Below are 144,179 nucleotides of genomic sequence, written 5' to 3'. Positions count from 1 at the left end.
CGGATAGGCACGGCAGGTAACAAGCGGGTAACAGGCAGGTCACAGGCAAGTGCTCCCAGGTGAGCGGGCTGGCAGGCTCGGCAGGCAACAGGCAAGTGCTCCCAGGTGAGCAGGCACGGCAGGTAACAGGCAGGCAACAGGCAAGTGCTCCCAGGTGAGCGGGCTGGCAGGCACGGCAGGTAACAGGCAGGCAACGGGCAAGTGCTCCCAGGTGAGCGGGCTGGCAGGCACTGCAGGTAACAGGCAGGCAACAGTCAAGTGCTCCCAGGTGAGCGGGCTGGCGGGCACGGCAGGTAACAGGCTGGCCTGACAGTGGGCAGAGACGCCGATGCTACAGTAACGTTGGTGAATGGAGCGAGACATGATGTCCCAGATGTGCTCAATCGGATTCAGGTCTGGGGAACGGGCGGGCCAGTCCATAGCTTCAATGCCTTCATCTTGCAGGAACTGCTGACACACTCCAGCCAAATGAGGTCTGGCATTGTCCTGCATTAGGAGGAACCCAGGGCCAACCGAACCAGCATATGGTCTCACAAGGGGTCTGAGGATCTCATCTCCGTACCTAATGGCAGTCAGGCTACCTCTGGCGAACACATGGAGGGCTGTGCGGCCCTCCAAAGAAATGCCACCCCACACCATTACTGACCCACTGCCAAACCGGTCATGCTAAAGGAGGTCGCAGGCTGCAGATCACGGCGTCTCCAGACTCAGTCATTTCTGTCACATGTACTCAGTGTGAACCTGCTTTCATCTGTGAAGAGCACAGGGCGCCAGTGGCGACTTTGCCAATCCTGGTGTTCTGTGGCAAATGCCAAGCGTCCTGCACGGTGTTGGGCTGTGAGTACAACCTCCATCTGTGGATGTCGGGCCCTCATACCACCCTCATGGAGTCGGTTTCTAACCGTTTGTGCAGACACATGCACATTTGTGGCCTGCTGGAGGTCATTTTGCAGGGCTCTGGCAGTGCTTCTCCTGTTCCTCCTTGCACAAAGGCGGAGGTAGCGGTCCTGCTGCTGGGTTGTTGCCCTCCTATGGCCCCCTCCACTTCTCCTGGTGTACTGGCCTCTCTCCTGGTAGTGCCTCCAGCCTCTGGACACTACGCTGACAGACACAGCAAACCTTCTTGCCACAGCTCGCATTGATGTGCCACCCTGGATGAGCTGCACTACCTGAGCAACTTTTGTGGGTTGTAGAGTCCGTCTCATGCTACCACGAGTGTGAAAGCACAACCAACATTCAAAAGTGACCAAAACATCAGCCAGAAAGCATTGGTACTGAGATTTAGTCTTTGGTCCCCGTCTGCAGAACCACTCCTTTATTGAGGGTGTCTTGATAATTGCCAATAATTTCCATCTATTGTCTATTCCATTTGCACAACAGCATGTGAAATTGATTGTCAATCAGTGTTGCTTCCTAAGTGAACAGTTTGATTTCACAGAAGTTTGAATTACTTAGAGTTATATTCTGTTGTTTGTGTTCCCTTTATTTTTTTGAGCGATGTATTAGTGCTGTACATAAACTATACTTTATGAACATGTGTTAACATGACCAAAAAAAACACCATATTATTCTCTGCAGTATACTTCTTTTTTATGTGTTTTTAAATTGTTGTACTTAATTATGTAATAAAGATTTACTGTTTTTTTCATATATACACTTTGAGGAGTTCTCTTCTTTTAGAGCTTTTTTTCTGCGATTTAGAACACCTAACTATGACCGTGTCTTGGGTTATTTAGATATATTGTACATAGTTATGACCACTAACAACTAACTGTCACTATATGAGTGGTTGTAATCATGGATACCTAAGCTACTGCAATGCCCTGCAAATGGGGTAAGTGACATAGTTTATCAGGAGAACTATACAACATTTCTAATTGGAGGTATTTTCTAATATTATTATTACACCTACTACATATTGGGATAGGATTTTTGAGATGGTAATACCTCTTTAACCCCTTTCCAACATGTCTCATACATATGTCGACATGTGTCATACATGTTGTGTCTCTCCCTTCAGTGACGGCTCCGGCAATGAGCCCGCACCTTTCCTGGGACATGACAGCTGATCTGATCGGCTATCATGTGCCCCTAACAACCGAGGGTGGAATCGCGATCCACCCGCGGCTGGTAACATGTTAAATGCCGCTGTCAATCTCTGAAAGCGGCATTTAACATGGCCTCAGCGGAAGGACGTCATAATCCCGCCCATTGGTGCCCGTGTCACATGACCGCGGGTCGCCGATGGGTTGGCATGACAACCCAGGCTCTGCAGGAGACTCCTGCGGTTGTCATTGCCAGGATGTTATGAGCGCCGCCCAGTGGTCGGTGCTCATGGCAAGGGAGCAATTCTGCTACACACAGGCGAACATCACAGCTTCAAGTCTCCCATGGAGACTATTGAAGCATGAAAAAATAAAAAAAAAGGTTTGTAAAAACATTTAAAAATTAAAAAAAAAATCTAAAAGTTTAAATCACCCTCCTTTTGCCCCATTTAAAATACAACAATACAAAAATCAAATATACACATATTTGGTATCGCCGCGTTCAGAATCGCCCGATCTATCAATGTAAAAAAACAATTAATCCAATCGGTAAACGGCGTAACGAAAAAAAAATCAAAACGCCAGAATTATGTGTTTTTGGTCGCCGTAGCATTGCAATAAAATGCAATAACGGGCGATCAACACATCGTATCTACCCCAAAATGGTATCAATAAAAATGTCAGCTCGGCATGCAAAAAATAAGCCCTCACCTGGCCCCAGATCCTGGAAAACGGAGACGCTACGGGTCTCAGAACATGGTGCCTTTTTTTCTTTTAACAAACTTTTTTTTTTTTTTTCACCACTTAAATAAAAAAGAACCTATACATGTTTAGTATTTACAAACTCGGAATGACCTGGAGAATCATAATGGCAGGTCAGTTTTAGCATTTAGTGAACGTAGTAAAAACAAACAAACAAGAAACAACTGTGGAATTGCACTTTTTTTGCAATTTCTCTGCACTTGGATTTTTTTTCCCATTTTCCAGTACACGATATGGTAAAATTAATGGTGTCGTTCCAACCTACAACTCGTCCCACAAAAAATAAGCCCCTCACATACCCATATTGACAGAAAAATAAAAAAGTTATGGTTCTGGGAAGAAGGGGAGCAAAACACAAAAGCGCAAAAACAGAAAATGGCCCGGGGGTAAAGGGGTTAAGTGGCCAGCGCTTGCCTTACAAAATTAGTTAGGGAACTCTTGTTCTTCACATACATGTGAATCCTAGTGGTATGACCTACATCTATCAGACATTATTAACACCTATGAGTGTACACATAAATGAGCGCTCACATATTCCTCAGCCTCTTATCTTTTTTCTCTCTGTGTACTTCTGTGCTGTGTTTTAGACAGATGAGGAACAACTGCAAGAGGTTTTTTCTTTTTATTAGATACTTCTTTAATTTGCAGTCCTTAATTTAGTATACCTAGTGACCTTTACACCTATTTATTCAGTTTTTTTCTGATCTAATCAGAAATATTCTCCTTCCTCCTGGTAGAGCTGAACCCAGGGGTCAACATTTTTTCTTTCCGGACAGCTTATCAAAAAATCATAGACAGCCAAATTTTTTTTTTGAAGAACTTACAAAACAAAATAGACAGTAAAGATGAGTTATATGTGTCCACAAGCAAGATGCTGATAAAGCTTTATTCATGATATAGTCACAATAATTTCATAAGCTGTACACATGCCAGTTTTCTATCAATGACACTGTAAACGAAATCCTCTTTTTATGGACTGTTCTGGAATTTGCAGTCAGTTGGTAAGAATGGACTGAACTGTTATTTTGCTGGCTCTCTCCCTGTTTATGTAGATACATTGTAATAATGAAAAAAGACAACATTCGGAATGCAGTAGAACTAATAAATGGAACACAGAACTGATCATAAAATCAAAGCTTATTAATTTACTGGCTGTTAAATAAGGCCTAAATGTGTCAGCATGCTTTGGACCTCTGTTGTGTTTATGCGTGTTTATTCCAGTAAATATCTGAAATTACCATAAAAATACATATTAATAATGGTACAGAGAATGTATCATCAGAAAATCACAAAATAACAATTATAGTTCTTCCACTTCAGTGTCATTGCTCTCGTGGTCCCCCTGGTTTATATGACCTATCCTATACGGATGACGTGCCAATCATGCACTTGTGATTAGACCACTGCTGCCAGTAACTGGTCTCCGGTCGGCATGTGATCACTGAGACCAGTAATTGGCTGATGCATATAATTTATTTCAGTATTTTATCTCTTTATGTGTTTTAAATATTTTTGGACATCCCCTTTAAAGGGAATCTGTCAGCAGTTTTTTGCTATTTAATCTGAAGACAGACTGCTCTTAGGGTTAAAACACAGATTTCAGCAATGCCTCTCTTATCAAGCTCTGTGGTTTTGTTTGCTTTCAATGATTGCTTTGGTGCCCAGAGCTTATCATTGCTGGGACATAGCAGAGCCTGCATGCTAGTCTGACACGCCCCCTCCTGTGATAGGCAGCTCACGGTCTATGAACACTGTATATACAGAGCCTGGTGTGGGTTAGCTTCCTCAGCTCTGCCTTATGCTTAATCTAAAAACTCTGATTGTGTCAGAACGGCTGCACCCAGTAATCTAAGTGATACATTATTGGATTCAGCTTCTCTTTGCTTACATCAGGCTGCTCTCAGATGAGGTAGCAAAAACCTGCTGACAGGTTCCCTTTAAATAGAGTCAGCCAGTTAGCTTAAAGAACTTTGTCCAGTCTAAAATGAAAAATCTCCTCGCTTTTAGACAAATCCAGACTTGTAGAGAAAGTGAGAACTGCATCTGCTTTCTCACCTCCTTCGGATGTTAGTTATGTCCAAAGAAGGGGAGAGTGAAGAAGCCGCTGAGTATAAGTGTTATTTTTTAATGGGAGGAATAAAAATAATAGTGATTGAGAAGGGGTTGTCTGAGTAGTGGACAACCCCTTTAATTTTACATTTATCATCAATCACTATGCAACAAAAAAGGGGCTAATGAAAATGCAATACAGTCATGGTGGTGGTTTAGGGAGTTAGGGCAGCTGACAGGTTCCCTTTAATGGTACATTTAGGTGCGGTCAATGCACCTTGAAGGGGTGGTCCAAAGCTAATAATGATTTTCATCCTAAATTACTATTTATTGTAATAATTGCATTTCTAATATGCTTTAATTAGAAAGTCATTATCATTCCCGCTCTAATCTAGCTAATTTAGTTATTTTTCTTTATCTATTTCCTCATATTTCCGTTTGAAAATCCCCATTGCATGCTGGCATACTTAAACGAGTCGTCATCAGGAGGCAGAGACTCCGCAGCCTCTGTCCCCACTCTGAAACTAAGTGTCTTCCAGGGGCGCACATATCATTGATGTAACCTGTGTTGTCTTACAAGGGCCCAAGAGGTCAGGGGGCCCATTTCCACTTCTAAAACAGGTGGTATTGTGCATTATGATGAGCTATTGGACTGCAAAGGGCCTATATACTGTTCATGCACAGGGGCCCTTTTCTGTTTGTGTCCACCAATGGCATCATTAGTGATATCTATTACGGTTGCTGGACTAGTCCCTGCTTTCCTGAGCATGTGTTAGTTGTCAATTCCGATGCATGCTCAGTAGGACCTCCCTTGTGACTGTGCAATATTCTTCTCAGTGCACAGTGACAGTGCACAGCCTCGCTGGCTCTAATGAGAAGGGACAAGCCGGAAAGAGAGGGCACTGTTAGTGCACATTGTAAGGAGCGAATGGGGAGAGCAGAGACCAGCACTGCTCTGACAGTGAAGTCACTTTTGTGGTCCCTGCTTGCTGCATTCTTTCCTTGACTGACGGCCAGCTGTGCATCAGTGCACAGCGGGCTATCAGTCAGTGTCGAGGTGTGCTTACAGCTGCTGCTCTCACATTACTTTGGGCACACCTGCATGATTGAAAGTTGGTGGCTCATGGGAGAAATAAAAAAATTATTTTGTCCCAGGTGCCGCACTTTCAGTACAGCGGCCAGGCATCTTCATAATGCTATTAACAAGCAGATTAAGGCTATATTTGCAGGAAAATAGTTATCTGACCTGACAGGTTCCCTTTAACCCCTTCGCAACCTTGGGTTTTGTCGTTTTTGCTTTTTCGTTTTTTGCTCCCATTGTTCCCAGAGCCGTAGCGTTTTTATTTTTTGGACAATATGGCTATGTGAGGGCTTATTTTTTGCGGGACAAGTTGTACTTTTCAACGTCATTACTAGTATTACCATATCGTGTACGGGAAAATGGGAAAAAAATTCCAAGTGCGGTAAAATTGCAAAAAAAGTGCAATACCACAGTTGTTTTTTATTTATTTTTTTACCACGTTCACTGAATGGTAAAACTGACCTGCCATTCTTATTCTCCAGGTCATTACGAGTTCGTAGACACCAAACATGTATAGGTTTTTTTATATTTAAGTGGTGAAAAAAAATTCCAAAATTTGGTAAAAAAAACAAAAAAAAAATAGCGCCATTTTCCGAGACCTGTAGCGTCTCCATTTTTCGTGATCTGGGGCTGGGTGAGGGCTTATTTTTTGCGCGCCGGACTGATGTTTTTATTGATAACATTTTGGGGTAGATCCGATGTTTTGATCGCCCGTTATTGCATTTTATTGCAATTTTGCGGCGACCAAAAAATGTAATTCTGGCGTTTAGAATTTTTTCCTCGTTACACCGTTTACCGATCGGATTAATTCTTTTTTTATATTGATAGATCGGGCGATTCTGAACGCGGCGATACCAAATATGTGTATGTGTTTTTTTTTTTTATATATATATTTTATTTTGAATGGGGCGAAAGGGGGGTGATTTAAACTTTTATATTTTTTTTATATTTTTAAAAACATTTTTTTTTCACTTACTGCATGCTTCAATAGTCTCCATAGGAGACTAGAAGCAGCAGTTGTCTGATCGTCTCTGCTACATACAGGGGACGAGCAGATCCCCTGCATGCAGCAGAAATGATCCTGTGCTATTGACGCGCCCCTGGGCCTGTATCGCGCTGCGTTGCGCACGCGGGGGCTTACCCGGAGCCGGATCTGTTGAGGGTTGTAGTCTCGTGGCGGTGACCCGGTCCGTGCCCAGGGAGTCAGACTAAGTGGCGCTGCAATAGCAGTGATGTTAGATGACTACGCCACCCGTTGAATGCAGCTTTAGGGCTTCTGCTGCAGGGCAGACCGCTGAGGCCGGTGGTAGGATTGTGCAGCGTGGTAGTATAACCCCCAACGGGAGGGGTATGGCCTCAGGGCAGCCGACGTGGATGATGGGGGTAGCAGAAACCACTCGGAGACGGTACGGTGTAGTTCAGGGTCTTTACTGGTCACAAAGATAGACCCTCCCGGAGTACTGGCTAGCGATTGGGGCCTGGTCAGTCCTTGAGCAGATGGGATCTCCCCTGGCCAGGCGGAGTTGTAGGCCTCCCAAACTAACTGTACTCTTCTGGCTACCTTGCTAGAGGCGGGTAAAAGTAGCCCACGTCCCTGAGTGTGCCGTGTGGTGCTCACCCGTATGGCCGGTGACTCGGGGCCTTCTAGTAGCTTCCGCTCCACGACGGCGGTGCTGGTCCCACGCGTGTGACCGTGCCTTCGGGTTTCTGGGCCAGGGGACCTGCAATCCCCTGCCGGTCGGTTTCTGCTGCTGGGTAGGAGTTAGTCCCCACAGCCTCGGACTCCGGGTTCGGTAAGAAATCTTCTCAGTCAGGGCGAGCTCTGCAGCTGCCAGCCCCTGACTCCTTGTAACACTGCTCCCACAGAGCTCCTGATGTTCTGTTCCTATATTTGCTTCTTTTCTCTGTCTCTACTTCTTCTCTACTCACTAACCCTGCCTCAGCCCTAAGTTTATATAGGGGAAGTTCTTCCCCTCCCAGGACTGGGCAGGAGGTGTGGCATGCATAGGATTCCTGACCAAGAGACCTCCCACCTGCTCTCAGACATAACATTGCTGTTACTGTGGAAACCAGACCCCTGGGGTGCCACATTCCCCCCTAGTGAAATTTAGTACTCCGGGACTAAACATATATATTTTTTTTTTTTAGAAAAACATAACAAGGTACAACATTAATAATACAACAAGAAAAACACATAAAGATGGTCACGGCGTGTCCGCAACCGGGTGCAGTCTTTGAAGAAAAGCAAGGTGTCCATTTCACCAAAACAGGGAGACGTAACCAGGTAGGGGTCTGTCCTGCCCCGAGTCCTTAACAGTCTTTAGTCCGTCCTGGGTTACGCTCCAACTATACACAAAGGATTCCCGGTAAATCCACCAAAGAATCCTATAAATAACTAGAAACACAAAATTACACACAAGCAACTATAAACAGGTAGACATTATAAAATAGCTTAAACATTTAGATCCTCCAACGTGCGGGTAACTGGCCTCTAGTGGCCCTAGTGGACCTACGGAGCTGACTGTCTGGCCCTGAACTACAGGGTGTAAGAGCTGTCAAGGGTAAACTGGGCAGCTGTCTACCGGCTCTTTGTCTCACTAGCGGTACGGCAGGCTCACTATAAGCAGAGGGTTGATCCTCCTGTTCTGCTTGTGTGGAGTCTTCTGCCTCCTGGACCGGCTGTTCTTCCAGCTCTACCTGTTGCTCCGTAGGTGCTTGGGATGCTGGTTGAAGGAAGGTGAGTACGGGTACCACAACTGCACCATTTACTTGAGTCCAAGACCGAGGGAAGTCCCCGAGCACAGTACTAACCATATCTTCCCTTTTCTCTACGGGTCGATGGTCTTCTTGTTCCTCTTCAGGGTTCCGTAGCTGTTCAGGACACTTCTTCAGGTGATCCCGGGATACAATGGCTGTGGTCTCCCCTCCGTCTTTACTAATGGTACAGACCTTCGGGTTGTCGTGGCTTGAGGGCAGTACGGTGTACGGGTCCTTCTCCCACTGGTCGTCCAACTTGTGGAGCCGTCTTTTCCTCTTCAAGACCTGCTCTCCGGGTACCAGGGGAACAGCGGGAGCATACTGGTTGTAAGTTTTCTCTTGTCTTTCCCTAGCTTGACAGAGACTTCGCTCCACACTCTCCTGTACTTTCCGGTACTGCTGCTGCCTCTCTGTGTCCCAGTCTGCTTCTGGTGAAGTGTCCTCGGGTGTCAGGACTCCCATTTCCAGGTCAACAGGTAACTTACCAGGTCTCGCCCTCATTAGGTAAGCCGGGGTACAGTTGGTGGAACCTACCGGGATGTGGTTGTATAGGTCCACCAGATCGGGCAGCCTCTCAGGCCACAGACTGCGTTCTTCCAGGGGCAACGTTTTCAGAAGATCCATTACCACCTGGTTCATTTTCTCACAAAGTCCATTAGTTTGCGGATGATAGGGTGTCGTCCTTATCTTCCGGCAGCCATACAGATTGCAGAATTCCTGGAAGACCTCCGCTTCAAAGGCAGGTCCCTGGTCCGTCAGCACTTGGTCCGGGTATCCGTGCGGACGGCAGAAGTGCTGCTGGAAGGCTCTAGCTGCTGTTTGAGCCGTTAAGTCCTTGACGGGGACGACAACCAAGAACCGGGAGTAATGATCCACGATGGTTAACGCGTAGACGTAGCCACTTCTGCTTGGGGTCAGTTTTACATGATCCAAGGCTACCAGTTCCAACGGCTGCCGGGTGACGATGGACTGCAGGGGAGTCTTCTGGCTGGCACGGTCCTTCCTTCTTAGGTTACACGGGCCACAGTCTCTACACCACCTCTCGATGGTTCCCCTCATGCCTACCCAGTGGAACCGCCTGCGCAGCAGGAACTCCAGCTTCTTCCATCCGAAGTGTCCAGCCCCGTCGTGGTATGCCTCCATCACCATGGCTGCGTCTCTTCGTGGCACCACTACTTGCCAGATTAGTTCATGTGTCCGGGAGTTAACCATTCGGCGGCACAACTTCCCCTTATAAAGGAACAGTCGACTCTTCTCAGCCCACAGTTGCTTGGCTTCCTCCGGAGCGTCTGGGTCAAGGCGAGCCTCTGGCCGAGTCAGCATCTCCTTTACCAGCCGGACGGCAGGGTCACTGTCTTGCGTTTCCGCCCAGTTATAGTGAGGCAAGGGGTTAAACGTAGCGGCTTGCTTACTCCTTACCCGGTGGGAACACTGGATAGTCCCATGACGGTGAAACGCGGGGAGTTCGACTTCTTCCAGTCCCTCTGGATCTTCTCCTCCGTCCGGTAGATTTGGCATCCTGGACAGGGCGTCCGCGTTGGTATTGGAGCGTCCTGCCCGGTATTTGATTGTGAACTCGTAGTTGGACAGACGGGCCATCCATCTCTGCTCTAGGGCACCGAGTCTTGCTGTGTCCAGGTGTGTCAACGGGTTGTTATCTGTGTACACGATGAACCGGGAAGAAGCGAGGTAGTGCTTAAAGCGTTCGGTGACTGCCCACACCACTGCCAGGAACTCTAGCTTAAATGAGCTGTAATTCTCAGGGTTTCTCTCTGTGGGTCGCAGTTTTCGGCTGGCATAAGCGATTACTCGTTCTTTCCCCTGCTGGATCTGGGACAGCACAGCTCCTAGCCCGATGTTACTAGCGTCGGTGTAGAGGATAAAGGGCTGGCTGTAATCCGGGTACGCCAGGATTTCATCCCCCGTGAGGGCCATCTTCAGCTGGCGGAAGGACTCTTCTTCCAACTTCTCCCATCTGAAGGGCGGCTTCTGGTTCTTGGCCTTCCGGGACTGGCCTATCAGGAGGTCCTGCATAGGAGCTGCCTTTTTGGTGAAGCCGGGGATGAATCTGCGGTAATAGCCTACCAACCCAAGGAACTGCCGCACTTCCTTTACACTGGAGGGACTTGGCCATTCCTTAATTGGGGTGATCTTATCAGGGTCGGGAGCCACTCCATCAGCGCTCACCACGTGTCCCAGGTACTGCACCTTTGGCTTCAGGAGATGACACTTAGAGGGTTTCACCTTCAGGCCGTAACTTGCCAGGGCTTCGAACACTTCCGCCAGATGTTTCAGGTGGTCCTCATAAGTCTTGGAATATACGATGACATCGTCCAGGTACAACAAGACCGTCTCGAAGTTTTTGTGTCCCAGACAGCACTCCATTAATCGTTGGAAGGTTCCTGGTGCGTTACAAAGTCCAAACGGCATACAGGTAAACTAGCTAAGTCCCATCGGGGTGGTGAATGCGGTCTTCTCCCGGTCCGCCTCTGCTACAGGAACCTGCCAGTACCCGCTAGTGAGATCCAAGGTAGAGAAGAAGTTAGCAGATCTTAAAGCAGCCAAAGACTCCTCTATCCTTGGTAAAGGGTACGCATCTTTGTGTGTGATACGGTTGATTTTCCGGTAATCTACACACATCCTCATAGTGTTGTCTTTCTTTTTGACTAAAACTAGTGGGGCTGCCCAGGGGCTACAGCTATCCCGGATTACCCCAGCCTCCTTCATGTCTCTAAGCATCCCCTTGGCGTGTTGGTAATGTGCAGGGGGTACGGGTCGATACCTCTCTTTTATGGGAGGATGATCTCCCGTGGGGATGTGGTGTTCTACCCCCTTGACTCGCCCGAAGTCTAACGGGTGTTTACTAAACACTCTCTCATACTCTTGAACCACCCGGTAGACTCCCTGTTTCTGGTGGGAGGGAGTGGAGTCAGTTCCCAAGTGTAGTTGCTGACACCAATCCTCCATTACTTTCTTAGAGCCGTTACCTTCCTCCGGGTGAGATGGAGGCAAGGGTTCCACAGACTGTATAGAGTTTTGGTTGATGGTATATAATTTGGCTAGCGTGGCATACCGGGGTAGGTATACTTCCCTCTTTCCGATATTTATTAGGCGAACGGGCACCCTCCCATGGCGTACATTAACCACCCCCCGTGCTGTCAAAATGGTGGGCCTGCTGTCTGAGTAAACTGGTTCTACCATTGCCTGGTAATCTCTACCTCTCGGACCAATAGCTGCCCGGCACCAAATCATCATTTCACTTTTTGGGGGCATGGCAATAGGGAAAGGGTCACACATTCTTACGCTACCAATCTCACCACCGGAGAGTTCTAGCTGTTGCCGTCGCATCAGTGCCCGGATCTCTTTCTGGAGCACTCGCTGCTGGCCGGAGCTGGCGTTCTTGGCAACCTGCTGTAAAAGGAAAATCACCTCTGCAAGACAATTTTCAATTACATTAGTTCCTAGAGTTATCTTTGGGTGACTCTCGTGTTTGTCAATGTCTACAATGATCAGTCCCTGTGCTGCCAGTTCGACTCTACCGATTTTGATGGTCATCTCTTTAAATCCGATCTGCGGCACGGGTTGACCATTGCTGGCGATAATACTCAAGTCGTCGTCAGGGTAGCGGGTTATATCCGAGTCATTCCAGTACTGCTTGAAGAGCACGTACGGGATGGTGGTGACCTGTGACCCGGTGTCCAGTAGGGCACTCATAGGGATGCCATCCAGTACCACAGGCAAGACTGGACGTCCTCCCACATATTTGTCGCGCCAGTTCGATGGGCCTGGTGATCTTTTTCCTGGGGGTTGGCCCTCTACCCCCAGGTTGTGCCAGTTTAAAGGACAGTACCTTGCCATATGTCCGGGTTGGTTGCAGCGGCGGCAGATGGGTCGTCCGTCCTCGTCGTATCGGTCACTGGGTCTTCCTCTGGCCGGTGGGGTCCTCCTTGGTCGACGCCACGGGATGTCCTCCGGTCCAGATGCCAGCTGGATCTTCCCTGGAGTAGAAACCTGTAAAGACTGCACAGTTCGGGTTAGCGCAGCAACGCTTTTAGCTAGCTCTTGGACCTGATAGTGCAGGTCTAGGGCCGGGTCATTGTTCAAAGCCTGCGCATCAGCCCCCACAGGCCCTGTCGACAAGGGCGCCGCCTCCTGGTGGTAAGTGATAGCTGGACGCCTGTGGGTCACAACGCCACCCGGTGCCGGTTCTCGGAGCACCCGGATGGCTCTGTCCTTGAACTGTGCAAATCCCAGATGAGGGTCCTGTAAGGCCATTGCCCGCAACTGGGTTCGGTGGGCATTGCAATATAAACCCTCTATAAATTGTTCAGTCAACAGCCTGTCCTCGTCTCCCACGCCGTCAGGGTCGGTCTGCTTAACGGCTCTCAGGGCCTCTTGTAGGTTCAGGGCATAGTCCCTTATACTCTCATGTGCCCGCTGTTTGCACCCGTAGAATCTAAGCTTGATCTCGGCTGAGGTGCAGGTATCAAAGGTGTCCCTCAGCCGGGTTAGTATCCCTGCGACAGTCCTCCCCCCAGGTGGCCAGGACTTTACCTCCCTTCGGGCTGCCCCGGTTAATTGGGCCACCAGGATGCTCACTTTTTGCTCTTCTGTGAGGGGGTACACCTGGAAGAGGCTATCCAGCTTTTCTCTAAAGTCCTGCAGGGTATGTGACTCCCCTGAGTACTGGGGTAGCCAGGCTGCCCCCGGGATATAGGGCATGGTGAAAGGCATGACCGCAACAGCGGTGGCGCTGGCGGGGGTTGGAGCGGTGAAGCTCTCCTCCGTATCCGACATCCTTCTCCCCCCTAGTGGACCGTGGCCTACCTTGCGATGATCCTCTTCCGTAGGCCGCGGCTCCGCAGTGGATCGTCAGGGTTGAGAACCTTCCGTCGCGCTCCTGTGACGTCGGCGTCTGCTGGGCTCCTTCCAGGACCTGACGCAACGTCCGGACGTGAGGCGGGGCTTCAGTTCTCGCGGGCTTTTCGGAGTCCACGCCCCTCTTTTTCCCGCGCGGCGTCCTCAAGATGGCGTCCAACGGCGGGAAAACTCCACAGATGGGAAGAAGGCTGAAAATGGCGCCGGATGGCGGGAATCTTCACCACAGGTGAGTTTGAAAGTCTCTTGTTGAGGCACGCAGTACCCGGTGGTTGCGGGCACGAAATCCTGCCGACTACGCCAAAAGTTGACGCGCCCCTGGGCCTGTATCGCGCTGCGTTGCGCACGCGGGGGCTTACCCGGAGCCGGATCTGTTGAGGGTTGTAGTCTCGTGGCGGTGACCCGGTCCGTGTCCAGGGAGTCAGACTAAGTGGCGCTGCAATAGCAGTGATGTTAGATGACTACGCCACCCGTTGAATGCAGCTTTAGGGCTGCTGCTGCAGGGCAGACCGCTGAGGCCGGTGGTAGGATTGTGCAGCGTGGTAGTATAACCCCCAACGGGAGGGGTATGGCCTCAGGGCAGCCGACGTGGATGATGGGGGTAGCAGAAACCACTCGGAGACGGTACGGTGTAGTTCAGGGTCTTTACTGGTCACAAAGATAGACCCTCCCGGAGTACTGGCTAGCGATTGGGGCCTGGTCAGTCCTTGAGCAGATGGGATCTCCCCTGGCCAGGCGGAGTTGTAGGCCTCCCAAACTAACTGTACTCTTCTGGCTACCTTGCTAGAGGCGGGTAAAAGTAGCCCACGTCCCTGAGTGTGCCGTGTGGTGCTCACCCGTATGGCCGGTGACTCGGGGCCTTCTAGTAGCTTCCGCTCCACGACGGCGGTGCTGGTCCCACGCGTGTGACCGTGCCTTCGGGTTTCTGGGCCAGGGGACCTGCAATCCCCTGCCGGTCGGTTTCTGCTGCTGGGTAGGAGTTAGTCCCCACAGCCTCGGACTCCGGGTCCGGTAAGAAATCTTCTCAGTCAGGGCGAGCTCTGCAGCTGCCAGCCCCTGACTCCTTGTAACACTGCTCCCACAGAGCTCCTGATGTTCTGTTCCTATATTTGCTTCTTTTCTCTGTCTCTACTTCTTCTCTACTCACTAACCCTGCCTCAGCCCTAAGTTTATATAGGGGAAGTTCTTCCCCTTCCAGGACTGGGCAGGAGGTGTGGCATGCATAGGATTCCTGACCAAGAGACCTCCCACCTGCTCTCAGACATAACATTGCTGTTACTGTGGAAACCAGACCCCTGGGGTGCCACACTATGAGCGCCGACCACTAGGTGGCGCTCATAGCGACGAGATCATGACAACCACAGGCGTCTGCTGCAGACCCTGGGTTGTCATGCACGCCCATCGGCGACCCGCGATTACGTGACGGGGTCGCCGATGGGCGGGGCTTATGACGCGCAACCCGGAAGCGCGCGTTAAATGCCGCTGTCGGAGATTGACAGCGGTATTTAACATGTTAACAGCCGCGGGTGGATCGCGACTACACCCGCGGCTGTTGCGGGCACATGTCAGCTGTAAGAATCAGCTGACATGTGCTCGGTTCAGTGAGGGCTCAGCGCAGCAGCCCTCACTGAACCGGGGGTACGCAAATGTGCGTACTAAGACGTCATGGGTTGGAAAGGGGTTAAATTTCACATAGTGTTATTCTGGCTTAACAGACGTTTGTTTCTTTAAATGTGATATATTTCTCGAGCGATCCACAAAAATTGACGAACATATATCACATTCACTTCATAGCAAGTGGGCCTGTGTGCTCTCTAATGCCAGAGCTGAATTTAAGTCCCAGTCCAACCCTGCTAATAGACTACTGCACCCAAGACAAATTAATTAGTGTAACAAATTATCATAATCAGTTTCATATGCAACAGTTTAAGCTATGACCTAATTTATACCCCTTTACTTTCCGAGGAGGTTTCTATCATTTCAGAATTTATAGAATAAAATGCAGAAGTCCAATTTAGAAAGAGCATGGAAAAGATTGTGCTTGTTCCGCTAACAATCACTGGCCATATTTCATGCTTCGCTGATACATCTTTCAGGATCAGTAGACATTCAGATTCTATAATGCTTCTTTGTTTAAAGTGGATTTGTGAAGTTAATATGTAATGATCTGCTAAAGAAAAGTGTTAAAAGCGATTAATCAGTATCAATGAGATAAATGAAATAAATTAAAAAAGTTAACGTATAATGCATAATAAATGCAAGAACAGATGAAACTAATCAAAATGCAAGGATACTTACATTATCTTAACATTAAAAGGCTGTTTATTTGTCTAAGTAATTCTCTGAAAGATATTATCATCCTCACCTTTATTTATGCAATCTGTTGCTCCTTGACAAAAAAAAATAATCCATTTTTATAATTCATATACAAATGAGGTGTAAGTGCTCTTGGAATGTCAAAGCACTTCCAAAGCCTCTATGTTCCTGGCTCTCTTCCCCACTGATAAAGAAAATAATTATCTATCTATTATCATCTATAATTTGTGAATATGTTATGTTACTTCTTTGATGCCACCTATAATAGCTTTATAAAAGCATATTTTGTTAATTTTAGCTAAAGAAATGAGTTTGGCCTGCAGACATCCTTGGAATGTTCTGTACGCTAATGTTCTCTAGATAAGATGCACTCACAGAAACCAGGTATTTTAAGGCTAATGGTCCTTGAAAACTAATGATCATTTATATTTTGCTTATGCATTGTTTAATTATTACTGCTGTGCACCATTCTTTGATTTGGGCATGCACGGAGACTACATGGCTGAGAATCAGAATATTGACTTAGAGAGGTTCTCCAAGAATTGTGATAAAATAAATAAGATAAATAATACACATTTAAATATTAATTATTCTTTAAATACCTTTATTTAGCAAAAAGGTATGCTTTATTTAGTGCACTCTGTCGGGATTTTAAAAATGGCAGCTGCCATAAATCATTATGCACCCATCCTAGATTTCAGAGGACATGTAGTAGACCAGGCTGCGTAAAGAACATCTGCTCGAGACAGACGTCAGGTCAGAGCAGCATCTGGTCTGGCATTGTGAACTCACAATCCTCTGTTCAGTCCACCTGACAGGACACTGAGTATCCCTCTAAGTCAGCCTGACAGTTTTGGTGCAGTGCAGGGAGTACGTTTGTCTCACATTTCACACAGCCCATCCTTGGACAGATGCACACTGCTAGATGGAAGTTGCCATCTTTAAAATCATGACAGAGTGCACTAAATAAAAATAACTTTTTGCTAAATAAAATTCTTTAGAAAAATGTTTAACCCCTTTACGATGAATGAACGAATGATGGACATAGCACGTCATGAGCGGGTGTCATTTCCTGCAGCTTGTCGTGCTATGTCTGTCATGGATTTAAACTGTCACTGCGTGTAAACTCAGTGACAGTTTCGTGCAGACAGCTGCCACTGACAGCTGAGCAGCACGGGAAGAGGTGCGGGAACCCATATCAGTGGTCCCCACACTCAGAGAGCTGTGATCAGTCAGTCAAGATGTTGAAATATCAGCACTTCCCACAAGATCACCACAGGAGCTCAGCACAGCTAACAGCCGAACTCCTGCAGCAACAGCCAGGGATGGTGCCCGCTCTGCTCCTGGCTCATTAATGGTGATGAGCGAACGTGCTCGCCACTGCTCGGTACTCGCCTGAGCATCATCGTGCTTGACAAGCTCGGTGCTCGGCGAGTATTTCCGGGTTGCTTCGGCGGGAACTTGGGTCCCCGCCCTGCATGTTTGGTGCTCTTTAGAGAGCCAATAAACATTTTTTTGTCCTTCATGGCTGTTTTTTAAAGACACTGCAGATAACCACAGAAAGGCCATTTGCACCACCTGCCAGTCCAGCATCAGCAGGGGTAGCAAAACTAGCAGCCTGACCACAAACAGCATGATCAGGCACATGGCAGCAAAGCATCCTACTAAGTGGGCAGAACCCCATTGTCCAGAAACAGTGTCTGTGGGTGACACCATTGCTTGTTCCGTTGTTGTACGTGCACACCAATCCCCTGTCCATGGCGCATGCGAAGATGCCTCCCGCCCTGCACATGTCGGTGCACATTCTCAACTAGCACCATCAGCAAGCACGTCCAATTCCTTGTCCCAGTGCTGCGTTCAGTTGTCCCTACCCCAGTCCTTGGAACGGAAGCGCAAATACGCAGCCAACACCCCACAGGCCACACTACTAAATTCACACATTTCGCGACTGCTTGCGCTTGAAATGTTGCCTTTTAGGCTCGTGGAGACAGAAGCTTTCCGCTACCTGATGGCGGTAGCCATCCCTTGGTACTTGGTCCCCAGCAGCCACTATTTCTCCAGGTGTGCCGCCCCCACATTGCACGAGCACGTGTCCCACAACAATAGCCGTGCCCTCAACAAAGCAGTTACTGGAAAAGTCCACCTAACCACTGACATGTGGATAAGTGCTTGTGGACAGGGACGGTACATCTCGCTAACGGCACACTGGGTTAATATAGTGGAAGCCGGGATGCAGTCGGACCTTGGGACGGAACACGTCTTCCCGACGCCGAGGATTGCGGACCCTAGGTCAAATCAGGGTTGGCCCCACATTCTACAGCTCCTGCACCTCCTTCTCCTCTTCAGCCTCCATCTCCTAAATGAGCACATCAGTCAGAAGCTGGAAGCACTGCCGCACTGCCTTGACCAAGCGGCAACACGCTGTGCTGAAGCTAATATGCTTAGGTGACAAACCGCACACCGCTGAAGAGTTGTGGACAGCTCTAAAAGAGCAGGCAGATCTGTGACTGACACCTCTGAACCTACAGCCAGGTATGGTCGTGTGTGACAATGACCAGAACCTGGTGGTGGCTCTGAAGCAAGGCGAGCTCACACACGTACCTTGCCTGGCCCATGTGCTTAACCTCGTGGTTCAGCGGTTTCTCAAAAACCTACCCAGGTCTGTCGCATCTGCTTGTCAAAGTACGCCGCGTGTGTGCTCATTTTAGAAAGTCAGCTACAGCTTCCACCGACCTTGCTGTGCTTCAGCAGCGTTTGCGCTTCCAGCTCACCGACTGGTGTGCGATGTCCCCACACGTTTGAACTCTACATTGCAGATGTTGGGAAGGATTTGTAAGCAGAAGAGGGCAGTTGTTGACTACCAGCATTAACAAGGCTGTCGGTATTCAGGTCAGACTCCACACATAAGACCTCAGGAGTGGCCATGGATGCCAGACATTTTTACCATACTCCAAAACTTTGAGGACTCCACCAAGATGGTCAGCAGCGATGATGCCATAATTAGCGTAACCATCCCGTTTCTCTGTCTTCTGAAATGCTCTCTGCTCACAATTAAAGACGATGCATTGCAGGTGGAGCACGATGAGATAGAGCAAGGAACCATACAGGGTGATTCCACACAGCCCAGCCTCATCTCATCCCAACGTGGATTGGGTGACAATGAGGAAGAGGAGGAACAGGAGCTAGTTTCCTGCGCTATAGATGGTACTACCTGCACAACTGTCATAATGTCTGTTCAGCGTGGATGGCCTGAGGACAGAGGAGAAGCTTGGAAGAGGAGGAGGAGAGCATGGTCAGTCGTCCTCTTGGTGAAGACACGGAAGTTTTGCCTCTTTGCAGTCTGGCACACATGGCTGAGTTTATGTTATGCTGCCTTTCCCGTGACCCTCGCATTGTCCAAATTTTGGGTAACAGTCATTACTGATTGGTGACACTTCTAGACCCACGCTACAAGGGGAATTTTCTGTCTCTTATTCCCTTGCCGGACAGGCCTAATAAAATGGGGCAGCACCAGTATGCACTTGTTGCGGAATTATTAAAAAAATTCCCATCTGAAAACGCTGGTGACAGAGGTCACAGTTCATTGGACAACCAAGGAGTACAGACGAGAGAGAGACAAATGCAATCCAGCTGAGGCAGGGGAACACTGTAAAAGTTCTGGGACAGTTTTCCTAGACCCTCCCATCGCACAGGCCCTGAGGCACGGGGTACTCTCCCAAGCTGGACACATGGCATGAACTGGCTCTCTAAGCCTTGGAGGTCCTGGCTTGCCCTGCCGCTAGAGTTTTGTCAGAGCGGGTTTTTAGTGCCGCTGGTGGAACTATAACCGATAGGCGCATCCGCCTGTCAACTGAAAATGATGATGGCTGACTCTTATAAAAATGAACACTGGCTGGATTGGGCCAGACTGCTCAACACCTCCGAATGATAGCAGCATAACATAAACTCAAATACAGTGTCTTTTTTTTGGGAGGTCTAACTCTATTTGCATGCACCTCTGTCTTCACACCCAGACATGGGTATAAGCTTCCTGATTTTGTCTATTTGCTCTTGTCCTTCTCCTCATCCTCATCCTCCACCACCATATCACCACAATATCTACCATATCTATGTCTCTTGTAAGGGGCAAATTTTTGGCAGCCGTTGCATTCATTGCATAGGCAAACAGTATGGGAGACCCACTTCCTAAAAATGGGAACATTGTTTTCAGTAGGCCCTCCGACCTCCACGTCTCTTGCAAGGGACATTGGAGTTCCTCTAAATTTTTGTCAGCCATTGCATTCACTGCATAGGCAAACAGTATGGGAGACCCACTTCCTAAAAATGGGAACATTGTTTTCAGGAGGCCCTCCGACCTCTACGTCTCTTGCAAGAGACATTGGAGTTCCTCCAAATTTTTGGCAGCTGTTGCATTCATTGAATAGGCAAACAGTATGGGGAACCCATTCCTTTCTAATGGGAACATGTTGTTACTGTGGCCCAGCTCTATGTGTCTTTAAATTGGTATTGGGGTTTTTCCCAAATGTTGACAGACCTTGCAGTCACTGCATGGGCATTACCACTATAGGAGACGTGTTCCCTTATAATGGGAACATTTCTTTTACTGAGACCTTCCTCTATGTCTCTACAAAGGGGTATTGGGGTGCGTCCAAATTTTTTGGCAGCCCTTGCAGTCACTGCATACGCAATAACAGTATAGGAGACCCACTCTTTAACAATGGGAACAACAAAGCATAGCCGACTGCAGTCCCTTTAAAAATAGTAAGGGCCGCCTGATGACCCTATAAAAATAGTGTTTGTGAGTTTCAGAGTCCCTCCTTCATAAATGAAATAGGATGTGTCTGATGTCTCACACACCACATGGCCAGATAAGGTAGTAAAATGTTAAAATGACATTTCCTGGTGAATGCATTTTTCACTGTTGAAAGCAATGCAAAAGTACAAAAATGCATCAAAAGCACTACCTGTCCTCTTCCTCACCGGGTCTGCGGCGAATTTACAAGGTGTCCATCGTCAAACATCTAAACACTCAAAATGGGAAAGGAGAAGACATACATGAACATTGTCGTCATTGGACACGTAGATTCCGGCAAGTCCACTACAACTGGACATTTTATCTACAAATTCGGTGGTATTGACAAGCGTACCATTGAGAAGTTTGAGAAGGAAGCTGCTGAGATGGGCAAGGGCTCCTTCAAGTATGCTTGGGTCTTGAACAAACTGAAGGCTGAACGTGAGCGTGGTATTACCATTGATATCTCCCTGTGGAAATTTGAGACCAGCAAGTACTATGTCATCATTATTGATGCCCCTGGACACAGAGACTTCATCAAGAACATGATCACTGATACTTCTCAGGCTGACTGTGCTGTCCTGATCGTTGCTGCTGGCGTGGGAGAGTTTGAGGCTGGTATCTCAAAGAACGAACAAACCCGTGAGCATGCTCTCCTGGCCTACACCCTGGGTGTAAAGCAGCTCATCGTTGGCGTCAACAAGATGGATTCCATACTACAGAGATGAGAGGATCAAGAAGGCGTCTACAATGCCAAGCGCAGTGACCTTCTACAGCCGGATCCAGAGCGACTGTCTGTCACACCTGACACACCTGTGATGCTCGTCCTGCAAAAAACAAGGGGTTTCCATGTAAATCTCTGAAATATGTGATTCAGACAGAACCCCCGATGGAAGATTCCCTATAATGAGGCAGATGGAAACACTGTGGACGCAGTGTGGCCTATAATCTGGAGGTGTCCGTCTTTTTAGGCGTGCATAAATGTGCAGTCAGCCACAGTTTTGTTCACCTCTGAAAAGCGGGATACTGCCAAACAAAGGCCAGACAGAGTCCAGAGTAACTCTGCTGCCTCATTATAGTGAATGGATCCCTCGGGGGGTTTCATCTGAATCACGTATTTTGTAGATTTAGATTTAAACCCTGATGTAAGTGCTCAGCGTAGAGCACAGGATAAATATGATCTAAAATGTTCTGTACCCCAAAATGCCACCGTTTTTTTTTTCTGGGGAAAAAATATAATTTTTTTATTTTTCACGGTCCAATGTTTTAAAATTCTGTGAAGCACCTATGAGTGCAAGATGCTCACCACACATCTAGATAAATTCCTTGAGGGCTGAAGTCTCCAAAACGGGGTAGTTTGTGGAGGATTTTCACTGTTTGGGCACATCAGGGGCTCTGCAAATGCAACATGGCATCCACTATCTATTCCAGACAATTTTGTACTCCAAAAGTCAAATAGTGCTCCTTCCCTTCCAAGCCCTAACAGTCCCCAACCGCCCCCCACATATGAGGTATCGACATACTCGGGAGAAATTGCACAATACATTTTGAGGTCCATTTTCTCCTGTTACCCTTTTGAAAATAAAAAAATTGGGGCTAAAGTAACATTTTTGTGAAAAAAGTAAAATGTTCATTTTTTCATTCCACATTTCTTTAATTCCTGTGTAGAACCTGAAGGGTTAATAAACTTCTTGAATGTGATTTTGAGCACTTTGAGGGGAGCAGTTTTAGGACTCTTTCACACGTCTGTGTTTCCAGTACATGTGATGACAGTTTCCACATGTACTGAAGACACTGACACACGCAGACCCATTCAAATCTACAGTATGAGTCTGCGCACATGTCAGTGTGTTTCCACGGACCGTGTGTCCATAGGCAGAACACGCTAACATGTCCGTTTTTTGTGGTTGTACGGTCTGAAAACATCCCACACAAATGACATCCGTGTGTCATCCATGTGACACGTACAGGCGCCTGGGAATCAGCGCTACAGTTAGCACCGGGTACTAAACACTGCCCTCATCATGGTTCCCTGCCGGCGCTACGATCAGCACCAGCAGGGACAATGATGAGGGTAGTAGTCTGCTCCCGCAGTGTCCCTTTGTAAAAATAAGAATAAAATAATAAAATCCATATACTCAACTGTCCGGAGATGTACCCCTCTGTAATCCTCTGAGCCGCTCGAGAGCTGTGCTCAATGAGTGACAGGACACCGCTCCTGAGCTCAGCTCCAGAGCCGCTCGCTGGAGCGGATCATTCTCCTCAGTGTCAGCGGGCAGAGGATTACAGCGGGGGACATCTCCGGACAGGTGAGTATATATTTTATTATTTTATTTTTACACAGGGGCAGGGCGGGAGCAGAATACTACTACCCTCATCATTGTCCCTGCTGGTGCTGATGACAGCACCGTCAGGAACCATGATGAGGGCAGCGTTCAAGTTGTAAAACTTTAACATTTTTTGTCAAACCTTTGATATTTTCATAAATAAACGAAAAATCATATCTACCAAAGTTTACCACTAATATGAAGTATAACATATCACAATAAACTCTCAGAATCATTGGAAAGTGTTAAAGCGTTCCAGAGTTATTACCACATAAAGTGACGCTGGTCAGATTTGGAAAACGAGGCTTGGTCATTAACATACAAAGTGGCTCTGTCCTTAAGGGGTTAATATTTAAAAGTAATTTATTTTATTACATTTCTCGGAGTACCCCTTTAAATACTACACTCTTTTGCAGCAGGTCAGAGCTCTCTCATATTCATAGAGATCTCTTTATATACACATTTTATCTCTTTTCTTTACCCATCTCTTATTCTCAATACATTTATTTTTTATTCAAATCACCTGTGAAGATTGGATCTTTGCTAGTACAGTTTTGCATATCACCACCCAGTCCCAGCTTCTTCTGCTTGACTGACAGCTCACTGACCGTGTAGTCAAACTAGTGAGCTATCAGTCAAGGAGAGGAAGTGGGGCTGGATGGGAAATACAGCCAGGGAGACAGAGGTCTGGGAAATGCTTTAAAACTTTCAGAGCACATAAAAAAACTTGTCATTAGATTCATACTGCCCGAACCACAATTGCAGTCGAAAACACTACAGTGTTGAAGAAAATACATATTTTGAAAAGTGGGCCGAAGACTATAGGGTGAGACTTGACCAGTCCGATGTGGTCCATGACTGGCTTCTCCCCGCCCTACTCCTGTTGATTGACAGGTCTCTCCCTATGTCCAGACATGGTAAGTCCATAACACTAACGGCAGATCCCCTTTAAGCCTCATTTGCACATAATGTAAAACAGGGACTTTTCAGTCAGGGGGCAACGGATTCCATAAGTAATGGTGTTGATGACATTATCTTTCAGAGAAAAACATAACCATATAAACAGTTTTGAGGGGAGCGGTGTATATTGTGCTGACAGATTCCTTATGATATTCCATTTATTTCATTTGTTGGACCATTTTTACTATGCTTTGTCATTTTGCACAAATGTAATTCATATAAATGTAATTTATAGCCGTTAATCTGAAAACAGGTTGCCGCTGCCTGCAAATCCTTCTTCCTGCTTGCCTTTCTGTGTATGTGTAGAGTGATGTAATCAAATCTCCTCTTTGACAGGTTTTTATACCATAAGGAGTGCACTCCTATAATTCTGCATAGTATTGTCAGCTGCGTAAGCTACAGTAGTGGGTACTGTGGCCAAGTAACTACTGGAGAAGGTACTGGAGGGACAGAACCAGGCTTGGACTGGCTCACAGGAGAGCAGGAGAATCCTCCGGTGGGCCCCTGTGCAAGAGTGGGCCACCACCCTTTTATATGAGCAATATTTGGCACAATATACTTAATACACTATGCACAGACAAAGGCCAGATCTTATTCATTTAACAATATATCCAGTTCATTGCTGTATAAATTTGTGATTGAGGATAATGTCACATTTGCATGTAGCTAGAAAGTGGTGCCCTGGGGTGAGTCACTGGTGGGCCCTTGGCACCCTAGTCCAACACTGGACAGAACTGTGTTCCTCTGAGCATTTTTTACAGTGACTAGAAGATTTCCAGTTGTTCGGTTTGATGAGCTCATTCTGTGTGTCTCCCAGAAGTCACAGAAGCATATAAGAAAGAAACATGAGTGGAAGAAGAGAAGCACAGACTCGCAAGAAGAAAGGCAAAGCCAGTGGAGGAGATGCCCTGCTGGGTTCGGCTCAGCATACTGAAAGACACCTGATGTTGTGAAGGATATCCAGCATCACAATAACCATCTAGAAGTGTAATTTACCAGAGAGAAAAGCAAAGTGCTTCATGACCCAGGGAGGGCCACGATCATACCCAGTTTCATTACTACAGACAAATAACACCGATCTACAGGAGCACCCGGCATACTTTGAGGGGTCTATATGACAGAAAATACACAAAAGTGACACCATTATAAAAACTGCACCCCTCAAGCTGCTCAAAACCACATTGAAGAAGTTTATTAACCCTTCAGGTGCTTCACAGGAATTAATGGAATGTGGAAAGAAAAAATGAAAGTTCTATTTTTTGCCACTAAAATGTTACTTTAGCCCCCAAATTTTTCATTTTCACAAGGGTAAGAGGAGAAAATGCACCAAAAAATTTGTTGTGCAATTTTTCCTGAGTTTGCCGATACCCCATATGTAATGGAAAACTACTGTTTGGGCACATGGCAGGGCTCGAAAGGGAAGAAGCACCATATGAGTCTTGGAATGAAAAATTGGCCGATATTGATAGCTGATGCCATGTTGCGTTTGGGGGGCTCCTGATGTGCCTAAACAGTGGAAACTCCCCACAAGTGACCCTATTTTGGAAACTAGACCCCTCAAGGAATGTATCTAGATGTGTGGTGAGTACCTTGAAACCTCAGGGGCTTCACAGAATTTTATAATGTTGAGCCGTGAAAATTAAAAAACACATTTTTAGCGCTAATTTTTTCCTTTTCACAAGGGTACCAGGAGAAAATGCAACTTAAAATTTGTTGTGCGATTTCTCCTGAGTACGCAGATACCCCATATGTGGTGGAAAACTACTGTTTGGCCGCACGGCAGGACTCAGAAGGGAAGAAGCACAATTTGAGTTTTTGAATGCAAAATTTATTCTTCGGGTCGGTGCGATTACAGCGATACCAGATTTATATTGGGTTTTTATGTTTGTCAGCTGTAACACACTGAGGCTATGTTCCCACAATCAGGCAATAGTAGCGCTTTGGACACAGCGTATTTTCGCTGTGTCCAATCATGGAGGCAAATCCGCATGTGTTCATTGAACACATGCGGAGTTTCTGAACCCTATATATTCTAGTTTGGAAATTTCTGTTGCATAGACTAACATCTGCACCACAGAAATTGCCATGCTGCGGCTCGTAATCCCGTGTCGCGGGTGAGTTTACGCGGTGTCAAATAGAAGCACAGTGGGCATGGGATTTCTATAAATCAATGCATTGTGCTTCTACTGTACAATGCAGCATTTTAGACGCTGCGCAGGTGAGCTGCGTTCAAAACGGATCGTGGGCGCATAGCCTGAAAGACCCTTTTTTTTTACTAAAACAAGTTTTTTTGCATCTCCGTATTTTGAGAGCTATAATTTTTCCAGATTTCGGTTGACAGAGTCATCTGACGGCTTGTTTTTTGAGGGATGAGTTGATGTTTTATTGGTACCATTTTTGTCTCGTGCCATTTTTTTATAGCTTTCTTTTCCGATTTTTGGGAGGCAAAATAAACAAAAACCAGCAATTCAGGAATTATTTTTTTTGTTGTTCCGCGTATGTTAAAATTGATAAGGTAGCTTTATTCTTCGGGTCAGTAAGATTACAGCGGTACAACATTTATATAATTTTTTCATGTTTTGGCACTTTTACACAATAAAAACTATTTTATTAAAAAAAGAGTTTTTGCATCGCTTTATTCTGTGAGCTATAACTTTTTTTTTCTTTTCCACTGATGGAGCTGTATGGTGGCTTGTTTTTTGCTGGACAAGATGACGTTTTAAGCGATACCATTTTGATTCCTATTTGACTTTTTGATCACGTTTTATTCCACTTTTTGTTCTGCGGTTTGTTGAAAATGCATAGTTTTTTGCGCCATTTCTTTTTTTACGGTGTGCACAGAAGGGGTTGACTAGTGTGACAGTTTCATAGATCAGGTTGTTCTGGATGTGGTGATACCGAATATGTATACCAAATATGTGTACTTTTTTTGTTTTTTATAAATATACATATTTATTGGTTTAATACATATATTTTTTAATTTATTTATGTGACTTTTTTTAATACTTTGAAAACATTTTTAAACTTTTTTTACTTAGTCCTTGTATGAGACTTCAATTTTTATTTTTCTGATCACTGGTTTCATGCATTGCAATCAATACACATGTATTGCATTGCACGAGACCTGTCAGTTTTACACTGGCAGATGTCCTGTTAGACCTAGCCAGAAGCTGAGTCTAACAGGCCACCGTAGCTGGCAGAACCGGAGGTCATCATGTGACCTCCTGCTGCCATGTCAATGCTCGGATCCCCTGTGATGTGATCACATCTCATCACGGGGGGCTGTCAAAGAGGTGAGAAAAGCAGTCCTCTCACTATCTTCTGAATGCTGTATTCGCCATAAATCACGGTATCTAGAAGATAGCAACGGGTTAACATCATTGGGACCTGATCCAATCAGATCCCGATGATGTCACCTGTCAGAGCTACTGGAATCGCATTGCTTGCAGGACCCTGAGGGTCCTGAGCACTGCGAGACCGCTGACCGTTGATAAACGTCAGCTCTGCACAGAGCCCAGCAAGCTCTGACATTTATTTACCATCGGTGGTCGGAAAGCGGTTCACATTCATATGCCATGTCTCATTCCTACAGAAGGTTATAAATGTTGGGTTATTACTTTGTCATTCGTGTCCTAGGGTATATATTAGTGGACCAAGCCCAAGCAACTGCTATGTGGCTTAGTAGAGAAAATGATAAAATCTTTGTGACAAAACTTGTGAAGGAAGTTATTTCTCAAGGAACCTGCAATGTTAGGGTATGCTCATCTAATACAGTTTTTTTATGGGTGCATTTTTTCTTTTGCTTCCAGTTCAATTCAGTGGCAGTTTTGGTCTGTTTTCTATACAGAAAACAATCCAATAATTAATACAAAGTTTTTTTTCCATGTGTAAAAGCCCCCCCAAAAAAAGCCTAGTATATGTGACGCGCCCCCTGGGCCGTGGGGTACCCGGAGCCGGGCCGGTAGATGCTGGGGGTTGTAGTCACTGTGGCGGTGACCCGGTCCGTGACCCAGGGCGGTCAATCCAAGGGTAGTTTATATATATGGGTTTTTATAATGTCCGACTACGCCACCTGTGGAATGCGGCTAAAGGAGGCCGCCGCTGCGGAACAGTCCTCTGAAGCTGGTAGTATTGCAGCAAGGGTATTATTATTCCCCACAGGAAGAGTGTAGCTTCAGGGCAGTGTGGGTGGATGATGGTGGTTGTGCAGGGTGTCGCGGTGCAGAAATAACCACAGAGTCCGTACAGTACAGTCCCAGGGTCTTTACTCACAGTTGTTGCAGTTCTTGTTACAGGGACCCATGTAACGGCCATCGTCGTTCTGTGCTCACTCAGTGAGGGGTTCAGCCGACCCCCAGGTAACTCCGGAGTATTTAGCAGGACCCCCTTCTGTGTGTCCTTTCTCTGGCCTTCTCTCTGCACCTCACACCCAGTGACACTTCTATCCGGTACCCTCGGGCCTTGGCGGGCGACGTTTGTTCCGTCCCCTGGGTCCTATGTGGCTACCTTCTTAGTGAGACTGGTGTGGACTTTTGGCTTACGGTACATAAAGTGCTGCAGCCTCCGGTTTCTAGTTGAGCCTTGCTGTTTCTCCGCTAGTTGAGGGACCGGTTCCCCTTATCTGGCCTGACCCCTCTACCTCCTGGTAGCAGCGGGCGTATGGGTGGCCTTCTGCACGGCCCGTACCCCTAGGGTCCCTTCGGTTCCTGGAGCCTTCCTGCTCCTACTCCTCTCTTCTCTCCTTCAGTCTTGGGCCTCACTGGCTAGGCCCGCCTCTGGAGCAGAGCTCATACAGAGCCTCTGCTCCTGTCACTTCTCCTCCTCTGACTGAACTGACTGACCACTGATCTAAGATGGTGTCTCTATTTTATACCTCATTCTGAAGTGCTCCCTTGATCTACGTCCTCCACCCCATCCACTACATGGTTCCCCCTCTCTAAGTGGTTCCCCCCACTCCTGCCAGGGAACAGGGACTGTGCTCTCCCGCAGGAGCAATCTCGCCCTGTCCCCCGGAAATGTGGTGTAGTGAATGCAGGTGTTAGGATCCTGAGCCATATTCCTTCCTTACCTGAGAGTGAGGTACCACACCTCTGGATGAGATGCAATACCTCTGTGGCGACCGAACCCTCAGGGGCGCCACATATGTAGCTCAGTATGGGGAAGTAGCCGTGGGCGAGGCACGTGCAGACCTCCTGTAGTCAGTGGTGTTGGCTGGCCATGATCGTAGGTTCCACAGTTCAATAAAAGAGGCTGCCATTCAAACATCGAGTCTTTACTGAACTTGGTAAGGGTTATAAAAAGCAGGTACAAAGTCTTATGGACGTTTCCTTTAAAGTACGACAGATTCTACTTTACACAGTATACTTCCTCTGTGGTCTACTCAAGGGCTAGTGAGGCACACTTTTTTGCCCTACTTCTCCACAACCCAACCTAAACACCACAGTCCTGATCAGCAAGTCTCTTTACACGCTCAGCGGTTCCTCATCCTATTTCTTCCACTACTGTTGCCCTGGATCTACAGTGCTGGCCAAAAGTATTGGCACCCCTGCAATTCTGTCAGATAATACTCAGTTTCTTCCTGAAAATGATTGCAATCACAAATTCTTTGGTATTATTTTCTTCATTTAATTTGTCTTCAATGAAAAAAACCCAAAAAGAATTGTCCTAAAGCCAAATTGGATATAATTCCACACCAAACCTAAAAAAGGGGGTGGACAAAAATATTGGCACCCTTTGAAAAATCATGTGATGCTTCTCTAATTCGTGTAATTAACAGCACCTGTAACTTACCTGTGGCACCTAACAGGTGTTGGCAATAACTAAATCACACTTGCAGGCAGTTAACATGGATTAAAGTTGACTCAACCTCTGTCCTGTGTCCTTGTGTGTACCACATTGAGCATGGAGAAAAGAAAGAAGACCAAAGAACTGTCTGAGGGCTTGAGAAACCAAATTGTGAGGAAGCATGAGCAATCTCAAGGCTACAAGTCCATCTCCAAAGACCTGAATGTTCCTGTGTCTTCCGTGCGCAGTGTCATCAAGAAGTTTAAAGCCCATGGCACTGTGGCTAACCTCCCTAGATGTGTACGGAAAAGAAAAATTGACGAGAGATTTCAACGCAAGATTGTGCGGTTGGTGGATAAAGAACCTCGACTAACATCCAAACAAGTTCAAGCTGCCCTGCAGTCCGAGGGTACAACAGAGTCAACCCGTACTATCTGTCGGCGTCTGAATGAAAAGGGACTGTATGGTAGGATACCCAGGAAGACCCCACTTCTTACCCCAAGACATAAAAAAGCCAGGCTAGAGTTTGCCAAAACTTACCTGAGAAAGCCTAAAACGTTTTGGGAGAATGTTCTCTGGTCAGATGAGACAAAGGTAGAGCTTTTGGGGAAAAATCATCAACATAGAGTATACAGGAAAAAAAAGAGGCATTCAAAGAAAAGAACACAGTCCCTACAGTCAAACATGGCGGAGGTTCCCTGATGTTTTGGGGTTGCTTTGCTGCCTCTGGCACTGGACTGCTTGACTGTGTGCATGGCATTATGAAATCTGAAGACTACCAACAAATTTTGCAGCATAATGTAGGACCCAGTGTGAGAAAGCTGGGTCTCCTTCAGAGGTCATGGGTCTTCCAGCAGGACAATGACCCAAAACACACTTCCAAAAGCACTATAAAATAGTTTTAGAGAAAGCACTGGAGACTTCTAAGGTGGCCAGCAATGAGTCCAGACCGGAATCCTATAGAACACCTGTGGAGAGATCTCAAAATGGCAGTTTGGAGAAGGCACCCTTCAAATATCAGGGACCTGGAGCAGTTTGCCAAAGAAGAATGGTCTATAATTCCAGCAGAGCATTGTAAGAAACTCATTGATGGTTACCAGAAGCGGTTGTTCGCAGTTATTTTAGCTAAAGGTTGTGCAACCAAATATTAGGCTGAGGGTGCCAATACTTTTGTCCGGCCCTTTTTTGGAGTTTTGTGTGAAATGATCAATGATTTGATTTTTGCTTCATTCTCTTTTGTGTTTTTTCCTTGCAAGCAAATTAAATGAAGAGATTAATACCAAAGAATTTGTGATTGCAATCATTTTCAGGAAGAAACTGAGTATTATCTGACAGAATTGCAGGGGTGCCAATACTTTTGGCCAGCACTGTACTGCTCAGGACCCCCACTAGTCTTATGCACTCAGTCCTGTTTAGTGGTTGCAAGCTTGAGGGTTCGTGACTCGGCGTGCTATCAAAGGACATGCTGTCTCATCAGTTACTTCAGGATCTTGCTATCTGCTGTCCTTAGTCTCCTCTCACTCAGGATCACTCCTAAGGCAGCTCTGCTCACACTTCACTTCCAACTTGAACTAACACACAGAAAGCCATCACTTACCCTAGCACCAAGCCCCTCCCACTATGGGCTAGTCCCAAACATTAACTTTATGTTACCCTAATATCACTACCTACACTACAGTCAACTATCTATCCCTATACTACTTATCTTACACACAATGCCTTACGCTATGCTGATCCTACCATGTACATTACTAACAGGACTACATACTGTACATAACCACATCACAATTCACATGACACAATATATACACATGACGCGATTGGTGTCTTCAGGGGGGGTAGTAACGCTGTCGCATAGTCCACCATCCTTACATATAATAATAATAACCTTTTTATTTATATAGCGCCAACATATTCCTCAGCGCTTTACAATTCAGACAATTTACCGACATTATTGGCACTGTCCCCATTGGGGCTCACAATCTACATTCCCTATCAGAATGTCTTTGGAGTGTGGGAGGAAACCGGAGAACCTGGAGGAAACCCACGCAAACATGGGGAGAACATACAAACTCCTTGCAGATGTTGCCCTTGGTTTGATTTGAACCCAGGACCCGAGTGCTGCAAGGCTGCAGTGCTAACCACTGAGCCACCATGCCGCCCATATATACACCATAGGCACATTTTCTTGGAAGCTTATTTGAAGCAGACTTGATTCTGTGCCGAAATCCACATAAAAAACCTTATGTCCAAATAAAATGTGAAAGTGGAATGGAAAGGGTATACAATGAACAAAAGCAACAGGCCGTTCTATTTTGGGTGGCCAAACCTGGCCGTCTTTTGATCTTTGCTCATAAATATAAGTAAAACTAAAGAACTGTCAACGCAAATTAAACAAAAGGTTGTGGACCTGCACAGATGGCGGTGAACGGTTATAAAAAAAAGAGAAGTCACTTGAAATGATCTTTGAGCACAACAAGGATGATAATAACAAAGATTAAAAAGAATGAAATCTTTGTCAGGAAGACAACGTCTGGACTTCTCACCCCTACATAGAGTGAGATAGGCAGTAAAAGTGGCAATGAGTCAGTTTTATCACAAAATATTTCTGTGACTGTCCCATTTTTCTAAGGCCGTTATGTGTTATACTAGGATGTTGTAAACGGCACTTGAATTCTGCTATTTCCACCTTCGTAGAAGGAGTCGGATTTTCCCACAGCTCCACGTCTTAGGGTATGTGCCCACGTAGCGTTTTACAAGCGTATTTGCTGCGGATTTTCCGCAGCGGAAACGCTTGTAAAACGCTTGTCAATCCGCACCCCATGGTCCCCAATGAGAATCCGCAAGTTCCCATGCTGCGGATTTTTCCGCAGCGTTTTTGATGTGCAGAAAAATCCGCAGCATGTCCATTAATTTTGCGTTTCCGGAAGCGGAATTGATTTTTCAATGCAAGAAAAAACGCAAGGCAATTCCGCATGTGGAAAACGCGCGAAAAACGCTTGCGTAATTCCACATGCATTTTTCCGGGAGAGGACATGCAGAAATGAAGCAGAAATGTTCTGCTTCATTTCCTCAACGTGGGCACATAGCCTTAGCATCACTTAAATATTCCTAACTAAATCAATAACATGACACTGGGACAACAATTATGTTAAATCAGAAAACTTAAAAAAATCAAATCTTATAAAACATACAGAATGATAACAGATACACAAAGCCCAAAAAAACCTCAGGGTTACTGAATTTCATAACAGATAAGAAAGAAATCAATGACTTTCTAAGCACCAAGGATTAAGTTACTTTTTATAGTAACATTTGATAAAAGAGATATGAGTTTTCAGGAATGTATTTCTAAAACAAAAACCTTGCTCTAGGATAAGAACTAGATCCCTATTGTAGAGACAATTATGTACAGAAGCGGAGAAGATTGCCAGCGGTAACCTTTACAATACATCCATGCACAATAATGAGCTATGTTTAGTGGTGTGTTTTAACTGGAGGCATTTTCTTTCCTCTGGATCAGATGAATGGAAGACAAGAATATGCCTGAAATTCCATGAACCTAGCTTGTTCTCATTATTCAGCCCCAAGGAATGCGTATTATATCATCATGCATGATATCACCAAACTGTGCCAGGACCCTGGAAGCAAAGCATATTGTGTGTGTGTTAATGACAAGACTACCCACCCAGACCTAGATAACCAGCTCTGCGTTTTTTCGGAGAAATACATAGGCGGTATTTGTATATCTGCCAATGACCATACAAAGAAATATTTTTACTGCAGATGATGATTTAGTCTGTGCAGAGAAGCATATTCTGATCTAGCACTTATTTGCCAGATAATAATGGCATATCCAGCCACAGTGGATGTAAATGGTGTGACAAAGTCATTGGCAGAGTGCTGGAGGGGAAGTATGTTTCACTGAGGCTATTAGCTTCAGTGATTTGAAACCCAGAAGTTTTGCTCCAGCACACTAAGTGTTGCAAGGGGTTAAGGAGCCAGTTTAAAAGGGCTGGGTTTTTGTGAAGGACCATAGAGCGGTTTGGAGGTCGTTCACCATATCTCCACCCCAGGGTGTGGTCTGGGGTTTAAATAAATGGCCTGCTGAGGCATTCAGTGTTCAGTAGGTCTGGGGAGGCTAGCTCCAGATAGGAGATGTTTGTGTTGAGCTAACCTGAACTGTGTGGAGTTGCTAAACTCTGAGTGGGTGGATCCCCACTACCACAAGGACTGTGCTTTGTGTGAATACTTTGTTTTGTTTGTTTTCTTGTTTTGCCCAAAGGGCCATGTTTATTTTTACTTCACTATGGTTTATTACGCCTGTATAATAAACCAGGGAAGAATTTAAGTTCTCGTGTCTACCTCTGTGTACAGCTGAGTGAGCCGATCTACCACAATGGGTATTAATGTGGTATAATTTTAAGATATATTGCTTAAACTTGCCATGTCATTATGATTATTAGGGATCTGAGCTCTGGATATTTCCCTTTAAGCTTTTTCCCTTAACGGTGGTACTCCCCCAGCCAGATGCTGTGCAGAAACTGGCAAAGCAGATGCATTAACATTGCGGTAGGGTACAATGTTAAAACCAAAGTAGAGCTGTAGCCCGTCCCAGGTTCCTGGCAGTGGGGTCCCCAGCAATTAACAAGGGATAGCAAGATACTATCACTAGTCGGAAATCTGGTTTAACCCCTTATTACCACAGCCATTGTTAGTTTTTGTCTCTTGTTTCTTCACTTCCTATACTTATTATAAAGATGCACAATGGGGGGCATTATTGAAAGGATCCCCAGAAGTCACCTACTTCATTATAGAGAAAAAGAAGAAAATAACTGTGATAGTGACCTATGAACCACAGATTAAGAAAAAGAGCAAGAAAACGTCACCATATCCTACACAGAGGGTGTGCATTATTATTATTATTATTATCAGGATGATGCACCTGTGGGCAGTACTATTATGAGGGAGCATTATTACAGTGTAGTGCAATGATTATAGCAGTATTTGGTTTGCCGCAAAGTACAGTAGAGAAATGTGAGGTGGCAGCTGAAAAGCGATAAACCAAAGATATCTGTGTGTTACATTCTGCAGATTGCTTGCTCGAAGGGTGCAGTCTGATGGCTTAATTAGTCCTGCGAGAATCGCATCGCCATCCTCAGACTGGCCATCAGCTCTCCTGACCTGAGCGTGACAGCATGTATTTCTATGCACCAGTCACGCGCAGATTAGGAGAGCTGACAGCCAGTCCGATGATTGCGATCCTTGCGTGAGTAATACGACCTCCTACCTACGCCCTAAAAGTAAGTTGCAGTAAGAAAAACAAAATAAACTTGAAAGTATGATACCAAAAATAAAGTAAGTGATGTTAGAAAGCAAGCTTTCGACAGTACTTAGGTCTCTCCATCAGGCATGGTATAACAAAGTGTCTGAAGAAAAAAATAAGTCCAGAGCCTCTCACCTAGCCAAATCAGTTCTCATACTTTGCACTGATGAGGGCCAACAGCCTGAAACACCATGTCTGCAAATTGAGATTCTGATTTGGCTTTTATCCTAAGTCATATTGCACGACTCGGTAAAGGGTTGATTGTGATTTGTAGGATTGCTGCTTCCAATAGGTGGCGCTATAGAGTACAAGTTCTCTTTTTCTCTGAAGAGGCAATTTGCATATTAAATTTCCCAGAGGAGCATTGCATGGCGAATAAGCCTCCTTACATTGAAGTGCCAGAGCTGGTGTGTCACTCTCCATAAGGAGAAACGTTACCCCTTAGACCTCAGTCCAGAGCCTCTCACCTAGCCAAATCAGTTCTCATACTTTGCACTGACGAGAGACAACAGCCCGAAACACTGTGTCTGCAAATTGAGATTATGATTTGGCTTTTATCCTAAGTCATATTGCACGACTCGTTAAAGGGTTGATTGTGACTTGTAGGATTGCTGCTTCCAATAGGTGGCGCTATAGAGTACGAGTCCTCTTTTTCTCTGAAGAGGCAATTTGCATATGAAGAAAAAAACACACAGGTAAAAAGAGCAGAGACATGGCATAATAATGGACAATTAAAAAGAGCAAAATACAGAGTGTGCTTGGAGTGAGTAAATCCTTAATTAGTTTAGATATGCTGTGTGAGAATTTTATCGCCCCTAAATTTACATAAAATCACAGACCTAAGGTGCTCACCATCTCTGGACCAGAGTAATGATGCCTTCACCATCTCTGGACCAGATTCCTCATGCCCTCACTTTCTCTGGTCCAGATTCCTGCTGACCTCACCATCTCTGGACCAGATCCCTGATGTCCTCACCATCTCTGGACCAGATTCCTGATGACCTCACCATCTCTGGACCTGATTCCTGATAACCTCACCATCTCTGGACCAGATCCCTGATGCCCTTACTTTCTCTGGACCAGATCCCTGAAGCCCTCACCATCGCTGTAGCAGATCCCTGATGACTTCACCATCTCTGGACCAGATTCCTGATGCCTTCACCATCTCTGGACCAGATTCCTGGTGACCTCACCATCTCTGGACCAGATTCCTGATGACCTCACCATCTCTGGACCAGATTCCTGATGACCTCGCTATCTCTGGACCAGATTCCTGATGACCTCGCAATCTCTGGACCAGATCCCTGATGCCCTCACTTTCTCTGGACCAGATTCCTGATCACCTCACCATCTCTGGACCAGATTCCTGATGACCTCGCTATCTCTGGACCAGATTCCTGCTGACCTCACCATCTCTGGACCAGATCCCTGATGTCCTCACCATCTCTGGACCAGATTCCTGATGACCTCACCATCTCTGGACCTGATTCCTGATAACCTCACCATCTCTGGACCAGATCCCTGATGCCCTTACTTTCTCTGGACCAGATCCCTGATGCCCTCACTTTCTCTGGACCAGATTCCTGATCACCTCACCATCTCTGGACCAGATTCCTGATGACCTCGCTATCTCTGGATCAGATTCCTGCTGACCTCACCATCTCTGGACCAGATCCCTGATGTCCTCACCATCTCTGGACCAGATTCCTGATGACCTCACCATCTCTGGACCTGATTCCTGATAACCTCACCATCTCTGGACCAGATCCCTGATGCCCTTACTTTCTCTGGACCAGATCCCTGAAGCCCTCACCATCGCTGTAGCATATCCCTGATGACTTCACCATCTCTGGACCAGATTCCTGATGCCTTCACCATCTCTGGACCAGATTCCTGGTGACCTCACCATCTCTGGACCAGATTCCTGATGACCTCACCATCTCTGGACCAGATTCCTGATGACCTCGCTATCTCTGGACCAGATTCCTGATGACCTCGCAATCTCTGGACCAGATCCCTGATGCCCTCACTTTCTCTGGACCAGATTCCTGATCACCTCACCATATCTGGACCAGAATATAATATATTCAGAGTGCACACACACATTTTTTTCTTTGAGGTGCAAGTGAGGCAGGAGAGGTATCCCAGTATATCCAGAAAGAAATGTCCACTGCACACTCGATTAGTGAAACGTAAATGTTGAAGCGTTATTGAGAAGATACAATAAGTGCATTCATATGGAAAAGTTTGTTCCCTGATTGTGACAACACATAATGAAGTTTCAATTCATGGAATCTTTAACAAATTAGTCACTAGGAAAAATGATGAGATACAATTAAAATAAGCACAGTACTGATTAAAGTTATAAAGCAAGACAATACGTGAAGAAAACATATGTACATATATATACGTGGTAAAGAAAGCAAAAATAGAGTCAGCGTGAGTAGGTGACATTAACTTATTTCCGTGTATACATACAGTTATATGAAAAAGTTTGGGCACCCCTATTAATCTTAAGCTTAATGTTTTATAAAAATTGTTGTTTTTGCAACAGCTATTTCAGTTTGATATATGTAATAACTGTTGGACACAGTAATGTTTCTGCCTTGAAATGAGGTTTATTGTACTAACAGAAAATGTGCAGTCTGCATTCAAACAAAATTTGACAGGTGAATAAGTATTGGCACCCCACCAGAAAAGTGACATTAATATTTAGTAGATCCTCCTTTTGCAAAAATAACAGCCTCTAGTCACTTCCTGTAGCTTTTAATGAGTTCCTGGATCCTGGATGAAGGTATTTTTGACCATTCCTCTTTACAAAACAATTCCAGTTCAGTTAAGTTTGATGGTCGCCGAGCATGGACAGCCCTCTTCAAATGATCCCACAGATGTTCAATGATATTCAGGTCTGGGGACTGGGATGGCCATTCCAGAACATTGTAATTGTTCCTCTGCATGAATGCCTGAGTAGATTTGGAGCGGTGTTTTGGATCATTGTCTTGCTGAAAGATCCATCCCCTGCGTAACTTCAACTTTATCACTGATTCTTGAACATTATTGTCAAGAATCTGCTGATACTGAGTGGAATCCATGCGTCCCTCAACTTTAACAAGATTCCCGGTGCCGGCATTGGCCACACAGCCCCAAAGCATGATGGAACCTCCACCAAATTTTACTGTGGGTAGCAAGTGTTTTTCTTGGAATGCTGTGTTTTTTTGCCGCCATGCATAACGCCTTTTCGTATGACCAAACAACTCAATCTTGGTTTCATCAGTCCACAGGACCTTCTTCCAAAAAGAAATTGGCTTCTCCAAATGTGCTTTTGCATACCTCAGCCGACTCTGTTTGTGGCATGCTTGCAGAAACGGCTTCTTTCGCATCACTCTCCCATACAGCTTCTCCTTGTGCAAAGTGCGTTGTATAGTTGAGCGATGCACAGTGACACCATCTGCAGCAAGTTGATGCTGCAGCTCTCTGGAGGTGGTCTGAGGATTGTCCTTGACTGATCTCACCATTCTTCTTCTCTGCCTTTCTGATGTTTTTCTTGGCCTGCCACTTCTGGCCTTAACAAGAACTGTCCCTGTGTTCTTCCATTTCCTTACTATGTTCCTCACAGTGGAAACTGACAGGTTAAATCTCTGAGACAGCTTTTTGTATCCTTCCGCTGAACAACTATGTTGAATAATCTTTGTTTTCAGATCATTTGACAGTTGTTTTGAGGAGCCCATGATGCCACTCTTCAGAGGAGATTCAAACAGGAGAACAACTTGCAAGTGGCCACTTTAAGTAGCTTTTCTCATGATTGCATACACCTGGCTATGAAGTTCAAAGCTCAATGAGTTTACAAAACCAAAAAAAGTGCTTTAGTAAGTCAGTAAAAAGTAGGTAGGAGTATTTAAAACAAGAAAATGATAAGGGTGCCCATACTTATGCACCTGTCAAATTTTGTTTGAATGCAGATTGCACATTTTCTGTTAGTACAATAAACCTCATTTCAAGGCAGAAACATTACTGTGTCCAACAGTTATTACATATATCAAACTGAAATAGCTGTTGCAAAAACACCAATTTTTATAAAACATTAAGCTTAAGATTAATAGGGGTGCCCAAACTTTTTCATATAACTGTAGCTACGTGCTAAGTCAAGTCATGTATTTTAGGGGTTTAACAATCCAATTTTACCTACACTCTTGTACCCCTTGTTAACCGATGCAACCAACCCCAACCTCCCTCTTGTTTTCCCTAATTGTCTCTTTGCAGTTTTGCACATGTTTTTGTATCTAATATGCTGCAAGAAATAGGAGAAATCCAGCTACATGAACAGTAAATGTTTTATTCACAAAAATACTTCAGGACATACAAAGTCAGCAGTACACCTTACAAAGCATGCATCAACGCGTTCCAGGTGTCTGCAACACCCTTAATAATGAATCTATTAGGCTCCTTTCACTCCTTCATATATTCCTTTAGCCTTGCGCCTCAATGTTATCTTTAGGGTTCTTTCAAGGAATGGACCTATCCATACTGATATAAAAGTGGTTTGTTAAACACCTAAAATACACGGTTTGACTTAGGATGTAAATATGCATATACATGTAAATAAATTCTTGTCACCTACTCACGTTGACTCTAATTTTGTTTTCTTTACTATGTACACTACCGTTCAAAAGTTTGGGGTCACCCAGACAATTTTTTGTTTTCCATAAAAACTCATACTTTTATTTATCAAATGAGTTGCAAAATAAATAGAAAATATAGTCCAGACATTGACAAGTTTAGAAATAATGATTTTTATTTGAAAGAATAATTTTCTCCTTCAAACTTTGCTTTCGTCAAAGAATGCTCCCTTTGCAGCAATTACAGCATTGCTGACCTTTTGCTTTCTAGCTGTTAATTTGCTGAGGTAATCTTGAGAAATTTCCCCCCATGCTTCCTGAAGCCCCTCCAACAAGTTGGATTGGCTTGATGGGCAGTTTTTGCGTACCATACGGTCAAGCTGCTCCCACAACAGCTCAATGGGGTTGAGATCTGGTGACTCCGCTGGCCACTCCATTACTGATAGAATACCAGCTGCCTGCTTCTTCCCTAAATAGTTCGCGAATAATTTAGAGGTGTGCTTTGGGTCCTGTCCTGTTGTAGGATGAAATTGGCTCCAATCAAGCGCTGTCCACAGGGTATGGCATGGCGTTGCAAAATGGAGTGATAGCCTTCCTTATTCAAAATCCCATTTACAAATCTCCCACTTTACCAGCATCGAAGCAACCCCAGACCATCACATTACCTCCATCATGCTTGACAGATGGCGTCAAGCACTCTTCCAGCATCTTTTCAGTTTTTCTGCGTCTCACAAATGTTCTTCTGTGTGATCCAAACACCTCAAAGTTTGATTCGTCTGTCCATAAAACTTTTTTCCAATCTTCCTCTGTCCAATGTCTGTGTCTTTTGCCTATATTAATCTTTTCCTTTTATTAGCCAGTCTCAGATATGGCTTTTTCTTTGCCACTTTGCCCTGAAAGCCAGCATCCCGGAGTCGCCTCTTCACTGTAGACGTTGACACTGGCGTTTTGCGTGTAATATTTAATGAAGCTGCCAGTTGAGGAGCTGTGAGGCGCCGATTTCTCAAACTAGAGACTCTAATGTACTTGTCTTGTTGCTCAGTTGTGCTCAGAGTCTTTCTACTCTGGTTAGAGCCTGTTTGTGCTCTCCTCTGAAGGGAGTAGTACACACCGTTGTAGGAAATCTTCAGTTTCTTGGCAATATCTCGCATGGAATAGCCTTCATTTCTAAGAACAAGAATAGACTGTCGAGTTTCACATGAAAGTTCTTTTTTTCTGGACATTTTGAGAGTTTCATAGAACAAACAAATGTAATGTTCCAGATTCTCAACTAGCTCAAAGGAAGATCAATTTTATAACTTCTCAAATCAGCCAAACCGTTTTCAGCTGGGCTAACATACTTGTGCAAGGGTTTTCTAGGGTTTTCTAAACATCCTTTATCCTTCTTACACAGTTAGCAAACACAATGTACCATTAAAACAATGGAGTGGTGGTTGTTTGAAATGGGCCTCTATACACCTATGCAGATATTGCAATAAAAACAAGACGTTTGCAGCTAGAATAGTCATTTACCAGATTAACAATGTATAGAGTGCATTTCTGATTCATTTAATGTTAGCTTCATTGAAAAAAAAATTTGCTTTTCTTTCAAAAATAATTAAATTTCTAAATGACCCCAAACTTTTGAACGGTAGTATATATATTTATATATATATATATATATATATATATATATATATATATAAATATATAATGTGTGTGTGTTTTCTTCACCTATTGCCTTTCTTTATAACTTTAATCAGTACTGTTCTCATTTTAATTCTATCTCATAATTTGTCCTAATCACGATCAAGGAACAAGCTTTTTCATATGATAGAGTAAAACAAGGAGACCAAAAACAAGATATACTTCCGGCGGAAATAAATATAAGTATATAAATACAGAGTTCATAAATATTCAACCAACCAGAATAAAGGACCAATATAAGCAAAAGGGACAATCGGAAAAGACACCAAGAGAAGGAGGGGAGAAGGGGAAGCCGACCATAAAGTCCCAAATATCAAATGTAGTGAATAATTTCATATTTATTAGCAGCAGGTGACAACAATGAATAGCAGATCAAATACATGATAAAAATAACTAAAAACATCTAAAAGCAGGGGCGAGTGTCCGATATGATATTCCGTGTGGGAGAAAAAAATAGAATATATAATAACTGAATAAATAGTCTATAAATACATTAGATAAATTAAGAATAATTGTAGATAGTAAATAAAGTGCACAGTGAGATATATTAGAAAGTGTCAGTGCTATGAGTATTTTGATGTCTACCCCAAGATTGTATACAGAGTATATATAAAGATATATAACAAATCAGTAGCAGCATCAATGCATAATCTATGTTTATTAATATATATCTACTAGGGAGACAGGGCAGAGAAAATCAATGCCACAATCAAGATACAAAAGAAATCAGCAATGCAAGTGCCTGAGAAGAGATGATTAGACCAATGTGCACCTGAGGTAGATAGCTATCCTAGCATAATTAACATATAATGAAATTGAAATATACCTACAAATGTGTAGTGAAGGGCTCCCACAGACCAGACACGCGTCCACCCCGACGCGCGTTTCGGCAAGCACCTTCGTCAGGGGGTGGAGATACCAGGCAACCAAGAAGTATAAGAGGAGACGGGGACCAATCATATAAAGGGGCGTGTGGTAATAGACCAATCATAAGAGAGGGGGCGTGGTATGACGCGATGTAAGCCCCAAACCAATCATGTAGGGGGCGTGTGTGAATAGACCAATCATCAAGGAGGGGGCGTGGTGCGACGCAAGCCCCAGCGTCCACGCGTCTCCGCAGCAACCACGTCACGTGACCCGCAGTCACGGGACCACGCAGCACACGTGATCCGGAACCACAGGACACCTAATAGACGCGGTCATCACGGAGACAGCACAGGACCCAGGAGCACACGCCGCGTACCGCCAGCTCCAGGATGATAGAGGAGGCGTGGAATGACGCATATGACGCCACGATAACCAAGGGCAGCCGCGACCCCCGTGTCAAGCGACCAAAAGTATGTAGGGCCATGTGGAGACACAGGGGCCGCGGGTATCCACGGCAGCATGGCGACAGTGCGTACCGCCCCCTATACATATATATATGTAGAAAAAATGCATTGCCTGGTATCTCCACCCCCTGACGAAGGCGCTTGCCGAAACACGCGTCGGAGTGGACGCGTGTCTGGTCTGTGGGAGCCCTTCACTACACATTTGTAGGTATATTTCAATTTCATTATATGTTAATTATGCTAGGATAGCTATCTACCTCAGGTGCACATTGGTCTAATCATCTATTCTCAGGCACTTGCATTGCTGATTTCTTTTGTATCTTGATTGTGGCATTGATTTTCTCTGCCCTGTCTCCCTAGTAGATATATATTAATAAACATAGATTATGCATTGATGCTGCTACTGATTTGTTATATATCTTTATATATACTCTGTATACAATCTTGGGGTAGACATCAAAATACTCATAGCACTGACACTTTCTAATATATCTCACTGTGCACTTTATTTACTATCTACAATTATTCTTAATTTATCTAATGTATTTATAGACTATTTATTCAGTTATTATATATTCTATTTTTTTCTCCCACACGGAATATCATATTGGACACTCGCCCCTGCTTTTAGATGTTTTTAGTTATTTTTATCATGTATTTGATCTGCTATTCATTGTTGTCACCTGCTGCTAATAAATATGAAATTATTCACTACATTTGATATTTGGGACTTTATGGTCGACTTCCCCTTCTCCCCACCTTCTCTTGAAGCTTTTTCATATGAATACACATACTGTACCTTCTCAATAAAGCTTCACCATTTATGCTTCACTAATCGAGTGTGCAGTGAACATTTCTTTCTGGATATCTGGACCAAATTCCTGATGCCCTCATCATCTCCGGACTAGATTTCTGATGCCCTCACCATCTCTGGACCAGATTTCTGATGCCTTCATCATCTCTGAACCAGATTTCTGATGCCTTCACTGTCTCTGGACCAGATTTCTGATGCCCTCGCCATCTCTGAACCAGATTTCTGATGACCTTGCCATCTCTGGACCAGATTTGTAATGCGCTCGCTATCTCTGGGCCAGATTTCTGATGTCCTCACCATCTCTAAACCAGATTCCGGAGGCCCTTGCTGTCTCTGGAGCAGATTTTTTAGATGTACAACCCCTGGCAAAAATTATGGAATCACCAGGCTCGGAGGATATTCATTCAGTTGTTTAATGTTGTTGAAAAAAAGCAGATCACAGACATGGCACAAAACTAAAGTCATTTCAAATGGCAACTTTAGGGCTTTAAGAAATACTAAAAGAAATCAAGATAAAAAATGTGGCACTCAGTAAGGGTAATTTTTTTCAGACCAAGCAGAGGGAAAAAATTATGGAATCATGAAAAACAAGCACACAAAAGAACACTCCAATACATCACTAGTATTTTGTTGCACCACCTCTGGCTTTAATAACAGCTTGCAGTCTCTGATGCATGGACTTAATGAGTGACAAACAGTACTCTTCATCAATCTGGCTCCAACTTTCTCTGATTGCTGTTGCCAGATCAGCTTTGCAGGTTGGAGCCTTGTCATGGACCATTTTCTTAAACTTCCACCAAAGATTTTCAATTGGATTGAGATCCGGACTATTTGCATGCCATGACATTGACCTTATGTTTCTTCTTTCAAGGAATGTTTTCACAGTTTTGCTCTATGGCAGGATGCATTATCATCTTGAAAAATGATGTAATCATCCCCAAACATCCTTTCAATTGATGAGATAAGAAAACTGTCCAAAATATCAATGTAAACTTGGGCATTTATTGAAGATGTAATGACAGCCATCTCCCCAGTGCCTTTACCTGACATGCAGCCCCATATCATCAATGACTGTGGAAATTTGCAGTTCTCTTCATGCAGTCATCTTTATAAATCTCATTGGAACGGCATCAAACAAAAGTTCCAGCATGATCACCTTGCCCAATGCAGATTCGCGATTCATCACTGAATATGACTTTCATCCAGTCATCCACAGTCCACGATTGCTTTTCCTTAGCCCATTGTAACCTTGTTTTTTTCTGTTTAGGTGTTAATGATGGCTTATGTTTAGCTTTTCTGTATGTAAATCCTATTTCCTTTAGGCGGTTTCTTACAGTTCGGTCACAGACATTGACTCCAGTTTCCTCCCATTCGTTCCTCATTTGTTTTGTTGTGCACTTCCTGTTTTGGAGACATATTGCTTTAAGTTTCCGGTCTTGACGCTTTGATGTCTTCCTTGGTCTACCAGTATGTTTGCCTTTAACAACCTTCCCATGTTGTTTGTATTTGGTCCAGATTTTAGACACAGCTCACTGTGAACAACCAACATCTTTTGCAACATTGCATGATGATTTACCTTCTTTTAAGAGTTTGATAATCCCCTCCTTTGTTTCAATTGACATTTCTCGTGTTGGAGCCATGATTCATGTCAGTCCACTTGGTGCAACAGCTCTCCAAGGTGTGATCACTCCTTTTTAGATGCAGGTGTTAGTTTTGGAATTGAAAATTTACAAGGTGATTCCATAATTTTTTTCCTCAGAATTGAGTGATTCCATAATTTTTTCCCTTTGCTTGGTCTGAAAAAATTACCTGTACTGAGTAACACATTTTTAATCTTAATTTCTTTTAGTGTTTCTTAAAGCCCTAAAGTTGCCATTTGAAATGACTTTAGTTTTGTGCCATGTCTGGGATCTCCTTTTTTTCAACAACATTAAACAACTGAATGAACATCCTCTGAGCCCGGTGATTCCAAAACTTTTACCAGGGGTTGTAGTAAGATATAAATCCTTGTGATAAATTTAGTCCAGTGTGGAGTGTATTAAAGACTGTCATAAATTTGTATTCCCAGACCCTTTTGTGATTTGAAGTTGCTTTTTAATATGACATCTCTTATGTGGTTTATGCAGTATCCTTGGCCATAGAGATGTCTAGCCACAGATAGATGGGTCTTTTTGTTCGTAATCATGTGGCAATGAGACCTCATCCTTGATTTCAGTTTCTGTCCTGTTTCTCCAACATGGAGACTCCCAATACGACATTTTGTGCACAAAATTAGGGGCACCACATTGGCTATAGAAGATGTCAATGTCCCAGCAATCTTATAGTTCTGTTGTGCATTGAGGATTTGTAGCCTGTCTGTGGTCTTTATATGAGTAAAGCTTTTGTAGCTACTCACATTGCAGTGATAGGTTCCTTTTGGTGTATCAAAGGGCACTGAGCTCCAAGATCATGATCTTTTTTTAATTTGGAGGTTGTCTGTAGTATAGCAAGGGATTGTCTTTGAATGTTGTGTTTAGCCAGTCATGCTCATGTAGGATTTGGTGAAGTTGCCTAGCTATTTTTCTTAATAATGCTAGATGTGGTCTATAGGTCGCTAACACAGTTGTTTTCTTCTTTTTCTCTATATTGAAGTAGTTGACTTCTTGTGATTCTGGTGGCTCCGATAATTTTATCATCAGTAGATGTGGGAGGGTAGCCTTGATTTAGGAGTTACCTTTTAAGACGGGTTAGATGTTCATACCTGTCTGTTGGGCAGGAACAAGTACATTTATTAATACTACAAGATTATTATTTTGTTTCTCTTACTGAGAATCAATCTTCTTTCAACTGACTAACACAATTCTATAACCTTTTATTCTTTTTACATTCTGCAGGGGCGATTCATGGAAGGAAGAAGTGGTCATGAATGATAGATAAAGAAATAGATAGCTACATTGATGGAGAGGAGAGATAGGTAGAATGATAGATAGATAAATAGATAGAGACAGATATATTCATAGAGGGATGGAAAGAGAGAGATAGATGGATAAATAGAGACATGGATAGGTAGAATGATAGAGAAAAAGAGAGATAAATCGAGAGATAGATGATTGATAGATGGATAAATAGAGATACAGATAGGTAGAATAATATTGATAGATAGATAGATAGATAGATAGATAGATAGATAGATAGATAGATAGATAGATACAGTCCCTTGTGAAAGTATTTGGCCCCCTTGAACATTTCTACCTTTTGCCACATTTCTGGCTTTAAACATAAAGATATAAAATTCTATTTTTTTTTGGGAAGAATCAACAACATGTGGGACACAATCATGAAGTGGAACGAAATTTATTGGATATTTTAAACTTTTTTAAAAAATTAAAAACTGAAAAGTGGGGCGTGCAATATTATTCGGCTCCTTTACTTTCAATGCAGCAAACTCACTCCAGAAGTTCAGTGAGGATCTCTGAATGATCCAATGTTGTCCTAAATGACTGGTAATGATAAATAGAATCCACCTGTGTGTAATCACGTCTCCCATATAAATGCACCTGCTCTGTGATAGTCTCAGGGTTCTGTTTCAAGTGCAGAGAGCATCATGAAGACCAAGGAACACACCAGGCAGGTCCGAGATAGTGTTGTGGCGAAGTTTAAAGCCAGATTTGGATACAAAAAGATTTCCCAAGTTTTAACCATCTCAAGGATGCAAGCGATCATATGGAAATGGAAGGAGTATCAGACCACTGCAAATCTACCAAGACCCGGCCGTCCCTCTAAACTTTTATCTCGAACAAGGAGAAGACTGATCAGAAATGCAGCCAAAAGGCCCATGATTACTCTGGATGAACTGCAGAGATCTACAGCTGAGGTGGGAGAGTCTGCTCATAGGACAACAATCAGTCGTACACTGCACAAATCTGGCCTTTATGGAAGAGTGGCAAGAAGAAAGCCATTTCTCAAAGATATCCATAAAAAGTCTCATTTGAAGTTTGCCACAAGCCACCTGGGAGACACACCAAACATGTGGAATAAGGTGCTCTGGTCAGATGAAACCAAAATTTAACTTTTTGGCCACAATGCAAAAGTATATGTTTGGCGTAAAAGCAACACACCTCATCACCCTCAAAACACCATCCCCACTGTCAAACATGGTGGTAGCAGCATCATGGTTTTAGCCTGCTTTTCTTCAGCAGGGACAGGGAAGATGGTTAAAATTGATGGTAAGATGGACGGAGCCAAATACAGGACCATTCTGGAAGAAAACCTTTTGGAGTCTGCAAAAGACCTGAGACTGGGACGGCGATTTATCTTCCAACAAGACAATGATCCAAAACATAAAGCAAAATCTACAATGGAATGGTTCAAAAATAAACGTATCCAGGTGTTAGAATGGCCAAGTCAAAGTCCAGACCTGAATACAATCGAGAATCTGTGGAAAGAGCTGCTGTTCACAAACGCCCTCCATCCAACCTCAATGAGCTCGTGCTGTTTTGCAAGGAAGAATGGGCAAGATTTTCAGCCTCTCGATGTGCAAAACTGATAGAGACATACCCCAAGCGACTTGCAGTTGTAATCGCAGCAAAAGGTAGCGCTACAAAGTATTAATTCAAGGGGGCCGAATAATATTGCACGCCCCACTTTTCTGTTTTTAATTTGTTAAAAAAGTTTAAAATATCCAATAAATTTCGTTCCACTTCACGATTGTGTCCCACTTGTTGTTGATTCTTCCAAAAAAATTAGAATTTTATATCTTTATGTTTGAAGCCAGAAATGTGGCAAAAGGTAGAAAAGTTCAAGGGGGCCAAATACTTTCGTAAGGCACTGTAGTTATATACAGTGGATATAAAAAGTCTACACCCCTGTTAAGTAGGATTTCCCTGATTTATTCTTAGTTGCATTTTATAGCAAAAGCCATGGCCCATAAACAGCTTACAACACAGCAAAGGAATCTCATGGGTGAAAATTAATAGAAGAAAGGTGCAAAATAAATTCCAAGGTATTAGATATACCATGGAACAATGTGAATCATAGAATCATAGAATCATAGAATGTGAAGATGGTCATCAAGAAGTGGTTTAAATTTGGCAGAATAGTGACATTACCAAGAACCAGACGTCCCTCAAAAATTGACGAAAAGACAAGAAAAACATTGTTCCAAGTGTCTGAAAAGATACCGACAGCAACATTAAAGGAGCTGCAGAAATTTCTGGCAAGTACTGGTTGTGTACTGCATGTGACAACAATTTCCCATTTCAGCAGCAGAAGGGCAGGAAGGGAGACACAAATCCATTACTTAGTGGGTAGGCGGAGCCCCATAGGATAGTTCACCTCAGATTAGAAAAAGTGACGACCGGCCCCTCCAGTATAAAGGCTCCTCCTACTCCCATGTTCTCCAGTCTTTTATCTGAGGTCTCAGAGGATAGTCGCTGCCTCGGCAGCTCCTCAGAAGAGTTTTTTTTTTTTGTTTTATATCCAGCGAGACCTGGACCCCCCGTGGTCTAGCGGTCTCAGGGGGTCTCGACACTACTGAGACCCCTGACCCTCCCCTGGCGGCTCTGTGTACCCCTTGAGGAGGTCCCCACAGAAGCCTGCCGGCCCCGGGGGATACAGGGCGCTCCCTGGCGGAGGCGCACACCACATCTGGGGGTCCCTGTGTGTTCCGCCGTAGGGGGGAGCAAAGGGCCACGGCGACACACATCCCTGAGGATCTCTGTGGCGTTCAGCCAGGTAAGTGCTCTTTTGCATAAGAGTGCCTTAACGGCTGCGGCAGCAGCCGCCGTTTCTATAAGTGTGACTGCCTGTGTGTTTATGTCTATTGCAGACGCTGCCTTTACTGGGGGGAGCAGAGACGGAGGCCAGTAATGTTTATATGTGGCCCCACATTGCTTAGCTTCCTGCCGTGTATCAGGCAGGAAGCTTTTTGTATAAGTGCACATTTTTTCTTTAAGTTTTTGGCTTCCTGCCATCATTGGGGCAGGAAGCTCTCTTTATTAGCGCATGCTTTTTCTTTTCTTGCTTCCTGCCTTCATAGAGGCAGGAAGCTCTCTGTCTAGCACGCTTTTGCTTGAATAGCACGGGCTCTGTCGGGGATGTGGCTTAGCGGGGCGTGGCTTAGCATCTCCTGGCTTCCTGCCGTCATATCTCAGGCAGGAAGCTCTTGGTTTGGGCGCGCGCTGAGTCAGTCCCTGCTTCTCCTCCGGCTTCCGTGTTCCATCAGGCACCTCCTGCTCTCTGCTCCCCGTCCAGCGCCACACACTCAGAGCAGTCGCCGCGGTATCGGTGAGTTCCCTCTGCCTTTGGCAGACAGCGTTTTTCACTTTGGCTAACCTGCTAGGGAGACATAGTGAGCGCTACCGCTTCTCTTTTGGAACTATTTCCTTCGCTGACCTTAGTAGGCAGTGTAGTATTTTAGTTGCAGTGATATTAACCCCTTCTGAACAGAATGGTTCTTTAGGGTTGTTTTTTCTTTTCCTGGGGAAACACCTTGTGTTTGAGGGCGCTTCTCCCAGTTGATTAAGTTAAATTATTTGCTCTGCAGCTCTGGGGTAGCTCTCTCTAAGGGTGAGCTTTAACCCTTCAGAGCTTGAGGCATACAAAAAAAAAAAGAAAAAAAAAAGAGTTTTGAAAACAGGCTGTGCAATTTTCACACTTTTATTTGCCATCCTTATTGTAACATCCTGGCATCTGGTGTGGGTGGCATGTCGGATCAGGGGCCTGGGAGTGCGGACCGCTCTCCTGATCCGTTCCAAGTTCGGTCGCACGCTTCTGATACACCCAGGCCTTCCACGACGTCAAGTTCGACCGTTAGTGATATTAAGGTGGAAGCGCTCACTCGCTCCATTGATAGTCTTTCTTGCCTCCTGGGTCAGTGGGTGTCAGCCAGATCGCATCCGTCGCCACGAGGAAAAAAGCGCCGCAGGACTGTGGCACTATCTCCCTCGCACAGCGCATCAGAGGTTTCGGTTTCACCAACGAGTTCGGTTGAGGAAATCTTTGATTCCGAGGAAGAGGATCGACGAGGTCGCTCTATTTCACTTTCAGGCCGCGTAGATGTGCTTATTAAGGACATGCGGGAAGTGTTACAGCTGTCTGAAGAGCCAGCAAGACCGTCTTAAGTCTGCCTGGCTATATCAGGAAACGCGCCGTGCTCGTCCAACATTGCCTGCGCATGAGGAACTTAACGAGGCAGTGGAGAAGGAGCGCCGGTGTCCGGATAAACGCTTCCAGGGGATGCGTTTTTTTGATGCTCTGTATCCCTGCGCTAAGGAGATGGTCACTGATTGGGTTCCTTCTCCCGAGGTGGATATATCCCTGTCTCAGTTGAGCAAGTCCTCCTTGCTTCCGGTCAGAAGTGGAAAGGCTTTTTCAGTTGATGGAAGAAGCCATGTGTTATGGCAGGGATGCAGTACTGGACACTACTTCAATTTTGTTCAAGGCTCAAGCTTCGGCCGTCACAGTTAGAAGAGCACTGTGGCTTAAGCAGTGGACCGGAGATACAGTATCCAAGCAAGGTTTGCTTAGTCTTGCATATAGGGGCGGTCAGCTTTTTGGTTCGGACCTTTCGGAGCTGATTGCCAAGGCCAAGGACAAATATGTTTCCCTGCCTCTAAAGAAGGCAGCGGCATCCACATCTGGCAGATCAGGGCCCGGTAGAGGTCATCGGTCCTTTCGGACCAGGGGACGATTCGGTCAGCCTTCTTGGAGATCAGGTCATCCTTCGTCCTCCGGCAGATCCTCCCAGAAATCTCGTACTCCTTGGAAGCAACAGTCACGTCAGGACAGACGGTAGGTTGACAAAAGATCCACTAAGGCTAATTGACGCCAGGGATCCCCCGAGGGTTCTCGGGTGGGAGGTCGTCTGCTACAATTCGGGTCAATTTGGGCATCCCATATATCGGACGCCTGGGTGACGCGGGTTATGTCGGCAGGCTATTTCATAGAGTTTCATTCTCCACCTCCAGACAGGTTTCGTCAGACATGCATTCCATCCGTGCCAAGGCTGGCTGCTGCACTGTTACAGGAGGTCGACTCTCTCCTGCAGCAGGGTGTGGTGGTTCAGGTTCCTCCGGAAGACCAGGGAAGGGGTTTTTACTCCAACCTTTTTGTGGTCCCCAAAAAGGAGGACAAGTTTCGCTCGGTACTGGATCTCAGAAATTTGAACATTTACGTCCGAACACGGAAGTTCCGCATGGAGTCTCTCCGTTCGGTGATAGCGACCCTGTCGCAGTATGATTTCTTGGTGTCTATCGACATCCGCGACGCCTATTTGCATATCCCTATCGGCAGGGCTCACCAGCGTTTTTTGCGTTTCGCCATAGGTCAAACCCATTACCAGTTTGTGGCCCTACCATTCGGGTTGGCCTCGGCACCCAGGGTTTTTACAAAGGTTCTGGCTCCTCTCATGGGGCTTCTTCGAAGACAAGGGGTTACGATCCTCCCCTACCTGGACGACCTGTTCATAGTGTCGCCCACAGCGGAGGAGGCGATAACAGCTCGCGACCTCTCCCTTCAGTACCTGATGGACTTCGGGTGGCTGATCAATTGGAAGAAGTCGTCATTGGAACCAGCGTAGTCCATTCTGTTCCTGGGGATGCATTTCGATACAGTTCGGGCAGTTGTATCTCTGCCTCCTGTCAAACAGGCGAACCTTCGGCTTCTGGTCCAGGCTATGAGGTCGGCGTTGTCAATGTCCCTTCGGGAATGCATGCGCCTTCTGGGTCAAATGGTGGCAGCTATGGAAGCAGTACCGTTTGCACAATTTCATTCCCGGGATCTCCAAAATCTTATTCTGACACATTGGGATCGATCTCTGACTTCTCTGGATCGCTCGGTCGTTATCTCCCGCAGGGTGCGAGAGTCTCTTGGATGGTGGTTACGTCCAGAGACTCTATCCCTGGGGAAATCCTTCCTTCTCCCGAGGTGGTCGGTGATTATCACCGACGCCAGCCTGACGGGTTGGGGGGGGAGTTTGGAACGACCTCTGGGTTCAGGGGGTCTGGTCGTCAGAGGAGTCGTCTCTCCCGATCAACATTTTGGAGTTGAGAGCGATATTTCTCTGCCTCCAACATTGGACGGTCCTTTTGAACGGTCTACCGGTCCAGAGTCAGTCGGATAATGCGACGGCGGTCGCGTATATCAACCATCAGGGCGGGACGAGAAGTTCCAGACTCATGATGGAGGTCTCTCGGATCTTGGTTTGGGCCGAGTCCAGGATTCCAGCAATCTCTGCGATCCACATCCCAGGTGTGCTGAATATCTCGGCGGACTTCCTCAGTCGCGAGCAGGTGGATCCTGGGGAATGGAGTCTCCATCCAGATGTTTTTTCTCTGCTGTGTTCCCGTTGGGGGACTCCTCAGGTGGACTTGATGGCGTCCAGGCTGAATGCCAGGGTTCCGACGTTCATGTCCAGGTACAGGGATCCGGAGGCTGTGGCGGTAGATGCTCTAGTAGCCCCGTGGGACCAGTTTGAGCTGGTCTATGTATTTCCGCCGATATCCTTACTTCCTCTGGTAATCCGACGGATCAAACTCGAATGAGTATCAGTAATCTTGGTAGCACCGGATTGGCCACGAAGAGCGTGGTATTCGACGCTGGTATCTCTTCGAGCGGCGCTTCCGTTTCCACTACCCCTTCGCTCGGACTTGTTAAGCCAGGGGCCCATTCGTCATCCGGACCTGAGGTCACTTTGTTTGACGGCGTGGCTCTTGAGACCGAGATCCTGACCCGTCGCGGGTTTTCGCCCGAGGTCATTGCTACCTTGCGGGCAGCCAGGGGTCCAGCTACGACTAGGATTTATCACAGAACTTGGGAATCTTTCTATTCATGGTGTTCTGGATCTTCAAGAAACCCAAGGGTTTTTTCCATCCCCAACTTCTTGGCTTTTTTGCAATATAGTTTGGCCAGGGGTCTAGCGGTTAGTACTGTGCGGGGTCAGGTATCTGCACTTTCCGCACTTTTTAGAAGGGCTATTGCCTCACGCAGGGATGTGCGTTCTTTTTTTCGCTGAGTCGCACGTCAGTTTCCGCCGCGGAGGGCAGTTGTGGCTCCGTGGCGGCTTAATCTAGTCCTGGAAGCCCTTCAGCATAGGCCTTTTGAGCCTATGGATTCTGCTAAACTTTCGTTACTTTCTTGGAAGGTGGCCTTCTTGGTGGCAGTCACCTCTTTGAGAAGGGTGTCGGAGTTAGCGGCACTATCTTGCTCGCCTCCTTTTCTGGAATTCCTTCTGGATCGCGTGGTGCTTCGTACCCGTGAAGATTTTTTACCTAAGGTAGTGTCACAATTCCACATTAATCAGGACATTGTGTTGCCTTCTCTTTGTCCAAAACCTAAGAATCCAAGGGAGCGGGCCTTGCACTCGTTGGACTTAGTGCGGGCATTGAAGTTCTATCTTACAATCACACAAGGTTTTCGGAAGTCGGACTCTCTTTTTGTGATTCCGGCTGGTCGTCGGCGTGGTCAACGTGCTTCCAAGGACACGATAGCTCGGTGGATCCGTTCGGCTATCCTGGAAGCGTACCAGCTCAAGGGCGAGCCTTGACCGGTTAAAGTTCAAGCTCATTCCACGAGAGCCATTGGCTCATCGTGGGCTTTTCGTCAGGGGGCCTCGGCAGCGCAGCTCTGCCGGGCGCTCCGTTCACACCTTTACTAAGTTTTATAAAGTGGACGTGAGTGCTTCCGCTGATGCGGCCTTGGGACGCAGGGTCCTGCAGGCGGCGGTAGTTTAAGTTATCTCTTTATTGTTTAGTTTTTCTTTATTCAGCTCGGTTTGCGCTCTTGCCTAAGTTGTTGGGGTGTTGGAGATTCTGCCACTATTTCCCACCCTTAAGTGAGGTACTGCTTTAAGACGTCCCACTAAGTAATGGATTTGTGTCTCCCTTCCTTCCCTTCTGCTGCTGAAAGTTGGATTTTGGTAAGAACTTACCTGTAAAATCCTTTTCAGCGAAGGAAGGGAGTTACAGCACCCTCCCATGGCAGAAGTGGTTTTTTTAGGTTTCTAGATGCAGCGCGTCTCCTTCCTGATGACGATCATCTGGACTGGGTTTAGCGCTCTACGGCTCTCCTTCCAGTATCGCCAGCTCTACACAGTTGTCAGGTCCAGTGAGGTATGCCTAGGACTGTGTGTTTCTATTACATAACCTGTTTTCTCTCATTTCTGAACTTTCAGAAGGGGATGTGTTGTTCTGCTGGTGTTGTCTGCTCTTCCTTAGCTTGTGTACGGACTGGAGAACATGGGAGTAGGAGGAGCCTTTATACTGGAGGGGCCGGTCGTCACTTTTTCTAATCTGAGGTGAACTATCCTATGGGGCTCCGCCTACCCACTAAGTAATGGATTTGTGTCTCCCTTCCTTCCTTCGCTGAAAAGGATTTTACAGGTAAGTTCTTACCAAAATCCGACTATTCTTCATATTTCTGGCCTGTGGGATAAGGTGGCTAGATGGAAGCTTTTCCTTAGTAAGAAAAACATCAAATCCAGCTGTTTTGCCAAAAGCTATATCAAGTCTTCCGAAAGCTTGATGTAGAAATTGGGGCTTTAGACAAGGTAGAGCAAATTATGGACAGTTCCATATATCAGTCAGTTTTGCATCAAAAATTTCAGACACCTGCGAAAAAGCTGAAAAGGAAGTGGAAATTCACCTTTCAGCATGACAACAACCTAAGAGTACCTCCAAATCAACAAAAGAATGGCTTCACCAGAAGAAAATGTAAGTTTTGAAGGGGCCCAGACCTGAATCCATTTTAAGATCTGTGGGTTAACCTGAAGAGGGCGCTGTACACAGGAGATGTCCTTGAAATCTGACAGATCTGGACCTATTGCAAAGATGAGTGGGCAAAGATTGCCAATTCTAGATGTACCATGCGAATAGATTCTTACCCAAAAAGACTCAATGCCGTCATAAGTTCAGTACTCCAACAAAGTATTAGTTAGTAAAAGAGTGTGCATGTTTATGCAACCACATTGTTTTAGTTCTTTATTTTTCTTTTTCCACCTGAAAACATTTCAGTTTATTTTTCTTTTAAATTGTACAGATTATGGGTGACATCAAAGTTAGAAATAGTTCTGAAATTATTCTTCTGGGTATGATTTTTTACATGACAAAAACCCTACCTGGCATTTTAACAGAGGTGTGTAGACTTTTTCTATCTAATATAGATAGAAAAGAAAGATAGTATAAAACTTCAATGTCAGATAGGCTTAGAACACCAAGATTCACAGTCTACCGGGATAACACTAGAGGGCAGCAGTGCAGCACTAACAACTGTGCTATAACCTCTCGGCCTCTTTTCTAGTTTGTAATCTGAGTCATTTTATGGAAGTGGCTTCTAAATTTTAATAAGATTTACTATATGTAATAAGTAATATAATTACTATATGAACTTTATGATATAAATATTATATGTATTATACCTGCACATTAAACCAAAAACAGAACATGAAGGTTTTTATTGCAGCAGATAATGAATTGTTAATTTGTGACATTTAGACATTAAACTGCAGGACTCATACATATGATTACATTGTTTCTGTAAAATGTATACAACTAGAATAACATTATTAACAGGAAGATATCATGTTCAAAAATGCTATTGACCTGCTGATAAAGGGTCAATCTGCAGGTAAATAGTGTTAAAATCCTGCCTGGCTAATTTATTGGAGCTGGGGCTACAGGGAGAGAAGTAAATTAAATTCTTATTGTAGCCTCTCGCTTCCAGCCATCTGGCGATACCGGGATAGGTTACAGTCACCAATCACTATACAACGAGAGCGTCTTTAATGACTGCCCAGCACTATGATTGACAGCCATCTCTGCAGCATGTGTGTGCAGCGTGTGTATGAAGAGTAGGCTGTTAATCAGAGTGCCGGGGAGTCATTACAAGGCACTCATAGTAGAAAGAGTGTTGACTGTAACCATTCATAATACCACCCCGATGACTGGAAGCAAGAGGCTACAAGGAGGAAACCTGTTCATTTTCTTCCTGCAACCACTGCTCCTCCAATAAGCTAGCCAGGCAGTATTTTAACACTATTTACCTGCAGACTGATCTATATCCACAAGTAAATAACTTTTATGGACATGTCAGGTTCCTATTAAAGGGTTAATCCCATTTTTGACAGTTATCACCTACCACTAGATAAGTGATAACTTGCTGAACCAGGGGCGGACATACCGCCTGGAGGTGGAAGTGGGCTCTTGCCGGGCCGCTAATACTGAGGGCATTCTGGCCTGTTGTTCGGAGCCCGAGGCTCCGGGGGGGCCCATGGGCAGATTGCCCTCATCATGTGCGGCGGGCAGGGAGCAATCTCTGCAGCTCTGCTGTCTACAGGAGTAAATGGCAGAGCGGAGCTGCAGGTATCCGTCCTTTGCTTCCTGCCCAGTGCTTTCTCAGTGACACAGGCACGTGCAGCTTGATGACGTCGGCCCCTGTGTCAGAGAGAAAGTTGCTGCGGGGGAACAGACGGAGTGGTGAGTGTTTTTTTTTTCTAATACACTGGGGAGAGGATAATGATGGGAGTGGTGCTAGATGACACCCTGGTTAGAATGGGGAGAGGACACTGTGATTGGAGTGGGTAGAGGACACTAGTTGGAGTGGGGAGAGGACACAGTGATTGGAGGGGGGTGAGGACACAGTGATGGGAGTGGAGAGAGGATACAGTGATGGGAGTGGGGAGAGGACACAGTGATGGGAATGGGGAGAGAACACAGTGATTGGAGTGGGGAGAGGGCACAGTGATAGGAGTGGGGAGAGGGCACAGTGATGGGAGTGGGGAGAGGACACAGTGATGGGAATGGGGAGAGGACACAGTGATGGGAATGGGGTGAGGACACAGTGATTGGAGTGGGGAGAGGGCACAGTGATGGGAGTCGAGAGAGGGCACAGTGATGGAAGTTGGGAGAGGGCACAGTGATTGGAGTAGGGAGAGGAAAATGAAGGGAGTAGGGGAGAGGACAATGATGGAATGTGAGAGAGAGCACAATGGGGGTAAGGGATTGGAATGGGAGTAAGGGGGGACTTATAATGGATTTATGAACAGGGGGAGGGGGAAGATGATGTTAGATATGGATGTAAAATGAATAAGGTGATGGAGAGGGTGCTAAGTCTGTGATAGCGTTCTCCCGATGTCACAATTCATTATGACACTATTAGGGACTTAAAATTTATTGAGGAGTGGGAGAGGAGGGGGTAAGGTGCATAGGACACTTTATATCTTGTTATGTATAGCATCATCCCTTACATAGCATATTCTTGTTAATTTTGTTAATCACAGCACCCTCTTTTATTACATAGTCCTCTCTTGTTAGATATAAAATGACTGCTGATGGAGCCGCCGGTGATGAGAAGACCAGTCCATCAGCTCCTCCATCAGAAAAGAAGTTTTCCCATGCTCCATCAGCAGTTATTGCATTATATATCTAACAAGTGAGGACGATATGTAATAAAAATCAGGGCTTTATATAATCTGATATGTAAGGGATGGTGCCGTACAAAACAAGAGAGGGCGCTGTGTAATAAGGGACGGTAATATACATAATAAAGAAGACTATGTAAGATATACAGTACAGACCAAAAGTTTGGACACATCTTCTCATTTAAAGATTTATCTGTATTTTCATGACTATGAAAATTGTACATTCACACTGAAGGCATCAAAACTATGAATTGACACATGTGGAATTATATACTTAACAAAAAAGTGTGAAACAACTGAAAATATGTCTTATATTCTAGGTTCTTCAAAGTAGCCACCTTTTGCTTTGATGACTGCTTTGCACACTCTTGGCATTCTCTTGATGAGGTTCAAGAGGTAGTCACCGGAAATGGTCTTCCAACGATCTTGAAGGAGTTCCCAGAGATGCTGAGCACTTAGGCCCTTTTGCCTTCACTCTGCGGTCCAGCTCACCCCAAACCATCTCGATTGGGTTCAGGTCTGGTGACTGTGGAGGCCTGGTCATCTGGCGTAGCACCCCATCACTCTCCTGCTTGGTCAAATAGCCCTTACACAGCCTGGAGGTGTGTTTGGGGTCATTGTCCTGTTGAAAAATAAATGATGGTCCAACTAAACGCAAACCGGATGGAATAGCATGCCGCTGCAAGATGCTGTGTTAGCCATGCTGGTTCAGTATGCCTTCAATTTTGAATAAATCCCCAACAGTGTCACCAGCAAAGCACCCCCACACCATCACACCTCCTCCTCCATGCTTCACAGTGGGAACCAGGCATGTAGAGTCCATTCGTTCACCTTTTCTGCATCGCACAAAGACACGGTGGTTAGAACCAAAGATCTCAAATTTGGACTCATCAGACCAAAGCACAGATTTCCACAGGTCTAATGTCCATTCCTTGTGTTCTTTAGCCCAAACAAGTCTCTTCTGCTTGTTGCCTGTCCTTAGCAGTGGTTTCCTAGCAGCTATTTTACCATGAAGGCCTGCTGCACAAAGTCTCCTCTTAACAGTTGTTGAAAAGATGTGTCTGCTGCTAGAACTCTGTGTGGCATTGACGTGGTCTCTAATCTGAGCTGCTGTTAACCTGCGATTTCTGAGGCTCAGAAGCAGAGGTGACTCTTGGTCTTCCTTTCCTGGGCCGGTCCTCATGTGAGCCAGTTTCTTTGTAGCGCTTGATGGTTTTTGCAACTGCACTTGGGGACACTTTCAAAGTTTGCCCAATTTTTTGGACTGACTGACCTTCATTTCTTAAAGTAATGATGGTCATTCATTTTTCTTTACTTAGAATTTGTATTATGGCAAGAAAAAAAAAAAACAGCTAACAGTCTATTCAGTAGGACTATCAGCTGTGTATCCACCAGACTTGTGCACAACACAACTGATAGTCCCAGCCCCATTTATAAGGCAAGAAATCCCACTTATTAAACCTGACAGAGCACACCTGTGAAGTGAAAACCATTTCCAGTGACTACCTCTTGAAGCTCATCAAGAGAATGCCAAGAGTGTGCAAAGCAGTCATCAAAGCAAAAGGTGGCTACTTTGAAGAACCAAGAATATAAGACATATTTTCAGTTGTTTCACACTTTTTTGTTAAGTATACAATTCCACATGTGTTAATTTATAGTTTTGATGCCTTCAGTGTGAATGTACAATTTTCAAAGTCATGAAAATACAGAAAAATCTTTAAATGAGAAGGTGTGTCCAAACTTTTGGTCTATACTATATATATACATATATATATATATAAATATATCTATATCTATATCTATATATATATATGAAGCTTGTCGCCATAAAAGTGAAGCGCCCCAGCGGGTTCAGTCACCACAGAGGTACTGCATCTCACCCAGAGGTGTGGTACCCCACTCTCAGGTAAGGAGGGAGTACTACCCGGGACCCACACACCCACATCCAATACACTCCACTTCAGAGGGAAGGGCGAGATTGTTCCTAAGGGAAAGCACAGTCCCTGGTCCCTAGCTGGAGGGTGGAACTAGGTAGAGGAGGTGGGTGGAGGAAGTAGATCAGGGGAGCAGCGTCAGAAAGAGTATAAGAAGAAGGTAACCATCTAGAAGCAGTCAGTCAGTACAGAGGAGAGAGAGTTGGGAGCAGGAGCTCTGGAGGAGCTCTGCTCAGGAGGAGTGGAGAAAGGAGCAGAGCCTGGTGAGAGAGGCCCAGGAGAAGGAAAGAGAGAAGAGAGGAGCAGTGAGAAGGGCTCCAGGAGGAACAGAGTGGATCCCAGGGGCACGGTGAGTGCAGAGGCCACCAGTGCGCCTGAATTCACGCTGATGTGGAGGGATCAGGCCGCAGAGAGGGGACCGGCCCCTAAACTAGTGGAGAACAACCGGTCTCAGCTAGACAACCAGAGGCTGTTGCATTTTCAAGGTGCTGCAGCCAACAGCCACAATTACATCGCCGAAAAGGGGGCCGCATAGGGTCCAGGGGACTGCACGTCGCCCGACTAGGCCTGAGGCCACTGGCTTGGGACACTGATTGTGAGGCGCAGGGCTGGAGGGAGAGAGTCAGCGCAGGGTAGACAACCGGGAAAGGCACATAGAACGGGGTCCCATTTAAGTACTCCTGAGATACTTGAGAGATTGCTGAACCCCTACCCCGGAGGACACAGGACGATGTGGGAGGTTATACACTGGCCTTTGTAACCTGGAGAATTTAACAACTGTGAGTAAAACATGAAGACTGCACCCCACTGTGTCCTGACAATTATTGCTGCGCCATCACCAGCCCTGCACTACACAGCACCAGCAACATCTACCTCATGCAATTTATCATTTTCCTGCCCTGGAGCTAAGCTCTGCCTGTGGAGAGCTGAACCAACTCTGCTGTGTCACCATCAGCTACAGTGGACCTGCACTGCAGCAGCGGCCCCATATAGCCGCATACCACAGGTGGCGTCGCGAACATTATTCCCAAAAACTTTATTCCCCTTTTCTTTACGTATTTGACAGCCCGGGGCCACAGACCGGGTCACTGCCACCGTGACATCCCCCAACACCGAACGGCCCGGCTACTGAGTACCCCACGGCCCAGGGGGCGCATCAAAAGCAAGGTGTTCAACCCTTGGCAATCCCCCTGTGCCCGAGAACAGGTTACAAAAAGCTTCCTAAGAATGGAATAGTGGAACGGATGCATAAACATTGCCTATGGGACTGCAGAAGGCTGCTGAGTGCTGTCCAATCGATCAAAAAGTTATCACCTATCCGAAACATAGGCGTCAATTTGCTAAAATGAAATTAGCTCTTTAATATAATGGTATTAAAGAGGTTTTTCCCTTTCACTATTTTTTTAGAAACTTGTAATGGCTCTGATAAAGCATCCCCACAACTACACTGGTGATGGTGTACAAGTTGCAGCGGTTACGTCACATTAACAGAGCTGCAGTCAATCACTGGGCTCAGTGGCTCATGCTGTCTATCGTTAAGCCCAGTGAATCGCTGTTGACGTAATGTCACTGCTACAGCTTGTACACAACCACTGAAGCGGCAGTGGAGACAAAGCGCTGGACCCAGGAAGGGTGAGTGCTGGCTGATTTTATATATTTTTTTAAAGACAACCTGTCAGCAGCATTTTACTAAGTAAGGTACAGACAGAGCCATATTGGTGCTGTCATATTGATTAAAATGATACCTCAGGTGAAGAAATCTGTTTTATAGATTTTCTTTAATCCTTGTTTGAAGTCTCCTTGTATTCATATCATGCATTGGGGCGGATCTGTTGGTAGGGTCTTCAGCTTTGTTCCGTCCCCTCTGCTGTGTCTGGGTATCATTTCTTCTTCTTTATTTAAAATTTTGCACCGCTGTCGTCCTAGCTGCGTGCGGCACTTGTGCAGATTGAGCTCTTGGAAGTCTCCAGGAAAATGCCGCCGGCGGCTGCACATACGTAGATTGCTCAGTGCAACCGGTGCCATTTTACTGAAGCCCACCATCAGTCCTAGCCACGGGCAACGCTTTGATTTAATAGGTTAAACACATAGGTTAATATTTCATAATCTTGCATTGTTTAAAGGGAATCTGTCAGCAGGTTTTTGCTATCTCATCGTGGAGCAGTGTAATGTAGGAAAAGAGACCCTGATTCCAACAATGTATCACTTAGTTTACTGGGTGCAGAGGTTGTGACACAATCAGAGTTTTTAGATGTAGAATGTAGCATAACTCAGAAAGTGAACCCCACCCACACCATATCTTTCTATGTGCATTGTATTACAAGAAAATAACAATGGGGAACAAGACCTCATAGGTAATAGGGGGCATACCACTAAATATCAATTGAGCAGAAAAATGGAAGCCATAAGTGTTTCACACACCCCAAGTACAACATGATTTAGACACAATGTGATGACTAAAAAGATTCCATAATTTATTAAATATATTCAAAAAAGCACATTGTATAAGTTCCATATAATATAAGACATAACATGGGCAGGTAAGGCAAGAGAGGGTAGATAGAGACACAGTGGGTGTCAGATTTGAACCAAACCTACAACACATAAGGTCGCATAGCTTATCCAGACAATTCATTGGTAACAACAAAATGTGTGTTGATAAAGTCACAGTAACATTAATCATATAATCTGGCATATGTATAAGGTCAACAAATGGCCATAAGTCATACACAACAACACTAATGTTCAAATATCACATGGATTGAGCTAAATGTGGCATACTTAGTGAGAGGTTGGAGATGACCAACAGTGTCAGTGGAGGCTCCGACACGTGTTTCCGTCCTTCCTCAGGGGGTGTGTGAGGATACAAGGCCTCTTATACATGCGGACCAAGGAGGGGACAGTGGGCACTGACCAATGATGACGCATAGTGCCGCGCGCCCCCGAACGTTGGTGACAGCAACTTCACATTGTGTCTAAATCATGTTGTATTTGGGGTGTTTGAAACACTTATGGCTTCCTTTTTTCTGCTCAATATCTACATTGTATATTGACAGTAAGCCGCTAATCAGTGCTAGTGGTGTAAATGGACGAGGTCTCACGCGGTCACCAGTCCAGGCAGTGATAGGTTCCTTCTGATAAAACACTCATTATATTAAAACAACAGAACACAGCCTAATAAGTGACATATTGCTGGAATCAGTGTCTCAGCCCCTACTTGATGCTGACCTCGGATTACATATCAAATACCTGCTGATAGATTACCTTTAGATCTGTCAGTCTATTTGCCACCTTCTGTGATGCAATTGTAGGGTGCCAATAGGTTGCTGTGGTCTCAGAAAATAAAAACAAAATAAAAAATGATAAAAAAAATGTGAGAGTGAAGCCAGCGCTGATTGGCTGCAGGGGTCATGTGACATAACAATGTCACGTGATCCCCGGGAGAGCCAGTGCCAACACTGCTCCACTATCAGTATTTGGTCAGTATTCGGTGAGTAATTTTTCTCAGGAGTGGGTGATAAATGCAGAATTGGTGACTTGTTTCTATTATACATTTTCTCTGATTGTTCCTCACCTGGTTTTGGCTCCTACTCCTGAGAAAAAATACTGACTGAATACTGATAGTGGGGCTATGGCCTAAGTGTTTTTATTTTACTGGGGGGAAACATAGGGATTCAGAATCCTTTAATGAAATAATAAATCCATATGAAGTGGCCAAAATTATCTTTTGAACATAATGGTGAGTAGGTGAAGAGAATTCCTTCCCTGCCCCAATAGTGTCTTTTCAGGTTAGACAGTAACATTTTGATTGATTTTCTAAATGATGTATTTAGAGAGATATGGTCAGGGATGGAGCCTCTCATAAATGTTTGTGAACATTTTTACATGGCTTGTGCAATGACATTGAAAAAGAACATTTTAATAGGTCAAACTAATAAAAACATATATCTAACATGTATAAAAGCATCAACTCAGCAGCAGTTTTCCGGATTCTTATATCATTCCTCATTAATTTTTAAACCTCCAATAATTTACAGTAGGCATTTATCATCCTCAGCAGATTCACTATGACAACTATCCTATATGTTTCATTGCTTGAACAATAACTTAGATAAGAATGATTTTCCTGACGATATGGCATCCAGATAATGTCCATCTGAAGAGAACAATTTTTCTACCCGGCCAAGAATTCTTTCTGACTGATGGACAAGAATTTTGGCTTAAAACAATCATTTGTTACTGTCGACAAATATTGACCTGGCTGCTCATTATCCATATCAGTGAGAGACAACAGAGAGAATTGGATTCACTATCAAAGTAAAGCCACATTCAGTATTTGGTCAGTATTTTTCATCAGTATGCCAGAATCAGGAGTGGGTGATAAATACAGAAGTGGTGACGTGTTTCCATTATACTTTTCCTCTCCTGGTTTTGGCTTTCAAATACTGATGTAAAATACTGACCAAATACTGAATGTGTGAATGTAACCTAAGGCCACGGCCCCACTATCAGTATTTGGTCAGTATTCGGTCAGTATTTTTTCTCAGGAGTGGGAGCCAAACCCAGGTGAGGAACAATCAGAGAAAAGGTATAATAGAAACAAGTCACCAATTCTGCATTTATCACCCACTCCTGGTTTTAGCTCCCACTCCTGAGAATACTGACCAAATACTGATAGCGGGGCCGTGTCCTTAATGTACACATTGTGTATGTATTGGAGAATATGCAATGTCTGCATTCTTGATGAAGGAAAGCGTTCTCTCTGAAATATGTTGTATAGGATTGACTATCTGTAGTTTATGACGTAACACTTGTTGAGCTATTTGCTTGAATTCTGTGTACTCTATTGAGACGCTAACCTATGGGGAAATCTGAAGAGAGAAGTTGTCATCACTCTCCATCCAAGCTCTAAGAGAGGTCATTCTTGAAGAATGGAAAAAGATAGATGTTGCAATATGTTGCCAACGTGTTCAACTCCATGCCTAGATGACTTGGTGCTGTCCTTGAAATCATGGAAGTACTACAAAATACTAGATGTAGAAGTTTTTGATGTGGGGTGTACTTGTTTTAACATCAACTAATTTGAGTAAAACTGAAGATTTTGTAATGAAAGTTATATTATTAACCTTACTTTCGTGTTATGGGTTAAAATAATGCTCTATTAAACTCAATTTTGGAAAGTGTTCTTATGTTCACTGAAATAGTGATTAAAATCTTACATTTCAAAGAGGGTCTACTCATTTATGCTGAGCTTTATGTACGTATATACAGTGGCATGTAAAAGTTTGGGCACCCCTGGTCAAAATTACTGTTCTTGTGAACAGTTAAGCAAGTTGAAGATAAAATAATCTCTAAAAGGCCTAAAGTTAAAGATGACACATTTGTATTTTAGGCAAAAATTTTTTTGGAAGAAGTGAAAGCGAAACAGCGTCGGGGCAAGGGAGACACGACACTTCATTGTTCCTCTGGTCTGGTAGTGGTCTACACTTAAGGTAATATTGCTGTTAATACTGACTATATTGTATACTGTTATTGTTATCGCATTGACTCACATATTATGCTGCTATCCTAATTAATTTTGTCAACATCTGACATGAAATCAGAATAAACCTTTCCCCTTTTAGGTCTATTAGGATTACCATAATTTTTAATATTTGCCAAATTCCAGAATAATGAGAGAGAGAGAATGTTTTAAGGCATTTTTATTACTTACTGCAGTCAAACGTTTACATATATTTCATTAGTATTTGGTACCATTGCCCTTAAACTGAATGACTGAGGTCAAATGTTTGGGATATCCTTCCACAAGCTACTCACAATAGCTGGTCGGAATTTGCCACATAATCTTCTTTTCTCATGATGCCATCTATTTTGTGAAGTGCACCAGTCCCTCCTGCAGCAAAACAACCCCACAACATGATGCTGCCACCCCCGTGTTTCACAGTTGGGATGGTGTTCGTAGGCTTCCAAACTTCTCCCTTTTTCCTCCAAATATAACAATGGTCATTATGTCCAAAAAGTTCAATTTTAGTTTCATCAGACCACAGGACATGTCTCCAAAAATTAAGGTCTGTGTTTCTGTGTGTATTTGCAAACATTAATCTGTCTTTTTTATGTTTCTTTTGGAGTAATGACTTCTTCCTGGCAGAGTGGCCTTTCAACCCATGTTGATACAGTACTTGTTTCACTGTGGATATTGACACAATCTTACCAGATTCCACCATCATCTTCACAAGGTCTTTTGCTTTTGTCCTTGGGTTGATATGCACATGTCAGACCAAAGCATGTTCATCTCTGGGACACAGAACCCGTCTCCTTCCTGAGCGATATGATGGCTGGACATTCCCATCTTGTTTGTACTAGCATATAATTGTTTGTACAGATGAATGAGGTACCTTCAGGTATCTTGAAATTATACCCAAGGATGAGCCAGACTTGTGCAAGTCCACAATTCTCTTCCTGATATCTTGGCTGATTTCTTTAGACTTTCCCATGATGCTACACAAGAAGCAGTGTGTTTCAGGTGTACATTAAAATACATCCACATGTGTGTCTCTAATTAACACAGGTGTTGCCAAAAAAAACTATCAGAAGCTTCCAAACACCTGACATCATATGGGAGTTCAGAATTGTTTAAAGGCATAGTAATCTTAGTGTATGCAAACTTTTGACTTTGCAGTAAGTAATAAAAATGATTACATTAGAATAAATGAATCCATCAAATTACTTATTGCTTCCCCACAGGACACTGAGCTTGAGTGGTGCATGTGTCAGCACCTGTAGCATTTGTGACTACAGGAGAGTCTCAGGCCAGCACAAACAGATCTAAGGACAAACCCTGATTCCCCTATGGACCCTAAATAGGTTCTGCATCTATTGCGGAGCAGGAAACCTGGCCCTAACTGACCCTAAGGCTAGGCCCTAGGTAGGGAGCAGGAGGGATGAGCCCTAAGTCAGCCCCGCTACAACTAAAGTACACACAGGGGAAACAAACAGGGGAATACACTTAGCTCCAAGATGACACCAGAGAAAGCACAGCAACAATCCACAAAGGAACTCCAAAGTAATTCTTGTCAACTACTAGAATCCCTGGCCTGAATAGGTATAACACACTATCACCAGCAACTCTCTGAGGATCTGAGTGTATATAAAGACACAGCAAGGAAGTGCTGATTAACAGCAGAAAGGTAAGGATACCTCAGGGTCCTAAAGGAAAAGGTATAATCCCCAAGCAAGGTGAGGATCGCCGCTGGGTCCTAAAGAGAGAGGAATCATAAAAGGATCAGGGAGATGTTTCTAAGGCAAAACGCAGTAACCTTCTACAGTCAGACACTGTATAACTGTCTGTCAACCCTGACACACCTGTGACAGGCATAACTTATAGATTAACTTCTACAGTCCCACAATATGTTATTTATAAATAGTCACAAAAACATTACGTTATGATCCTAGTGTAATGCCCCGACGCGGTCTTCGTGAGGAGACGCTTATTTATAAGTATTCAGTAGATGCACAGAAGAAATCACCAATTGGTATTTTTATTTGTTTTATATAATAATTTTATACAAAGGCAGATTGAAAAAAAAAATCCAAATGTAAATGCTGCACAGTACCTTTGTTCTTTTTAAAGTGCATCTGTCACCAGATTTCACAAAATAAGCTGCATATATTATTATTATTATATTATCTGTCACTAGATTCATAATACAAACTGCATACATTATCTTAGACCTGATGGAGCTGATGTATTTACTAAAGTAAATCCATGTCAGAACGACTATTATCCTGATATCAGGTAGGGCATTTTACAGTATATGTTCAGGTATAGAATGAAATACCTCAGGTGTCAAGTATATTTCGTCTGTGCCCATCCAGCCTGACTGAGAGCTGCAGCTTATAGTGAGCAGTGTGAAATCTCAGCAGCAGGAGGGACACTGAGGAGCTGGGGGACACTTCTCTGATGGACAGGACTGGATGGACACCGTTACCCCTGACCTGAACTGAATATCGTACCTATGAACTGACCTGAAAGCTAAGTTATACAAATTTTTGATCTGACCTAAAATCCAAGTTATATACATGTTTGAATCTATCTTTATGTTTGACTAACACTGAGTGGGTTCTCCTGATGAACCTATTTAGTGGAATGTGTTGAGATTTAGGCATACTTGGGATTAGGTTCTATATATTTATTAGCACTATACAGCATACCTGGGGGAAAAGTGCATTTATCATTGAACCATATTTTAACATATTGGCACATGATTTAATATTTGTTGCAGCATTAGGTTCATCTATTTACATGCAGGATACCTATGAGGCACTGAGGCTTGCATTTGAGTAACTATTTGATGCATCCATCTATATCTGAGATTTACCCTGGATAGTTTTTTGGTATTTAATATTTGTCTGGATGCTGGTTAATCTGTCCCGTGTTAGGGCCTTATAGGGGCAGCCAGGGCAAGCTGTCACGGAGCGGGGGCACCATTTGCGTGCTTTATACGGTGCCAATCTCCGTGGCAAGGCAGGGATGGCATAGAGACTTATTAGGGTCATTGTACCCCTTTCTTCACAGAGGGTTCCCAGACATACAGTATTTTTTGCAATGTTGTAGCTTGGTTTATTATTTGATTGTTTCTCATATCTTTGATGTATTACTAGGTACTAATAAAAGTGATGTTTTATTATGATCATTTTCTATATAAAGTGTACTTGGTGAACTTGATTATTGTCTTACACTTTTTTGTATTTATACTCGGTGATTTTTTTCTCACTGTATAAATACCCAGATATAGACAAGTGTGTGCCTATACAGTTACATACTAGTTATTGGACCCGTTCTATGCCCGGGTGGCGAGCATTTTTATTGCTATCCAGTGCCATTTTTTTTAAGACATCGTGTCTGCGAATTCGCAGTGTCTTCAATAAAATTGCGTCGGAGATTGTGGTATGTGCATACGCTGACTTTGGCGCCATTTTACCATTTTATTGAAGTAATGTACTACAATGTTAACATAGCAGTGTGCACGCATCGGCCACAGGGATAATGGAGATGGCTGGCACGTGCACACTGCTATGTTGACGTAGGAGAATTCTTCAATTAAATGGTGCTGGAGTCAAAGTGCGCGCATCCCGCACACACAGTGTCTTCAATAAAATAGCGCCGTAGTGCGGTATGTGCACGCGCTGACTCCAGCACCACACTATGCAAGCTCCACCCATCCTGGCTTCAGACAGGAGGACACTTCCAGCATTATATTTAAGATACAGTGGGTAAGGAAAGTATTCAGACACCTTTAAATGTTTCACTTTTTGTTTCATTGCAGCCATTTGGTAAATTCTAAAAAGGTCATCTTTTTTCTCATTAAAGTACACTCTGCACCCCATCTTGACTGAAAAAAAACAGAAATGTAGAAATTTTTGCAAATTTATTAAAAAAAGAAAAACTGAAATATCACATGGTCAGAAGTATTCAGACCCTTTTCTCAGACACTCATATTTAAGCCACATGCTGTCCATTTCCTTGTGATCCTCCTTGAGATGGTTCTACTCCTTCATTGGAGTCCAGCTGTGTTTAATTAAACTGATAGGACTTGATTTGGAAAGACACACACCTGTCTATATAAGACCTCACAGCTCACAGTGCATGTCAGACCAAATGAGAATCATGAGCTCAAAGGAACTGCCCAAGGAGCTCAGAGACAGAATTGTGGCAAGGCACAGATCTGGCCAAGGTTACAAAAGAATTTCTGCATTTCTCAAGGTTCCTAAGAGCACAGTGGCCTCCATAATCCTTAAATGGAAGAAGTTTGGGACCACCAGAAGTCTTCCTAGACCTGGCTGTCCAGCCAAACTGAGCAATTGTGGGAGAAGAGCTTTGGTGAGAGAGGTAAAGAAAAACCCCAAGATCACTGTGGTTGAGCTCCAGAGATGCCTTAGGGAGATGGGAGAAAGTTCTACAAAGTCAACTATCACTGCAGCCCTCCACCATTCCGGCCTTTATGGCAGAGTGGCCCGACGGAAGCCTCTCCTCAGTGCAAGACATATGAAAGCCCACATAGAGTTTGCTCAAAAACACATGAAGGACTCCCAGACTATGAGAAATAAGATTCTTTGGTCTGATGAGATGAAGATAGAACTTTTTGGTGATAATTCTAAGCGGTATGTGTGGAGAAAACCAGGCACTGCTCATCACCTGCCTAATACAATCCCAACAGTGAAACATGGTGGTCGCAGCATCATGCTATGGGGTTTTTTTTCAGCTGCAGGGACAGGACGACTGGTTGCAATTGAAGGAAACATGAATGCGGCCAAGTAAAGAAATATCCTGGATGAAAACCTCTTCCAGAGTGCTCTGGACCTCAGATTGGCCGAAGGTTCACCTTCCAACAAGACAATGACCCTAAGCACACAGCTAAAATAACAAAGGAGTGGCTTCAGAACAACTCTGTGACCATTCTTGAGTGGCCCAGCCAGAGCCCTGACCTAAACCCAATTGAGCATCTCTGGAGAGACCTGAAAATGGCTGTCCACCAACGTTCACCATCCAACCTGACAGAACTGGAGAGGATCTGCAAGGAAGAATGGCAGAGGATCCCCAAATCCAGGTGTGAAAAACTTGTTGCATCATTCCCAAGAAGACTCATGGCTGTACTAGCTCAAAAGGGTACTTCTACTCAATACTGAGCAAAGGGTCTGAATACTTATGACCATGGGATATTTCAGTTTTTCTTTTTTAATAAATTTGCAAAACTTTCTTCATTTCTGTTTTTTTTCAGTCAAGATGGGGTGCAGAGTGTACTTTAATGAGAAAAAAAATTAACTTTTAGAATTTACCAAATGGCTGCAATGAAACAGAGTGAAAAATTTAAAGGTGTCTGAATACTTTCCGTACCCACTGTATTTGCAAGTGATTGGCACTAAGAAAAAAAGAAAATTGTACACAGTTGTACAGGAAAGCTTAATCCACTGCAATTTCAGATGTAGAGTTTCAATGTTTAATGGTTTAACATCAGGCTGTAAAAGTCTAATAGGGGATGACATAAAAAAATATCCGTAATATAGTACTTTTTGTACCTCCAAACAAGATGTACACTATAATCAATTGCTTCATTAACCTAATTATTACACTGAGTCCCAATCCGTTCTCTTTAAGCTGTTGTATGTCATTGCTCCAGTCTGAGGTAAGAGCGGTCATATCGGTAAAAAAGTAATAATTAGCAAAATTGTCTCTATCATCTCAAGTATAAAACAGTCAAGCAACTGCAACAATGCTCTATAACCTCAAGTATAAAACAAAATCTACCAATAATAACAATGCTGGGGACACTCCATCTAATGGAACATTGGCCATTTTACAAGGGGGTGTGCAGCTAGCTCTATGCCATGCACTGATTTGCTTGCATGTGAGTCACTTTGTAGGGGAGATGGTTGTAGGATTTTTCCCATCTGGCCCAGTACAGTCAGGATCTTCAGTGACAGTGCAAAGCGTCTCAGCATAATTGGTCTGCAAGTTCTCCACATCTTTTTTTGAAATTCCGAGCCATTCCTATAACAAAAAAAGCATTATTAAACTCAATATGAACAGTTATCAGATTTATTACATTTTTAACTGTAATTTTATAGCTTAAAGGCGACCTTTTCACCAGTTTCAGCATGTTAAACTTGCCACATCATGGAATAGTGGCTGCAGAGCTGAATAAAACATAGTTTTTATTTTTTAATTTCTCATCTCCACTGCAGAGATATTAACTTATAAGGCTTAGGTTATAATTTATGATCAGCCCAACTGGGCGAGATAGCAGGGATTTTCTTTTGGGGTGTGTACTTCATGACGTTGACCAATCATAAACAGGAGGTGTCATGCAAGGAAAAAAAATAACATTCACCCCCACAATAACTTAGAACAGGCTTTCTCTTGTGTGAGACATGTAATGACAGACAGTCTGGTCTCCTCACTGGTCTCACTGTAGAGCTGTATGCGATTACATGAAAAAGTGTTAGTAATCACGCTTATCTCTACTCTTGCTATCAGCATTTTTTTGTCACACACAGCTCTGAAGTGAGATCAAAGAGAGCGGACTGTCTGTCATTACATGTCTCATAGGAGTAGGCATGTTTTTTTGACCTTCTGGGGTGTATACTTTTTTTCCTCTGCATGACAACTTCTTCTTGATTGGTCAATCTCATGCAAGGGAAGAAGTACACGCCCCCATAAACAAATATCGGGTAACATCCTGTTGTGTTTATCATAAATTATAACCTAAACTTTACAACCTAATATCTCTGCAATCGAGAAGAAAAATAAAAAAAAGTTGTTTTATTTAGCTCTGCAGACACTATTCCATGATTTGACCACTTCAACATGCTCCAACTGGTGAAAGCTTCTCTTTAATCCCTTACAGTTGAAGCCTGTTTTCAGCTTCCTGCAAAGCCTCGTTTTTCAAACTTGACTTGTCACTTTATGTGGTAATAGCTTGGGAACGCTTCTTTCAATCCTAGAGAATCAACCATAGAAACAGGAAACGCTTTCAGCGCCGTAGGTATACTTTGTGTTTGTCGAAGACATTTATTAGCCAGGATTTAATGAGTACAAGCTGGACTCATTGCAAGATGTTGCAAGGGTTAATAATATACTTTAAGTGGAATAATTTTTCAAACATCCTTTTATATTTTTAGGATGTTGCAAGGGTTAAAAGTTTAGTAGCAATTTTGCATGTTAAGTGATACCATTTTAAAAAGTGCAACTCTCCATGTATTCAAAACCCCATTCAGGAAGTTTGTTAACTCTTCAAGTGCTTCACATAAATCATAGCAAAGTAGAACTAAAGAATTAAAAATTACATTTTTTCAACTAAAATGTTTCTTTAGATTCAATTTTTTTATTTTCTCAATGGGTAATGAGAGAAAATACATCCAAAAATGTATTACACGATTTCTCCTGACTGCGACAATACCCCAAATGTGGTTGGAATCTACTGTTTTTGCACACCAATAAATAGAAAAAAATGATCATTTAGTCAATAAATCACATAAATGAGGAAAAATGCAAAACTTTATTTATTTATTCAAAAATGGTGTGCATTGGATATACAAATAGAAGAAAAGGGGTGCAAACAAAAAACAGATAAAGACATTATAAAGGGTAAGACATGATATGTAAAAAAAAAAAAAAGGGAGACGTGCAATGCATGTATATATCTAGGCAGTAACAGCACCCAGTCAATAACTTGTAATATCAGGCTGCATAAAAGTATATGAAGAGCTAGATATAGAATATCAGGGCCATACAATATAAGTCATAAGTCTATACATGGGTTATTTAACCTAGTGGTTAGACAGTCGTTATATCCATATTGCAGCTAACATATAGAAAGCTGTCAGACATATAAATAATGGCACCGGTGGCTTACATATACATAAATACTAGCAACCGGGCAGGTGGACATAGTGAACATGATAGACATAATAAGCAATACCTACAATGAAGCCAGGACTCCCTTGAGTGGCGCCCACTGGCTTGGGTTGTTATGTATTACACTGTATAATGTCTTTATCTGTTTGGCTTTGCACCCCCTTTCTGACATTTGTATATTCACTGCATGTCATTTTTGATTAAATAAAGTTTTGCATTTTTGCTTTATATGATTTATTGACCACATGATCAGTTTTTGATATTTATTGATTTTTTTGCTTTTCTACCAATAAGTCTGCCTGGCATTACCGTCTAGTAAATGTATATATACTACTAGATGGTGGCCCGATTCTAACGTATCGGGTATTCTAGAATATGTATGCGGCCGACCGGGCGCAATCAGCAGAGCGGTGTTTAAATTTGGCGCCAATATCGCTGATTGGTCGCGGCCGGCGGCCAATCAGCGAATCGTATTAGTGAAGAACGGGGAGCGGCGCTGCCTGTGTGGGTACTTCCGCTGCGAGCAGCGGGGAGATAACCGGCTGCTCGCAGCAGAAGTATCCCGACCGGCGGCGCCGCTCCCTTGTCCTCCCTTCACACTTGCCGTCGGGAGATCAGCGGCCCTAGCCGCTGATCTCCCGACGGTAGCCGCATGGAGGTCAGCGGCGGCGCCGGTTGAGGTACTTCTCCTGCGAGCAGCCGGGAGATGACCGGCTAGCGCCAGTCATCTCCCAGCTGCATCGCCGCTGACCTCCGTGCGGCAGATGAGCCGCTAACGGCCGCCATCTTTTTCTGAAATCCCGCGACGCTGATTGGTCCGGCAGGACCAATCAGCGACGCGGGATTTCCTGGACAGAAGGACAGACAGACGGGATAAGACAATTATATATATTAGATTATATAGATATATATGGCATCTCTTGCCCACTAACTATCAGTACCAGTGTATATATTGTGTATATATTACTGTTTCCTTTGGTCGTTCAATCTGTTTATGCACACTCCATGGTATAGGAGGGAAGTTGGCTTTTGGAGCACACACTTGGCTGAAATAAACTGTGGACGCTATATTGCATTTGCAGGGCCACTCAGATATCAGACAGCAGAAACCCATACACAATGTACCCCATTTTGGAAACTACACCCCTCAAGGAATTCTTCTAGGGGTGCAATGACCATTTTCGACCCAAAAATGTTTCACAAAAATGTATAATATTGAGGCGTGAAAATAAAAAAATAAATTTTTTCCTCAAAAAATTGCTTTAGACCAAAATGTTTTATTTTCAAAAGGGGTAGCAGGAAAATGGAAAGCACAATCTGTTGCACAAATTTTCCTGAACACATAAACACCCAATATGTGGTTGGAAACTGCTGTTTGGTTACACAAAAGGGCTCAGAAGGGAAGAAACGCTATTTGGCAGAAATAGTTTGTGGACGTCCCTCAGGTGCCAGATCAGCAAAAATCCTCCAAGTGACCCCATTTTTTAAACTACACACCTCTTCAAAATTATATAAGGGTATAATGAGCATTTCAACCCTCAGGTGTTTCACTGATTTTTTACTATAGGGATGTGGGAAAATGAAAAATTACATTGTTACAACAATAAGTAGACTTAGCCCAAAATATTTCCCTTTCTTACATCACAAATAAGAAAATAAAGACATAAATTATTATGTTATTTCTCCCAAGCATGGCAATACATTAGATATGATCATAAACCACTGTTTGGGCATATGGCAGGGCTCAGAAGAGAGAGTGACGTTTGCCGCTTGGGCACAGATTTTCCTTGAATAGTTTGTGGGCACCATTTTCAGAGGCCCTAAAGTGCCAAAACAGCAGAAATCTCCCCCAAAATAATGCCATTTTACAAATTACAGTCAGGGAATTCATCTACGGGTTTAGTGACTATTTTCACCCCACTGGCATTAAACAAAAATTAGTGCGCAGTGGATGTTCCAAAATGAAAATTGCAAATATGTAATTTTAGTGCCCAAATTGTGCTTTTGAAGATTCACACGGCTTAGGAGGGTTGGTCCTACTGACAGATTCCCTTTAACTAAGTTGTCTAGGACTTAAAGTGACATGTAAAAATTTTGGGCACCCCTGGTCAAAATTACTGTTATTGCGAACAGTTAAGCAAGTTGAAGATGAGATGATCTCTAAAAGGGCTAAAGTTTAAGATTAAGGGTTAAAGTTTAAGTTTAAGAATACTTTATATTCTATGCAATAGTAAAAAAAAATATTGCCATTTTTTACATTTTAAAAATTACAAAAAGGAAAATGGGCTGATGCAAAAGTTTGGGCACCCTTGGAGATTTGTGTGCTCAGATAACTTTGACCAAGGTTTTAGACCTTAATTAGCCTGTTAGGTTTATGGCTTGTTCACCATCATTGTTAGGAAAGGCCAGGTGATGAAAATTTCCCAGCTTTATAAAAACACAGCCTCCTCTAACCTTGTGCCAAAAAGGTTGGACCGTGAGGCACAAGGCGAATCGCTGATGGGAGGTCCAGGTATATAATGTCCTTCTTATATTTTACGATGAATCTCTCCACTTTGCATGTACAAAAGTATCAGTCATCACTATGATTTCATGGTTCCCTCCAGATCATAGGCACGCCAAAACGAAAGCTCTCTTTCTTCCCTTTAGATCACTGTTGTACTTCTTGCACACAAACAGAACACACTACATGTGCAGCTCACGACTTGTCCTGATCACCTAGTTTTACACCAAAGTAGACAAAAAAAAAACTACAACCATGGGTTCTTCTAAGCAGCTGCCTAGCACTCTGAAAATGAAAATGGTGGAGGCCAACAAAGCAGGAGAAGGCTACAAGAAGATAGCAAAGCGTTTTCAAGTTGCCCTTTCCTCAGTTCAAAATGTAATTAAGAAATGGCAGTTAACAGGAACAGTGGAGGTCAAGATAAGGTCTGGAAGACCAAGCAAAATTTCAGTGAGAACGGCTCATAGGATTGCTAGAGAGGCAAATCAGACATTTCTGTAAAAGACCGTCAGAAAGATTTAAAAGACTCTGGAGTTGTGGTACATTTTTCTACTGTTCAGAAACACCTGTAAATATGGCCTTCATGGAAGAGTCATCTGAGGAAAACCTCTCCTGCGTCCTCATCATAAAATTCAGCGTCAGAAGTATGCAAAATAACATCTAAACAAGCCTGATGCATTTTGAAAACAAGTCCTGTGGACTGATGATGTTAATATAGAACTCTTTGGCCACAATAATCTTGCCAACCATTAGTATGGGGGTGGATCAATTATGCTTTGGGGTTGTGTTGCAGCCAATGGCAAGGAGAACATTTCACGGGTAGAGAGAAGAATGGATTAAATGAAATCTCAACAAATTCTTGATGCAAACATAACACCATCTGTAAAAAGGCTGAAGTTGAAAAGAGGATGGCTTCTACAAATGGATAATGATCCTAAAAATCCACAAAAAACTACCTCAAAAGGCGCAAGCTGAAGGTTTTACAATGGCCCTCACATTCCCCTGATCTGAACATCATTGAAAATCTGTGACTAGACCTCAAAATAGCAGTGCATGCAAGACGACCCAGGAATCTCACACAACTGGAAGAATTTTCCAAGGAAGAATGGATGAAACTCGCTCAAACAAGAATTAAAAGACTCTTGTCTGGCTACAAAAAGCGTTTACAAGCTGTGATACTTGCAAAAGGGGGTGCTACTAGATACTAACCATGCATGGTGCCCAAACTTTTGCATCAGCCCATTTTCCTTTTTGTAATTTTTAAAATGTAGAAAATGAAAATATGTTTCTTTATGTTTGCCTAGATACAAAATTAATGTGTCACCTTTATCTTTACCCCTTTTAGAGACGATTTCATCTTCAACTTGCTTAACTGTTCACAATAACAGTAATTTTGACCAGGGGTGCCCAAACTTTTACATGATACTGACAATTGATGACCTATCTTAATATCAGATTAGTGGGGGTCTGACATGCCATCCATCAGCTGAAAACTGTTCCGGTAGCAGCTAGTACAGCTAGCAATGTACGGATGACACACAGCAGTACCATGCATTGCTGGAGAGCACATACTGGAGAGCATTCATTTCAATGGGATATAATGCAAAGTACTCAGCTGTGGCTGCTAAGGAATGTGTGGGGCTGCTATGTTCCACCCTTACATCACATGGCAGGCTCAAAGGGAAAGTCCTTTCCCTTTGTTAACCATTTAGATGCCACTGTTGCTATTGACAGCAGCAAATGCTCATGATCATCTGCTAACACTTACAGTGGTGGCCAAAAGTATTGGCACCCCTGCAATTCTGTCAGATAATACTCAGTTTCTTCCTGAAAATGATTGCAATCACAAATTCTTTGGTATTATTATCTTCATTTAATTTGTCTTCAATGAAAAAACACAAAAATAATTGTCCTAAAGCCAAATTGGATATAATTCCACACCAAACCTAAAAAAGGGGGTGGACAAAAGTATTGGCACTGTTTGAAAAATCATGTGATGCTTCTCTAATTCGTGTAATTAACAGCACCTGTAACTTACCTGTGGCACCTAACAGGTGTTGGCAATAACTAAATCACACTTGCAGCCAGTTAACATGGATTAAAGTTGACTCAACCTCTGTCCTGTGTCCTTGTGTGTACCACATTGATCATGGAGAAAAGAAAGAAGACCAAAGAACTGTCTGAGGACTTGAGAAACCAAAGTGTGAGGAAGCATGAGCAATCTCAAGGCTACAAGTCCATCTCCAAAGACCTGAATGTTCCTGTGTCTTCCGTGCACAGTGTCATCAAGAAGTTTAAAGCCCATGGCACTGTGGCTAACCTCCCTAGATGTGGACGGAAAAGAAAAATTGACGAGAGATTTCAACGCAAGATTGTGCGGATGGTGGATAAAGAACCTCGACTAACATTCAAACAAGTTCAAGCTGCCCTGCAGTCCGAGGGTACAACAGTGTCAACCCGTACTATCCGTCGGCGTCTGAATGAAAAGGGACTGTATGGTAGGATACCCAGGAAGACCCCACTTCTTAACCCGAGACATAAAAAAGCCAGGCTGGAGTTTGCCAAAACTTACCTGAGAAAGCCTAAAACGTTTTGGAAGAATGTTCTCTGGTCAGATGAGACAAAAGTAGAGCTTTTTGGGAAAAAGCATTGACATAGAGTGTACAGGAAAAAAAAGAGGCATTCAAAGAAAAGAACAGCAGCAGCAAAAAAGGCAAATACAATTCTGAGATGTATTAACAGAAGCATACAGTCTAGATCACGTGAAGTCATTATCGGTCTTTACTCCTCTTTGGTCAGACCTCATCTGGAATACTGTGTACAGTTTTGGGCACCACATTTTAAAAAAGACATCGACAAACTGGAGCAAGTTCAGAGAAGAGCGACCAGAATGGTGACTGGTCTGCAAACCATGTCCTATGAGGAACGGTTGCAGGATTTGGGAATGTTTAGCTTGCAAAAAAGAAGACTGAGAGGAGACTTAATAGCTGTCTACAAATATGTCAAGGACTGTCACATTGTAGAAGGATCATCTTTATTCTCATTTTCACAAGGAAAGACTAGAAGCAATGGGATGAAACTAAATGGGAGGAGACACAGATTAGATATTAGAAAAAACTTTTTGACAGTTAGGGTGATTAATGAGTGGAACAGGCTGCCACAAGAGGTGGTGAGTTCCCCTTCAATGGACGTCTTCAAACAGAGGCTGGACAGACATCTGTCTGAGATGATTTAGTGAATCCTGCTTTGAGCAGGGGGTTGGACCAGATGACCCAGGAGGACCCTTCCAACTCTACCATTCTATGATTCTATTCTATGATTCTATGAACACGGTCCCTACAGTCAAACATGGCAGAGGTTCCCTGATGTTTTGGGGTTGCTTTGCTGCCTCTGGCACTGGACTGCTTGACCATGTGCATGGCATTATGAAGTCTGAAGACTACCATCAAATTTTGCAGCATAATGTAGGGCCCAGTGTGAGAAAGCTGGGTCTCCCTCAGAGGTCATGGGTCTTCCAGCAGTACAATGACCCAAAACACACTTCCAAAAGCACTCTAAAATGGTTTGAGAGAAAGCTCTGGAGACTTCTAAGGTGGCCAGCAATGAGTCCAGACCTGAATCCCATAGAACACCTGTGGAGAGATCTCAAAATGGCAGTTTGGAGAAGGCACCCTTCAAATATCAGGGACCTGGAGCAGTTTGCCAAAGAAGAATGGTCTACAATTCCAGCAGAGCATTGTAAGAAACTCATTGATGGTTACCGGAAGCGGTTGTTCGCAGTTATTTTGGCTAAAGGTTGTGCAACCAAGTATTAGGCTGAGGGTGCCAATACTTTTGTCTGGCCCTTTTTTGGAGTTTTGTGTGAAATGATCAATGATTTGATTTTTGCTTCATTCTCTTTTGTGTTTTTTCCTTGCAAGCAAATTTAATGAAGATAATAAGACCAAAGAATTTGTGATTGCAATCATTTTCAGGAAGAAACTGAGTATTATCTGACAGAATTGCAGGGGTGCCAATACTTTTGGCCACCACTGTATGGCAGCTGTTGCAGCAGACTGTCAGCTATATAATACAGGGTTCTTGTTTTTTTTCCAATAAAATGGTAATTTATAAAGTTGCTATGTGTTATTATTTTAGACCACACTGAGACCCTGATTACTTTGTCCTAGAAAACTGTTTACCTGGAAGTTGTTATCGTAGGTCTTGAAAAGGTCTTCAAACTTTTTACCGGGATTTGGAATTTGAGGTACAAGAATCACCCAAATCCTATAAAAATGAAAATCTGAAATTAGGTCTAACTTAGCAACACTGAAAAATACCGTTCTACACTGGCTTCAAATGTCCGCAGTTGATGGTCTGTGTATGGACTACAATTTCTGGACCGACTGCAGGTCTCCTAACCCGTATATATGATTGGATCAGCTGACCTATATTTTAGTCCGTATATGGACCGTGAAATGCAGACATGCAAAGCTAGCCGAGAGACAGCAGTGTCATTAGATGGCAGAATACTGTAGAATTCATAATCACCAAAGAAATACATGAATGAAGTCATCTATGCCAAGTATGACTGAGTTGATATTAATATTAAAATATTATATTTATTATGTTTATATTACTGGCAAACTTTACCAATGTGATACAAACTTTAGTTACACTTTCGATCCCTGTGCATAAAATGCATCGAGTAGGTGCTAAATTAAAAAATACTAGTGTGAACGTGGCATGACCTTTTCTGTTGAATTCTGTACTTTTTTTTTTTCATTTTAGAAAACATGAACGTTGTGGCGTTATGGCATCATAGACTTTAATCAGAGTTGCGATTTGAAGCTTCTGGGCCCAAATAAAAAAAATGCACCTGGCAGAATGGGAATCTCTGTATAAAGAATTTTATAATGAAAAGTAAGTTATGAACAAAAGCAATTGTATAGCATAATTATATTCTACACGTATTTGTTTTTTTTTGTTGCTCTGTCACTTATATTCCTCTGACTGAAACATAATTATAAAACAATGCAAACGCAGTATCATTGTAAATCTGACTTACCTATCTGTCCTAATCACAAGAACCACAACTACCAGCAACAAAAATGTAACAACGAGGATAACAAATGCTTTTACAAATGTTGATGGCTGCTCATCTGAAAAGAAAATAAATATCACAGTGTGAGGAGAAATCAAAGTGTTTAGATGTTAGATTAAAGGGGTATTCCCATCTGCAAGATCCTATCTCAATATGTAGTAGGTGTAGTATTAATAATATTAGAAAATATCTCCAATTAGAAATGTAGTATAGTTTTTCTGATTCGCTATGTCTCTTTCCTCATGTGCAGGCATTGCAGGACCTTAAGTATCCATGGTTACGACCACTAGCAACTAACTAACTGTCACCATATCATTGGACATAACCATGGATACGTAAGGTCCTGCAATGCCCTACATGGGTTACGTGACATAGCGAATCGGAAATACTATACTACATTTCTAATTGGAGGTATTTTCTAATATTATTATTATTACACCTACTACACATTGGGATAGCATCTTGGAGATGGGAATACCCCTTTAAGCCCGGGTTCAGACGTGTAAAAAAAATCATCTGATTTTAATCTAGGAATAAAGTATATATATTTGTACCCGTATTGTCATTCATATGTTTATTTTTTTTACATCTATATGGCATACATTTTTATACATCAGAAGTAAATAAAATTACAAGTCCAAATAAAGTTTCCTATGTTAATAGTGCAATTATGTGAATAATTGTAAAAATCACATGCACTAAAAATGATCCATATGAGATCAGTTTTTTTGTACACCCATAGACTTGTATAGGTGAGTTCTGAAATACAGAACAGTATAGTAATTTTTTTTCACATCTGCTCTAGTTCAATGTGAAAAAACTGTCATCTGAACAGCCTTATTCAATAGCATTGATCTGTGTGCTGTCTATTTGCTTTCTGATTTTAACACAGCACGCATGAGTATACTACGCTCGTCTGAACAAACCTTAAAGAAGTTCTCCACTACTTGGACAACTCAATGTCATCCCCCACGCTGGGCCCCAATAAAATAAAAAAGCCTATATTCACCTCCCATGCCGGCGATGTTCCAGCGGTGTTGCACTCGCAGTCCCGAGTCCTCCGTGCTGTTGCTGTGACACATGAGCCAGGCGCCCAATCAGTGCTGGCGTCACTGACTCCACTTCCTGTCGAATTGAGCATGAAGAGGAAGTCAGAGATCAGCTGCAGTCTGGACTTCCTCTTCATGTTTGATTTGTCCAAAGGAAGGGACAGTGATGTCAGCCCTGACTGGGCACTGGGCTCACGTGTCACAACAACCGCACGGGAACCCCGGGGAGAGCGAGTGCAACACCGCTGGAACGGCGTCAACACAGGAGGCGAATATAAGCTTTTTATTTTATCAGGGCCAAACATTTAGTTCAAGAAGTGGTTGGCCAAGGAGTGGACAACCCCTTTAAGGCTACATTCCCACAATGAGTATATGTTGTGTTTTTAATGCTACATTTCTGCACCAAATAGCTAATTTAGCCTGCTAAATAGCACAACTAATCTATAAACAGAATCCGCATGTATTACTTGCGAATTTTGTTGGAGATTTCACCCTACACCATTTACTAAACATTGAATAGTTGAATAGTGTGCAATGAACATCCGCATAATAATGAGAATGCTACTGGTTTGAAATCCGCACCATGCTTTTATTTTCATGCAGATTTTTTTTTCCGCAACTGGTGACTTGGATTTTGAAAAACCCATTGTACTGTAAGGTGCTGCGGATTTATGGTGCAGAAGCCACATTACACTTCTGCGACAAATCTGCGACGTGTGAACTTGGCCTAACTAAATAAGTCGTGGACTTTTAGTCTTTGTTTTCTTAGCATAGTAGGCTAAGACTATAAGACTAAGAGCCTTTCTGAACGTGAAATGCTTAAGCTCTAAATTTTCTGTCTAATGGATTTCAAGAGTTTTGTAACAACTGTAGAAATACGTTTTAATAACACAGATTTACAAGGGTAAAACTGTTTGAAAAGTAAAAGGTGATTTTTATAGACTTTTGATCACTGAACTCAGTAAAAATATCAAAAAATTCCATCACGTACAGTTTTTTCACAAACACTGACTCTATAGGCTTTTTCTTGCACCATACTTTGACCCCTTTGCGTGACCTTTGGTGGGTGATTTTGGTGTCATTAGATTGGTTAGAAATTAATGGACGCTGTGCTGCGATCGGCTGCTGTGGGCAGAGAAGATTTTCTTAACCCAGCTTCCAAAGAGTGTGGTGGTGTCCATAGCAACCGATCATAGTGTCAAGGTAAAATATATATATTATAGAAAATCATTTAGTTTCTTTTAATAGATTACCTAATCAGTGTGAATTAATATAGAGATGATGGAATAATCTATGTGTATGTATGCAAATGTGTATATGTGCATGGATTATGTTAATAGTTAATGAATTTATAACTAACGGTTTCTGTTCTTATTGTAGGCATGAACAACTAAATGATTTCCTGGGAATGACGTATGCATGTGCATGGCTGATAACAGAGAAATTCATGTCGAGTTGGCAAAGATGGCGCTGAGAGACGACTTCACCCCTCCCATCAGAATTCCTAAGGCGTTACTGAGGCCAAGAGATACATGGATGAGCAAATTGCAGTGTGCCAAGTTATCAGAAAGAGCAATGAATTTTACTAATCCCACCTAGGAGAAGAATACTATATAACCCCATGTCTACGTAATAAAGTATGCCATTTTGACTGGTTCAGTCTCAGAGTGAAGTTTTTTGACCAGATTAGCAAATTTGGTTGATTAGCTTCTTTGCATGCACTCGGACATCTTTAATTTGGAGGAGAACAGTTACCTAGTGTATCTTAAATTGGTGAAACCTCCACAAATGGTGCCATGACTCGGATCACACTCGAGGGGACTCTAGGTCTCGGGGTGCCCATCACCGGACCACCTACGGACGAGCCGGGACTGCTCAAAGCGAGAGCCTGATCAACTCTCATCACTGAATACGGTAAGTCTGCAGATTTAATGAATCCGTAGTGCTTATTCGTATTTTGAGCGGTCTCTGGTGAGTTTGTGGTGTCTAGATTGGCCCTTAGGGACAGCCCCGTGCGACTGGGTGGGTCCCCGCTGTGTGATTCCAAGAAGTCTGGTGTGAGTCGCTCCTGGCTAACTGCTGCTCTGTGGTTTCTGAGGTGTTCCGTCCCATTAGAACGATCTTTGTATGCAGGGGCATACAAGTATACACTTGAGAATTTAGGAAAATTTATTTGTTTATAACGCAGGCACGCGGGGAGTAACGTTGCTGATAAGTCGTGTATTAAGACGCCATTAGGGCGCGGGCACACGGGGCCAACCAATCCTCTATTAAGTCGTGGGACACGTGGGGAGTGAAGTTGCTGATAAGTCGTGTATTAAGACGCCATTAGGGCGTGGACATGTGGTGTCAACCAATCCTCTATTAAGACTTGGAGTACGTGGGGAGCCAACTGCATCGTTAAGCCGCATATTAAGACGTCACTAGGACGCGGGTGCGCGGGGTGTTCAATGCTTCATTATATCATAAAATAATCAATTCAGTGCTTGGTAGGGAGTGTAAGGACCTGTTACAATTCTACTTGTGTATCAGCTGCCTGGTCTGATCATAAGTCTAAGGGGACGGAACGCCTGGAGCCAAAATCATGGAAAAACTAAAGACATTTTTGTGGCGCAGGGGTCACTCGATCAGGAACAACAGGACCCCAAAGATATAGTTGCTAGAAGAGAAGGAAGGAAATATGTAGAGAAAACCAAAAAAGTAATGTCATTGTGTGGGTTGTACCCGGGGGGGGTAGATTACATTACAAGATGTTGAATGCAGCAATTTGTGAAAACAGGGGAAAACTGGAAGATAATGGGCTGTTGCAAAGTGCACACATGTGGAAAAAGGTTGCGCTGAGTTTATCGAAAGAAGGGTTTGTGGAAATTGAGGATAGGGATAACAAAGGGAACATAACTGGTTATTTCTATGTTAGAGAGATGCCACCGCCCTATAATGGCGACGGAATGAATTGTTGGGTGTGTTCTAATTGTGGCCAGCAGAATCCATTGTCAGCAGATTATTGTGTTGCATGTCACGCGCCCCGTCCAGGAGGCCCACCCCTCGCTACTACCCAAGCCACTCCTAGTGCCCCATCCTCATCCGTTATACCTATGTCCGCCCAAAGTCCCAACCCTTCCTGCAGCAGCCATGTTACTACACCCATTGCATCACCTCCGGCCTCTGACCAGATGTCAGTGGGTGTGCTCCTTCCCAGTGGCAAGCACCCTTCCGATAGTGTGCTTCCTTCCAGTGGCGGCCATCTTGGCGCATCCGGAATACAGGCCGCAATACACACTACACCCAGAACATCAACTGCAACATTTACTCCTATACCAGTGTGTCCGGTTGTCACTCCGGATGGTGCGTACTATGTCCCAAAATACTATATCCCTCTCTATCCTCATTTGCCTAGTGCCGAAACTCTATTTAATAGTCCGGAGTTCCGGCAGGCCCTTAACCGAAGGAGAAATACTACTGAACCGGAGGAGCCGTGGGATGAAGAGGCAGCAGCACCACCACCATCAGCACCACCATCAGCGTCCACACCAATAAGCGATCCAGAAAGTAAACCAGCTCGTGTGACATTTCGTACACCAATATCAGAATTCTCTCCGGATCGGGAGGATTCCCGTGCCACCCTTTCAGATGAAGAATACCCACAGGTGTGGAAACCATGGACAGAAAGAATGATTTGGAAGTCATCAAAGGTACTAACAGTAGGTCTGGGGGATCTGGTAACACAGAGGGTGGATGCTATAGTTAATGCAGCAAACCCTAGATTACAACATAGGAGAGGAGTAGCTAAGACTATTGTGCAAGCCGGAGGTAATGCTATTCAGGAAGACTGTAACAGCATTGTACATTCTTCAGGACCGGTCAAGGCAACAGACCTGGTAGCCACCAGAACAGGGAGATTACCATGCAGGCTTATCATTCATGCAGTAGGTCCAGTGTATGATGAAGATCATCATGATCAGTGTGTGTCACAACTTAGAGCTACAATCAACAATATTCTGAACTATGCTGGAACAAGGAACCTTACTTCTATTGCTCTTCCTGCTATAAGTTCTGGAATGTATGGATTTCCTATGCAAGCCTGTGCCCAAGCAATAGTCCAAGCTATACGGGAGTATAGAGGACTAACTACGTTGGAGGAGATAAGACTAATCCGCAATGACTATCATAAATTTCAAATTTTCACCCGAGCTTTGGAAAGTGCCACAGCTAAATCAGACTTACTAAGCTGCCAGATGACCTCAGAAGATAACCCAAATAAACTATTTCTTGGACAAACAAGCCCACCTCCTGTTGCTGTATTGCCGGTATCTCCCTTAACATCTTCTCAGTCAGAATCTCCAGTGCGAGATCACCATAATAGATATGTAGTATTCACACCCTCACAAGTTAATCAAGTGATTAGTCAACTACCTGACCCAGACAGACACCCTATGGCGTTCTTCAGAAGAATCAGACAAATTCAACAAACTTATTCAGCCACTTGGAAAAATCTTCATGAAATCACTAGCATTAGAGCGGGAGATGCCTTCTGGCCAATAATTCAAGTAGCTCTGAATGACACCAAGTGACAGACAAGGAGACTTACCAATCAGGAGGAGCTTTTTTGTCAACAACTTCAGCAATGGGCCAAGGAGCGGCTCACGGGCTCATCTACCAGTGTATTGGACTGTACTCAAGAATCAGGGGAAAATGTCAAAATTTTTTACACCAGAATCTATACTCTGTTCAAGGATCAAGGGTTCAATGAAGGTCAGAGGATCCAACAGAATCTGCTAGTCACTTCATTTATTAGGGGACTCAGAGAGGAAATCTCAGCGAAGCTTACAGACTCCAGACCAGAATATGTGGACATGTCCCCCGCGAAAGGTACTCCTCATTGCTAAAGCTATAGAGAAACAATTGAATACTGTACCAAGGCCTGCTCCAAGGCCTGCTCTAGAGCCTACTCCAGCACCTACACCGACTCCTGTTCCTGCTCCAGTTGTTCTGGCAGTCTATCAAACTGCAGATAATCAACAAGAACAGTTGCCATATCCCCCAGGATACCCCCAACAACTATACCGCTCACCCCCACAATGGATGGGTCCTCCACAAATGTACAGAGGACCGAGTTTAAGACTAAGGGAACCAATCTGTCACCGTTGTAACCAACCAGGTCATTTCAGAAGAGGATGTCCAGAGAATAGAGGGGATCCTTTCTATGACTTGATGCCACTCTCCTACAACCCGCAATTTGAAAGAAGAGATTCTCCATGCTACCAAGGGAATCCACGGTACTCCCACCAAGAGTATAGACAGCCATCACGGCAGCCACCACAGAGAGAGTATGAGACCATGCCAAGAGAACCTGTGCAGAATTACCGGAGACCAGCCACCGCAACAGATGTACCAAAATAACAGGGACCCACTACGCCGGTTTGTGGGGGAAGACGAGAATTACCCCGCATAGGACAGTGGCAAACCCGTGCTCACCTTGACCTCAATTGAAAACGTCCCTACTAAATCTGGACTGATTTCTACTGTCAAAATAGATGTAGGGGACAGAACTTTACCTTTTCTAGTAGACACTGGTGCAGCCAGATCAGTAATACGGTCAAGAGATTTACCCTATGAATCGCTTATATCTGATGATTTCCTTTCATGTGTGGGAGTGGATGGAAAACCACACTCATCCCGACTAACATTTCAATTGCGTATTGGGAAAGAACAGAAGCTGCTGGCCCGATTGCTCGTTTCAGACACCTGCCCGCTTAATTTGTTGGGAGCAGATCTACTCCATAAGTTAAATGCATCTAGATGTCTCTACTCCGTTATCATTAGAGGAACAAACAAAGGTACATGCCCTCCCATTCTGTGTCATCCAATTTGCAATAACTGCCATACCACAGCATTATCTTGACTGCATACCACCTGAACTCTGGTCTCAAGGTCCTGATGATATAGGCCGGCTGCCTGTTCCCGCCAATCCAAGTTTTCATGAAAGACGGAGCACAGATTCCCAGACTCCCACAATACCCACTGAAAGCAGCCCAAGAAGCCTCATTAGATGCCCAGATCCAAGAATTACTCAAGAAAGGAGCATTAATTCCCTGTGTTTCTCCTGCTAATACTCCATTGTTTCCAGTGAAGAAGAAAACTGCAAGAGGAGAACCGGATAAATTTAGGATGGTGCAAGATCTGAGAGCTGTGAATGCAGTTACGATCTTGGAGACCCCAGTGGTGCCAAATCTACATACATTACTCAGTGAAATTCACCCTGAGACAACGCATTTTACAGTAATCGACTTGGCAAACACTTTCTTCAGTGTGCCTCTGCATCCAGACTGTCAGTATCTTTTTGCTTTTACACACAGAGGAGTACAGTACACCTGGACTGTTATACCTCAAGGAGCTCAGAACTCCCCTCATCACTTCACACTGGCCTTAACTACCTGTCTCCAACCTTGGAAGAGTGAGAACCCTGTAGTCACATTGATACAATATGTCGATGATCTACTTTTCTGTTGTCCCGATGACCAAACTTGCCACAGGTTCAGCTATTCTTTGCTTCGATTTCTGGCCACCATCGGTTGCAAAGTTACTCTGCGAAAGCTACAATGGTGTTGTACCAAAGTTGTGTTTTGGGGTCATTGCATATCCCAAGGTACCAAGCATCTCACTGAAGAGCGGAAAACTGCCATTCGTGACATCCCGTACCCAAGAACTGTCAAACAACTCCAAGCTTTCCTGGGAATGGTCTCATACTGCAGGCACTGTATCCCTAATGCGTCAGTTCTCATGCAACCTCAATATGATCGGGTCCACTCTTCTGAGCTTGACCTGCATTTTGACCAAGAAGCTGAGGATGCAATGGACCAGTTGAAAGAACTCACCATTTCAGCCCCTGCACTGGGGATTCCCAACTATGAATTTCCATTCTTTCTATTTGTTTCTGAAGCATGTGGCCATGCCTCAGAAGTTCTGGCACAGAAACATCTAGGCCACATGAGACCCATCAGATATTATTCCAGTAAATTGGATCCAGTGGCGCAAACAGCTCCAACATGTCTCAAAGCAGTGCTGGCAGCTACGGAACTCCTCCACAGAACAGCAGATGTTGTACTTGGCCATCCTACAATTATGCTGGCCCCTCATGATTTGAAAGCTATCCTTGTACAAACCCAGCACAACCATCTATCTATGCAACTTCATGTCAGAATCCAATGTGAGCTCCTTTTACCAGAAAATATAGCTCTTCGGCGATGTACTGTCTTGAACGCCTCCACTCTGCTTCCTCTGTCAAGGGGGGGGGGACTGCTCTGAAGACTTAGTGGGGTCCTCAGAAGACCATGAATACCCTGATTCGAGCGACCATGATTGCCTTGAGGTCATGAAGGCAGAAACCTCTCACCTACCTACTGTCTCTGAACAGCCACTGCCTGAAGTTGATCTGATACTGTATACTGACGGGTCCAGATACGCAGATGAATATGGAACTTACCATGCCGGATATGTGGTGGTATCCCCACCAATGGTTGTTTCCGCTGGACCACAGCCATCTTATATGTCAGCTCAAGAGGCCGAACTGTATGCTCTGACCGAAGCCTGCAAGTGCTCAGAGAGTCGAGTGGCCAATATCTACACGGACTCGAGGTACAGATTCGGGATTGCCCACGACTTTGGCCCGATATGGGCCCTGAGGGGCTACAAGACAGCCAGTGGAGCTCCAAACCGGAATGCAGCGGCAGTGAGAAGTCTGCTAGAAGCTCTGAAGTTACCTTGGCAAGTGGCTGTGATCAAAATTAAGGCTCATGGGAAACTGAATTCGGAGGAAGCCAAGGGGAATCATCTGACTAACATTACAGCAAAAGCAGCAGCTATGGAACCAATATTTCCAGAGGAAGCTGAGGTGTCGGGGGGTACGGAGGTGTTTGTGCTCACCAGAAGTCACAGACAACGAGGGGATGAGGAAGAAACGAGAATGAGAAATTTGGGGTTGGAAGAAGAAGAGGAAGATGAAGAGGAGCTAAGACTGGAAGAGAATCTGGCACACAGGACTTTAGTGGACCGGCAGAATGCGGTAACAGAAGAAGAAAAACAAGGATGGATCGGACGGGGAGGAACGTTTTGTAATCACGGAATCTGGAGAATGGGAAGAAGAATATGTCTGCCAAGAGCACTGTATCCTGCAGTGGTTCAGTGGGCTCATGGAAAGGTACATAGAGGGAAGAATCAGATGATTTCAGCTATCAATAAACTCTATATTGCACCTGAGATCTCAGTTCTTGCTACAAACTATACTAGGAAATATTATACACCAACCCATTTGGATCCCAAACATCATGGTTAGAGGTTCAAAAGTGGGAACAGTGCCCTTTTGTCTCCCAAAAACAACTCCATATACATGTCATAATTTATAACAAAGAGAAAAATGGAGCCTTCAATAGCTTAGAATGATTATTCAAATTTTATTGCATATAAAGATTAAAATCAGTAACAAAAAACACCCATATAACATTTATGCAGAAAAATGTGATTAACACAGACCTCAAGCTGTGAGTAGCCAGTGGTGCCAATTACAATATGGTATCATGAATATTGACTATGCCACAAGGGCATTCCTATACATAGTACATACTGATAGTATCTAATGAGTCCATAAGTTAAACCCTGAGCCAAAGGGAAGGTATAGTACCTAGTACATCTTGGTAGTTATCAATAGGCTCAAGGGAGAATACATATTAAATAAATGGACTCATGAACATACCCAGCAGTTGGAGATGGACGCCAATGGGACCGTCAGCCTGGTGAGAAGATTTCCCACGTCCCCTACGCACATTTCGCTTGTATAAATGACTGCTTCATCATGGGGGAATATGCATCTATACCTTCCAGGACCTTCTTATACCATGTGATGAGTCACATAATGTAGCCTCAGCCAATTGGGAAATATGCACCTATACCTTCCAGGACCTTCTTATACCATGTAATGAATCACATGGTGCAGCCTCAGCCAATGGGTGATGGTTCTGACGGTGTAGCCTCAGCCAATGGGGGAATATGCACCTATACCTTCCAGGACCTTCTTATACCATGTGATGAGTCACATGGTGTAGCCTCAGCCAATGGGTGATGGTTCTAACGGCGCATGCGCGCCCACTCATCCGAGCTACTACCCCCCCACAGGCGTCACGCACCGTGCGCATATGCAGGAGCCTGGACACGTCACAGGGCTCCCGGTGTTACGCACACACCCGGACTGACTGGCGTGAGCGTGTTTAGTGATCCCACTGGACCATGAACCGAGGAGTGCGTGGAGGGGCGTGACTATCAATTCGGTCCGACCAAGGTCGCACAGCAGCTCAGTCGACTCCGTGATCCAGGGAGGAACCGAGCAGAGGAACCAGGTGCTACTCCAGGTCAGACCCCGGTCACAGCTGTTGACCCACACCGGGGAATGCAGGAACAGGCAGGTGGGTACTGGCAGGCACAGCTGGTATGCAGACAGGTGGGTGCTGGCAGGCACGGCTGGTATACAGACAGGTGGGTACTGGCAGGCACGGCTGGCATGCAGACAGGTGGGCACTGGCAGGCACGGCTGGCATGCAGACAGGCGGGTACTGGCAGGTAGGAATGCAGACAGGATAGGGACCAGTACAGACTGGGATACAGGAACAGAGTCGCAGGTGCGGCAAACAAGCAGAGCAGAGCAAAACCGGCAGGTGCGGAGAACAAGCAGAGCAAAGCAAAACCCGCAGGTGTGGTAGACAAGCAGAGCAAAACCGTAGGTGCGGTAGACAAGCAGAGCAGAGCAAAACCCGCAGGTGCGGTAGACAAGCAGAGCAGAACAAAACCCGCAGGTGCGGTAGACAAGCAGAGCAGAGCAAAACCTGCAGGTGCGGTAGACAAGCAGAGCAGAGCAAAACCCGCAGGTGCGGTAGACAATCGGAGCAGAGCAAAACCCACAGGTGTGGTAGACAAGTGGAGCAGAGCAAAACCCGCAGGTGCGGTAGACACGTGGAGCAGAGCAAAACCCACATGTGCGGTAGACAAGCAGAGCAGAGCAAAACCCGCAGGTGCGGTAGACAAGCAGAGCAGAGCAAAACCCGCAGGTGCGGTAGACAAGCAGAGCAGAGCAAAAACGTAGGTGCGGTAGACAAGCAGAGCACAGCAAAACCCGCAGGTGCGGTAGACAAGCAGAGCAAAATCCGCAGGTGCGGTAGACAAGCAGAGCAGAGCAAAACCCGCAGGTGCGGTGGACAAGCAGAGCAGAGCACACAAGGTACATACAATGAAGTAGCGAGTGGACACTAAACTCACAAACAGAAGTACAGAGACAACGAGCTGGAGTTGGGTGCAGGTTCAGACACTGCAGGAAAAGGGAAGATACGGACATAGAGACAAACAAGTAACGGGCTAGGACACTGTTCAGACAAGAACTGAACCAGGAACAAGATACAGGAACGAGCCTGGGAACTCAGCCCCCAGGGTGGCGGAAACAACTAGAAGTCACAGATAAAAGTAACAGGCCTGGGTATACAGCCCCCAGGGTGGCGGAACAGACTAGAAGTCACAGATACAGGTAACAGGCCTGGGTATACAGCCCTCAGGGTGGCGGAAACAGACAAGATACAGGACAGGAGCTGGCAACTCAGTTGCACAGAACACACTCAGTGACTCACAACAATAGGCTGAGGAGAGCGCACACAGTAACTATAAGAATCAGGCAGTAAACGCGCCGCCGCCCTAAGCAATCAGACAAGAGACATGCACACAGCAGGTACTGGAGCAAAGTGTGCAGCCTGGACTGATAGGTAAGATGGCGGTCTTGCATGGTGGGAGGTGGTAAGCCATGCCAGCACGCCGCCAGGGATGTTACAGTACCCCCCCCCCACTTTACGTTCCCTCTTCTTCAAGCCTGCAAGGATTTTCTGCAGAGAATTTGGAGGTCGATCCTTCTCTTCAAGAAGATTACCTCTTCTGTCCACTAGAGGGAACGAAACTGGTCTCACCATCTTGGTGACTAGGATGCTTCCTCCCATCGAGCCATCCTCAGCAACAGATGAAGTGAGTGAAGTACTAGGAACAGGACACAGGAAAGTCTCTCTCCATTTGTTAATATCGGGTAGCACCCCAAAGGATTCACGGGACAGCTGGAGATCCTCCACCGGGTTGGAGGGGTGCAGAGACTCGGGGGTAACCACTGCCTTGACGTACACTTTGCCAAGCTTACTGGATGAAGTGGGCGAAGTACCAGGTACAGGGTGCAGAAAAGTCTCTCTCCATTTGTTATCAGGTAGCACCCCGGAGGATTCAGGAGACAACTGGAAGTCCTCCGCCTGGTTGGAGGGGTGCAGAGACTTGGAGGTAGCCACCGCCTTGATGGACTTATTGCCAGATTTATTAGAGATGGAGGATCCTTGCTTAGGGACCAACTTCAGTCTGGTTTCGGAGATGACACGTCTGCGAGGCGGGGCGGTACCTGAAGCCAGATCATTGGTACAATCATCGAGACTGTGTGGGGACAATGCCTCCACTTCCCTTCCTTCGGAGACTTCAGCGCACAGCGAGTCACCGACTAGCAGATCTGGTGAAGAAGAAGAAGAAGACACTGCTGACTGTCCTGAAGATATGGGGACTGGACACCCCTTGTACCTCAGCAGCCCCCAGGAAACACCATGCAGGATCTCCAGACCTGAGCGGGCACTAGATCTCTCGGCTCTGGACGACCTGTGGGTAAACCAGACAGCACTTGGAATGTGAACTTCTTCATGTGTAATGCTCCAATCTGGAGCTTAATTTGTACAGACATATTTTGACTGTTTCTGTGTAGGGCTCGTCCTTCCACTGACAATGCCCAAACCGGATTCTGAAGTTGTCGGACGGGAATCAGATACCGACTCTTCAAGGCTTTACGCCCGAAACTTCCGGTTAATCCGAGGCCTTCACTTGCCACGGAGACAGTCACGGACATCTGTGGAGAGGAAACACTAACGCCAAGGGCTGCCTCTCCTACAGGCCTAATGTCTTGGGATTCTCCAACCTTCGCTGGACAAAGACCTTCAGGGGATCCCAAACAACCGCAGTGGGACCGCAATCCGATTTTGTGACTGACTTCTGGCCTCTGCTTTGCCTGACGAACATGGTCATCCTTCATGGATTCTGTACGGGTAGCTGCCTCTACAGGCTGGGGAACAGGAGGTCTTTGGGAGGACAGAACCTGGCGTGACGGTTTACCTCTACACCTTGCACGTCTGGACTGCCTCTTGAGGTTGGAAAGAGAAGTATTCTGTGGAGCATTGTCATCCTGTGTGTATTCTGTGTGGGCAGCAGTCTCTTCAGGCTGGAGAGCTGGTGGGCTACCTACACGCATCACCCATCGGGACTGCTCCAGGATATTTGGAAGGGAAGCTTTAGCAGAAGCCTCAGGGTTAGGGTCATCGGAGACCATTAGAAAGGCCACCAGGAAGGCCTGCAGGTCAGAGATGATAGGATCCCATGCTTCCCATAGGGGGTGATCCAATTCAAGGCATCACCCGCTAAGTAGAACATCATAAATGCTACTTTAACCCGATCAGTGGGAAAATAGTGAGCATAGAATTTGAAATGCAGCATACATTGCTCCACAAGCGCACGGCTTTGTTTTGGATCCCCGTAGTACCGTGGTGGATCCAAAGGAACGAGTGCTGATAGCTCCATTTGGGCTGGTGCGTAAATCGCCTGGACCTCAGCTTGAGAAAAAAAATTTCCTTGGTGCACGTATTCGCCAGACAAGAATTCAAATGTCTCCGAGAGCGAAGGGCCGTGGGGCTCAACAGGGACCATGACCTGAGCAAACTGTTATGCACACGCCTGGACTGACTGGCGTGAGCGTGGTTAGTGATCCCACTGGACCAAGAACCGAGGAGTACCTGGAGGGTCGTGACTAAGTATCAACTCGGTCCGACCAAGGTCGCACGGCGGCTCAATCGACTCCGTGAACACGGGAGGAACAGAGCAGAGGGACCAGGTGCTACTCCAGGTCAGACCCCGGTCACAGCTGTTGACCCACACCGGGGAATGCAGGAACAGGCAGGTTAGGCTGGCATACAGACAGGTGGGTACTGGCAGGCACGGCTGGTATGCAGACAAGTGGGTGCTGGCAGGCACGGCTGGTATACAGACAGGTGGGTACGGGCAGGCATGGCTGGCATGCAGACAGGTGGGCACTGGCAGGCATGGCTGGAATGCTGACAGGCTGGTACTGTCAGGTAGGAACGCAGACAGGATAGGGACCAGTACAGACTGGGATACAGGAACAGAGCCGCAGGTGCGGCAAACAAGCAGGGCAGAGTAAAACCCGCAGGTGCGGTAGACAAGCAGAGCAGAGAAAAACCCGCAGGTGCGGAGAACAAGCAGAGCAAAGCAAAACCCGCAGGTGTGGTGGACAAGCAGAGCAGAGCAAAACTGCAGGTGCGGTAGACAAGCAGAGCAGAGCAAAACCCGCAGGTGCGGTAGACGAGCAGAGCAAAACCCGCAGGTGCGGTAGACAAGCAGAGCAGAGCAAAACCTGCAGGTGCGGTAGACAAGCGGAGCAGAGCAAAACCCACAGGTGCGGTAGACAAGCAGAGCAGAGCAAAACCCGCAGGTGCGGTAGACAAGCAGAGCAGAGCAAAACCCGCAGGTGCGGTAGACAAGCAGAGCAGAGCAAAACCCGCAGGTGCGGTAGACAAGCAGAGCAGAGCAAAACCCGCAGGTGCGGAGGACAAGCAGAGCAAAGGAAAACCCGCAGGTGCGGTGGACAAGCAGAGCAGAGCAAAACCCGCAGGTGTGGTAGACAAGCAGAGCAGAGCAAAACCCGCAGGTACGGTAGACTAACAGGGCAGAGCAAAACCCGCAGGTGCGGTGGACAAGCAGAGCAGAGCACACAAGGTACATACAATGAAGTAGTGAGTGGACACTAAACTCACAAACAGAAGTACAGAGACAACGAGTTGGAGCTAGGTGCAGGTTCAGACACTGCAGGAAAAGGGAAGATACGGACATAGAGACAAACAAGTAATGGGCTATGACACTGCTCAGACAAGAACTGAACCAGGAACAAGATACAGGAACGAGCCTGGGAACTCAGCCCCCAGAGTTGCGGAAACAGACTAGAAGTCACAGATACAAGTAACAGGCCTGGGTATACAGCCCCCAGGGTGGCGGAACAGACTAGAAGTCACAGATACAGGTAACAGGCCTGGGTATACAGCCCCCAGGGTGGCGGAAACAGACAAGATACAGGACAGGACCTGGCAACTCAGATGCACAGAACACACTGAAAGAAAGTGTTGCTCAGGCCCCTCCTACTGGGTGGAGGGGGTTTAAGTATCCAGTGACTCACAACAATAGGCTGGGGACGCATTAGGAGAGTGCACACAGTAACTATAAGAATCAGGCAGTAACCGCGCCGCCGCCCTAAGCAATCAGACAAGAGACATGCACACAGCAGGTACTGGAGCAAAGTGTGCAGCCTGGACTGATAGGTAAGATGGCGGTCTTGCATGGTGGGAGGTGGTAAGCCATGCCTGCACGCCGCCAGGGATGTTACACCCGGTCATGAGCACAGCCCTGTGCGACACCGCAAGGGACACAGCGCCGGACAAGAGGTGGGCGCAAGCGCACCGCATCACAGATGCCACAGGTAGGCAAGGGCAACCACATAAATCCCACCCCTAAGAACAAATACAGCAAATAGATGTCCAAATACATATATATATTACAAACAATTTAGAGGTTCACACAAAGGATTCTCCTGCTGATTCGTCCTATTAATGTAGATACATTGTCTTAACACAAGGAGCAGCAGTTTTCCCTAAGGTGATGGCCCCAAAGCAACTCAGTATTGGCTTTCAAAAGGAAGATCACTGTCAGGTAAGAATAGAGAAATAAACAATGAATGACAAATAACACATAAAAAATAATAAAATATCATTATATAAATTAAAAAACAAGGAACAGAAAAAAACAACCAGGGGAGATAAGGATGCTTACAGGAAAGGCACAAAACTAACAGTCTCATTGAGACCATGCGGTACCATTGAACCCAGGACTGTGATCCCTTGCGGTGTCGCACAGGGCTGTGCGCATGACCGGGAGCCCTGTGACGCGTCCCGGCTTCCGCGCATTTGCACGGTGCGTGACGCCTGTGGGGGGGCGGTAGCTCGGATGAGTGGGCGCGCATGCGCCGTTAGAACCATCACCCATTGACTCATCACATGGTATAAGAAGGTCCTGGAAGGTATAGGTGCATATTTCCCAATTGGCTGAGGCTACACCATGTGACTCATCACATGGTATAACAAGGTCCTGGAAGGTATAGGTGCATATTCCCCCATGAGAAAGCGGTCATTTATACAAGCGAAATGTGCGTAGGGGACGTGGGGAATCTTCTCACCAGGCTGACGGTCCCATTGGCGTCCATCTCCAACTGCTGGGTATGTTCATGAGTCCAATTATTTAATATGTATTCTCCCTTGAGCCTATTGATAACTACCAAGATGTACTAGGTACTATACCTTCCCTTTGGCTCAGGGTTTAACTTATGGACTCATTAGATACTATCAGTATGTACTATGTATAGGAATGCCCTTGTGGCATAGTCACTATTCATGATACCACATTGTAATTGGCACAACTGGCTACTCACAGCTTGAGGTCTGTGTTGATCACATTTTTGTGCATAAATGTTATATGGGTGTTTTTTGTTACTGATTTTAATCATTATATGCAATAAAATTTGAATAATCGTTCTAAGCTATTGAAGGCTCCATTTTTCTTTTTGTTAAAAACTATACTAGGAGCTGTGAGATTTGTAACACTTGTAATCCCGGAAGAACAGAACATGTGTCAAAGAAGAAACTGGCAAAGTCACAGTATCCTTTCCAGAGAATCCAAATTGATCAGATGCAATTACCCAAGAGTGGAAGATATGAATATGTTCTGGTGGTGGTGGATATGTTTTCCGGCTGGACAGAAGCATACCCAGTGGCCAACATGACTGCTAGAACTACAGTGAAAAGGCTTCTGGTAGAACTTATCTTTAGATTCGGGATTCCAGAAGTGATTGAAAGTGATCAAGGACCCGCCTTCACTGCAGAAGTTACCAAATCAATCTGGGAGATGATTGTGGCGGATTTGGGCCTGCATACTCCTTATCATCCTCAAAGTAGCGGCAAAGTTGAAAGGATGAATGGCACTTGGAAAAATAAAATTCTTGAAGCCAGTAAAGAATTGTCACTTTGATGGCCGGATGTGCTTCCTATTGTTCTATACTCAGTCCGAAATACCCTGAGGCATCCCACAGGGCTCACACCATATGAGATCTTGTTTTGGGAGCCACCTAGAATGGGTCGATATTACCCACAGCAGCTTAGTTCAGGGAATGATAAGCTTGTGAATTTTGTTGTCAGACTGGCTAAAGAGTTAAAACTAACACATGCTACAGTGTACTCTTCTATTCCAAGTTCAGATCTTGAACCAAGTACCCACAGCATCCAGCCTGGAGATTTTGTCTGGATAAAGAATCACGTGCGAGGCACACTGGATGCTAGATTTGAAGGGCCCTACCAAGTGTTGCTTATATCACCTATGGCTGTGAAGGTCGAAGGCCGAACATCATGGGTCCACGCATCCCATTGCAAGAAGGCGGTCTCACACCCACAACCCTGATGTTCCTTTTTCTGATGACGGTAGCCATGGGGGAAGCCTTTGTTAAGGTAACACGTGCATCCCAAGCAATTATTACTAAAGAGAATGATATTCCAGTTTTCTGGTACAACACTTCCTTGAATGTGGTAACTTTCCAATTTGATTACTGTGGGATAGTATCTTGTAGGGGGTATGAGAGATTGAGTAGTGACTGATTAAGAGCTTTGTGGGTGGACGCTGACCAATATATCTGTGTCACTGACAATTACTGGGGACAAAAATGGGATTACTGGGGTGCTGTTGGGTGGAACACAGGTGACTACGACTAGGGATACAAACCACAATCTGCTAAGGACAAAAAGGATAATAACGGGAAATCTTTGCTTGAATGTTTCAAACTACTAAAAAGACCATTGAAACCTGGGAGTAGGGTTATAGGTACAGTACAGACCAAAAGTTTGGACACACCTTCTCATTTAAAGATTTTTCTGTATTTTCATGACTATGAAAATTGTACATTCACACTGAAGGCATCAAAACTATGAATTGACACATGTGGAATTATATACTTAACAAAAAAGTGTGAAACAACTGAAAATATGTCTTATATTCTAGGTTCTTCAAAGTAGCCACCTTTTGCTTTGATGACTGCTTTGCACACTCTTGGCATTCTCTTGATGAGCTTCAAGAGGTAGTCACCGGAAATGGTCTTCCAACAATCTTGAAGGAGTTCTCAGAGATGCTTAGCACTTGTTGGCCCTTTTGCCTTCATTCTGCGGTCCAGCTCACCCCAAACCATCTTGATTGGGTTCAGGTCTGGTGACTGTGGAGGCCAGGTCATCTGGCGTAGCACCCCATCACTCTCCTTGGTCAAATAGCCCTTATACAGCCTGGAGGTGTGTTTGGGGTCATTGTCCTGTTGAAAAATAAATGATGGTCCAACTAAACGCAAACCGGATGGAATGGCATGCCGCTGCAAGATGCTGTGGTAGCCATGCTGTTTCAGTATGCCTTCAATTTTGAATAAATCCCCAACAGTGTCACCAGAAAAGCACCCCCACACCATCACACCTCCTCCTCCATGCTTCACGGTGGGAACCAGGCATGTAGAGTCCATCCGTTCACCTTTTCTGTGTCGCACAAAGACACGGTGGTTGGAACCAAAGATCTCAAATTTGGACTCATCAGACCAAAGCACAGATTTCCACTGGTCTAATGTCCATTCCTTGTGTTCTTTAGCCCAAACAAGTCTCTTCTGCTTGTTGCCTGTCCTTAGCAGTGGTTTCCTAGCAGCTATTTTACCATGAAGGCCTGCTGAACAAAGTCTCCTCTTAACAGTTGTTGTAGAGATGTGTCTGCTGCTAGAACTCTGTGTGGCATTGACCTGGTCTCTAATCTGAGCTGCAGTTAACCTGCGATTTCTGAGGCTGGTGACTCGGATAAACTTATCCTCAGAAACAGAGGTGACTCTTGGTCTTCCTTTCCTGCGGCGGTCCTCATGTGAGCCAGTTTCTTTGTAGCGCTTGATGGTTTTTGCAACTGCACTTGGGGACACTTTTAAAGTTTGCCCAATTTTTCGGACTGACTGACCTTCATTTCTTAAAGTAATGATGGCCACTCATTTTTCTTTACTTAGCTGCTTTTTTCTTGCCATAATAAAAATTCTAACAGTCTATTCAGTAGGGCTATCAGCTGTGCATCCACCTGACTTCTGCACTACACAACTAATGGTCCCAACCCCATTTATAAGGCAAGAAATCCCACTTATTAAACCTGACAGGGCACACCTGTGAAGAGAAAACCATTTCTGGTGACTACCTCTTGAAGCTCATCAAGAGAATGCCAAGAGTGTGCAAAGCAGTCATCAAAGCAAAAGGTGGCTACTTTAAAGAACCTAGAATATAAGACATATTTTCAGTTGTTTCACACGTTTTTGTTAAGTATATAATTCCACATGTGTTAATTCATAGTTTTGATGCCTTCAGTGTGAATGTACAATTTTCATAGTCATGAAAATACAGAAAAATCTTTAAATGAGAAGGTGTGTCCAAACTTTTGGTCTGTACTGTACATGTAATAGGTTGACTATCACTATAGAGAACCCTACAGAGCAAGATGGAGGAATATATACACTGCTCAAAAAAATCAAGGCAACACTCAAATAACACATCCTAGATCTGAATGAATGAAATATTCTCATTGAATACTTTGTTCTGTACAAAGTTGAATGTGCTGACAACAAAATCACACAAAAATCATCAATGGAAATCAAATGTATTAACCAATGGAGGCCTGGATTTGGAGCCACCCCCAAAATTAAAGTGGAAAACACACTACAGGCTGATCCAACTTTGATGTAATGTCCTTAAAACAAGTCAAAATGAGGCTCAGTATTGTGTGTGACCTCCACGTGCCTGTATGACCTCCCTACAACGCCTGGGCCTGCTCCTGATGAGGTTGCGGATGGTCTCCTGTGGGATCTCCTCCAGGATGGCACATCAATGCGATCTATCTTAAGAAGGTTTGCTGAGTCTGTCAGCGTAGTGTCCAGAGGCTGGAAGCGCTACCAGGAGATAGGCCAGTACACCAGAAGACGTGGAGGGGGCCGTAGGAGGGCAACAACCCAGCAGCAGGACCACTACCTCTGCCTTTGTGCAAGGAAGAACAGGAGGAGCACTGCCAGAGCCCTGCAAAATGACCTCCAGCAGGCCACAAATGTGCATGTGTCTGCACAAACGGTTAGAAACCGACTCCATGAGGGTGGTATGAGGGCCCGACGTCCACAGATGGGGTTGTGCTCACAGCCCAACACTGTGCAGGAAACTTGGCATTTGCCACAGAACACCAGGATTGGCAAAGTCGCCACTGGCGCCCTGTGCTCTTCACAGATGAAAGCAAGTTCACACTGAGCACATGTGACAGACATGACAGAGTCTGGAGATGGCGTGGAGAGCAATCTGCTGCCTGCAACATCATTCAGCATGACCGGTTTGGCAGTGGGTCAGTAATGGTGTGGGGTGGCATTTCTTTGGAGGACCGCACAGCCCTCGATGTGCTCGCCAGAGTTAGCCTGACTGCCATTAGGTACCGAGATGAGATCCTCAGACCCCTTGTGAGACCATATGCTGGTGCGGTTGGCCCTGGGTTCCTCCTAATGCAGGACAATGCCAGACCTCTTGTGGCTGGAGTGTGTCAGCAGTTCCTGCAAGATGAAGGCATTGAAGCTATGGACTGGCCCCCCTATTCCCCAGACCTGAATCCGATTGAGCACATCTGGGACACCATGTCTCGCTCCATCCACCAACGTCACTTGCACCACAGACTGTCTAGGAGTTGGCGGATGCTTTAGTCCAGGTCTGGGAGGAGATCCCACAGGAGACCATCCGCAACCTCATCAGGAGCATGCCCAGGCGTTGTAGGGAGGTCATACAGGCACGTGGAGGTCACACACAATACTGAGCCTCATTTTGACTTGTTTTAAGGACATTACATCAAAGTTGGATCAGCCTGTAGTGTGTTTTTCCACTTTAATTTTGGGGGCGACTCCAAATCCAGGCCTCCATTGGTTAATAAATTTGATTTCCACTGATGATTTTTGTGTGATTTTGTTGTCAGCACATTCAACTTTGCACAGAACAAAGTATTCAATGAGAATATTTCATTCATTCAGATCCCTTTATTTTTTTGAGCAGTGTATAAAATATAGTTAATAGGTAATATAAAAATAGAAATACTTAACGTTATCTCCACCTTCACTTACTAGTAACTGTGACGTTCCTTCCCCAGGTAACTGCTTGACTCCAGTCACTCCAAAATTTGGAGTTGCCGCAATGTATATTTATTTGGCTTCTTACACGGAATGTATATGTTTGTCTGGGGTCATAACTTGGCAAGGTAAATGAAAGGGAAGTGGCGTCCTTCACCTTTAAAATAAAATTGTAGTTGTTTCTAACAGAAATTGAACAACACGTCTTGTTAATCAAAATTAATGCATGTTATGTATGTGTAAGTGGACAAGGCAAACATCATTATAATTTAACACACAGAACCATATAGTTAGTTCCAAATAAAAGGACTTATAATCATATACTTTACATATGCTCTGTCCAGTTGTGCACTAAAACATGAAATATACAGTGGTGGCCAAAAGTATTGGCACCCCTGCAATTCTGTCAGATAATACTCAGTTTCTTCCTGAAAATGATTGCAATCACAAATTCTTTGGTATTATTATCTTCATTTAATTTGTCTTCAATGAAAAAACACAAAAAGAATTGTCCTAAAGCCAAATTGGATACAATTACACAGCAAACCTAAAAAAGGGGGTGGACAAAAGTATTGGCACTGTTTGAAAAATCATGTGATGCTTCTCTAATTCGTGTAATTAACAGCACCTGTAACTGACCTGTGGCACCTAACAGGTGTTGGCAATAACTAAATCACACTTGCAGCCAGTTAACATGGATTAAAGTTGACTCAACCTCTGTGCTGTGTCCTTGTGTATACCACATTGAGCAAGGAGAAAAGAAAGAAGACCAAAGAACTGTCTGAGGACTTGAGAAACCAAATTGTGAGGAAGCATGAGCAATTTCAAGGCTACAAGTCCATCTCCAAAGACCTGAATGTTCCTGTGTCTTCCGTGCGCAGTGTCATCAAGAAGTTTAAAGCCAATGGCACTGTGGCTAACCTCCCTAGATGTGGACGGAAAAGAAAAATTGACAAGAGATTTCAATGCAAGATTGTGCGGATGGTGGATAAAGAACCTCGACTAACATCCAAACAAGTTCAAGCTGCCCTGCAGTCCGAGGGTACAACAGTGTCAACCCGTACTATCCATCGGCATCTGAATGAAAAGGGACTGTATGGTAGGATACCCAGGAAGACCCCACTTCTTACCCCAAGACATAAAAAAGCCAGGCTGGAGTTTGCCAAAACTTACCTGAGAAAGCCTAAAACGTTTTGGAAGAATGTTCTCTGGTCAGATGAGACAAAAGTAGAGCTTTTTGGGAAAAAGCATCAACATAGAGTGTACAGGAAAAAAAAAGAGGCATTCAAGGAAAAGAACACGGTCCCTACAGTCAAACATGTCGGAGGTTCCCTGATGTTTTGGGGTTGCTTTGCAACCTCTGGCACTGGACTGCTTGACCGTGTGCATGGCATTATGAAGTCTGAAGACTACCAACAAATTTTGCAGCATAATGTAGGTCCCAGTGTGAGAAAGCTGGGTCTCCCTCAGAGGTCATGGGTCTTCCAGCAGGACAATGACCCAAAACACACTTCCAAAAGCACTATAAAATGGTTTGAGAGAAAGCACTGGAGACTTCTAAGGTGGCCAGCAATGAGTCCAGACCTGAATCCCATAGAACACCTGTGGAGAGATCTCAAAATGGCAGTTTGGAGAAGGCACCCTTCAAATATCAGGGACCTGGAGCAGTTTGCCAAAGAAGAATGGTCTACAATTCCAGCAGAGCATTGTAAGAAGCTCATTGATGGTTACCGGAAGCGGTTGTTCGCAGTTATTTTGGCTAAAGGTTGTGCAACCAAGTATTAGGCTGAGGGTGCCAATACTTTTGTCTGGCCCATTTTTGGAGCTTTGTGTGAAATGATCAATGATTTGATTTTTGCTTCATTCTCTTTTGTGTTTTTTCCTTGCAAGCAAATTAAATGAAGATAATAAGACCAAAGAATTTGTGATTGCAATCATTTTCAGGAAGAAACTGAGTATTCTCTGACAGAATTGCAGGGGTGCCAATACTTTTGGCCACCACTGTATTTTGTATGTCCAATACTTTCTACACAATATTCTACATATCTTTCCTCTCAATCAGAAACAAATGGATTTAAATGTACTCAATGCTGGTGCATCAAACAACCTAATGGAACAAGAATGAAGAAATCCATAAGTATCAGCAGGGGTGTACCGTTCATAGCACAAGATCATGCCTGTCACATTTTCTGAATTTTCAGGATACGGATACCATTGAATAGAACAATGAATCAGGGAGCCAACGACTTCCTGATCCAATATTCATCCTGCGCTGGTGCATCTGAGACTCCGCACACTAAATCACGCCAGCTGTGCAGAGTACTCAAACTGCACAGACCCCAGCAGCGTGTTGGGGGAATGTGGCTAGGTGAGTAGTGTTTTTCTTTCTTTTAATGTCACTACTTGTGGAGATATCATACAGTGTGAGGGACTGTGGGGGCTATCATACTGAGTGGTGGCATCATACTGAGTGAGGGGCCATCATACTGTTTGTGGTGCTCTGGAGGAGGTGATGCTGTATGGAAGACTGTAGGAGTATCTTAATGAGTCAGGGCCATCATTCTGAGCGAGAGCCATCATACTGAGCTGGGAGCATGATACTGTGTGTAAGCTAACTATGAGGACATTATACTGTGAGGGTAGGCACTTTAGGGGCATCATGCTGTGGGGGTATTTTACTGTGTTGTGGACACTGTTTGGGCATCATACTGTGCATGTGATGAGTAAAATTGTGGAGGACTCACTGCGCGGATATCATACCCTGTGTGTGTGAGTAGGGGCATTTTTGAGAACATCATATTCTATAATGACCATGAAAGGGGAATCATAGGTGAGAACACTAAGGGGCTTAGGGACTTCAAAAGGGGCATAATTACTGTGTACATGCCACAATTCATGTTCCTTTGCCTATTTATAAAAGTTGGGAGATATAACCCTGAATACTTTGCAGAATATATATACAGTTAGGTCCATATATATTTGGACAGAGACAACATTTTTCTAATTTTGGTTCTAGACATTACCACAATGAATTTTAAGCAAAACAATTCAGATGCAGTTGAAGTTCAGACTTTCAGCTTTCATTTGAGAGTATCGACATTAAAATTGGATGAAGGGTTTAGGAGTTTCAGCGCCTTAACATGTGCCACAAAGTAATTGGACAATTGACTCCAAGGCTATTTCTTGGACAGGTGTGGGCAATCCCTTCATTATGTCATTCTCAATTAAGCAGATAAAAGGCCTGGAGTTGATTTGAGGTGTGGTGCTTGCATTTGGAAGGTTTTGCTGTGAAGTAAAAATGCGGTCAAAGGAGCTCTCCATGCAGGTGAAACAAGCCATCCTTAAGCTGCAAAAACAGAAGTAAAACATCCGAGAAATTGCTACAATATTAGGAGTGGCAAAATCTACAGTTTGGTACATCCTGAGAAAGAAAGAAAGCACTGGTGAACTCATCAATGCAAAAAGAGCTGGGCGCCCACAGAAGACAACAGTGGTGGATGATCGCAGAATAATCTCCATGGTGAAGAGAAACCCCTTCACAACAGCCAACCAAGTGAACAACACTCTCCAGGAGGTAGGCGTATCAATATCCAAATCTACCATAAAGAGAAGACTGCATGAAAGTAAATACAAGAGGGTTCACTGCAAGCCACTCATAAGCATCAAGAATAAAAAGGCTAGACTGGACTTTGCTAAAAAACATCTAAAAAAGCCAGCACAGTTCTGGAAGAACATTCTTTGGACAGATGAAACCAAGATCAACCTCTACCAGAATGATGGAAAGAGAAAATTATGGCAAAGGTGTGGTACAGCTCATGATCCAAAGCATAGCACATCATCTGTAAAACACGGCGGAGGCAGTGTGATGGTTTGGGCATGCATGGCTGCCAGTGGCACTGGGTCACTAGTGTTTATTGGTGATGTGACACAGGACAGAAGCAGCCGAATGAATTCTGATGTATTCAGAGCCGTACTGTGTGCTCAGATCCAGCCAAATGCAGCCAAACTGATTGGTCGTCGTTTCATACTACAGATGGACAATGACCCAAAACATAAAGCCAAAGCTACCCAGGAGTTTATTAAAGCAAAGAAGTGGAATATTCTTGAATGGCCAAGTCAGTAACCTGATCTCAACCCAATTGAGCATGCATGTCACTTGTTGAAGACTAATCTTCAGACAGAAAGGCCCACAAACAAACAGCAACTGAAAACCACCGCAGTGAAGGCCTGGCAGAGAATCAAAAAGGAGGAAACACAGCATCTGGTGATGTCCATGAGTTCAAGACTTCAGGCAGTCATTGCCAACAAAGGGTTTTCAACCAAGTATTAGAAATGAACATTAATTATTTAATCTGTCCAATTACTTTTGGTCCCTTTAAAAACAGGGTGGCACATGTTAAGGAGCTGAAACTCCTAAACCCTTCATCCAATTTTAATGTGGATACCCTCAAATGAAAGCTGTAAGTCTGAACTTCAACTGCATCTGAATTGTTTTGTTTAAAATTCATTGTGGTAATGTCTAGAACCAAAATTAGAAAAATGTTGTCTCTGTCCAAATATATATGGACCTAACTGTATATTTTGGGGGGTTGTACAGGGGCACAAATACAAGTTTTGCTATGGTGTCCCATGACTTCTATGTATGCCTCTGACTATCAGGAAAAAAAAGATACATAGTAGGAGACAAAATAAAGTTTTAGGATTTTATGTGTAAAGTTCCTTTTACCGTCCACTGGTCACTGGCCATGTTCCGATGCTGCACTTGATAAGTCATACAGCGTGCTGCAAAAGAGCCCAAGGATTGTTCCCATGTCAGATACAACTCCAAACTGCTAGTATTCACTACATGAAGATTTGACGGGGGATCCGTCCTTACTGTAAAGTTTAAAAAATAATTAAATAATACATTAAATGTAGGCTGATATGTTATTTTACTAATAAGGTCTAATACGTATTGTATACATATATTTATTACCCCAGTCTTGTAACTTGTCAAACCTTCTTATAGTTGGAAGTCTCTGGCTGGTAGTATTCAGCTTTACTGTGAAGGATATGAATGTATCATCTAGTAAAATCTGACATCCAATAATGTGATGGTTGGCAACCAGGTATTGTGGACAGGGAGCAGCAGAGGATTCCTTGTCACTGAACCTAAATAGATGATACAAAACAATTGAAAACAATATTCTTATTTTTCTTTTACTACTAAATCTAGAAGAACTTTTATTGAAAGGTCTCGTATCCTAATCTTGGACAACTCTCAATTCCAGTGTCCATGAGCCAGTTCTACAATAATACATAAAATCATCTGTGTATTAAATCACAAATCAACATCACTTGTTCCCAAACATCTCATGTTGACTATTGCGTTTAGATATGAGGCTTATGGTACGTACTTTAAGACATCTGCACTAATGCATAATTGAAGCTTTGTAACCTCTGTATACAGGATGGGCCATTTATATGGATACACCTAAATAAAATGGGAATGTTTGATGATATCAACTTCCTGTTTGCGGCACATTAGTATATGGGAGGGGGAAAACTTTTCTAGCTGGGTGGTGACCATGTCGGCCATTTTGAAGTTGGCCATTTTGGATTCAACTTTATTTTTTTCAATGGGAAGAGGGTCATGTGACACATCAAACTTATTGAGAATTTCATAAGGAAAACAATGGTGTGCTTGGTTTTAACATAACTTTATTCTTTCATGAGTTATTTACAAGTTTCTCTTTGTTTACAGCCATTGACATGTCGCAGAGGTTAACACGTGAGGAGCGGATAGAAATTGTGTTAATGTCTGGTGAACGCAGTGCCCGGGTCATTGCAGCAAATTTCAATGCAAGACACCCTACAAGATCACCCATCTCCCATGCTACAGTTAGCAAGCTGCTTGCCAAATTTTGTGAAACAGGTTCATTGTTGGATTTGCCAAAATGTGGATGCAAGAAAACTGTTACTAATGAAGAAAGATCAGTGGCTGTCCTAGCTTCATTCAGCAAGAGTAGGTGTATCCACATAAATGGCCCACCCTGTAGTGAAATTACCATAAGATGGTTGTTCTGATGTTCATCAAAAGCAAAATTCCTCATTCCACTTAGGTGGCCAATGAAGGAACCTGATATACGCAGGTGGAACAACAGAAAAATACAGTTTGGAAAAGCTCTGGAGTTGGCAGTCAAAACTAGAAGTTCTTTAAGGCATGAGAACTTGGAACAGATGGGTGTCAGCCACCCTATTTTCTTCTTATCATGATTCCTCATATCATTGTGTCTGGACGCAATGAGTAACAGTTCTGCCATCCAATCTAGAACAGGGGCGTGCTGAGCTTTCAGTATGGTGATTGACAGCTCAGCGGTCCAATCAGATGCTGCGGCGTGCTGAGCTGTCAGTGATGTGAGTCACAGTTTAGCCATCCAATCAGGACCAGGGTGTGCCAGGGCTTCATGTGTCTCCAGGTCAGAGTAATTATCTGGCTATTTACCCGGCTCTCTGCCTTAGATTGCTGCCAATTGTAGCTTTGCTCAAGAGGTGTGTACTTGCTCTGTGCTCCTAGTCTTGCATTCTGATCTTCGCTGCTCAACCTTGGATTTGTCTTGACCATCCTTTCGTCTAGCCCCTTTGTCGTGATCTGCTACCCTCTTGGAATTCTGACCTTGGATTGTTACCTGCCTACGCCTTTGTCTCACTCTTCTGTCTATGACGTACTCTCCTGGCTTTTGAACTCGGACCTCTTGACTACCCAGCCTCACGCCTTGTCTGTGAGTAGTGACTAGCATCACACTGCTCTCATCGTGAGTTGTAGTCTTATAATCTCTCTAAAAGTAACCCAACAAAATCCTTTAAAAACTCATTTGCTAATTTCTTATATGCTTCATGTTTTGTGACTCCAGCTCCTCCATAATTGTGTCTCTGCTCAGCATGAAGTGGGCGGTCCTTCAGTGCTGCCCATGTGACCACTGTAAACTACATTTCCCACAACCACCTTCTTCTTCTCAAGTCTCCCTGCAAACCAATGAACATATAACTAACTAATCGTCCAGCTGCTCTGTGATTTGCTAGTCGCCACCAGGGAAGAGCGTACAAGAGGAGAGATGGGGCTGCTAAAAAAGCTGTCTTTGTTGTTGTGCACAACATCCAATCACAGTGCAGCTTTTATTTTTGCCAGAGGTTGTTTTAAAAAATAAAGCTACGCTTTCATTGATTGCTGTGGGCAACAAAGGTGGTTATTCCTTTAGACGATATAGATAAATGCTCAATTGTATCTAAATTGTATTTACAGGTAGGAGGTGTCTATTACATGAAATATGGATATAAATGTTTATGCTTTTTAATAAAAATAAAAAAACTGCGCTGGTAACTTGGCTGAGTGGTGCAGTTGGCATAGAGGATAGTTTTTCCTCCTTTGACATGTGTCTGTGTAATAGATAATGTGAACATGCTCCTATTTGCACATGTAGCGCCCCGAGGGCTCGATTGCTACAGGGGTATTGCACCTCAGTCCAGAGGTGTGATATTCCACTCCCGGGTAAGGATGGAGTATGGACCAGGGCTCAGTTAGCTGCATACAGCACACACACCCCATTTCCGAGGGACAGTTCAACGGTGCTCCCACTAGACAGAAGTGCAGGCACGACCGACTATGTCCCTGCCTGGAGTGGGGAGGGGGGTGGAACACCCAGTGCTGTAGGGGCAGATAGGGGTTGGTTCCTGAGCGTAGATAGGAGCTCATTGGTTGCTGGTCACCTGGGCTCATGGTCAGAGGGAGGTATAAAAGGTGGGCACCATCTTAGAACAGTGTTCAGTCTGTGAGGAGAGGAGAGCTGACAGGGAGCAGCAGCTCAGGCTGAGTGCTGCTCCAGAGGCAGGCCTAGAGAAGAGGCCGGAGCCTGAGAGGAGAAGGAGAAGTGGGCCTGGAGAAGAGGCCAAGGGAAGGAGGAGAAGACAGAACAGGAAAGAAGGAGAAGAGAGAGAGAAACAGAAGGGCTCAGGAACAAGACGGTGGAAGGGACCCTAAGAACTCACGAGAATCCAGGGTGAAGGGTCAGGCAGATTAAGGGTACCGGATCCCAAGTTGGTGGAGGAGAAACTACCCTCAGCCAAAGACCGGTCGTCGTGATCATTTATTGGTGCGACACCTCATCAAACCTGCTAGGAAGGCACCATATAGGACAGCGGAGGACGGGGCCCACGTTTACCCGCACAAGTCCGCGGCAGCTGGACAAAAGTGGGTCACTGGTGAGGCAGGCCAGAGAAAGGATTAAAGGGGGTCCTGTGCCATGCTCCTGAACTGCCTGGGAGTTGACCGAGCCCCTCACCTGGTGGACGCAGCACGGCTTGGGCAGTCATTCCCTGCAGAAGTGACTTGGATATTAACCGTGAGTAAAGACCCTGGACTGCAGTACGTTGTCTGTGTGCTTTTTCGCTCCTCCGGCACTACCGGTACTGGGACTCTCACCACCATCACTCCCACCATCCACTACACTGCCCTGGGGCCGCACTCTTCCCGTGGGGAGTCACATCATCCCAGCTGCATACATTATCAGCCCCAGCGGTCTGCCCTGCAGCGGCGGTTCCTAACAACCGCAATCCACGGGTGGCGTAGTCGGACATAATCAATAGCACATAACGGACTACCACTGGCCTGACCACCCTGAGCCACGGAACCGGGTTGCCACTACTCCCATCGTTCCCTATTGCCCGGATCCGAGTGCCCCACGGCCCAGGGGGCGAGTCACACACATACCAACTTATACATTTAAATGAGGCCTCATCTCATATAGGATAAAATAAAAAATGGGTAAAAGTAAAAAAAATAAAAAATTGTAATTTAATATATTTAGTTTAAGCAAACATATTTATGCCACAAAATAATCCATATATCACCTGTATACAATGATACCCAATAAATGTATTTTGCCTACACAGTTGCCTTATTGCCTGAGGACAACAGTCCTTATTTGTGTCTTGCACAGCCCCTGTACGTGGGATTTGTAAACAGGAGCTAGGTACTCATGCACAGAAAGGGGCATGATGGCTGTGGAGGGATTTTTAATTTTGTCTTTAATATTATTAGCATATCAAGAAAAAAAAATAAAGAAATAAATGAAAAAAAACACAGTTTAAAATGGTTAGGAAACCATGGACACAATGAAAAAAGAAACACACTACTAGAATTGCTGTTCCTGTTCACAGGACTTTGTAAAAAGTTGTATGTGTCCTAAAATTGTACATATAAAAATTACACATCGCCAAGCAAAGAAACCAGCCCTCATATAGAGCTGCAAAAAAAAAGAAAAAAAAAGAAAAAGTCATGGCTATCAGGATCTGGTACGTTTTTCAAAAAGTGATTTTAGAAAACAAATACAGTGAGCATCATAAAATAACAATAACAAAATTGCTCTTTAATTTTGCTACTGCTACTTTAATTTGGATAATTTTGGTCACAGCGACCATTTTATTAACAAACAACATAAAAATATTTAACAGTGTTATAAAACAAATAAATATGAGGGGAGCGTTATTGGAGCTAAGTCCCAATTCCTGAATTCCTTTTTTGAAAACCGCTATAAATTGAAAGCCCGATAAAAACTCACCACTTTCATGACATAACAGCGGACCAACTCTACCTGACCATACTTGCCAAAAATCCGCTAAACACTTTCTTGGGCACATCAAAGACCCATTCACTGAACCCAAAGCCACACGCCTACCTCTGCCCAATTGATCAGTCTTCGCACGCCTGATCCAAAATTCAATGCCCCCTTCCCAACATCTCACATCTTTAGCCAACAAACCTCCGACTTTGTTTTTACTAGGAGACACTAACTTTTCTACTCTCAGGGCCCCAAAAAATGCCAACGAAAATGCTAGCCGAAACAGTATTCCTTCGAAACTGGAACGACAAATACTATCCAGGGCTAGGCCTAACCATTCCAACATACTGAAGGACAGTGGTCTACGCTTATCCAAAGTCCTAAGACCCCTCCTAAGACCCCTTATTGCCTGCCTAACCAAAAAGGATTTTGTCACATCGGTAACGCCTTGCAACTTGAAACCAAAAGCCAACCCTGCAACGAATTTACTAAACCTAGACACTGACCAACCAATATCCTCTGCCCTACCGACCAAAGACAACACTGCAAACATTCTATCGTCATCACGCTCCATCGGGCCCCATTGCGACAACCAGCTAAGCCATACTCGCCATGCTCCTTCATATGACGACCAAGTCTGCGTGGTAATGGACTCCCGTATCAACTGACCTGCTCGTCCATAACCAGCTGCCACAGATACGAAGGGCATTCCTGTCCCACGTCCACTGCCTCCGGCGCCAATGCCCAAAGCCGATCCCACTGCAAACAAGACAAGGAATCTGCAATAGAATTCTGCACACCTGGAACATGGACCGCGGTAATCCAGGCATTCAACTCAAGACAACGAAGAACCGACTCCCTCACCAACTTAATAACCGGAGGAGATGATGCTGACAGACTATTAATTACTGACACCACTCCCATATTGTCACAATGGAAACGCACTCTCCTATTTGTAAAACTCTCCCCCCAAATTGAAACTGCTATAATAATAGGAAATAATTCTAACAGAGCTAGGTTCTTCGTAAAGCCCTTCTCTATCCATGACTTAGGCCATTCACCAATGCTCCACCGCCCCTTACAATAGGCCCCGTACCCCATGCCACCAGCAGCGTCTGTATAAATATCACAGTCAAAACTGCTGAGAAACTCATGCTGAATTAAAGACCTACCATTATAATTCTCCAAAAATGACTTCCAAACTCTCGAATCTTCCTTCAGTTCCTAGTTTAACCGGATGAAATGGTGGGGGGCCCTCACCTCAGCTGTTGCCTGTGACAATCTACGGCAAAAAATCCTGCCCATAGGCATAATTCTGCACGCAAAATTCAGTCTACCTAAAAGTGACTGCAACTCTTTTAAAGTCAACTTGTGCAACCTTTCAACTCTGGCCTCCTTTTGCCCCAGGAGACTCAGTTTATCCTCTGGCAAGCGACATTCCATCCTAAACGAATCAATTAAAATCCCTAAAAAACTTATAACCGTGCAGGGACCTTCCGTCTTGTTCGCTAAAGGAACCCCAAACTGCTCTGCTATCCATACCATAGTTGCCAACAAATTCCTACATACAAGGGACTGCGGAGGGCTGATAAACAAAAAATCATCCCAGTAATGAATTACCGACTGTACCGAAGCCACTTCTTTTACCACCCATTCCAAAAAGGTGCTAAAAGTCTCAAACAAAGAACAGGAAATTGCGCAACCCATCCGCAAACATCGATCCACGTAATACTCGCCATTCCAAAAACAACCTAACTACATGATACTCTCTGGGTGCACAGGCAGCAACCAAAAAGCCGACTCAATATCATTCTTAGCTAAACACGACCCAGGCCAGTATCTCCTGACCCATTGCACTTCCGCATCAAATGACGTATACTCCACTGAACATAACTCCTGCGCAATACCGTCATTAACCAAAAGCCCTTTTGGATAAGATAAATGTTGGATCAACCAAATCTTGTTGGGTTCCTTCTTAGGTACCACCCCCAACGGAGAAATAACTACGTCATCCCGCGTAAACTCTGAAAAGGACCAGCCATCCTTCCCAGTTCGACCTCCTTCCTCAACTTCTTGCTAACCACTCCCGAGTAAAGAGACGGCGACCTCAAATTTTTAACAGAAAAAGGAACACTATGACTGGGTGGCGAAATCCTAAAACCTTCCAAAAAACCTTCAAAAATAACAGCGGCCTTCAACCTATCTGGGTACCTATTTAGAAAGGGGGCCATCGCGTGAGGTCTCACTGGAGTCACCCCCTTGACTGGAACCTACTGAAGACTTCCCTTTCCCTTTTTTAAAGCATTTTGATGCCCCGTGTGAGCCACCGCTGCAATGGGAGCACACATGCTTGAATTTGAAACTGCTCCCGTACTTACACTGGCAGTCATTAAATTGCCAGCATGTTCCTGTCTTTTCTTTAGAACCTTGTACCCCCTGATTGCTCCCTCTATGACCAACCGCTTGTGCCCCACTGCTGCCGCTCCCGTGAAAGAACTGCCCATACCTGGCTGGAGCCATAACCTTTAGCTACAGCCATATATCCTTTTGGTCCCACCTAATCTCAGGCCGAACCGCCTTCCTCTGCTGAAACTGATCATCGTATCTAAACCACGTGTGCCCACCATAAATACGATGTGCCTCCCCAATAGAGTCCTGATAACAAAAAAGGCCCGAGCAATTTTCTGGTGCCTTTTCCCCAATAACACTAGCCAGTATCGCAAAGGCTTGCAGCCAGTTCACAAATGTCTGAGCGAAATGTCTCCACCTCCACTTCTCCTCCTCTTCTTTTTTACTATCATCCTTCTTCCCCTTATCCAAATTAAACTTCTCCAGAGGGAGAAGTGAAAAAATTTCCACGCATTTGACGCGCCCCCTGGGCCGTGTGTGCACGTGTGTGGGTTACCCGGAACCGGGTCTCTGGAGGTTGTAGTCTCCGTGGCGGTGACCCGGTCCGTGGCTCAGGGTGGTCAGACCAGTGGCCGTCTTTTATAGGGTTTTTATGATTTAATGTCCGACTACGCCACCCGTGGATTGCGGTCAGGGTGTACCGCCGCTGCGAGGCAGACCGCTGAGGCTGGTGTGGTGTGCGCAGCAGAGGATGGGACAACTCCCCATGAGAGGAGTATAGCCTCAGGGCAGTGAGTGTGGATGATGGGAGTGATGGTGCACGGGTGAAGCAGGAACGACTCAGAGTCTTTGCAGTGCAGTTCAGGGTCTTTACTGATGATGATAAGGCAGACCCTCCAGGGAGTACTGGCTACCATAAGGGGCCTGGTCAGTCTGTGAACAAACAGGAGTTCCCCTGGCCAGGTGGAGTTGTAGGCTTCCCTGTCTATCTGCACTCTTCCTGGCTACCTTGCTGTAAGCGAGTGGAAGTAGCCCACGTCCCTGAGTATACCGTGTGGTGCTCACCCGTATGGCTGGTGACTTGGACCCTCTGGTAGCTTCCGCTCCTCGATGGCGGTACCGGTCCCTTGTGTGTGACTGAGCCTCCGGGCTTCCTATGGCCAGAGGACCTGAAATCCCCTGCCGATTAGTTTCTGCTGCTGGATAAATAAGTCCTCACAGCCTCGGACTCCTGTGTCCGGTCATAGTGTCTTCAGCCAGGACGAGCAATATCTGCTTCCAGTCCCTGGCATTCAGCTCCTGCTCCTACAGAGCTCCTAGCTGTTGCTTTCCCTGCGTCTGGAACTTCACTCCAGGCTCTAACTGAACTAACCCCGCCCCAGATCCAGTTTATATAGGGCAGGTTCCTCCCCTATCTGGTCTGGGACAGGAGGTGTTGCATGTTTAAGGGCTCCTGACCAGGAAACCTCCCACTTGCTCTCAGACGTAATATTTCTATTACTGTGGTAACCAGACCCCTTGGGTGCCACATATTCATCCTTCCAAATTTTTTCTTTCACTTTCTTCTTCAAGTTTGCCCCGAACGGACCCTCAAAGCACACGTAAACCTCCCCTTTTGCACGATCATCAAGCTTAACGGCCTCACCTTTCTCTTTCTCTGTCTGCACGGACACAGACACACCCGAGGATGCACTATCCACCCCCGCCACAGCCATGTTCACCTCCCCACCGACCAGTGGCATGACCGACTGCACGGGAAACCAAGCCCCTGCGGGAGAAACTCCTGCCCCAAACGCTGACCAACCATCCAACCTTGCCAAATCCTCGGACAAACCAGGTAAAACATCTCTAAGCCCAGGTATGACTGTCCCTTATACCCCGGTAACGTTGCTCCCGCTAGGCCCGCTCAATTGACTACCCTCCATTCCTAAAGACATTAAACTACCCGATAACAGACCAGATATTGAAGCATACTCACCGAGCTGCGCAGGTGCTGTGTCCCCGCCAGCCGTAAGTCCCGACTCCCGCCGATCAGTTTCACCCACACCGTCTTCACCAAAATCAGATTCCTCCGACTCCTGATGCTGTTCCAGGCCCGCGCCCCTGGCCTCCTCGTCACCAGGGGGGATCCGAACAGATCTTGCAGCGCCCTCGTCACCACGAACTACTGATCGCCTCGCTGCACCGCTCCTTGTAGACCTGGCCCGATTGGAAGACCCAGACGGTCCAGCCTGGTCCGTGAAGCCAGGCAGCTCCCTGTTGCTGCCCGCCGCCCCACACGCCACGCTCCGGATACCACGACTAGGCTGCGGGTCCATGAAAACCTGCCGTCTGCCTGCCGACAGTCCTCTCACCACGTCATGGCTGTTGCGACTAGCAGGCACCTCGACAGAAGCATCACCAGGTTTACCTGCCGCAGAACTGGATCCTCTGCGCCGACTCTTATCTGTCACTGCCCTCTGTGCTGTTTGTTCAATATGCCTGCGACTCCCAGCAGGCGGCCCTAATGATGCGCCTAGTGTCCCAGCCACAGGCCGTGCCTGCTGAGAAGGCCCAATATCCTGTGTGGTCCCGGATCCGGCACGTGACCGCAATATAGGCCGCACTATTGGTGCGGCCCGCAAATCCGGAGCGAGCGGCGCCCGGTGTGCAGGCCCAGCTTTCTGTGCGGGCCTGCCTATGTCTTGAGGGCCTGATGTAGGCCACACTTCCGGTGCGGCCCGTACATCTAGCGTGCACCGCGCTCGCTGGAAAGGCCCAGCTTCCTGTGCAGGCCCACCGCGAGATCTGGTGCGCGATGTAGGCCACACTTCCGGTGCGGCCTGGACTTCCGGCGCGAGCGTTACTACAGCGCCACCAGACCGGCTGGGCAGATTCCCGCCGATGCAAGCCCGGCGGCAGGGAACCTCACCGCCGCGCTCACTTACCGCCTGGTCCCTGGAGGGGCTCCGCAGCCTGCGCCTGGCGCACGTGTTCCACTCTGGGGACAGTCTCTCCGGGGGCCGCGTCCTCCTGGCTCTTCTACCAGACCCGACCAGCGCACTGTCATCTCTGGCAGTCCCCAGCAGATCCAACAGCTAGGACTGCAGCCACCCATCACTCCTGGACTGCGCTGCATCCCGCAGCTGATAAAAGAGGGCATCTAATGGATCCATGAGATAGGTGTCTTCTTTACGTGCCTTCCTGAAGATAGGGCAAGTTCCCACCTCCCTCTTTTATATATCCCCCCCTCTAGCCTCCTTAAGCCGGCCCACCCGAGCATTCTTCCCAATCCCGAGCCCCACTTTATTCAAAGTAATCCTAGCCCACCTCCTGGCCCATCCCGGTCATGTGGGGCCTCCTTCCAGCTTTGCTTGCCTCCTGCCCCCTCCTTTCTTCTCATAAACAGTTACCAAAAGTTGATCAATAAGTTATATGTACCCTAAAATGGTGCCACTGAAAAATCCAATGCAGCACACAAAAAACAAGCCTTCAAGAGCAATGTCAATGGAAAAAAAGCAATGGCTCTTGGGATGCAAGGATGAGAAACCGCATTGTCCTAAAGGGAAAAACATGCTGATCCTAAAGGAGTTCCTTTGACTTCAGTGGTACAACTCAATGCTAAAGCTGTGCCATCAAAAACACTGGAAAACTCAAGACCTATTATAAGGTACTAAGATCTACCAGAAATATACTCTATTGAAAATGCTTTTTTTTTTACTCTGTTAGGCTGTGTGCCCACGATGCGTTTTTTAAGCGAAACGCTTAAAAAACGCATGGTAGAAGGCCTGCCATGTCCCCCAATGATAATCCGCATGTGCTGTGCACATGCTGCGGAAATTTCCGCTGCGGATTATCATTGCGGAAAAAAACGCAGCACTACCAATTATTTTGCGGAAGTGTTGTGTTTTCGCCGCCATTGACTTGCATTAGAACGCACCAATTCCGCAAGACTGCATCTGTACTTGCGTAATTGGCACGCTCTAATTTGCGGATGGTACCCGGGTGTGGAGGACAGGAGACTCTCCTCCACACCCAGGTACCATTAAAAACTGTATAAAAAAAGAATAAAATAAAAAATAAAGATTATATTCACCTTCCGACGGCCCCCGGACTCCTTCCCTGTGCTTGCCTGCAGATCGAGCAGGACTGAAGAACCTGCGGTGACGTCACAGTCATGTGACTGCAGGTCCTTCAGTATAGCGTACCGCAATCTGCCGGCAGCCAGCACAGGAGCGCAGCAAGTCTCGGGGGCCATCGGAAGGTAAGTATAGGTTTATTTTTTATTTTTTTACATTCTCTTGGGTCACACTATATAAATCCACAGGTGGCGTCACGAGACAAACTGTTAACAAAAACCCCCTTTTAAAGAGTGACCCCAGAGGACGGGCCCGGAAGCCGACTGCTGTGACATCCTACAAAAAAGGTAAGGGCCCAGGTACCGAGTCCCCCATATCCCCCCGGCGAGTCATACAGCAGGAGAAGGAGTGAAGATTGCGCACTTTCCACATTAAGGTGCGATCCTCACAACAGGACCTGAGACAAAGTATATAGACAATTAAGATAACAGTGGGGATTGCGCATACATTATCCATCTTCATCTGCACCACTGAGAGTGCAGGAGTGGAATCAGGGATTGCACATGAGCAGTCCAGCGACTTCAGCACTGCCCATAAACCAATTTCAGCAGAGATGTTTAGCATATTAGACAGTGTGGTTGGGGCTGAAAACCATGTAGGCGGAACGTCACCAGGGTGACACAAATGACCACCATATTAGACAGGGCCAGAATTTTTAATATATGTACAGTACAGACCAAAAGTTTGGACACACCTTCTCATTTAAAGATTTTTCTGTATTTTCATGACTATGAAAATTGTACATTCACACTGAAGGCATCAAAACTATGAATTAAGACATGTGGAATTATATATTTAACAAAAAAGTGTGAAACAACTGAAAATATGTCTTATATTCTAGGTTCTTCAAAGTAGCCACCTTTTGCTTTGATGACTGCTTTGCACACTCTTGGCATTCTCTTGATGAGCTTCAAGAGGTAGTCAACGGAAATGGTTTTCACTTCACAGGTGTGCCCTGTCAGGTTTAATAAGTGGGATTTCTTGCCTTATAAATGGGGTTGGGACCATCAGTTGTGTTGTGCAGAAGTCAGGTGGATACACAGCTGATAGTCCTACTGAATAGACTGTTAGAATTTCTATTATGGCAAGAAAAAAGCAGCTAAGTAAAGAAAAACGAGTGGCCATCATTACTTTAAGAAATGAAGGTCAGTCAGTCCGAAAAATTGGGCAAACTTTGAAAGTGTCCCCAAGTGCAGTTGCAAAAACCATCAAGCGCTACAAAGAAACTGGCTCACATGAGGACCGGCCCCAGAAAAGGAAGACCAAGAGTCACCTCTGCTTCTGAGGATAAGTTTAACCGAGTCACCAGCCTCAGAAATCGCAGGTTAACAGCAGCTCAGATTAGAGACCAGGTCAATGCCACACAGGGTTCTAGCAGCAGACACATCTCTACAACAACTGTTAAGAGGAGACTTTGTGCAGCAGGCCTTCATGGTAAAATAGCTGCTAGGACAGGCAACAAGCAGAAGAGACTTGTTTGGGCTAAAGAACACAAGGAATGGACATTAGACCAGTGGAAATCTGTGCTTTGGTCTGATGAGTCCAAAGTTGAGATCTTTGGTTCCAACCACTGTGTGTTTGTGCGACGCAGAAAAGGTGAACGGATGGACTCTACATGCCTGGTTCCCACCTGAAGCATGGAGGAGGAGGTGTGATGGTGTGGGGGTGCTTTCCTGGTGACACTGTTGGGGATTTATTCAAAATTGAAGGCATACTGAACCAGCATGGCTACTACAGCATCTTGCAGGGTCATGCTATTCCATCCGGTTTGCGTTTAGATGGACCATCATTTATTTTTCAACAGGACAATGACCCCAAACACACCTCCAGGCTGTGTAAGGGCTATTTGACCAAGAGGGAGAGTGATGGGGTGCTACGCCAGATGACGTGGCCTCCACAGTCACCAGACCTGAACCCAATCGAGATGGTTTGGGGTGAGCTGGACCGCAGAGTGAAGGCAAAAGGGCCAACAAGTGCTAAGCATCTCTGGGAACTCCTTCAAGATTGTTGGAAGACCATTTCCAGTGACTACCTCTTGAAGCTCATCAAGAGAATGCCAAGAGTGTGCAAAGCAGTCATCAAAGCAAAAGGTGGCTACTTTGAAGAACCTAGAATATAAGACATATTTTCAGTTGTTTCACACTTTTTTGTTAAGTATATAATTCCACATGTGTTAATTCATAGTTTTGATGCCTTCAGTGTGAATGTACAATTTTCATAGTCATGAAAATACAGAAAAATATTTAAATGTGAAGGTGTGTCCAAACTTTTGGTCTGTACTGTATATTACAATTCTTCCTACATTACTCAAGCATAGCTTAGGGACAAATAAATAAAATACAGTATATTGTACAATCCCTTTAAAGAACGAAAACTTTTTTTTAGTTGGTACCAAGGTTTCTCAGAAACAGATGTAGCAAAGAAAAGAACTGAACAGATTTTTTGGGGAAAATCATTTATTTTACTTACCAGTAATATAATGAATAGTTGTCCGACTGCTCATTCCAAAAACAAGTTAAGAATTTATCCTTGTTGACAGTGCAATTCAGCTCCGTGTCACCTAACAAAGAAGTGTGAAATCTGAGTAAGTAGTGGTTCTACCATTCAGTACATTACTGCCATCATTCCCATGTGCAGCAAATATTGTTTTACTAAAATCTGAGTAATTAATGTTGTTGCTGGTGCTCTGTGACTGTTGTGGTTATTAACTTACCATTACATAAGATAAATAAAATATAAAATGATGTAGAATTGTAATGTGTGTAAGGTGGCATTGGCTACACATAGACCTAGTTTTCATTTTCATGTAAAATTATTATTTTTCTATTAACCTTGTCTTTCTTCCAATAGATGCCATCATGTAAACTACTAAGGCACATTTCACTTAAAGGGAATCTGTCAGCAGGTTTCTGCCAACTAATCTGAAAGCAGCATGATGTAGAGACAGAGACATGAGTTCCAGCGATCTGTAACATACTGGGCTGCTTGCTGTGATTTTGATAAAATCACAGTTTTATTAATAGGAAATTATCACTAGAGGACTAGTAAACCTGCTCCATGTAGTCCCCCATATTCATGAGGTCTGTATAACCTCAACCACACCATTGTATACAAAAAGCTGCCAGTGACATTTGGTGACAGATTCCCTTGAATAAAAAGATAATAATATTAAATGTGAGTCAAATACTCATTTTAATAATTTTATTAATAGGGTAACATCCTGCTGTAAACCTCTATAAATAGTACACAGGAAATAAAACATGAACGGCTACATTTTCCAGAGGTCTGCTTGACTTCTGGTGCACACCACATTAGGCTCTTACATCTAGGCTTTTACTACAGCATACAGTGCTGGTCACCATTGTTGACACCCCTTCATTTTTTCCATAGACTGTACAATATCTTCAGAAATAAATGGAAATGTACCAAAGTTATATCCTCAGGATTTTTTATTTAGTGGTCCAAAGTAATACAACAATAAAGCATGGTTTTTCAACTTCCATGTTGCAATTTCAAAGAAGAAACAGAATAAACAGCATTATTATTATTATTATAGCGCCATTTATTCCATGGCGCTTTACATGTGAAAAAGAGGTATACATAACAAAAACAATTACAATAATCTTGAACACAATGTAACAGCGACTGGTAGAGGAGGAGAGAGGACTCTGCCCGCGAGGGCTCACAGTCTACAAGGGGTGGGTGAGGATGCAGTAGGTGAGGGTAGAGCTGGTTGTGCAGCGGTATGGTGGAGCGGTGGTTACTGCAGGTTGTAGGCTTGTCGGAAGAGGTGGGTCTTCAGGCTCCTTTTGAAGGTTTCCACGCTCGACGAGAGTCTGATATGTTGGGATAGAGAGTACCAGAGTAGGGGGGGAAGCACGGGAGAAATCTTGTATGCGATTGTGGGAGGAGGAGATAAGAGGGGAGTAGAGAAGGAGATCTTGTGAGGATCAGAGGTTGCGTGCGGGTATGTAACGGGAGACTAGGTCAGAGATATGTGGAGGAGACAGGTTGTGGATAATTTTGTATGCCATGGTTAGGGTTTTGAACTGGAGTCTCTGAGCAATGGGGAGCCAGTGAAGAGATTGACAGAGGGGAGAGGCCGGGGAATAGCGGGGGGACAGGTGGATTAGTTGGGCAGCAGAGTTTAGGATAGATTGGAGGGGTGCAAGAGTGTTGGAAGGGAGGCCACAGAGCAGGCAGTTGCAGTAGTCAAGGCGGGAGATGATGAGGGCGTGCACTAGTGTTTTTGCAGATTCATGGTTGAGGAATGTGCGGATCCGGGAGATATTTTTGAGCTGGAGTCGGCAGGAAGTGGAAAGGGCGTGGATATGTGGTTTGAAGGAGAGTTCAGAGTCCAGGGTTACCCCAAGGCAGCGAGCTTGCGGGACTGGGAAGAGTGAGCAGCCACTGACGTTGATATATAGGTCAGTTGGGGGGGTTGAATGAGATGGCGGAAAGATGATGAATTCTATTTTGTCCATGTTAAGTTTTAGAAATCTAGCAGCAACAGCATGTGCAGCAATAAAGGCACCCCTAATTAATACTTGGTTGCACACCCTTTGGCATTGCTGACAGCCTCCAAACGTTTCTTGTAGCCATCTATAACTTCTTGCACTTCTCAGCTAGAATTTTCTCCCGCTCTTCCTTTGCAGTTTGTTCAAGCTCTTGAATGTGTGCAGGGTTCTTTTTCCCAATGGCAGATTTCAGCTCACCCCAATGATTTTCAATGGGATTGAGGACAGGACTCATTGCTGGCCATTTTAAAACAGTCCATTTTTTCTTTTTCAACCATTTCTGTATACTTTTGGATGTGTGCTTTGGGTCATTGTCTTGCTGGAGGATCCATGATCTCCGACTCAAAGCAAGTTTTCTTACACTGGGTAGGACATTTCGCTCTAAAATCTCTTGATATTTCTCTGGGTGGGTGGGTATTTTCTTTGGGGGCGTGTAGTTAAAAATGTTAAATTTGGAGAAAGGTCCTCTTTAAAGAGAATCTGTCAGCTCATTCTACCTACTCAAGTCAATTACATGTACGACATACGTAGGTTACACACAAATGAATACATAGCTTTATTACACAAGAATACTACTCTTTTTAATAAAAAAAAACACTGCTAATGTTGGTGAGAATATTCTCTAGAAGTGATATGTAAATGAGTCTGGAAATGCCCTGGGTGGGACAGAGCACTTCCACTGCCTTGCCTCTCAGCTTCATTCTCAGCATAACTTCACCCTCCACTAGGTGACTGACATGCTGCAGCAGTGCTAAATGTCAATCACCAGAGGCAGTAAAAGTGCTATCTCCTGCCCAGAGAACTTTCAGCTTCTCACTTCTAAAGCTGATTTTTCTGTAACAGACTTGGTTGGGACGGAGGAGGAAGGGTACAATGAGTTGACAGCTTCTATTTAAGCTGTAAAACCAAACCCCTAACCTATTAGCTGATCTCTTAACTAGGTCAAGTCATCTGTCACAATATATGGTTGACAGTGGCAGACCCAAAATTAGAATTTATTATTAGGTTTTCTTTATGTGATTGAATATGTGGCGCCCCCGAGGGTTCGGTCGCCACAGAAGTATTGCATCTCATCCAGAGGTGTGATACCTCACTCTCAGGTAAGGAAGGAGTATGGCTCAGGACCCTAACACCTACATTCACTACACCACATTTTAGAGGGCAGGGCGAGATTGCTCCTATGGGAGAGCACAGTCCCTGGCTGGAGTGGGGGGGAACCACAGTAAGGGGGAACCATGTAGTGGGTGTGGGTGGATGACGTAGATCAGGGGAGCACTTCAGTAGGAGTAGTATATAAAAGAGGAACCATCTTAGATCAGTGTATTCAGTCAGAAGAGGAGAAGTGACAGGAGCAGAGGCTCTGTACGAGCTCTGCTCCGGAGGCAGGCCTGGACAGTGAGGCCCAAGTCTGAGAGGAGAAGAGGAGAGGAGAGGGAGCAGGAAGGCTCCAGGAACAGAAGGGATCCCAGGGGTACGGGCAGTGCTGGAAGCCACCCGTACGCCCGAATCTACCGGGAGGTGGAGGGGTCAGGCCACACAAAGGGAACCGGGTCCCTCAACTAGTAGAAGATTGCAAGTCTCAGCTAGAAACCGGAGGCTGCAGAACTTTATGTCCTGTAGCCACAAGTCCACGCCAGTCTCACCAAGAAGGTAGCCATATAGGACTCAGGGGACGGAACATACGTCGCCCACCAAGGCCCGCGGGTACCGGATTGGAGTCACTAGGTGTGAGGTGCAGGGAAAAGGCCAGAGAAAGGACACAGAAGGGGGTCCTGCTCAGTACTCCAGAGATATCTGAGGGTGGACTGAGCCCCTCACTGAGTAAGCACAGCACGACGAGGGAGATTACTTTGGCGCCTGTAATCTGGACTGCAATAACTGTGAGTAAAGACCCTGGGACTGCACCACCTTGTCTCTGTGTTTCTTGCCGCGCCATCACTCCCTGCACTACAGCGCCCAGCACAACCACTATCATCCACACACTGCCCTGAAGCTAACTCTTCCTGTGGGGAGTTGTACCATCACTGCTGCAAAACCACCAGCTTCAGAGGACTGTTCCGCAGCGGCGGCCTCCATTAGCCGCATCCCACAGGTGGCGTAGTCGGACATCATAAACTCTATATACAATTTCCCCTTGGATTGACCGCCCTGGGTCACGGGCCGGGTCACCGCCACTGTGACTACAAACGCCAGCATCTACCAGCCCGGCAACGGGTACCCCACGGCCCAGGGAGCGTGTCAAATATATCATATATAATTAAAATTATTACCCTGTGCAAGCGGAAATACAGGGTGGGCCATTTATATGGATAAACCTAAATAAAATGGGAATACTTGGTGATATCAACTTCCTGTTTGTGGCACATTAGTGTATGGGAGGGGGGAAACTTTTCCAGATGGGTGGTGACCATGGCGGCCATTTTGAAGTTGGCCATTTTGGATCCAACTTTATTTTTTTCAATGGGAAGAGGGTCATGTGAGACATCAAACTTATTGAGAATTTCATAAGAAAAACAATGGTGTGTTTGGTTTTAACGTCACTTTATTCTTTTATGAGTTTTTTACAAGTTTATGACAACTTATAAAATGTGTTCAAAGTGCTGTCCATTGTGTTGGATTGTCAATGCAACCCTCTTCTCCCACTCTTGACACACTGATAGCAATACCGCAGAAGAAATGCTAGCGCAGGCTTCCAGTATCCGTTGCACATCTCGTATCTTCACAGCATAGACAATTGTCTTCAGATGACCCCAAAGATAAAAGTCTAAGGGGGTCAGATCGGGAGACCTTGGTGGCCATTCAACTGGCCCACTACGACCAATCCACTTTCCAGGAAACTGTTCATGTAGGAATGCTCAGACCTGACACCCATAATGTGGTAGTGCTTCATCTTGTTGGAAAAACTCAGGGAACGTGCCATCTTCAGTGCATAAAGAGGGCAACACATCATCATGTAGCAATTTCAGATATCCAGTGACATTGAGGTTTCCATTGATGAAGAATGGCCCCACTCTCTTTGTACCCCATATACCACACCATACCATCAAGATACGAGATGTGCAGCATCTGAAACAACGGATACTGGAGCCTGTGCTAGCATTTCTTCTGTGGTGTTGCTATGAGTGTGTCAAGAGTGGGAGAAGAGGGTTGCATTGACAATCCAACACAATGGACAGCACTTTGAACACATTTTATAAGTGGTCATAAACTTGTAAAAAAACTCATGAAAGAATAAAGTGACGTTAAAACCAAGCACACCATTGTTTTTCTTATACAATTCTCAATAAGTTTGATGTGTCACATGACCCTCTTCCCATTGAAAAAAATAAAGTTGGATCCAAAATGGCAGACTTCAAAATGGCCACCATGGTCACCACCCATCTGGAAAAGTTTTCCCCCTCCCATATACTAATGTGCCACAAACAGGAAGCTGATATCACCAACCATTCCCATTTAATTTAGATGTATCCATATAAATGGCCCACCCTGTATACCTAAAAATAATTGTCAATATGGTTCAAAGTAAAGAAAACTATGAATAGAATAAGCATAACTGAAGAAAATGCAATGGAGTTTAAAATAATAATCATTATCATTCCAGTTTATTTGTCAATAAAAAAAGGCCTTTTGCTACTTTTGTGTAATCTAAGAATAGTATACTTGAGCAGAATGATTTGCAGAACATTGGTCCAGCGTGTACGTCAGTCCTCTGTAGCAGCCAGACCAATGTGGTGAAAACTTCCTCAGCTTTCACTTGAACAACAGAATCCTCGGTGCCTTTTGTGATTGTAGAGTCTTCAAGTTGGCATGCCGTTGGTGAGGATAAAGCAACATCACAATGTCGTGTGGGCCTTGTAATCACAAGACGTGCCCAGGATACTGATTTACCAATGCCAGCCCAAGAAGTTTGTGCAGCTCTGCTCCGGCTGCCATGGAATACTAACATGGCCGCCGCTCAAGGATCTTGCACATCTTTTTTTCTCAACTCTAAAGAATAGCAATAAATATTTTTTCCAAATAAACTAATTATGTGGCATTAATGTTAGCAGGATGGAAGCTGGAAGTAGTTTGATTATATTCATTATTACATAAAAAGAAAAAGAAAAACAAGTCATTGTCTTGTTGTCTATGCCAAATCATTTACCAATATTCGAGTCAATAGTTACGTAGTAGTTAAGCAATCTTTTATGTAACCAGCCCCCCTATAAAAGATGAGCCAATGTCATAATAAATGAGACCCTCTTGAAAGAGAACCTGGTGTGTGTTAGTCTTCCGATAGAACTGAAATCCGAGGTATACCAATGCCGATCTACCTGATGGCGTCTAACTAGGCTCCCACATAAGAAATACCATTTTTATTTCACATATATATAAATGAACAAGGTTTTTACCTATTAATATTTGAGTAATTTTAGGAGCTTTTACTAAAAATATGAATTACAGAGGATCATTTGCACCAATTATTGTATTTCAGCTCCAGTTTTCTTATACTGAAAAGTTACTTACTACTACTTTCATAATTGATATACGGCTTTCCCCAAATTATACACACTCCCTTAGAAGGGCACCTGAGATACCGACAACCTGATTGTTCTGGCCTTAGTTTTTTGGTCTACTGAGCACACGCCATCTTTACACAGAGATTTTTGTCTCTAGTGATGTTTTATATATCTTCAAAATATGGTTGACAATGGAAGACACAATATAAATTCTATTTTCTGGTTTTCTTTAGGTGATGGAATTTATCACATATAATGAAAGTTATTATCACAAGCAAGTGAAAAATAGCTAAAATGATTTTCATTGTAACTCAAAATAAACATAGCTGAATAAAATGTAATGCATTCTGAAAATAATCACTTTTCCTTCAGATTCTTGGCCGATAAAAAGGGTTGTAGTTTGCTATTTTTGTGTAAACTAAAGGGCGCGATAAATATTTTTCCGAATAAATAAATTATGTGACAGTTAAGTTGGCAAGATGTAAGCTGGAAACATTTCGATTATTTAGTATCACATAAAAAGAAACACATCTCTGTATACAAAATATTATTTGAGAAAAAAAGTATGATAAAAAAATAGTAAAAAACACTTTAATTTTGCCTATACAATAAATTAACAATGATTTCATTTATTCTTATTATTATTATTATTATTATTATTATTATTATTATTATTATTATAATGGTGCTATAACTAAAGATATGAGTTCAAGAAGATCTTTGGCACTAATGATTCTATTTCTAGTCCAGTTTTGCTTTCACCTCTATAAGGTCCATAATCAAAAATGACTTACTGTGGTTTTTATAATTGACATACGGCTTGCCGTAAATTATATTTAATGTAGTGGTATAAATTAAGTATGAGCTTACTATAATTATAGATGTGAAGACTATATTTTAATATCACAGGATCTTGTATTTATCCACATTTTATGGCTTTATAATTCCTGTCTCCATTCAGAGAATCTGGTCTTGATCCCATTTATATAAAATTGTCTAAAGAAAGACCCTTTATACCCAATCATATTATGCATTTGTGTTGTACAGATCTGTATTATGGCAGCTAAGACTATTTTTGAGGCCAATACATTATCTTTAAGTGCCATTAAGTTTCTTGCAGAGATGCAGCTCATTTCTTATTCACAATGACAAAATCTCTACATAAAAAAAATGTGTGGAATGTTCTAATAAATGCAAGTTATGGAGGTATTCTCCCCCCACCAACCTAGAGAAGAATATGGATCCACATGGAGTTCATAATTCTAGAATGTGAAACAGCGGGGACTATGCTTGCCATTGCAAAGGCTCTGTGTACAAAGCTTTACATATTTACAAGGCCTTAAATGGGTTGTCCCATGAAAAAAAGTTGATTTTAATCAATAGATCTTGGAATAATAATAAGTTCCACAATTGGATATGTTAAAAAAATGTTCCTGTGCTGAGATAATCTTATGTTTGCTGGACAACCCCATTAAGAAATATTTTCAGTAAAGGTGTAGCTTTCTTATAATATGGCTTGAGCCACAGCTCCACTATCAGTATTTGGTCAGTATTCCGTCAGTATTATTTCTCAGAAGTGGGAGCTAAACCCAGGTGAGGAACAATCAGAGAAAAGGTATAATAGAAGCAAGTCACCAATTCTGCATTTATCACCCACTCCTGGTTTTGGCTCCCACTCCTGAGAAAAATACTGACCGAATACTGATAGTGGGGCCATGGCCTTAAAGTGAATCTGACACATGGTTTTTGCTAGCCCATCTGAGAGCAGCATGATGAAGGGGCTAGGGATCCTGATTCCAACAATGGGTTTCCTTACAGTACTGCTTGCTGTAGATTTGATAAAATCACTGTTTGTTCCAGATCTAGCAGTTCTCTGAATACAGAGCTCTGTATAACCCCTCCCACACCACTGATCGGCAACTTTTTGTGTACACTGTGCATAGGCAGAAAACTCCCAATCAGTGGTGGGGGGGTGAGGTTATACAGAGCTCATGAACATGGAGGAATACATGGCAGAAAGTTTACTAGTCCTCTAGGGATAATCTCCTGCTGATAAAATTGTGATTTTATGAAAACTACAGTAAGCTGCCTAGTAAGTGACAGATCGCAGGAATCAGGGTCTCTGTCATCAGGTTGTTGCCACCTAATCTGAGATTAATTCCCTTTAATACTTATCTCATGTGCTTTTGTAAGTATTACAATGTATATTAAGAGACATGACAATATATAAAACCACAGTATTGCATGTCTACAGTACAGTATGCCATGACTACAATGTGAATGTGGTCTGAATCCTGATATAAAATCAAGTGTGATTGCAATCTAATACATTTATTCTGTGCTTTTTTTATTGCCCTATGGTCAATTCTCAAGATCAGCGGAGTCCCAGCTGATGAATCATAAATTGATCAGTTATATTTATTAGCCATTTTGTAAAATTTAATTATGGGACCATTCCATTAATGACTGGTTGTAAAATGTAACTAACACCACATATAATATTCTCCCAAAGCTTTAAAAGTGCAATATGTTACGACGAAACCCAATATATTAAATGCAAACTATACATGAGAAAATAAGGTTTCATGCTCTGAACCTCAGGAGCTTCCAAGTTCGGAAGGAGCAAAAAATATATTTAAGTTTATTTGAAAATAATTACCTGGTTTATCTCTGCTGTCAATGCCACGGCTCGGGGCTGATAGTATGATGATAAAGAAGAAAGACAGTCCCAATCTTACTGAACTCATCCGATGGAATACAGGATAGAGCTCCTTCATGGGCTTGATGATTAAGGACATTTTATCTGCCACCTGTGTCCTTTCTTAGTAAAGGTCTTCTAGCTCATGTGTAGAAAATAAATCTCCGATAAAAATAAAGAAAAACAGATCGATTTGATCCAAACTATGATAGTTACCTTTAAGTCAACGCGTACAAATACCCTTTTTATCATTCGATCTCATGAGTCTGTACATCTTATTCGTTTCAGTTTCCTTATTCTTCTTTTTCCTGCCACATGAAAAACCCCTTAGACTCATTTCCTGTTATTTAAGCTTTCGTGCTACCTGAATCACCACATGAGATGTTTGAGTTAAAACATTCAGTTTGGACTTTCTTCTAATATACTTTTACTTATATGAATAAAATATGGACGAGCTCCTAAACAAAATCAACCATCAGTAAGCGTGCAATAAAAGCAGGAAGGACGGCTGAACAAAAATATTCTTTTATCTTTATTTAAGAAAAAAAAAATGTTCTCGCTTTTTGTAGGAATAACTAAAAGTTTTATTTTACAATATAGAGCATATACAGAGGAGCAATGCACAGTCTATAGTCTAAAGTGACATTTACCCCTTTCTAGTGTTTGTACATATAAAAATGTGTTTATTAAAATGAATCTGTCAGCAGGTATTTAACTATGTAATCCAAGAGCTGCATAATATAGGGCAGAAAAGCCTGATTCCAGTGATGTGTCACTTACTGGGCTGCTTGGTGCAGTATTGAGATAATCCCTGTTTTCTCTGCTGTAGATCTAGCAGTGGTCAGAATGCTGAGGTCTGTATAACCCCGCCCCCACCACTGATTGGCAGCTTCCTGTGCACATTGTCAGCAAGCTTCCAATCAGGGGTGGGGGCGGGATTACACAGATAAGCAGGACTGGCCTGCACGAGATACCTAGCCCTTTAGTGATAATCTCCTGCTGGTAAAACACTGATTTTATTGAAACTATAGCACACAATCTAGTAAGCGACACATCCCTGGAATCAGGCTCTCTTGCCCTATTTTATGCTGCTCTAAGATTAAATAGCAAAAACCTGTTCACAGATTCCCTTTAAGTCTCTTAAATTATTATTCATCTACAGTTTAAAGAGGACTTGTCATGTCTAGAAACACTATTTACCTGCAGATATAGGGTGTAGAGGAATATCAGTGGCTACAGGAAGCAAATTAAGTTATATCCTTCCTGTAGGCACTGGCTTTCAGTCATATGAGCAGTGCAGGGGGCTGTTACAGTCACTGCGCACTATATAGGGAGTGCAGCTGCATTAACTTCCCTTCATATTGATTGACAGTCTGCTCTGCGTGCATTGTGTATGTGCAGAGCAGGTTGTCAATCAAAATGCTGGAGAGTGATTATACTTGCTCTCGCAGTGTAGTGAGTGGTGAGTGTAACCGCTCCATGCACAGTCCCGATCACTGAAAGCGAGTGGCTACAGGGAGAATATAAGTACTTTTTAACCCTGTAGTTGCTGTTCTAGTAAGGCAGAAAGGCCTGATTTTAACACTATTTACCTGCAGATTAACCCTGTATCTGCAGGTAAATAGCGCTTCTGAACATGACAGGTTCCCTTGAAGTAAACGCTCCAGCTTTTGTAAATTTTCAATAAAACCTATTCTTGTGGGTTTTGCTGTTGTTTTTCCCATTATGTCCAAAATGTCTAAAAGCTAATAATAATATAACTGATAACTTAAAAAAAAAAAATTCTTTTAGTACAATATACTCTGACTGCCTTCATTGGTGCGATCTGCAGTATATGGATCTTTGAGGCTGTGTCCATATCAAAGCAGTGAAGTCTCATCTCCACTGGAAGAAGGATCTGGGAAAAAGACTGGTAATGCAAATTTGCTGTTTTATGTTGAAAAAGGGAGGACACCTTAGGAAATCAGATACAGTTCTGTGGAATCTAAGACCTGTATTTCACTAAGGTGCTTTCACATTGCGCTTTTCTTCTCGTTGTCGGCACATACATCCGAATCCCATTGTGGGGGTGAGTCCGGACGCAAACCCCAACAGGACCCACGAACGTGAAAATAAACGCAATGTGAAAGCACCATAACTGGCCGATGACCATCAGAAAGTAAGTCTTAACAGGTAGATTTTTATGTCAGCAGACTGAAGTTGCTCAAAGGGAATTTTACAGAGATAAAATAGCAGAAGTCAAAGATTCCATCTAGGCACTTGGTCCTTAACAATAAATCATATCTTCTGGATTCACTTTTATCTATTTATTATGAAAGATAATCTTTAATAGTCATATTTGACAAATATAACATACATAAAGTGCCCGTAAAGTGCCCATAAAAAGTGACCTAGTGCAGGCAGAAATATACTTATTTCTGCCTGCACTAGGTCACTTTTTATGGGCACTTTATGTATGTTATATTTGTCAAATATGACTATTAAAGATTATCTTTCATAATAAATAGATAAAAGGGCTTTTTGTGTTAGTTGGTAAAAGATATTCCCTTTATATATGGAATCAAGACTTTGTGATCTTCTGGATTCACCCAATAAATCTCTGTAAAAGTGATTCCTTGATGATATTGAGTTTAAAGCTCATTTCAAACCTATCATTCAAGAAGGCTAGAATATTTTGGACTGTGGAAGATAGAGTCAACTCCTGGTTTCTTTTACACCTACTAGATAAAGTTCTCTTAATCCTTAGATGTGTCCAATAAGTGGTAGCACCTCTTGATTGTATAAGGGTGTTAGTGAGCATCTCATATAGTCCAAGCAATAGTCCAAACCTGGCTAGAAGGAAGCGGTCAGCCTCCATGAAATTAGGTGAAGTCGGTCCAGGTGAAGACAACATTGGCTTTCCTGAGTCATTAGGGGAGCAATTCTTGGAAGCTTCCAAAACATCCCCTTTTGCATGATCACCAGAGCAGTAAACCATACTCTCTTAGGCCAGCATGGACAGAAAACAATTACTGAGATATGTTCCTGTTTGACTCTTTGGCATCCTTGGCAGGAAACACATTGGCTAGCTGGAAGGTACATGGAATTGAGAAGACATCCAGAGCCCACGGCTGATTGCCTTTTAAGAGGAAGCAGAAGGGAATCTTCATATTCTTGCAAGTGATGATAACCACATTCTTTGCATTCTTGCAGCTGACAATAGCTCCAATGCTTCATGATCTGGAAGAAACTACTTTGATCCACAAACCATTCTTCCGAGAGGTGCTGACTGTGACTTAGTCCAGTTGGAACTCCCTCTGACGTACACAGCTGATTGCTGCTGGAGGTTTGTTTATGACCAAGAAATGATCGATTCCATATCTATTAGAAAAGCTATGGATCAAGTGCCTTCCTGGGTATTAATGTAGGATATTGTTGATCCCAACAGCTCACCCTTGGATAGATGGGTGAAATGAAGCAGAGATCTCTGTACTGTCCTCATCTCTCTAAGGTTAAATAGAAGCTATGCCTCCATGATGACCAAACCCCTTAGCCATTAGACCCATCATATGAGCATACCATCATGTTAGGAATATCTGTCCTCTTAAGGGGAGCCATTTCTAGGCATATGCACTATTTAGGAAGTGGCTACTGTCATGAGACACACTATTTCATCTGACAAAAAGATATTGGTATGAATTGTCATGTATTTTTTACATCACCTAGGATGGCGTATAATCTTTTAGTTTGAAGAGAGCTTGTAATCAAAAAATCCAAAATATAAATCCCAAAAAACAGGATGGAGAAATATGGGATTTCCTCCCATTGATGAAGCATCCCAGTGTCTAGATAAGTTGTGAGTATCTCTGCAGAATTTGCCTTTATCAAACAGTTGTCCAAATAGGGAAATCTAGTTACTTATTACCATTTCTCCCAGACAAAACTGCAGCAATAATCTTGGTGAAAGTAAGAGGGACTGACAATATCGCACAGGGAAGCAAAGTGAACTGCAGATATTATAATCTTTGTTTTAATCCAGACTGCTGAAATGTGCAGAACGTTCAATAGTCTATATAGCTGGGAGAAGGTAGATATACAGTACATCCTATAGTTCTATGGTAGAGTGAATATTATCCCCTTCTAGTAGAACTAAGACAGTTCAGATGAACTCTTTATAGAATCGCTTTCAAAATGACAAACTGCTGACTCTACCATGATGATTATCTGTAAAATGTTTTGCAGCATTAGACATATTGTGTTTCTTATTTGATCTGTCATTGAGATGTTCTAAAATTCTTCTCTTAGAAGGATGTGTTGTGTATCCAATATATATTAAATTACATTCAGAACATGCAATGAAATACACAACATTATATGTGCCACAAGTGATTTACGATAGATAAACGTATACTTTGTCCAATTTTTCCATTTAATGACAAATCCAGAAGCAATCATTCAGAGTCATGTGCAGAGAATGTAAAATGAAGATTAAATTCTTTATCATTATTGAACTTCATGAATGCCAGATACCTTGCCCTCCCAAATAAAGAGCAAGTCATCGATGTGTCTGCCATACCAGTATACATGATAGTGAAAATGATTATCAACACCAAAAATGGTATTCTCCACCTATCACGTCATCAATGAATTTACAAGAGTTGGTGAATATTTGAATATTTGGCCATCATAGAATCACCCTCTTTTTGGTTATAAAATTTATGAATGAACATTAAATAATTATGTGACAGACAAAAAAACCTGTCACTTGTATGATGTAATACTTCAAATCCTCACTATAATTACTAAATTCATCCATGTGGTATTTAAAGGCTTGTAATGCTAGAGTTTGTGGGATAGAACTATAGAGGGCGTAGACATCGAACCTAAGCCAACTAAATTCCTCTTTCCATTTGATGTCATAAAGTTATCTGAAAACATCGCGGGAGTCTTTAAGTAAACCTGGAATCCTGTGAAGTAATGATTGGAGAAGGCTAATAAGTAATAATCCATTCTCTGAGTTTTTCACTGAATGATCTTATTCCAGAAACAATTGGTATAAAATTTAAGGGGGAGATACCTCTGTGTACCTTTGGTAATGTGTGCATTACAAGTATAACTGTATATCTTAGAGTTAGATAATATCTTTCAGACAGTGTAAAAATCCCCAATGACAGCCCTTCATTAATCAATTTCATGATTTGTTCTGTATAATCAAAGGTTGAATCTTACATTAATGTACTAAATCAGTGTTCCCCAACTCCAGTCTTCAAGGCCCACCAACAGGTCATGTTTTCAGGATTTCCTTACTATTACACAGGTGGTGGAATAATTGCAATGATGCAATTATCACCAGGCCATACTAAGGAAAACCTGAAAACATGGCCTGTTGGTGGGCCTTGAGGACTGGAGTTGGGGAACACTGTGCTAGATGTTCTCTCAGAACTCCACCATTTTCTGTAGGAAGAATTTTTACCTTTTCCTTGTGTACTAGATTTTTACCCTCTAGTTGAGGCATGAATGGAAAGGACCAACTTGCATTTGACTGGTATCACATATTAATAAATTACAGTACAGTTATATACAGGAAAGTGACTTACAGCTCACGTTCTTTCTTATGTAATCATTCACTTTTCCCATCTTTTCCATTTGGCCCAGACTGGCATGCCAATTTCTCCAGCCACAACTTGTCTGAAGAGTTTACAACAAAGTCAAATTTGACTTCTTACATTTCCAGCACCGTCCCCATCCATTTCCAACCTGCACAAACTCCTCATCCTACTGTCACCCCAATGCTAAGCCTACTGCTTCCATAAATGTTGCTATTACTGCACCTACAGTGTGGCATGATAATAGATCTCCTTTTAGTGCCCCACATAATAATGCCCACCTCTGTGCCCCTTACAAAGAAAAATGCCCTTTCTGTGCCCTCTAGATGGTAAAATTCCCCCTAGAAAATATGAAGGCCTTTTATGAGCACCCTATAAAGTAATAGTGTCTCCTTTGTGCCTCTTTGATCATTACATTACACAGAGTGCCCCTATAATTTAATAAAGTCTCTTAACATTTAATAATGACCCCTGTGCCAACCCATACAGTAATAATATCACCTGAATCACCCAACAAACAGTAATAATTTCCTCTGAGTTGCCCCCCACATAGTGATAATGGCCCCAGAGTCCTTTCCCCCCACATATAGTATAGAAAATCCCAGAGTTCCTCACACAAAAATGTAATAGTGCACTAGAAAATTAAAAACCAAACATATACACACAGTGCCACATGCAATATGATGGCCCAAGGCCGCCCCACACAGTATGCTCCCCACAGCCACCCACACACAGTATGATATCCCCATACACATTATGATCCCCCATGGCCTCCCCAAACTTTGGGGAGTTGAAAAGTATTAGTTAAATATTTCCACACTATGCTACCCCTATATAGACTGTTTTTTTTTTTATTTTGTCACTGTCAGTTACACAATCTGTATAAATCTGATGTTAGAGAAGGTCATTGAATTTATAGATGAAGCAGAGTACAATTGTAAGTTACAGAGACTTTCCACTCTGGATATACTGCAGAGGATATTTTTGTGGAAATAGTGACTCACATTTTGCTCATTGCATTGCAAAGATTGAGATCCACACTAATATTTGCAGTATAAATTTACATTTGGCGTATTTCTAGTCCTTATTGCTGGTCAGTTTTCATACACAGTAGATGTTCTGTGCGGTCTGTGTAAGAGATGTATAAAAATCCTAAACTCTGGTATGGGAAAATCATGATAGGGAATGAACTTGTTTTGGGAATGTGACCCAACAGTGAGAGTGTTATAATAATTAGTGATGAGCGAACGCGCTCGCCACTGCTCGGTACTCGCCCGAGCATCACTGAGCTCGACAAGCTCGGCGAGTATTTCCGGGTTGCTCGGGCGGGAACTTGGATCCCCTCCCTGCATGTTTGGCGCTCTTAAGAGAGATCTCCTCCCAGACCTGGACAGTCTGTGGTGCAACGTGACGTTGGTGGATGGAGGGAGACATGATGTCCCTGATGTGCTCAATCGGATTCAAGTCTGGGGAACGGGCGGGCCAGTCCATAGCTTTAATGCCTTCATCTTGCAGGAACTGCTGACACACTTCAGCCACATGAGGTCTGCCATTGTACTGCATTAGGAGGAACCCAGGGCCAACCGCACCAGCATATGGTCTCACAAGGTGTCTGAGGATCTCATCTCGGTACCTAATTGCAGTCAGGCTACCTCTGGTGAGCACATGGAGGGCTGTGCGGCCCTCCAAAGAAATGCCACCTCACACCATTTCTGACCCACTGCCAAACCCGTCATGCTGAAGGATGTTGCAGGCAGCAGATCGCTCTCCACGGCGTCTCCAGACTCTGTCATGTCTGTCACATGTGCTCAGTGTGAACCTGCTTTCAACTGTGAAGAGCACAGGGCGCCAGTGGCGACTTTGCCAATCCTGGTGTTCTGTGGCAAATGCCAAGCGTCCTGCACGGTGTTGGGCTGTGAGCACAACCCCCATCTGTGGACGTGGGGCCCTCATACCACCCTCATGGAGTCAGTTTCTATCTGTTTGTGCAGACACATGCATGTTTGTGGCCTGCTGGAGGTCATTTTGCTGGGCTCTGGCAGTGCTCCTCCTGTTCCTCCTTGCACAAAGGCGGAGGTAGTGGTCCTGCTGCTGGGTTGTTGCCCTCCTACGGCCCCCTCCACGTCTCCTGGTGTACTGGCCTGTCTCCTGTTAGCGCCTCCAGCCTCTGGATACTACGCTGACAGACACAGCAAACCTTCTTGCAACAGCTCGCATTGATGTGCCATCCTGGATGAGCTGCACTACCTGAGAAACTTCTGTGGGTTGTAGAGTCCGTCTCATGCTAGCACGAATGTGAAAAGCACAACCAACATTCAAAAGTGACCAAAACATCAGCCAGACGTTTTTTGCTCCTTTTGCTGTTGTTTATCCATTTGACTGCTGCTGTCAATCACTATCAGCAGCATTTAAATGATTTGATTGTCAGTGCACACAATCGCTGTACTGAAGGGTTGTCATGATAGCCAGGGACCTGCTGAAAGCACTAGTGGCTGCCATCTCTGTCCTCCTGTAGAGATCAGCCTGTGAGTAGGCTTCATAGAAGAATGCCATTTTATCTATACAATGTGACCTCGATTCATCATTGGCTTTGTGCCTGTTTTTGCCTAGTTTTATGTGTTTTGCACCTTTTTTTTAGCTTGCACTAAACTTATTATTATATTTGTGCCTTTTGCAATCTATTTCATATGTGCTCACCAGTTTTTTGTTTTTTTTTCTTACACTTTTTGAAGGCATGAATCAATTCTAGATGCCTGATTCAAGAATCTCAACTTTTAAAAAAGTCAAAAAATTTGGCTCAGCTCTCCAGTCCCCAATAACAACTAATAATAACAAAATAACTCAAAATGTGCAAAAATAAATTTCTGACATTTCTATAAAAAATTTGAAAAAAGCCTAATCTCACCAACTGCATTTTGTCTTTGCTTGTGCTGTCTCATCTTTTGTTTTAAGATAGATAGATATGTGGTGCCCCTGAGGGTTCAGTCGCCACAGAGGTACTGCACCTCACCCAGAGGTGTGGTATCTCCTTCTCTCAGGTAAGGATGGAGTGCTGCCCGGAACCCCAACACCTGCATCCAACACTACACTGCTCCAGGCCAGCAGGAAGGGCAAGACGCAATGTATGTTCCTGCTGAGCCCTGTCCCTGGCTGGAGTGGGGGGAACCCAGAGGTAGGGGGGAACCAGTAGTGGGTGTGGGTGGAGGAAGTAGTTTAGGGGAGGACTATAGAGTGAGGTATATAAAGGGAAGCCATCTTAGGGTGGCAGGGCAGTAGAGCACAATGAGTGAGAGGACAGCTCAGAAGAACAGTCCGGGAGCAGAGTCTCAGTAGGAGCTCTGCTCCACAACTAGGGCCTAGTGTCAGAGGCCCGGGAGGGGAGCAGGGAGTAGGATCCGTTCTGTTGAAGGGATCCTAGGGGGTACGGCGAGTGCAGGACGGCACCCGTACACCCTGAATCTGTCAGAAGACAGAGGGATCGTAGGCCGCAAGAAGGGGACCGGCCCCTGGTCCAGCCGTGTTACTCCAGGTCTCGGCTGGGAAAACCGGAGGCTTCTGGCTTATATAGTCAGTTGCCTCATTCTAATCCCCGTGAGGGTCAAGCAGGTCTGTGAACTCCGACGGACAGGAGGGACTTTAGAGCATCCGAGCAGGATTCAGAGTGGGGAAGCGCAGGGCAGGAGGAAGAAAGACACAGCGTGAAGACGGTCTAGATATGAACACAAGAAAGTGGGGTTCTGTCAGCTACGTCTAACCTGCCTGAGGAAGAACTGAACCCCTGCCTGGTAAACACAGCACGACGTGGGAGGCTGACACCTGTACAGTGCACCAGTGGAACTGTCATAATAACTGTGAGTAAAAACTCGGATGACTGCACCGCACTGTCTCCGTTCATTCTTTAGTCTGCGCCATTGTTCCCTCTCTGCATTACAACGCCCAGCGCAACCACCATCTTCCTACACTGCCCTGGAGCTAGCTCTACCTGTGGAGAGCCACACCATCCCTGCTGCCGTAACACCAGCTCCAGAGGACTGCTCCGCAGCGGCGGCACCCTTTAGCCGCAATCCACAGGTGGCATCAACAACACTATTCTAAAAAACCCCATATAAATAGAAGCATAACCCCCCCCCCTTTTTATTGACCGCACTGGGTCACGGACCGGGCCAGCCACCGTGATATCCCCCAGCAGCCAGAGGCCCAGCTGCCGAGTGCCCCACGGCCCAGGGGGGCACGTCAACTCGATAGATAGCTAGATAGCTAGATATATAGATAGATAGATAGATAGATAGATAGATAGATAGATAGATAGATAGATAGATAGATAGATAGCTGGGGCTTATCTGCGGGAAGGCAAGGAGGGCATTTGCCCTGTATGTAGCCGGCAGGGGGGCTGCTGTTTGGCTGCCTGATGAGGCGGTCCAAGGTGTCTCCCACCTTTTGCCATCCTCGAAGTGGGAATCAGCTGCTCTCTGAGCCTGCTGTCAAGCTGACAGCCAGCTCAGAGTAGGTGTAACATGCCGACTTCTAGCGTTCAATTGTACTCACTTCTTTCCGGCAAAAGTACAATTGAATCCTTGACTACCGCCATTTCCGGATCAGTGTGAAGTTCACAGCGTGATCAGGTAATCTAATCACACTACTAACATCACTCTCCAGTGCCGCATTGGTGCGGTAAGCACTTTAATGGCGCTGAAGAAACTGAAGATTTATTGTAATGGGGAATTTTGTGAGGGGACAGTATAGGGGTAAGGGGAGGAGAATTTTGAGGAAATAATATGGGTAGGGGAAATGTGTGAGGAAACATTATGAGTTGCAGGAGTGGGGAATGGGTAAGGAGACAGTATTGGGAGGGAGGATGTGTGAGGGGACAATATTGTGGGGAATAGTGTAAGGAGACAGTATGGAGGGAGGAAAGTGTGAAGGGCACAGTATAGAGACTTGGTAGTGTGGGGTGGGGCTGTATAAAGAGGGTGTGGTCTGGGATGGGCAGTGTGAGTTCACAGCAAAGAGAGGACAGTATGCCAAGGAAGGAGAGTGTTGGGAGGTCTGGGCAGTTATGGGGCGGACACAGTGTGAGAGGACAGTGTGAAGTGGGGGCCCAGAAAGGATAGGAGAGGGAAGTGCGGAGGTCATATTTTGTGCAGGAATCACAGTGAGGGGTAATTATTTATTTAGGGGCTCTCTGTAGGGCAGATATTTTTATTCAGGAGCTTTAAAATCACGCAGCCATTTTTCAGTGAATTGTGTCATGATGTGCTGTAGAAAGCCAGGGAAGAGAGAAGTCTGCAGAGATGAGCTGTGGATGTGAAAAGTCATCATGATGCCTGGACAAGATGGAGAAGAAAAAAAATTACTCCAATTGTAGAAGATGTCACCTATAAGGTACCTGGATGGAAATGTTTATTGGTGATACTGCCTGCGTCACGCTACGTGACTGCAGACTTCTGAATCCTAAAGATTCTCTGGTGTCAGAGGTAAGAGCAGGAGGACATGTAACCAGGGGTGGGATTCAAATTTTTAACAACAGGTTCTGTGCTTGTGTGCAGGAAAACCACACCCATCTTTTAAAGCCACAGCCATTTTAAGCCACACCCATTTACACACACCTTTCCCTCAAATATATACAGGTAGGGGTGCAGTCAGACAGTTCCGAGCGTCCCTACTTGTATATGTGGCGCCCTGCTGCGCATGGTGCCACAGAACCCAGAAGGGTGCACGGACGGAATTCTCCACAAGAGGCCCTCACTACATGAAAACACCTCCACCTTCCACCTCATACCAGCAGAGGGAGCCCTGATAGGGATATATAAAGGGAAGGTGGAGCCAGGCAGCTCAGTTAGTCTACAGAGAGTTGAGAGTGTGCTCAGGATGTAGCAGCACGCAGACTGCTGTGTGAGGCAAGCTAGGCCTCCAGCAGCCCTGAAGCCTAGTGAGGGCCCCGAGAGTGGCCGAAGGCGAGAGGAAGGAAGGAGTGATAAAGGGGGCAGAGGAGCATAGTAATCTCACCCCGATATATATACCGGACACCGGGTCCGAGCCTACAGGGACCCTTTACACCCAGTAGGGATAACCGGAATGCCAGGAGGACTACAAGTCCCTGGCAAACCTGAAGCTAGACACATACAGGACCAGGAACCACGAAGGCCCCGACGTCCAGGGAAAGTGGTTACCAACTGGAGGTCCTACTTCAGAGCAACAGATGGAGTAAAAAGCAAGACACATAAGCTACGCATAGTTGCAGGCTGTCCAGGAGCTTACACAGAGGCAGACACAGATCAGGAGGCCTTATACCTGCTCCCTGGGGAGAAGTCCAAAAGTGCGCCCTTCACCTAGAGTACCCTGGACCGTATCTACCAGCTGTACCAGTAAAAGTAATGAAGCAAAACCCCCTGTCTCTGTCCGTTACTCCTGCTGCGTTCTCTACCTGCACAACAACGCTCAGCGCACCCATCATTTATCTATCTACGCTGCCCTGAGGCTCGCTCCACCTGTGGGGAGCTGTACCATCTTTAGCTGCCTTGTCACCTGCCTCAGAGGACTGCTGCAGGGCTGGTGACCTTCACCAGACTCCACAGGTGGCGTCACAAATTTCTCAGAACTTTTATTAATAATCGCTACCCCTTTTTGTGCACTGTCCGCCCTGGGCCAGCTACCGTGATATATATATACTGTCCCCAAACAGTAAGGCCCACGGGGGGCGCGACATATATGTTTGAGGAAAAGGTGTGTGTAAATGGGTGTGGCTTTAAAAAATGGGACATAGTGATACACCTAAATGGCCCACGGCCCGAATATTCCCCACCCCTGTTATAGATGTTACACACCCTTTAGCAAGCCATTTAACCATATGAACTTCTTACCTGTTTTAGGGTCAGATAAGACTTATGAGAGCCCAGCTGATGATGACACGCATAGAGCATTGTATCTAGTGTTGTCACTTCTGTATTTAATGTCTCGATCTTCAAAAAGGAGTGAGTGGCAGAACACTGGAAAATGCATTTTCCTGAAAGAGAAACAAAAAGAAAAGTAGTAACGTCTTCAGCGCTTCCAAAATATAATCATTTCTATAGCAGAAAAATAGAAAATATCAGAAACATTGCTGCCAACAAGACAAAAGTAGGTGACAGGTAAAAGGGAACGGACCGTGCACCGCACAGAATGCATTCCTGCAGATTGTAGTCAGCAAACCATAAAATACAACATGGCAGGATACTCATCAGAACATTAGAGAATTGACACATATGCAATTTCCCAGCACAGAGCTTATCACTATACACAACCACATTGCAGCCATATTGCTGGGGCCTTTGCTAGTGACCGGTAGACACAAAGAAACGTGGCTTCTTTCATCAGGACTGTGCAGGTACGAAATTGTGACCCGGAAGTGGCAAGCGGTGTAGCCAGTGCCGGGGAGGCTTCTGTCCTGCAGTTTGGCTGCGCTGAGCCCTGAAATCGGCTCCATATCCCCCGACCTGCCATTCAGTGTCAGCTCTCCGTGCCCCATGGCCACAACCAGTGTCAGACTGGAGTGTCTGGGGCCCACAGGAGGAATTGATCCTCGGGGCCCACCCTACAGCTATATGTAAATACCTGTTAGCCGTTATCTCAGTTATAGTGGAGCGTCGACTATAGATCACAGGCGGCTCCTGCACATCTACTGTACACCACTATAACTGGGATGTACAATTACGGTAGTTTGCATTAAAGGAGTTCTTTGGTTAAAAACAAGTTATCACCGATCCATGGGATCCACAGGATCGGTGATCACTTATTGATTGTTTGGGTCCGAACATTGGAAAACGCACCTATCGGAAGAATGGGGAAGTTTTATCCCTGACAGGACACTTATCCCCATTTTAAAATGCAGCGGCAGGTCGGACATCTGACCGCAGCCTCATTCATTCCCTTTGCGGCTTCCGGAAAAAAAACAAGAACAGCCAATGAGGGAATGAATGGATCAGTGGTCAAGTCGCACATGGGCTCCAGTCTAATGGGGATAAAAGCTCCACATTCTACCAATCAGTGCAGGTCCCAGCATTCAGACCCCCACTAATCAATAATTTATCACTTATCCTGTGGAGAGGTGATTACTTGTTTTCCCTGGAGAACCCCTGTAAGTGCATCTTGTTCCAAGTATTTAATCACGTAAGGAAATAAAGTATCTTCTCCTAATTAATATCAGAGAGAACAAATGACCACCATACACAACACAATCCACTATACCAACACCAATAGTACCACATACAACGGAGAAATACCGCCACACCATGACCAGACCACATATTACCACCACATAGTTACCAAATAATACTACATACAAGGGAGAAATACAGTGACACCCGTGACCAGACCACATATTACCACCACATAGTGACCAAATAATACCACATACAAGGGAGAAATACCACCACACCGTGACCAAACCAGATATTAATAGCATATAGCGTCCAAATAATTCCCCATCATTGCTCTCCACCATCCCCATCTTTGCTCTCTCCC

The 144,179-nt window shown here is 44.4% G+C and overlaps 1 protein-coding gene and 1 pseudogene across 1 annotated transcript; one reads left to right on the top strand and one right to left on the bottom strand.

The window, feature by feature from the left end:
* Positions 1-20,861: 20,861 nt before the first annotated feature.
* Positions 20,862-21,408, top strand: LOC141155501 (elongation factor 1-alpha 1 pseudogene; annotated as a pseudogene).
* A 49,425-nt stretch (positions 21,409-70,833) lies between these two features.
* On the bottom strand, positions 70,834-130,413 carry IL2RG (interleukin 2 receptor subunit gamma). The gene is made up of 8 exons (XM_073637879.1): positions 130,057-130,413; positions 120,851-120,941; positions 107,294-107,469; positions 107,045-107,193; positions 102,313-102,475; positions 80,815-80,908; positions 79,949-80,033; positions 70,834-71,398 (listed from the first exon to the last, which is right to left on the bottom strand). Exons 1-8 carry the CDS (start codon positions 130,193-130,195, stop codon positions 71,261-71,263), a joined length of 1,035 nt encoding a protein of 344 aa, XP_073493980.1. The 5' UTR covers positions 130,196-130,413; the 3' UTR covers positions 70,834-71,260.
* Between the last annotated feature and the right edge of the window lie 13,766 nt (positions 130,414-144,179).

The sequence above is a fragment of the Phyllobates terribilis genome, unplaced genomic scaffold (assembly GCF_046119375.1).
Source record: "Phyllobates terribilis strain yellow unplaced genomic scaffold, ASM4611937v1 Scaffold_7__3_contigs__length_470593459, whole genome shotgun sequence".
Classification (NCBI taxonomy): Eukaryota; Metazoa; Chordata; class Amphibia; order Anura; family Dendrobatidae; genus Phyllobates; species Phyllobates terribilis.
The sequence above is the reverse complement of the archived record's forward strand: the minus strand, read 5'-3'. Positions and strand labels throughout refer to the sequence as shown.

Coding starts and splice junctions, on each gene's coding strand:
- IL2RG (XM_073637879.1), bottom strand. CDS start 130,195: ATGTCCTTAATCATCAAGCCCATGAAGGAGCTCTATCCTGTATTCCAT. Junction 120,942..130,056: donor TGACAGCAGAGATAAACCAG/GTAATTATTTTC, acceptor CTTCTTTGTTAG/GTGACACGGAGCTGAATTGC. Junction 71,399..79,948: donor CCTACGATAACAACTTCCAG/GTAAACAGTTTT, acceptor TTTTTGTTATAG/GAATGGCTCGGAATTTCAAA.